The 144,179-nt window shown below is 36.9% G+C and overlaps 1 protein-coding gene across 1 annotated transcript; it reads right to left on the reverse strand.

Moving 5' to 3' along the window:
- Nucleotides 1-17,375: 17,375 nt before the first annotated feature.
- Nucleotides 17,376-71,030, reverse strand: LOC112622603 (translation initiation factor IF-2-like). Its single transcript, XM_025382345.1, is given in 7 exon segments — nt 17,376-17,699; nt 18,441-18,513; nt 19,845-19,910; nt 21,215-21,451; nt 21,453-21,896; nt 22,023-22,230; nt 70,990-71,030. Coding segments are annotated over 5 exon segments (975 nt in total). The 3' UTR covers nt 17,376-17,699; nt 18,441-18,513; nt 19,845-19,865.
- Between the last annotated feature and the right edge of the window lie 73,149 nt (nt 71,031-144,179).

Genomic DNA, 144,179 nt, shown 5'->3' on the forward strand with positions numbered 1-144,179 from the left:
CTGTTGTCTCAGGTGGTAAACTGAATGAAAGTAGTTTTAATTCACTATTAGCATATCACACATATTCAATAACAATTACATGTGTACCAACAACCTAAATAGATTCTATTCTATACAAAAAGAACAGAGAAATTACCTTTCAGTAAATTGCATTTTCATAAATTGAATTTTACCTTTTAAGTAGTCTTAAAATTTTAGAATTTCCAATAACTCATGATGATTTATTTTTTATTACACAGAGATTTTAGGTCAAATTATAAGAAATCAATAAAATCAAACCAGAAACTGAAGTTAAAGTGCAGAGAAGTTAATTATTTCAATGAACATTATTGTTTTTATGAATTAACAGTATGCGGATTTCCTAATTTCTTACTCAGTATCTGACCATCTCAATTTATTTTAAGCCAAACATAGATTCACTGGGGTATAAGAGTAGAATGAGAATTGCAGAAAGACAACTATATACCTGATATGGCCAAGAAAGCCACTGAAAGCACATCAAAAAGAACAAATGTTTGAAAATTAAATTTTCTAGATGGGCATTCCATCGTTTAAAGATTTGTATTCTAAAGATAATTTTAATCTAATATGATTAAAGAGTAATAAATTTGGCAAAATCACTTCTTTGATATGCACTTAGAAAGATCTATTATGCACAAAACATGAACACTCAAAGTTGAATGTTTGGATTTGCAACTTTTACCAATTCTCTGACTCATTTCTGCAGGGTTACACTCAGTGCAAATAAATCTTCATTCAAATAGGCCAACAATGTTTTTATTGCATTAACATCACACATCCTGAAAATAAATATATTTTTACTGACTGTGGGAATTATGACTACAAATGCTACTGTTTTATGGCATTAAGATATTTATTTGTATATTTAACTGCATGCATTTCTTCAGCGTTTACATAACTTTTCCTTCACTGAAAGACTATTGGTATAAGCATTTCATCTTTTCAAATGTTTACTAAAAAATACCAAATTCCAAAATTCAGAAATGGTAGTCCGGCCCTACAAGGAAACACACGAAGAATAACAAGCTGATGATATGTTATCATACTGTAGAACATTTTATATTTTCCAACACACTTGCTAATATGTTATTTCACATCCTGAAATATGTTATCATTTTTGAAATAAGAGCTGTGGAAAGATTCTAATATTACTAAGAGTTGTAAAGGCACTCGATGGAGCTCCTTCATTAATTTCTCTAACCATTCAGGGCACTGAAGTCTGTAGGGACAGTAAGTTCACATTTAGTGTTTGTGCTAAATGAATCCCCAACCTACTTTGTTTTAATTTGCATCAAAAAGCCTCTACCCTGAAAGTACTGCATTATTAAGGTTATATAATAATGAGGTATACAAATTAGGAAAGGCAGATTTAGCATCACTTGCTTGGCAACATTAACTTGCCCATCACATTCATATTGAGATTTTAGAAGTGTACATTAGTGAGACACTTCTCCGTGCATTACAATAGAAGTCTATTAAATAATATTTAATTCATTGACTATTATTTCTAATAATAAACACATTCAGAGGTTACTTTTTTGCGTTTTATTTACTGGCTTTTTGCCATTAGGAGGTGTAAAAATGAGGAGGAAAAATAATAATCATAAAAACCCTCAATCTCAAATGATTTATCAGCTTCGTTCTGTATTTGGCAGTGCACAAAAACAACTACAGCACACACTAGCAAATTTATCTTCCATATCTACAGAATACTTTTTATGATACAGAACCACATGAAGAAAGTCTTTTCTATTATTTTAGTGAGATTGTTAACATAGTACACTTAGCACCACCTTTAAAATTTCAGTAAGGTGCTTCCAAAATTAAGATAAACAATTAACTTTCTGTTACTCTTCTGATACAGAAAAAAAACTAGCAACTTTGAATTAGTGTTATTAAGCTACCAAAAATCGATACCGGTCAGGAAAGATTGTTTTCCCCTTGAATGGTAATATTTAGCTAAAATGTTAGTAAAAGAAAACAGAGCAATTCTGACAGAAATCTGAATAGAAAGGGGTTTCTCAGGTCTAGGTAACTAATTCCCATGCAGGACGGCCTTCAAATGCATTTCCCTTGTCTCCACAGTCCTCCCGTCTGGTTTTAGTTATTTTGTAGTAGAGGAAAGGCTTCATACATGTGTAATATTTATAGACAGCATCATTGTAAAATGGAGTGCAAGTTCAAATCAGAGTTTTAAGGTCAGGAAAAATAAGTATCATTTAAATGAATCACCACTGACACTTTTAGAAGCTCTTAACTTCCTTTAGAAATCTCCCTTTCAAGCATGTGCCAATTTTTATTTTGGCAAATCATGAATAAAAACTAAATGTATAATACTTTTGATGATTACTCAGTGTGGTGCTATTTTTTAAACATTACTAACTTTATAGCAACACTCACATAACAATTAACTAACACATTTTGACAGCGTTTTATTTTCAGTAACTGACCTCCTACAGTCCATTTTAAGAATTTTATGTTTTAGTTTATAGATATTTTATTATGCTGATATGTGAAATTTTAAAAATTATAAGAAAAAAACATGAAAGCAATTAGTAAGGGTTTCTAATTTATGTTAAATATTAGTTTATCTTATCTAAGTGCATGCATGGTAACTTTGTCCACGTAGTGGTAGAAACATAATATTGAAAACTTTAGAAGTTATGTTTTTTTGTAAAATAAAACATTGCATCCAGATCTTATTTCAATTATAAATAACACACTGTAGAAAATTGAAAAGTGGAAAATGTAGAGGGCAGTAAGGTTATTTTATATACATATGTGTGTGTATATATATGTGTGCATGCATACATATATATAGAGAGAGAGCGAGATGGTAGTCTCACTCTGTCGCCCATGCTGGAGTTCAGTGGCACCATCTTGGCTCACTGCAACCTCTGACTCCCAGATTCAAGTGATTCTCAGTCACCCGAGTAGCTGGGATTACAGGTGCGCGCCACCACACCCAGCTAATTTTTGTATTTTTAGTGGAGACAGGGTTTCACCATGTTGTCCAGGTTGGTTTCAAACTCCTGACCTCAAGTGATCCACCCGTCTCAGCCTCCCAAACTGCTGGGATTACAGGCATGAGCCACCATGCCTGGACTATTGACGTTATTTTAAAATAGTATTTCACATTATTACTGTGGAAATGTGGGGCACAAGACATAAGAAATACTAGGTATTAAGTTCAAAACTACCCAGAATGGCTTATGGAGGTTTGTATTTGTTGATTTTAAAATATTTAAAAGTGTTGTAATTTTTACAAATTAAAAAGTTCCCATAACTAATTATTTACATGAACAAAATGACCAGATAAGAGTGAAAAAACGGAAAATTTAGAGGGCAGTAAGGTAAGGAAGAGGATATAAAATAACACAGGAAGAGAACCTAAAGAAAGTGAAGGTCAAAGATTTAGGAAAAGTTTAACTGTTTCTTCAAACCTATAGTCATTTACCTAGGAAATATGGCTGGGTGCCCCCAGAAAAACAGCCGAGTTATTTGCTCTAGGTGTTTCCAGTTTACCCTCAGTTCCAGACCCAGGGCCTGGCAGAGGCCTCCCCAAGCCCCTTGCATTTCAGTGGCAGTTGATGAACCTCTCATGGCCCAGCATGACTAATTGAGTTTTTTCACTTGATAGCTTTATGTATGAGGGAAACTTAAAGACATTTCTAACACATACTTCTCTCCATCCCAGGTATTAGTATAAATGCCTACTATTTTAAATAGTGGTATGATCATACTGTTTTAGTATCACTTCTTTATCATCATCACCAATGGGTACTAAACAGGGAAAAGAAACTCTTTTACATTAATGGAAACACTATACATTTATAAAATACTGTGTTTTAGAGGACAAAAGATATCACCTTCATATTTTTTTAAAGTGTCTAGTTTCTATTTAAGTGTATACTTAATATTTCTATACTTAAGTGTATACTTAATATTAAACAAATCCATCATAAGAAAAATATGTGTTTACAAAAAAGGCAAATTAGAAATTATGTCCATCACAGAAATCTTCCACAGGATTCTGAATCTTAAAATTGTCTTCATATATTTAGGACAGAATTTGACGCATTTATTATTTTTAAGAGATATGAGTTATTGCATAAAACTAAGTTAAAAGTTCAACCAAATGGAAACAGTATCCATAAATTCCTAAAATACTATTCTAACCATCTAAAACAAGAATAGGTTTTTCAAATAACAGAGTTAGTTGAATCAGCATTTGTTTATTTTATAGACACTTTATTAAGCTGAGAGCTGCTACTTTATTACTTAAAGACTAAGCCTATAAGGAAATAAAAGGGGTTTAATCCAAGTAATGTGAAAGTAACTAACCCTTCACCTTACTTTTTTCCCCCAAATAATTTTGGTTTCATTAATGGATTCTTTTTGTGAATGGGTCTAAAAAACACCTATTTTGAAACTGCAGAAAGGGCAGGACAAATCACTTCATAGATTTGCTTGTGAAATATTGCCCTACTATACTTTTAAAAATAATAAAAATACTATAACACATTTCCTTACTTCTCTCACAAATACTTTCTTTTTGACATTGCAAATTCTATGCATACACAGAGCACCTCTTCAATGCCCTGCTGAAGCCCTCTAAAAATGTACAGAGACGGTTTTTAAGTGATTTAATTTATACCATTTTAATTCAAGCTTTGTAAAAATGTATCAAAGAGATAGCAAGGTATTCAGTTTTAGTAAACAAGATAATTGCTCCTAAAGTAGCCCCTTGAAGTCCGAGGCAGTAGGCAGCTGCAAACATCCGACTGAAAGCCCATCTATGGCTTCACAGCTTCCAGTCGAGGATGTTTACAGTCGCTCACTGTCAACAGCCATATACCTTCTTTAGCTTTCTGTTCGGTTAACCTGAAGAAGTAATCCCAGCAAGTGTTTCTAAGATGTGCAGGCAACGATTCTGTAAATTACTGAAGCCTCATTCAAACAGCAATATTCTAGAAAATGTCTCAAATTCAAAACAAACAAGAAGGCTCATGGATGTCTATTACTCATCACCGAGTTTCTAGTTTCTATAAAATTTTGTGATATACTAAGACAACATATGTAAACGGTTTCATTCATTATTGTTAGCCACAAGAAGTAAATAGGCAAGTGGCCAGGTTACTTAACATGACTTCAACATGCATTATGTAATTAAAATCCTTTAAGCAAAAGTGACCAAACACAGAAACTAAATTATCTTAACAGCATAAAGCATACATTTAACATTAAATACTGCAGTTAAGTGAGCTTAGACTACCAGTGAAAATATAAAAGGTCTACTTTAAAAGTTATAAACTCTGACAAAAAAAAGAAAGACTTACGTGCTGCTTTTATGGATCGCTTTTGCTCTAAAGTCTGCTCCCAGAGAGAACTTGTACAGTCAGCTGATTTTTGAAAGAGTAAGCAACAATCAGGAGAAAAACAGAAAAGAATAACGAGGTATAACACAGGCATATATCAGTATGTGGATCAAAGTTTCCCACTGGAAAAACACAGAACCTATCACTCAACAACAGTGACGCACGTTAACTCCAAATTTGAATGTTTTGAATTCCACTCCCATTCTCTTATGAAAATAAATGAGGAAAACTGAAGGTTAAGCTCTATCAGTCACTACTTTCCTAAAGTAATTCAAAACCATTCTGAGTCTAGCGAAAGATTAAGTTGATACAGAAAAGTGGGTGTGCCTTTCCCTGAGATTTGTTTTTAGATGAAGTTACCGTAAGATTCTTAAATTGCATTAAGTCTTACTAGTTTGTGATACCAAACCGGAAACAAAAATAAAATCCACACAAAAAGCATCATGGTTACTGAAACTAACAAATATGAAGAACTCCATAAATTACTTTTTCAAAGCAAAGGGTAACTCTATCCCATTAAGGTTAAAAAAGTTAATCTTTGAGTCAGCAGGTGAAAACAAGCTGAATTATGTTGTGGCCTTTTTCTTTATTAACTAAGGACTTTGAACTATTAAAACTTCCTAGGGAACCCGTTTTCTCAATGGGTCAAGTCACATAGGGGAACAAAGCAAACTTTATCAGTGCTGTGCAATTCTACATTCCAGAAATTCTTAGTACTTGGCATTCATATACCACTGCTGACTAGAGCTTGGGTCAATCCACCAAACTCAGCTATGGCTACCAACCTTGTGAACTTCTCACCAAGATACCCACTTCTTTTAAGTTAGCCACGACTAGACAGGCAGAGTACTCTTTAATTAAAATAGATAAATACCAAGGCTTATACCCTGGGGGGACATTGTATATCAGTGACTTTTTAAAAAAAAAATATTTTTACTACCATAAATTTTTCTCAAAGTGACAGGTCCCCTACTTGCCTTGGAATCTTACTGGTTTTAAGTAACTGTAAATTAACATGTAAAACAGTGACAAGTAAATACTAAGCAAACAGCCTCAAATAACAAATAATTGCTTAAATAATTCTATTGCCACCCTCTCACTTGGAGAATTGCTGATCCAAGTGGGACCAATACTACTCAGTAACCAAAAAAATAAGCATGTAGTTTAAGTAACACTGAGTCTCAGTTAAACTGGCAAAATTATCTGACATCCGATTGGAATAAATCTGCTTTAGCTTTCACATAGATTTCACCTAGCTCATATCTTGCTAAAAGAGGAGCCCACATACATACAGGCAATAAAGTGCTTTTCTATTTATGAACTCTTATAACTAAGATCTTATGGTCTTTACTTCGTTTAGTGAACTTTTGATGTTTATTCATGAAGTTCTGAGCAAAAGACTGTGTTTTCAAAGTTATGTTAAGGAATTCATTGGATCAGCAATTCTCCAAGTGAGAGGGTGGCAACAGAATGACCAGGACAGCTTCTTCTAACCCCGCATACCTGGATTGCCTCTGCCACATCCACATTGCAATTCTTATTCAGTTGATGGGGAGGCTGCTGGGTATGTGAATTTTGCAAAAGCTATCAAACAATTTTGCTACACCTCCAGGGCAGAGAACCATTGATCTAGAAGGACTGAGCTAAATAAGTTTAAGACTAAATAATCTTGCCATGACCTGAGAAATATGACCAGTAAATCCATTTAAAAATTGTGAATTAAAAACAAACATGGCAGAATAAGATCCAACTGTGTTCAATACATCAGACCCTGATTTGTCTTATATAACGCTAGAAATGCTTACAAAAAACAATGTAACTACTTTAAAACCATAAGGATACTCTTTAGCCCTGTTAGACAAGGTCTCTAAAGTCTTCCCACCCTAAATTGCAAATCTGGATGTCTGCACCCTGGACAGGCTTATTATCTTCCTCACATCAGTTTTAAGTGCTTGCAGGATTAATTCTTTCTGGTGGAGAGTTTAGGAGCAGCCTGAGATAAAGTGTAAACATTTTTTTTAGCTACCCTCAACCATTCAACCCGCTTCCACCCTTCTCCTGTCCACATAACCTTCTCATCCTCTATTCTTGGAGTGTTTGTAGTGAAATGAATATGTCCCATCTCAGCACTGGACCCAGTGCCCAGGCTCTACATCCTCCAATCCTCCATCTCTTTGGGGGCTTAGTGTCCAGGGTAGCTGCATTAATAGTTTTGGCATTCATCCTCTGTCATGTTGCTTTGGAAAAACACACTTAAAGACAAGAAATCTAGGTGGTCTTTTATATCTTTTCTAGAAAGCATACATAGAATTGATCTGAAATTGAAGTGACCTAAATGTACAAAATTCTGCCCTTTAAAATTAATCTTTACCTTCTCTGATTCAATCTTTCACACATAATCCAGACTCTTTTAGTCTAATTCAAGGGCTTCTAATTCATTATATTTCCTGCTACCGATGATAATGATGAGCCTTCCCTTGAATTTCTTTGTAATTAATACAAATACAGACCTACTTACTCCTTGCCTCATGAAAGTGGACGAATGCTGTAAGAATTTACTGGGAGTGATTTACCATGGATTGTGCAAATGTGAAAGATTAAATAATTCAAATTCTAGGAAAATAGTATTATCTTGGATAGTATAGAGCTTACAGTTATAAGGAATAAAATCTCTTCTACTCTAGAAATGAATATCGCTTAAATATCATTCTCTGATAAAATGGTAATGAAAAATAAATTGAGAATTCAGCAAAAGTGTACGTACTCAAGTTTAAAGCCTTAATTTTAATACAACCTCAACTAGGTACTTGTTGTATGATAAATAATGCCTATACATGATCTCATTTCATTCTTGCCACAGCAAGATAAGGCATGTATAATCATTACCATCACAGATAAGGACAACAGGCTTGGAGAATTGAAATCACATCCATTACTCACTTTTCTATTTTGATTTTTTTTTATTGTAAGCTTTTCTGAATCATGTGTGGCGTACTGGAAGGTGCGGGTTTCAATAAATATGAAGTAGTCAATCACAGTTCAATGAAAATTGTATTTTCTTTTAAAATTAGGCATAAAAAGTTAACAAATGAAAAAATGTTTGAGAGTAGAAACAAATATCCAGATCCTTTGGTGATAAAGCAGTTCATTCAGTCACTCACTCATTCATCATATATATTCACTTGCCAAACTCTCCTCTAAGGTAATACTGATTTACTATCTATGCTGGGGTTCCCCAGATAGGAGATCTCAAAGCTTGTCAGATAGCTTTCTTAGTTGGGGTCACCCTACTTTCTTCCTCCTGCACTGGAACCCCCATCTGGCTGGAGCCCCTCCTTCCTACTTTGGCTGGCATTCTTGCAAGGGACGGGGATTCCAGAGAGTCAGGGTATCCCAGCCCCCAGGCTAATAAGGGACTTTCCACCCCACTCCCATCCTGCTCCCTCCCTTCCTTCAGGCACTGTCAGCAGTTCCCTGGCACCTCCCTTAGACCACCTGCTGGCTCCTTTCACTCCTCCCCAGGGGCTCCTGCTCCAGGAGACTCCTCTCAGGAAGAGCAACCCTAACCAAGAAATGCCCTTCTATTGAAATAGGTCTTATTTCTAAAGGGACGTTAGGTAGATTTAAGATGAATTTCATTGTAATAACTACATGGCTGAATTCATACTCCAAATAGCTGTTTTATTTTTTAAAAAAGATCAAAGCTGTAAGATTAAATTATCTGCACAATAAAAACTGAACATGATTCAGTGTAAAGAGAAATTATTATAGAGGAACATAATTCTATAATAGAAACTGCATTTTAAAATATACATATTTTATAAATATCACTATTAAACACTCATTTCTAATTTAGGTCAACTGTTCGTAGTTGATATTTCCATCAATATTTTAAGCAACTTAAGTGATTTTGGTGACCTTAAGGAAACACTAGAAAGTAATCTTGCTACTCATTCATTATTTTAAATTTTAAAAAGCATTTCTAAAGCCAAGGTTAGTTTCGAGTCTTTTATTAATCATTTTGTGTAAAACAACAATAATCACCACAAAAAAGCTAGATTTCTGACATACTTAGAAACTAACCCATGCTGAAATTATATAATCATTAGAACAAGTTTACAAAGCTATGCAATGACAAAAAAAATTAGCAGTTATCCCATCGAGTTAAACTCCAAGAAAGAAACTGACATAATCATGTTAAAAATTCATGATTTTTCCCCTCTACTTTTCTGTATTTTACCAATTTTTAATGTGAATACTTCAATACAAATTGTTTTAGAAACAACTGACCCATTTTAGACATAAGAAGTAATATATTTTATATCTCAAGAGTAATGTAGACGGTACCAAGATATTTCTTATTAACAGTTCTCTAGGTAATCTTTGGAAGGAGAGAACACTGCATATACCTCTTCCCTGAAGGCTAGGATTCTGTCTCAATCACTGCTGTACCTACTGCAGCACCCCATAATGTGCCTTTTATACAGTGGATGTTCAGTATATACTGGCTAATTTTAAGATGTTGATAAGAAGATCTTTAAAACACACCTTACTTATAATTATCCAGCATACTTCTTTTGAACAATTTAAAATCTCACAGCTCTTTAAAAACTGCTTTTTTTCCCCTTTAAAAAGTGATGAAATAGAGACAACAGTTAATAATTGGTACAGATTAGAGCCCTAACATGAAGATGTGGTTCCCCCTCCGCCCAATCCTGTGGTCTATGAGAACTGTCCAGAGACCAGCCAACGCTTTTGCCAAGGTGGGAAAACTCGTAGCATTAGACTGTTTTGATAGTGACTGGCACAGACAGGTCTCTTAGGCTCATAGCCTGTTCTCTCCCTGAATGGAAACCGGGATACCGACACCTTACAGACCTCTTTTGAGAAGTGACTAAGGTGCCACAAGAGGTGATAAGAAAGTACCACACACATATTAGTGATTTTTCCTTATTGTGACTCTGATTATGAACATGTTAGGGCAAATTAAATAGAACAGTGTTTACTAATGGATATAAACTACTAAAATGTTATTTGGGCTTTTAAACGAGCTACGTGATCTCATTTGACCCCACTGGACATCTATTTTCTCAACTGTAATAAGAGGGTTAATAGATTCTCTCCATAATCCTTTCAGTTACAAAATTCTATTATTTAAATTCCTTCATTGCTTGAATTTATGAGGTAGAGTGCAAACTGGAGAGAGGGAAGGATGGCAGAATTTTGTTTTTAAGTTAAACATACATGAATCATGAAAACAGACTTCCCTTAACTAGTGTGAGTTTTCCTAATACAAAGAACCACCAATTACCCTGAATTCATTCAACATTACTTCCCACACCCACACATTTTTTAAAATAGCAAGACTACAAAATAGTTTGAGTATATTTACAGACACAGTAGTCAGTAACTGGCTTATGAAGCTTTCTATAGAAGAACTTGTCTTCAATATTGTGTGTTTGGATACAAATTGGGTTTGGCATGGGAACTGGGTTGCAAGCAGCAAAATAAAAGAGATTCATATACCTTTACCCATGGCAAACAGTGACATAGCATACCGAAAACAGGGATATGAAATTCTTTACAGCAGGGTACAGTGGCTCACGCCTATAATCCCAGCACTTTAGGAGGCTGAAGAAAGATTGCTTGAGCCCAGAAGTGAGAACCCATCTTTACAAAAATAAAATAAAAATATTAGCCTGTCACGATGGCACATGCCTGTAGCCCCAGATACTCTGGAGGTTGAGGCGGGAGGATCACTTGAACCTGGAAGGTTGAGGCTGCAATGAGCCCTGTTCATGCCACTGAACTCCAGCTTGAGCGACAGAGATACTCTGGCGCAAAAAAAGAAAAAAACAAAAATCTTAAGAGTCCAAGCTTTAAATCAGGTTATCAGATCTTTATGTCACTGCACAGGAGAATAGGCAGCTGATATGGTTTGGCTATGTCCCTACCCAAATCTCACCTTGACTTGGTGGAGATAATTGAATTACTGGGGTGGTTTCCCCCATACTGCTCTTGTGGTAGTGAGTAAGTCTCATGAGAGCTGGTGGTTTTATAAACAGGAGTTCCTCTGCACAAACTTCTTGCCTGCCACCATGTAAGACATCCCTTGCTTTTTCGCCATTTTTGTGAGGCCTCCCCAGCCATGTGGAATTGTGAGTCAATTAAACCTCTTTTTTTAATAAATTGCCCAGTTGCAGGTATGTCTGTATTAGCAGTATGAGAACAGACTAATATAGCAACTTAACTTGAAACAGCTCTCTGCACCTCGAAATCAAAGACACTTTCAGTAGAGTTTTACTGCAAGTTAACATTTGATTTAAACTGTTGTGGGGCTACCCAAACCTCAGGTGCTCACATAAAGATCTTCTAGATTTTCAACAAAATAACTGCAAACTTCTAAAATAAAAATCAAACAAAGAATAGTTATTAAAAGACTCATGTTATGATTGCATTCTACTGTATTCACCTAATTAATATGTACTCACAGCAGGTTTGTGCTAAATTTGAATCACTAGGGATAACTGATGATGAAAATACAGTGTGACTGGCCCTAATTTTATTCGTAGAGTTAAGCATCAAGAGTGGAGGTTTTTTAAAAAAGCTCAGGTCAACCAAACAGGGCAGCCACAGAAGCAACAGCAATGAGCCATCAACTCCTGTTTTGCTCCTCTTATCTCTAGGGAGGAAAGAGAGTCTGAGAAAGCATGGGATAGCTTCCATTAGCTTCTAGGTCCAGGTTCTCTTTCTGCCTAACTCTAGAAAACCTTGCTGTGGTGGCAATCTAGGATAAACAAATGGGGAGAACAGTGCAAAAAATAAAAATTTCCATGATTATAGGAAAGGATGGACAAGTGGGAGAAACTGATAAATGAAAAAAAATAAGAAAAAAAGCTCCTTTTCCTGCTTTCTATCCCCCAATTTACTGGTGATTCCCAAGCATTGATCAAGAAAAACATCTTTAGTTTACTTTATTTCAGATAAGCATCTAATCAAACCTGCTAAGATCATACTTTTCTATTTGACAAATGAACAACTGTTTTAAAATAAATTTCTTCAAATCTAGATTTTTACCATTAAGATTAGCTCAATATTTTTGTTTTGTTTTGTTTGAGACGGAATCTCACTCTGGACCAGTGTGGAGTGCAGCGGCGCGATCTCGGCTCACTGCAACCTCTGCCTCCCAGGTTCAAGCAATTCTCGTGCCTCAGCCTCCCGAGTAGCGGGACTACAGCCGCGCCACCACACCTAGCTATTTAAACTTAGTGTTTTTCATAAAAACCAATGAATAATCTACCTTTTCTATATAGAAAAGTCATTATAGATGATTTGAGAAGCACCCAAAAAATCCTAAATTCCCGAAAGAATTCTTACTCTGACATTAATTTTACATTCTATGGAACAAAAAATGCCACACTTCCATTTTACCTAAATTATCTGTTAAGAAAAGAGAACTTATATACAAAAGTACTTTATATTAACTTAAAAAATGTAATTGATGAAACCAACTACCCTAATTTAGAGTCTCTGAAACATTAATTTTTAAAAATCACCACATCAGTTAGGATTCTAAGGTACGCAAGTCTTAGTTTTATTCTTATTTTTTTCTTTCTTTCTAATGCTAGTCATAAAATTGCCTCTGGTATTTTCTAAATGTGCTCAGAAGTCCTAGGGCTCTGGTAGTTTTTTAACTAATAAAATAAACATAGCAATAGAGTACCTGCAGTTCTGCTAACAATATTGTTTATATTACAAGTCCAATCCACAAAGGCTACAGAGAAAAATATCCAGTATAAACAAACATTACTTAGATACCAGTGGCATCTTAAAGCAGCACACCCAAGTCTCAAAATGCAAAAGGGAGAAATTTTCCACTCCCACGATGCCAGGCACAACTCCCTGGTAAAGCACTTGTCAGGTAAAAGACAGTGACATTGCCTCTGTTACTGTGAAGTTGGAGAGGAGGTGTGGGTGTGAAGTACATCAGTAATTCTCTCTTCATTTTTTCACCCTCTTTTTTTCCCCTCAATATATCTCTTCTTTTCCACAACGTCTCTCCTTTCTCCATATTTCCTGCTTTTAGTTGCTCTCCCATCTTCTTCCATCCCCAATTCCAACAAAAAAGACAGCTTTGTCGTTTAATTCTGTTAACATCAATCTCTAAATTTTATACAACACATATTCATAAACACTACTGGATCATATTTTCAAAAGAATATACAAAGGGCAAAGAGGGGGATGAAATGGGCTGGGGTTAAAGCTAAGAAAAAAATTACCCACTGGTATTTGCAATGCCTAACCTTCTAGCTGAGAGAGAAGTTAAACCCTCCAAAAAAGCAGGAGTCAGCCAAGAAATGCTAGGAGGAGGTAAGACATAGGTTCATGTAGCCCTATGAGAATCACATGAGCCAGTACAGCCACCTCACCAGGCTGGAACAGTCAGCTGAAACCTGAGGAGTGCCTCCTCTTTCTAAGTTTGCCCTTTACTTCTAGAGCCCAAAGGCTTAAAATTGAGGAAGGAGGACGTGTTGCTCTTTAAGACTGATCCCAGTTGAGTCCCTGATCCTTTCCAAGTAGACGCATCTTCCCAAACTCTTGCACATACTTCTGTTGCTTCTTAGCACTACTAAGTTTTCCACTCTGCTTACACTTATCATGCTCCCCTTACTTAAGGCCTTACCATTAAATAAAACTTTGTATCTTAGTTTTCTCAATTGTAAAATGAAGATAATTACAATTACAGAGTTAAGAGGATTAAATATTCCAGTATTTATAAAGTGTTTGGGACATGAAAGTATTTGTTTAAATAAAATAAAAATAAAGGAAACCATCTCTGAATGCACATACCCAAATTCAAACGACAATAAGTTTTTTACAATGGTAAAACAGACTTCAAACAGAAAAGAACACTGAGCGTATTGAAGTTGTCACTGTATCATCAATCCTATAGAGTTACTAAGGACTGAGAAAGATTTCCTAAGAAACCAGGCTTTATCTTAAACTTCCATATTTAGTCAATTTTGGTCCTGAAACACTAATTATTAAGGAAGAAACACATCTATTTATTTTCTGAAACCACATTTTATAAAGTGGAAATATGAGTCTACCCTCAGCATGGAACATCCTGTATCTGACTATTCAGCATTGCACGTCATTTGCATTCTTTAGGTATTATTTAGATAATATTATTCAAGACATTTCACTGTATATTCTAAAAAAAGAGTTTCAAGTGAAATGTTTAAGAGGAACAAACTTACTTTCATTTTGAGTCAGGGCTACAATAAAATGAAAAGGACAGCTATGACGAAAACAGAAAAAAAAAGGGGGGGACAATATTGAAAAAGAGATAAGAAAATGTCAGCTTCATGACAATGGGGCTATCTACTATGTTTATAATGTGTAAATAAGTAAATGATATAATGACATCAAAACTTACTATAAACAGAGATCAGAGTGATCTTGAATATGGGCCTACCTATCTGCGAAGTATAAAATTACCTCATGAAAGTAAAAACTCTGCTTTAAACTTTTATTTTCCTATTTTAAAATTGCTTTTAAGGTAAAAATATTCTAAAAACATGTCTGGAGTCTCAAGATAAATTACCAGATATTAACAATTATGTGTGTGTGTGTGTTTTTTTTCTATTAGAATTTAGCAACAAGTTTATTTTTTCCTGGTCATTGAAATATAAATTGAAAAAATTTTAAATTGAAATACCAACTTACAAACCTGTAAGACAGCTAACCATATTAAAAATTACTTCTGAAAGACTGATTTCACGAATTTAAGAGCTAGAAAAATTTATACATGTAAACATCTGTTCTCTAAGTTATAGTAATATAATGTTAAGATTTTTAAAATATATGAGATTTTAAAAAATACTGTGTTTACAACAAAATTCTACTCACAGCAATTCAAGGAATATAATTAGAGGTTTTATGAAAATAGATAAATCCTTATTTAATAGAAAGTATTAGCACTGATATTTTTAATCTACACAAATGGAATTTAAAATTTCCAAAAGTTTCTGCTAAAGATATCCAGTTTTGAAGTGTTAAGCTTGTCTAAATTTCAGCATTGTAACTTGAGTTCTAACTTCTGCAGGAAGAAAAGTGCACTTCATTTAAGCAAGAAATTTCCATTACTTCTAGATTAAGAAGCCACACCTCATACAACTACTGACAGGAAAACATTTTAATTCAAACCTCTACCACTACCCAGCCTGAAGCAAAGTTAAAAAAAAAAAAAAAAAAGAAAGACACGAAAATACAAGCACAACTCACATTTTCAAAGAAAGGAAACTCTTGCTAAATAAGTAGCAATTATGCTGAAGAATTTATATGCTAAAGCACGAATGAATATAAAAACACCAGAGCAGTCAACCATAGCTTTAGCACTTTGAGTATGATTAACAGAATGAACTTTCAAAGGTCAATTAAATGTCAACACACTTTAAAGAGATATTCTTAAGTCTGGTCAATGTATAACAGCACCTCTTAATTCAGGGGTATCCTTCTTAGTTTAAGCATAACGTGCATGGGATAAGTGTACATATATATGCAGAATTACAACATGTCTTCAACCAGATTACTACAGAAAACTCATATATCACTTATCCTAGAGTTTTGACTCTGTTAGTATTTTCTAAGTTATGAAATGATTAAAAGAAAACATAAATATATTACTATATAGTACCATCCAATGAAGATGAAATGCTCAGGACTAAGGTTTATCAAGAAGTTGATGCTATTTATTCAACAATATGAAATCATTCCCAAGGATAATGCTATATTGTCCACAATACATATTATCCAGATACCTAAGTCACCCCCCATTAACCTTCCCTGAATTCTTGTGGTTAAAGAGTTTGGAAAAAAGGAATATGGTATTTAAAAACTGCCAAGTTTAGCATCAGAAATTTCTGGGATAGTACAGAACAAGTCCTGAAGGCACTGAGTGCCCATTACTGACCATTTCCATCCAAAAACTCAGTAAGATCTTCAATCCCATCCCACGTGAACTAGGTCAAGTTGTCCAAGAACCTCAGAATGAGCATAGACCACCAAGATTATCTGACCCAATCCTCTTCACTTAACAGATCAGCAAATAAAGATCCAGAGAGGTAAAGTAACCTGGTTTGGCTTACACGGCTCCTTAGCAGATGTCTTAAAACTCAGTCCAGTGCTTTCTTCTCTTCATAAAGTCCATCATATACTTTTTTTTTTTTCCCATTAGGACTTTAAGACCAGGACATAATTGCCCAAATAACTGTGGCTACCGTCAGAATTCAGAGAAAGCTGGGATTTTAAAGAAGCTAATGATCTGGGAAGGCTCCAAGGAGAAGCTGGAAATTGAAGAATGAGTAGAATCTGGGTGGTCTGAGAGGAGGTATCACTAATGAGGGAAGCAATATGGCTCATGCACACGTGTTGAGCCTGCCACGTTCCTGAACTACAGAGACAATGTTTAGAGGAAAATGGGGTTTTAAGACCACCTTATAAGCCAGGCATAAAAGGTTCAATTTGATGAGGGAACAAACAGAAAGTTATTAGGGGACTTTAATTTTAGAAACCTGATGTGATGAACGCAGAGACTAGTCTAGCAAAAGGTGTGCAAGAATGGAAGTGGGAAGAGAGAAAGACTTGAGGTGCTTCACAGGGGTCTGTTTAATACTATTAATACCTTATTGGGCTTTTGTGAGGAACAAGTGAGCTGATAGAAGAGAAAGTATTTGACAAGAACAAATGCCCTAGAAAGCAAAATTATATTAAAAGTCTGGGGGTAGGGGCCTCTCTGACCATATCTCCATGTTTTGGTGACACACACTTCTCTATAAAAGCAAATTTGGAGATGAACTGTGGATCTTTTCCTATAAGATCATAGAAATCTCTTCCCTTCAATATTTCCAAAAGCTAGATCCCAAGGGGGAGAGACAGCTGCCATCCGTAAGCCCCTGCAAGGCTACAGATCAGTAAGGCTAAAATCCAAAACTAGGATTCTGTCTTTGAGGCAGACCACATAATCAGTGTTTCTGAAAGTGAGTCAAGAAAGTATATAATTAAGGGCTAAATAAGGTAGTACAAGTAAGGAAAAGAGTAGAAGAGACAGTACCTGAGCCAAGGAGGTACATGATGAAAGTTATTAGCTGGCACTGCAACATTGCAGTCCACATCCTTCTCCCATCCCTTTTCCCTCTGTTCAACAACTACTACTTCCATTTTGTCCAGAGGTACTTATCTCCTCCTGCGTTGCGTTGTCTTCCTCTTTTTTTCCTTCTTCTACAGCAACTCTCCAGGCTTAAAAAGGAAATTTGAAAAAGTTATTACAATAAATTAAAAGCTACATATATTAAATATATACTGTGTGATTTATTAGCTGATGTTTTAATTTATAGTCTTACATAATTTACAGAACGACTCCTATGAGACATTTTTCAAGTAAGGAAACTGAAACTTAGAGAGTCAAGGATGTAGGTTGAAGCCACCCAAGCAGTAAATGGCAAAACTAGGATTGCAATCAGGACTGGCTGACTCCTCAACCTATGCTTTGAACCTCTCTTCTAAACAATCACTGCCTCCCTTTTTTTAACTGATAAGCTTGAAAATTCTCATTTATGTGTTGGGCATTTATAGATAGAGCCACTATATGAGTTTGTAGATTAAAGTTTTGACAACCAAGAACAGAGGTGCCTGGGCTTAGCCACACTTGCTTGCCAAATTATCTGCTTTAGGACTAAAATTTTTGAAATGTGTGGCTTGAAGGATGTTGAAGGGACAGCCCTCCATTCAGCATTCTTGTCTGTTCTCTCTCAGGTCATCTGTCCCTTAGGGTCTATTCCCAATCATTTGCTTGAAACCATATCCCCCTAGTTGAAGAGAAGGCTGGGACTGCCACTCCTACAAATCACCAACAGGTTAGGGAGGATGGTAGGAGTATCCCACTAGTAGGAGGGGTCTGTGAACTGTGGTCTCTTGAGCCCTGTGTCCCCAAAGCAGCCTTAACTCTGCTTGTAAGTGGTACATTCTATGTTGATTTACCTGCAGAGGTGGTTTCATGAGAGGTTCCCTGGTCACAGGGCCCAACTAAGAGATGATGCCAACATGTCTCGTGCTGTAGGGGAAATGATCAGAGCAGGGAGCATCTGGGGAGCTTTTTAATGTTCCTAGAAGAAAGCAACAAGAGCATTACAACTGTGGCAAGAAAACTCTTAACACTAATTCTTAAAATTTAGTCTAATTAACTCTCACTTTTGAAGGAGCTCATTAACCCATTTATGCCAGAGGCTGCAAATTTTTTTGTGAAAAATCAGACCTTGGCAATGACCTTGAGCAGTAGGATAGAAATAACTCCCACAAGCTTAGCATTCCAATAATGGAACGCTAGGCATAAATGGGTTTTATGAAAAGAAATTCTAGGTTCTGTTTACAGACATTCTGATTATGTAAATGTGGGATGTGCCGAGGAGTGTGAAGTTTTGTAAGGACTACGGGTGATTCTGACACAGGTGATCTGAGGACTACACTATGAGATACACTGCTGTGATCTCTTATAAGATAGCCAAGCCAGCAAATCTGCACAGAGGAGAACCCATATTCTACAATATGGGTTGTTCAAATATCAGTGCTAAGTTCTAGGTTGAGTAGTTACTTTGAAATAAGGCCACTAGGCTTTCCAGAAGTTGCCAGGTTTACAAATGTTGAAGTGTGGCGGAGGAGGGGGCGGGAGGCGGCTGTGTTAGTATTTTCATGTCACCAAATAACCAAATAGACCCTCGGAGGAATAACGGCATCTCTCACTGCAGTCTACGTTCCACATCAGACCTCTTCTACACAAAGTGATGGTCTAGAGTGAAGACCTTCTAGGCAAGATGCTACTTCCAGTGCTTAATTTACATTTGGTGAAACACTGATGATAATTTTCCTCACTGTGGATTTAGTTGATTCCAAAAGGTATACTGTCCTTCATGTAACTAAATTGGTTTATTTCAAGCTATTTTAAAAATGAATTTAAAAACATCAGACAGCATTCAAGTGAGATATTATGGTTACGATTAGGCCATTTAATTAGACATCCAATCACAATGCAAACAGCCACTGATTATTTAAGAAATACACCTTTACAAAGGTTCGTGTTCTTCAAACAAAACTAGGCCATAAAATGTATTACATTAAATCAATACTGCTGTCTTTCTCCTAGAAACCCTATCACTTGTCTTTGTCTTTTTTCAAATGCGTATACCTGTTTTAAAGTACAAACGCTTAGGCTAGATACTGGAACTAAGCTCTGTTTTGCTGCCAGTTCTTTCTTTGACACCTTCTTTCTCTCCACTAAAGCACAATCATCATTCTCTTTAAGGATGGACAAGATGGACTTTTAATTATTCTTATCTGAGTGTTTTATTCAGCCAAGTATTTGTTGAGTATCTGTATTTATGCACTTACTTTTGTAAAGAACTCTTATTGCTATAAGCTCCATGAAGAGAAAATGCCCAGTGAAGTACGTGACATCTGGAATTCACTCTCATGAAATGGTGAGAAAACTGAAAGACTTTGTCAGTTACAGAACAAAATAATTTCTCCTGTATACACTACTGACAAAGTACACATGCAATATTTAAGATAATTTTCGTCATGAAAAATGTCTGATTTTACTGTTTAGAGAGAAACTGTAGGTTATTATGATAACCAAAAGTTCACACACCATTGTCTTGCAATACAACTTGTGACAGTATTTCGACACCATTGCCAGACTAAACCTTTAACATTAATTATTTATCAAAATTATACATGCCACTAACACATCTCAACAAAGAAGATTATGTAAGTGAGCTGCCTTGGCGTCAGTAATACTGAACACAGTAGCTATTTTCAATCCTTCATTAAAATTAGATCAAGATGTACTTGTATTATGTGTTGCTGTTCCTGTAAGGAAGACTTACATTAGTTTAAGATTTACTTTGGGTATAAATGACATTTTTTCTTTTTTGACATTTTTCTTCTTTGTCCCCTCCTCCACTGCCTGCCCCCCCCAAAAAAAAGTTTTCAGTAGAATACAGAAAACAAAAACACAAACACCTGCCCTGTTCACTCTCTCTTATGTATAATAAATGCTTTGTTCTCCCCTCAACTGGATCCGGCAGGGATCGCCAGGGGCACCTGCCACTTCACCCTCAGGCTTGGCTCTCTGTCCTCACCCTGGCCCCTAGAATTCCAAATGGTGCAACAAAATACGACAATCCTAAAGTTCGTAAAATAAGCAATGGGTAATTTATTTTTCAGTGAAGGAAAGCCTTTAAATATTAGTGTTTTAAAAACATCAGACTTAAAAGTTACTTCTGACTAGGCTGAAAGGTGAATCCAGGCGCATATAAACATATCCTGGCCTACCGCTTCATAACTCGCGCACCGTGTTGAGGCCCCAGGAAAATCTCAAAACGGAGATGTAGTCTAAAAACTGGACGACACCACAGACCACGTTGCTGTAGCCCCACATATTACCCACGAGAAAATCTAAGCGGTTAAGTCACTTGTCCAAGGTCAAGCTGGGCCAGTCGCAGGCAGAGCTAGTCCGCGACCTTCTAACCCTTCCTTCTCCCACCCAGCCGCGCACAGGCCCTTGGTCGCGCCGGCCCCCGAAGGGTTCCCACGGATACGGTTCCCAAGTCAGTGGCATGTCAGTGCCCTTCAAGCTACCGCACTTTTATTTGTTCTCCCCGCCAGCTCCAGAAAGTATTAAAGACTCTCTCCGCGCCTGCTTCCCAAGCCCAGGTGCCCTAAACCACTTGAGCCCACCGCGCCCAAAGCCGACTCACCCGCAGCCCCAGGTGCGGGAGCCCTCGGACCGACTCCGGCCCTCCCCGCAGTCCTCGCCGGCCGCGCTGCGGCCCCGGCTGACGACGAGTGGAGAAAGTCACCCTCGGTGACCGCGGACGCGTGGGGCGGGCCGCGTCGCGCCGCCCCGCGGAGGCGCCGCAAACTTTTCCCGGCTTGCAAGTTGCCGGGCTACGCGGCCGCGGACAGACTTCCTTCGCCGGCTGCCGGAACGAGGGGGGCGCCCCTATCCCGGGAGGGGGCTGGGCGAGCAGGGTGACGGTCAAGTTGGGGTCTGGGGAGCGCAGGCGCCCCGCACTCTGGGGCCCGGCCGCATTGTCTGCGCGGCCTCGGACCAAGCCCGGGCGGCGGTGGCACCGGCGGGCGCGAGGAGGAGTTGCCGTCCCGAATTTGCCGCGCCCTTTCGCCGCCGCCGCCCACCGCGTTCTTTGTGTGTCTCTCGCCGCCCTCCGGCCGCTTCGCCGCTCGCCTGACAGCTGATGGGCTCACCGCGCCGGGTCCCGCGTCCTCTCGGCCGCAGCCGGCGGAGCCCGGCCCGGCCGGAGGAGGAGGGGAAAAGAGCGTTGACAGATGGTGTCTCGCAGCGGCCACCGCCAGGGGTAAAGCCTGGACTGCCTCGGCAAGAAGCGGCCGGTCGGTAACCGGCCCCAGCCTCGTATTCGCCTCAAAGACCCCAATTGCCTAGGAGACCTTCCCTCCACAGCCGCCCGCGCAGCTCCGCTCTCGCGCCCCGCGCCGGGCTCCGCGGACTAGCGCGCCCGGTCAAGAATCCTGGGGAATCCGCTCCGCCCCCTGGCTCCAGCGTCCTCCAATGATGTCGGCGTACACAGGGCTGTTCCATCCAATCAGGTGTCGGAAAGCCCAGACAGTCCGCGGGAGTGTAGCCAATAGAAGGCGACTCCGGCAACACACCCGCCCTGATCCACTAGGACAAACCGCTCCGAGCTCGCTGGTGGGACCGATCCTGGCGCCCAGATCAAGCCAAGTCCGGCCAAAGCTGTGTCGCAAAGTGAGAATCTGAAGACAGGTCCGGTACTTAAATGGCTATGATTCTAAAAAGTTGAAGATGGGAACGGTGGACGCACAAAATCTTTACCCTCGGCTTAAAACGCCTTTTCTGGCGAAAGTTTGTATATGAAAGAAAGCTGAACACTTTGTAGCACTGTTTAAGTGAAGGCCTTTCCTTTTAGAACACTGCTTTACAATGCCTAATCAGCCGGGCTCAGGTTGGTGCATTGAGTCCCGAGCGTTTGTGTTCCTAATAAGTTTGCCAGAATGTCGGATATCTGAAACAGGTTAGTTTCTATCCTGCCCCAAAACACAGACTGTCACTGGCACTACCATGTTGTGGTTTTTTTTGTTTTTGTTTTTTCCTTGAATGAAAATATAAGAGTTCTGTATGTAAATCATCTTTATTGTGAACTTTATTTCTATAATAAAGTCACACAAGCTATCTTCAGCGGAGGTTGGATGAAATACCGGAAAAGAACAATGTAGAGACAGATGACAGATATGTGGGATATCTCTATCCATCTGCCACCCATGTATCAATCAAGAAAGGACTTGAGTAAAGCACTGGCTATAAACGACTGTACCTTTTGATCACAGGACCTTACAAATAATAGACACACTAGTTGTTTGTTTATTTGATTTGAATAGGATGACTCATTTGTTATTGTTCATAGGAAGTTTATAAACTTCATTGAGTTGTTTACTGAAAGTGCATTACACCATGACGAAAACAGTATTTGGCAACACGTATTTGCGTATTTCAAAATAAAATTACACTTATTTGTATTTCAAATAGTTATGTCAGTTTATTTCTTCGGGTAATAAACTGTGCATTTAAAAAATTTTGTACACATGTGGCATGCTCCTTCTTTATAAATTATTTTGATGACAAAATACATTTTTTAAAGGATGTTCTGGACAATGAATGGAAAGAAGAGATCTGAAACAAGAAAAATATGGCTATATTACCTCCTTGCTTTCGTGATTGAAACTCACCACACCTTACCACATTAAATTCGGGGGATAACATGACCCCTGAAATGAAGTTTTATCAACAGGTCCAGGTTCTGGATTGACCTTGAGCCAATCTCTTAATGACTAACTCTGTTATAAGAGAACAATATGCCTGGCTCTACCTGCCTCCTTGGGGTGCTGTGAGATCCAACCAAGATAGTGTTTGTCAAGCACTTTGCTTTTTGTAAAATACTGTGCCAAGTGCAGAACTGTCTTAAATGTGTTATTATTCTCTGTTTATTATCAGAACATTAATATTTCCTCGACTGCACATTTTTTCAATCTGAAATATATTTTTGAGCCCATCAGTTTTCTTTCAAAACAGATTTGAATGAAACTCCTGCCTGCTCATTCTAGATCAAAGCAGTACTTTCAGGGTTTCTTTCTTTCTCTTTTTTAATGGAGAGGATGTTAGAAGAGAATACTGAGGAAAGAATTCTGGATGGAAAAGGTTCGAGAAATTTTATTCACTCTTAGTGTATTCCTCTCAGTATATTCCTCAAAAACAAGATGGATCATAATGTCCAATTTAATACTCTGTTCATAATGTTTAAAAACTTAAGCAAGTTTCAATGTATACGCCTAAAATAAGTTAACATATCCTATGTCTGCTAATACAGTCTTAGATGGAAGTTGTAAATGGCTGGGTCAAAGTTGTACCCATAAATCAAGTACTGAATTTAAAATTTTGGAGGCATTTATTAAAGATTCACTTATCACTTTTGTACTTAATTGTCAAAGAGGAAAATAAATGTGTATTTTTAGATTTTGTGTGTCATAATATAATTTGTTTACTTTTTCCCAAAATATGCAGTCTAGTACAGAAGTTTAATTATTACTCCAACAAATGTACACGTGGTAACACTAGAATGTAAAATTTGCTGAATTTAGTTGAACCAGCAGTTGTTAATTTTCAGTTAATTAACTGTACATATTTCATTTTCTGAGTGAAAATTGTGGAAGAATTTATCAATATGAATTCAATATGCATGATTTATTAAGTATATTTAAGTCAAAACCAGTGAGTGGTGATTTCCTGATAATCAACAAGTCCACACCCATTTATTACATAGAAATGAATATTTCAGTGATTGTCTGGGTAATATTTGTGATTTCACTGTGGTGATGTTTCATTCACGAAGTGATATTTTCAATTTTTCATCAGCGATTTTCTCATCAGTTGTCCAAAATGGAACACAAGAGCGGAAGCTATTTTAGAGAGCTATCAGTTTTAGCACATTTGAAAATGTTTATTAGAGAAACTGACTTTGGGGTTAGCTTTAGCATTTATAAAGATTGTTTTTAAAAAATACATAGACATTTGTAAAGATAATTTTTAGAAAATACATAGACATCTTTTATAAGTTGCCTCACATGATCTGTGGTAATATGACTAATCACAATATTATTTTCTCTGTATCTTTGCATTTAATTTGCTATCATCTTAAGATTGCTTCATCAGTGAATATAACAAATAACTGGATTTATATCTTCTCGATTTTGATAGTTGAAATGCTTCTGAATTTCTTGTCTTGGACAAATCAGAGTTCCACATGACTTCTCAACAAATAACCGAGTCTAATTCATTAATCTGAAAATGATTTTATTAGGAATAATGAAATAATATCTATAGAGAGAGAATAGAAAAATGATTAGCTCTATTTTTCTTCCTATTTCTTACATGGATGAGAGAAAAATGCCTTTGTGAATCACATCAGATCCCTTTAATGCTCCTTTTACAAAACTTGTATTTTGTTGATTTCTTGAACTCAACCACGTAGTTTCCTTATTGTGTGATGTATCTACGGCAGGAAACTTTTATGTGCATATGGAGTAACAGAGAGAAAATTTCAGAAAACGTTGGTGAGGAGCACACTAGACTCCCTTCTTCATTTTGTCTTGGGTCACAGTCCCTCAGGAAAATTTCTTTCAGAGTTAAGTGTTAGGAAAAATTTTATTTTTTCCGAAATGAGATCTTTGCAGCTTCTCCTTCTTATTTCGACTACTAGGAAGCTTGGAACTAAATTTACAGCTTAATTTAGCAAGGTATGGCCTGCTTCGCTGTAATTTTTTTTTCGTTTTATAAATTTTAAATTTTTGTAAGTACATAGTAAGTGTATGTATTTGTGAGGTACATGAGATATTTTGATGCAGGCATATATGTATAATAATCACATCAGAGTAAATGGAGTATCCATCACCTCAAGCATCTATCCTTCCTTTTGTGTTACAATCCAACTATACTCTTTAAGTTCTTTTAAAATGTACAATAAATTTTTGTTAACTGTAGTCACCCTATTGTGCTATCAAATACTAGATCCACTCTAATTTTTTAATAAACACAACGTTTACCTTGCCATGGTTTATTACTCTTCATCTATACCTTATTAGCTTATATATTTGTACGTATGCATTTTATTTAAGCTCTGTAAAACACTTTCTGAAATGAGATGAAATATATATGAATAACGTATTCTGAGCCTCACATAAACTCTTGAGTATGAAGAGTTAAACATAACCAGAACGTGTGGTGAGAACAATATGAAGGATATTGCTGATATTTCCTTCACAGAGAAATAGGATTCTAATTCACCAGGTATAATCTCTCTAAACCTTTTCCAGAGAGGCAAGAAGAAAAATAGATGTACTTGACTGGGAAATTTTATTACATTTATTTATTTTTTTCTTTTTCTTTTTCTTTTTCTTTTTTTTTTTTTTGAGACAGGATCTTGTTGTGTTGCCCAGGCTAGAGAGCAGTGGCATGATCATAGCTCACTGCAACCTCACACTCCTGGGCTCAAGCGATTCTCCTGCCTCAACCTCCCTAGTAGCTGGGACTACAGATGCACTCCACCATGTCCTGCTAATTTTAATTTAATTTGTAGAGATGGGAGCCTTGCTATGTTGTCCAGGCTGGTCTCGAACTTCTGGCCTCAAATAATCCTCCCGCCTTGGTCTCCCAACGTGCTGGGACTACAGGTGTGGGCCACCGTACTTGGCCCAACATTTACTTTTCAAAGTTAAGGTTATTTTTAAAAAGTCATCTCCTGAGTGACATATTGTCTTAGCACTGTTGCAGAACTTCATCTTATCCAACATTTTTTTGTTTCATAAGATACATTTGAATTAACTAGAAGTTGTAGGTTAAAAATATCCCTTTAAAATAGAATGGTTTACACAAAGTAGATGGTAACATCCCTCTTCCAAGCCAGAAGGTCAGCATGTAGGAGATCCTCAGTGGAGTTAGGAGGGTTTCAGTCATAAGGGATAGAAAACTCAACTTGACTTAAATATAAAAGCAAATGTATATTAGTGCATATAATTAAAACTATATCACCTTGATCAAGTAAAAGTAAAGGTACAGCTAGCTGACAAAGGTGGGAGAGGAAAGAAGGGGGCCAAAGAAGAAAGCTGGGTAGGGGCATCATGCCACATAGAGGGGTGCCGAAAAACTGTATTGGACAAAACGTAGTTTTATCCAACTTTATTAGATAACATTTATTGGACAAAAAACAGAAATTTAAGTAGCTACTTCTACATTACAACCAACAAAACTGAAAATGATAATATAAGTATCAAGATTGCAGAGGTGTTGAAAGAAGGACTAATGTAAGACCTCATTTTACATAGGTCATTTTATATAGCTGAGGGTCAGGTAGATAAATGAATAATAAATAACAAATATAGAAATATACTAGTTATTTCATTATTTAAAGTTCATGTTTTGTTCAAGCAAATAGTTTACGGTTTAGTTTTCTACAGGCAGACACTAAAAGCAGAAATGGTTAAAAGGATTTTCCTTTGGAGGAGAGATTGTTGTAATTACATGTGAGGAGGGTTGTGGTCTTATTTGATTTTTTTTAACCAACTGTGAAGATGGTTTTGGTGAAAATTGTCAATATTACAGAAAAATGTCTTAGCAGGAATGTATTTAAAAATAAATGTAGGGTATCCATATATAGGGAAACCACAGTTGTATTTAGTGTAGAATAAAATGGAATTTAGGACTCAAGTAAGAATGTATATGATGGTTTTCAAAAAGCAAATACAATGGATATATAGTGAAATTATTTTATGCTCTTCACAAGCAATTCATAATACAGTAGATTATCTTATTTTTGTGCTCGAGAACAACTGTGCCGCCGCTGGATCCCAGAGATTATAGGGCAGATTGGGTATGGGAGAGTGCTTGTTAAATGCCTGTTTGTTTTTTGATGAAGTGATTGTATCATTTGAAACTGTTTGACTCAGCACACAGGAAAACTCAATAGAAAATGTGTGCAATTGTGAGCTTCATCGTTTGAGAAATGAATGAAAATTATGGAGAAGATTCCATGAAAAGTTACAAAAGTAATTAGAAATCTGGAACACAGCCGATTTGGAAGAATGAACATTTTTGAGCTTTTGGGGCTCCAGATTTTCAGATATAATTCATTGTTAATTTTCTGTGCAAGTGAAAGAGAATAGTGAGTCCACTGTGAAATGCTCCACGGGGGTCTATTAGAATGTTTCATCTTGGATAAGAGGGAAATCAACCCACGGGACTGGCATACTATATTGTGAGAATTCATAGGCAAGGAAAAATATCATTACCAGAAGCCGTGGAGGAAGAAAAGGTGTGTGGGTGTCAGGGTGGGTGTGAAGGGGTGTGTGTGTGTGTGTGTGTGTGTGTAAGAGACCAGGCTGAATAAATGTTTCAATCACTGACAGTTGATAATAAACAAAATGAATCTAAAAGGCAAGTCTAGAATAATTAAAGAAGCATGATAGAACTGAAAATCTACTGTCAGAATGTAATGCTTAATCCTAATTTGGAGATGATATTGTGGAAACTACCTGAACTCAAACCAAAGCATCCTCATGTAGATGGCGTCTTTCCAAGGTTGTCTGAAAATAAATACAGCAATAATAAACATTTATTTTTCATTCATGTTTTTTCACTTAGAAAGCACCTTCACATATGTAACATCACTAGATCCTCATAACTTTTCCTCAAGATGATGAGGAGGCATCTCAGTATAGTATTTCAGTTCAAAGATATATTTGAATTCTGCTCCCTCAGTGGGACTCAACCAAGCCATTAATTCCCCTGGGCCTTTAAATAAGGATGATAACAATTATAGGTGTTGACTCTATCTCTCGTTGCATGTTCTGAGATGGAAGCAACTAATTTGTGTGAACACGCTTTGCAGACCCTTATGTGGGTCACCAATGTTCTTATTAGCATGGGTTCTATTCCCATTTTATAGATAATGAAAAGGAGATGCAGAGATCAAGAGATAATTAACCCAGTTAGATATGGTGAGTCCATGGCCCCAGATCCCCAGGTCTAATTACTCCCAATGCTCATTCCACTACTTTGATCCAAACTGTAAAGTGTGATCAGTAAATACAAAATTAGAATTGTCTGGTGGTTTCTTCAATTTCTTTTTTGGATGAAGAGTTAGACTAGTTGATTACCAGGGTCATTTCAGCTGTAAGTCCTACAATAGTCAAGAATTTGCTTTTCCAACATGCTGTGGGGTCTCTATTTCCCTCCAGGGGATGAAGATAACCAAACGATACAGTTAAAGAGTGCTGTTTAGAAAACAGAGAGAAATTTTCCTGGCTCCTGAGAGAAGAGATGAGGTAGAGAACCAAGAAGATGATGTGAGGCTGGGAACTATAAAGAATGAAATAATTCATAAAGATTCCCTGAATGTGAGGATAGAAGAGACATAGAGGATTTCCAAGGCACAAGTGCAAATTTTCAATAAAATCTTCTAAACACATAAATGGTCTTGTCTGTGGTTTTTGTAGTGGGCAGGTATGGGTGGTTATTTGTCTGTTTGGTTTTGTTTCAATGGAATCAAGTAGAGTAAATGAAAATAAAAGGTGAATATGAAAATGTAAGCCCCTCCCTTACTTCCCCTGGAAAAAAGAAAAAAAAAAAAAAAACTCCTTCTCAGAAAAATTATCAGGTCTTTGGATCTGTATCTAGACGACATATAGCACAGAATAAAAACAAAGAGCAAAAAACTTAATTATCTATTTAAGCCTGTGAGAGAAACAGAAAGACAAATTTCAATATGTTGAGATTGCTGCTGAAAAGTAGAACGACGTATAAAGAAGCCAACATCATGTACTTACTGCTGTAAAAGCTAGTTGTTCAATAAAGTTAAGTATATCTATCATTGCAAATTTTGCCCTTAATATATCATCCAACAAACATTATGTTTGATTTATGTAGGGCAGTGTAATAAATTGTGATCTGTTAAGGATATATCCTATATATTTATATAAGTAGAATAAAATCTTGAAAGATCAAGACCTAAGTATTAACCTACGCACTTTTCTGTATTTTTTAAGTGTTTCCAATAAATTTGTTATAATTAAAATCCTTTTAAAAGCCCTTTAAAAGGTATATAATTAATAAACCCTCACTCCTCCATTGCTACCTTAGTTATTATATAGTATATAAATAAAAAAAGAAGTGAATGGCTTGTATTAATTATATTATTTATTTTATATTGAAAATCTCTCTAGTTGTACTTTTGAATGAAAAGTTTGAATATTCACTGTGACAAAATAATTCATTTTCATGACCAAGTGGAAACAAGGAATTAATGTAAAGAGACAAAATGAAATTTTAGTGTAACACCTCTAACATCTAAATTATAGGTTTTTGGTCAACTGTTTATTTTTCTTTGAAGGATATATAAAATCCTAGTTATTAGCTCATTCTAGGCAAAATATTGAAGGACTAGTAAATAATATAAAAACAAGTAGTCCCAAATTTTGAAAGACAGGAATTTTCACTTTCCTTTTTTTTCTTTTTGTTTTTCTTTTCTTTCTTTTTTTTTTTTTTTTTGAGATGGAGGCTTGCTCAGCCTCCCAGGCTGGAGTGCGATGGCGTGATCTTGGCTCACTGCAACCACCATCTCCTGGGTTCAAGCGATTCTCCCATCTCAGCCTCTCGAGTAGCTGGGATTACAGGCACCTGCCATCATGCCCAGGTAATTTTTGTATTTTTCGTAGAGATGGGGTTTCACCATCTTGGCCAGGCTGGTCTTGAACTGCTGACCTCAGGTGATCCACCCACCTCGGCCTCCCAAAGTGCTGAGATTACAGGCATGAGCCACTGCATCCGGCCGAATTTTCACTTTTGAGGACTTTAGAGTAAGTAAAGAGGATAAATGATATACATATGGCACTTGTTGAGTGGTGTAATTTAGAACAAAGTTCTCAACCAGGAAGATTTTGCCCCCAGGGAACATTCGGTAATGTCTGGAGGACATTTATGGTTGTGACCTTCCCCTGAGGGAAAGAGGGTGCTACTGGCATCTGGTGGGTAGAGGCCAGAGATGCTACTGTACATCCTACAATGCGCAGGACAGACCTCCAATGCAAAGAATTATCCACTCTAAAATATCAATAGGACACAGGTGGAGAAACCTTGCTTTAGGTGCTTATTTTTTTATGGAGAAATGACTTAGTACCAGCAACTTCAAAACTTAAAAAAAAAAAAAAAAGAAAGAAAAAGAAAAGAACCCTTATTTATATGCTTTCTTTTAAGCAATGGAAAATGGAAATTTTATTTCCCTCTCCTCAAAGTAGAACTATTTTGAGTATATGCTTTGTAAATAAGATAATATTTAAAAATTAAAAGTGGTTCACAGTGTTTGAGAAAACAAAATTGGAACAGTGAGACTTGGAAAATAGATGTGCTTCTTCAAGTTAGCTAAGACTGGCTTTTTTTAAGAAAAAAATCCTCGAAAGAATATTTTAGCTAGTTATTTGAAACTGTTGGGAATGTGAATCCAATGATCTGTCAGGAACATATATTAATAGTGACTGCTATTCTCCCAAGAAATAAATGAAAACACAAAATGCACTTATTACAATGTTTTATGTGCCCTTCAGAATCTTGAGTTATTAGAAAGGCAGTTCTGGAAAATAATGCAAATACACAGGGCAATGTCCTTCTCCTCACCATCCCAGTGTAAAACTTGTGGTCTCTTAGGAAGATCCTGGGGTAGGAAAACAACAGAAAGGTGGGCAGCGATTTGTACTGTGTTAACCACATAACCCTGAAGCATTTTTTCAGGGCATTTTAGAATAGCTTGATGTTGGTTAGTGCATGAACTTCAATGAAGGTCATTGCGTCTTTTTTTTTTCTTCCCTAGGAAAGGCATTAACATGATTGCTTGTAAATAAGAATGAAGACTATTAACTAATGTACACCCATTTGTCTCATATTACTCCTTTATTACTCTTTCCCTTAAAAAACAGAGTAAGTTTTCATGAAGGATGAAAAGGCATTACATGACTGTTTCGTTTTAGTTTCTAATTAAACGTGCTTAAAGAGCCACAGAATTGTCTTTGGCAGGTTAGATGAAGACATGCTGGGGACCAAGTTATTTTTTGCTGTCAGAGGCTTTCTTTGCAGTATATGGTAGAGTTGATTCTATGAGGTTAATCAGAAAGGCATAAATCTCCTTCTGTAAATACTTATATGTTTTAGTTGGTACAGGGATCAGGAGGGAAAGAGGATTACAGGTTACTTTGTAAATGTTCTATACTTCTTTATATTTGCATAGTTATTTTGTTAATAATCTCCTTCTAGTCATAAAAGTGATATCTGTTCACTACTTAAAATTTGGAAAATTCAGGAAAATATTTTTTAAAATCTGCAGACACCACCACTCACAACACAGGTCAACTTCCTTCTAATCCTTCCATAAAACAGGGCTCACTACATGCTTGATTCTACCTTCTGGCTCTACCATATTCTGATCATTTACACATTCCATCAAACTTCTTCCAAATCAAGGTTGTTTTTTGTTTGTTTGTTTGTTTGTTTGTTTTTTGAGACGGAGTCTTGCTCTGTCACCCAGGCTGGGCTGCAGTGATGTGATCTCAGCTCACTGCAACCTGCACCTTCCAGGTTCAAGCGATTCTCCTGCCTCAGCCTCAGCCTCCTGAGTAGCTGAGATTACAGGTGCCCACCACCACGCTCGGATTTTTTTTTTTTTTTTTTTTAAATAATGGCTGCAGTATGTGTTTTAAATGGCTGCACCAAACTCAGTTCGGTAAGTTTTTTTCTCTCCTCTATAACACCTAGAGACATATAATGTTCACAAGTCAATGAGTTCTGATGCACACATTGATAATAAAGGCTATGGTTTATGCAAATTTTCCTCCTTGTGGATTTGCCATTGCTCTGTCCCTTTCCTTCATAAGCTCAAAATGCATTATAATATGATGCATTTAAGAGTAACATTACAGAGATAACCTTGACTCTATCCTAATTTATTAAATAATGTTCAAAGTTTGGTACCTTTACTCTCAGTAGTAACAAATTTCTTGTGACACACCTCACAATTGACTTTGGTATTATGTGACATCTCAGATGACTAACACTAAATTCAACTAAATGCAGTTGTCATGCAGCAATAAATGTCCCTGCCGCCAAATATTCTCTAATTATTTCTTTCTGTTAATTGTCTAAAAGTGGAGCTACTGTATTGAAGGACATTAATTCTTGATATAGATTGCTAAACTTGCTTTCTAGAAAAGTTGTTCTGATTTCTAATCTCACATTCAGCAATACTGGGTGTTGGAATTAAGTTTCGCTAATTTGCTAAGTAAAAAACACAGTCTTTAAAACAAGAGAGTTTGAAATTGAGTAATTTAATCTTCCTCCTCATGTTTAGTTTTCTTTTCTTCCTTACCTTTCCCTCTTTCCTCCCTTCCTGTGTTTCTCCCTCCTTCTCTCCCTCCATCCCTCCCTTCCTCTCTTTTTCCTTCTATGAAATATCTATTCATATTCTTTGCTAACCTTTCTATTTAGGTTTTAAGATTTACATGAGCTCTTTATATATTAGCTATATTAAACTTTTTGTCATAAATCTGTGTCAATTATTTTCCTCAGTGGTGTGCTTTTAAAACAATATTTATTTTTTCCTCGCGATAGAAATTTTATTTCAGTTTTCCATACTCTGTCTTGTTGTAGGGAAAATTCAAGTTATATTTTCCATAGTAAAATGAATACTATTTCAGGGGACATTTATTTTAACGCCTTTATAATTAGAAAGCACTTTCCCATCCTGAGACCTGATAAATATCCACATTTTTTTCCAGGAGTGTGTGTGTGTGTGTGTGTGTGTGCTTTCAGGGTTTGTGTGTGTGTGTGTGCTTGCTTCATACATGGTCTTACTCTGCAGCCCAGGCTGGAATGCAGTGGCATGATCATGGCTCACTGCAGCCTTGATCCTCCCACCTCAGCCTCTGGAGTAGCTAGGGCTACAGGCACATGCCACCAAACCTGGCTAATGTTTTGTATTTTTTGTAGAGACAGGTTCTCACTATGTAACCCAGGATGGTCTGGAACTCGGGCTCAAGCCATCCTCCCACCTTGGCCTCTCAACATGCTGGGATTATAGACGTGAGACACCGCACCTATCCTCAGTTTTTAACATTAAAGCATTTCATCATTCTACAGTTTGTTTTGCTTTTATAGCGTAAAGGGAGGAATTATTTATTTCAATTTGTTAAATAATTATCTCACACAATCAATGATTGTCTTTTATGGCTTTACTCATTTGTGATACCAACTTTCTCATGTAGAACCTTTTTATTGTCATTCTTTTTTTAAAAATTAGGAAAAAGTTTTAAAAAACTTTTTTTAGTGACTTGTTCTCACTCTGTCACCCAAGCTGAAGTGCAACAGCGCAATCACAGTTCACTGCAGGCTCCACCTCCCCAGGCTCAAGGGATCCTCCTGTGTCAGCCCTCTGAGTAGCTGGGACTATGGGCGTGTGCCACCCTGCCTGCATTGTTTTGTTTTTTAATCTACTAGAATTGGCTTGTGGTCTATCCATTCTCTACCATTGTTGTATCTATTTTCACAACCCATTGGGACAAACTTCCCCTATTTAGCTTTCAGTCTTTTTTTTTTTCTCTCTCTCTCTCATTTATTCCTCCGATAAACTTTAGAATTGCTTTGAAAATATACTCTCTATCACAGCCACACTCTAAGAATTTATATTGGGATTTTCATGGATTACATTAAACTTATTTTCTTCCCATTCAGCCACAGATATGTTCTTTTTGTGAAAGTCTTTTTATTCCTTTTACAAGCTCTTACCGTTTTCATTGTATTGGTCCTATACAATTCCTTCAAAGATTATTCTTGTAATTGTGTATCATGATATTGTGCTTATTGTTGTGAGTGGAATATCTTCATCATATTTTGATCGGCTATTATTATTAGCAATAGGATTGATTTTTGTATTTTTTTCCACCTTGCATCACTCAACTGAACTATGCTATTAAGTTCAAAAATTTTTTCAATGATTTCCTCATATCTATTTCCCTAGGTTTTGTTTTTGTTTTTGTTTTAACTAGAAAATTATTTACTATACAATTACCATGTTTGAGGGATACTCAGTATAGCTATAGACCCTGTCCAGCAGGGAGATTTGACTGAGAAAATCCTATTCCATTCTACTAAGAATTGTCCATAGATGTTATTTATTTATTTATTTTTTTTTTGAGACGGAGTCTGGCTCTGTCGCCCAGGCTGAGTGCGGTGGCGTGATCTCGGCTCACTGCAAGCTCCGCCTCCCGGGTTCCCGCCATTCTCCTGCCTCAGCCTCCCGAGTAGCTGGGACTACAGGCGCCGCCACCACACCCGGCTAGTTTTTGTATTTTTAGTAGAGACGGGGTTTCACCGTATTAGCCAGGATGGTCTCGATCTCCTGACCTCGTGATCCGCCCACCTCGGCCTCCCAAAGTGCTGGGATTACAGGGGTGAGCCACCGCGCCCGGCCCATAGATGTTATTATGAAGGGAAAAGGTTTATACTTAGGCCTATTGCCTCAATAAGTATACTGGACCACACATGTATTTCCGTTTTTTGTTTGTTTTGGCTACCACTTCTAGAATGATGCAAATGACGGTGGTAATAGTAGATATTCTTGACTTGTTTATAATGCTTTTAGAGTAGTATTGTTAAACCATACGACGTTAGCTGTATGTTAATGATAAATAAATATTCTTTATAATGTACATGAAATATCATTTTATTCTGAGCTTATTCAGCAAGTTTTAAAATCCAAGAGAGTTTATTAAATTTTATCAAATTATTTTGCAGATCAATTGAGATGTTTATGTATTTACTTTGCGACGTATTGGTGCGATATATTCATTGGGTTTATATGCATGAATTCTTTAGAGCAATCCTTAAATATTTAGGCTAAATTATTATTTTAATATACCTGAGATAAATATGTAAATCTTTTATTCATACTTTTACATCTGTACTAATTATTTTTAGGTTTTACTGTGAGGGTGATCCTAGCTTTGTGAAGTGAGTTGGAATGTTTCCTATTGTTTTTCTATGTACAAGAAGAGTATACCTCGTAGTGATGGATTTGTTTCTTGAAAACTGAAAAGCACTTATTGATTTTTAAAAAAACTCTGCTCTGCAGCTGTCTTGAATTTAGTTATCGAAAACTTTTTCAGTTTCAGTTCTGCAGCATATAGTTGTCTATTTAGGTTTGGTAGACAACTTTCTACTCCATTATATTTGAATCTTTATTACTAAGATTTTCAAATTTGTTAAACTGATGAATTTGTACTAATACTTTTAAAATAACATTTAAAAATAATCTTTAAATCGGTTATTAAATCCTTTTAAGACTGTAAGTCCTTTTTATTTCTAATTTTGTTTGTTTACTTTTTTCTCTTGATTAAATTTACTAGGACTTTTGTATTGCAGTTTGTCCTTGTCCTTTTGTTGTTGCTGTTGTTTTTGGGACAAGACTCACTCTGTCGCCCAGGCTAGAGCGCTAATATTTTGTATTTTTAGTAGAGACAAGGTTTCACTATGTTGGTCTCAAACTCCCGGCCTCAAGTGATCTGCCCACCTCAGCCTCCCAAAGTGTCAGGATTACAGTGTGAACCACAGCACCTGGCCTGTTCTTGTTCTTTAGGAATTTAGTACTGTAGTTTATTCGTCAACTTTACTATTTTTCTATTTTTCTCATGCATTGATTTATATATTTATTTTTAATATTTTCTTCCTCTCATTTAGATTCTTTCATTGTTCTGTCTTAACTTCTTGAATTGCAGTTAAATTGATTTTTTTTTTTTTTAATTCTCTTTTAGTTAGAACAAAAACCATTTTAGGCCACAAACAGTATTTTCCTTTGAACACATTCCATAAAGTTTGATAAATAATGGTCCTATTTTCATTACTGTAAAACAAGTTTGTAATTCACCTTGGATTTTTCTCTCCCATATAGCTATATAGGAAGGCATTTGGTAACTTCCAACGTGTTGGGATTTTTGATTGTTTAAACTTTAAAAAATATATAGTTTGATTGCATTATGGTCAGAGAATGCAGCTCCCTATAATTTCTGATTTGGAAACTTTTGAACATTTTCTTTGTGGCAGTATTTGTTAAATTTTTATAAAAATTTATTATATTCATGTTGAAAATAAGATATATGTATTTTTTAGTTCTTAGAATAGACATCAGTATATCTGTAAATTCATCTTTACAAACTGTACATTTTAACCAAATATCTGTTTATCCAGAGCTAAGAGAGATGTGTCAAAGTCACCCATAAGAAGTTACTTTCCTTTCACATTTCTAACATTTTTAACATTCTTGATTTATGTATGTTGATATTATGCTAATCAGCTTATAAAGTTGAATAACTATTATATTTTCCATGTGAAGTATATTTGTATTAATATGTAATGACCCTCTTGGTTACCATTAATAGCTTTTTGCCTTTGTGTCTTTTCTGAAATTAGTATTTCCTATTTTCTTTTGTGAATGTATGATGTATATTTGCCCATTCTTTTATTTTTAACTTTTGCATATCATTTTTGTCTTAGAATGGCTTTTTAACTATCATGTAGTTCAATGTTTTTAAATTGGATTCGAAGTATTTTTAATTATTCACAATTATTTTTATAACTAATATATTTACTCATATTTCTTTTCTCTGAGCTTGTGATTTTTCTCATGTTTTCTTAGTTATATTGCATATGGCTTATAAGCTTTTGTACTTTCTAGTATTTTAGAATATAATCATTGGGTTTTTAGTTGTATTAAAGATTACCTTTGGGTTTTTCAAAATTGTGCTTTAATTTTTATTTTCTAATGATTGGGACTATAAAAGAAAAGAGATTTTGTCTCTTTTCAGACAAAATGAGGAAGTTAGCTGTTTCCTTCTCTGCTTTGTCTTTCCTCACTTCTCTGTTTCTCTTAATCTATAATTTTAGACCCAGATAATTGCCATTGAATTAATTTTTACTTTCTATGTTTCGCTTCTGTTTCATAACCATATTAGCAATAGTTATTGAGATTTACCTTTCTGTTTACTGATTTTGATGACTTCCTCTGCTTGAAGTCTTCATTAGGATTCATCGCTTGGTTCACAGAAGTACAACTTTAACATTGTCAAAACCATACTTGGCTAATTTGTTTTCCAAGCTCTTGCAAACCCAGGAATATAATTTCTCTTTCCTTCATACCTGAGGGTCAAATTCTCTGGGAACACAATTCTTCGAACTTTTACCCTCACAATGTTTTCCCTAAGACATGTTGCTGTGTTGTTTTCTATAATTTTGTTTGTGGAGAATAAAGTCTTATAAATAGCATGTGTTTCACTTTTATCAGAAATTATTATTGTTTTCTTTTCTGGATGCCTAAAAAATGTTTTTTAAATAATTAACTTCAAGAGAAGAAGGAGGATCATGACAGATGGGAGGCAGGACTAGATTGCAGCTCCCACTCGGCCAGAGAGAGCAGCATGTGGAGTCTCTCATCGTGAACTCTTGTTCCAGAACGACTGTAGGAATAAATCAGGAGAACTGAAGAGGACCCACAGACCCTCAGAAGGAAGTAGATTACTCCTGAACCCAGGAGACACCCCAAATACTGTGCGGGTGTCCATGGCTGAGAGACTCACAAAAGGTTCACATCACAGGACTCCGTGCAGGCAACCCCCAGTACCAGCCCAGAGCCAGGTAAACTTGCTGGGTGGCTACATTCAGAAGAGAGATAATAATCACTACAGCTTATCTCTCAGGAAGCCACATCCATAGGAAAAGGGGGAGAGTACTAGATCAAGGGAACACCCTGTGGGACAAAAAAATCTGAGTAACAGCCTTGAGCCCTAGACCTTCCCTCTGACAGAGGCTACCCAAATGAGAAGGCACCAGAAACCAACTCTGGTAGTATAACAAAACAAGTAATCCCTGATTTACCTGTAAAAGAATTCGGGAAGTCAGTTATTAAGCTAATCAAGGAGACACCAGAGAACGGTGAAGCCCAATTTAAGGAAAGTTTAAAAATGATACAGGAAATGAGGAGAGACATTTTCAATGAGATAGGTAGCATAAATAAAAAACAATCAAAACTTTGGGAAACAATGGATGCACTTAGAGAAATGTAAAATGCTCTGGAAAGTCTCTGCAGTAGAATCAAACAAGCAGAAGAAAGAACTTCAGAGCTCGAAGACAAGGTTTTCAAAATAACCCGATCCAACAAAGACAAACAAAAAAGAATAACAAAATATGAACAAAGCCTCCAAGAAGTCTGGGATTATGTTAAATGACCAAAGCCAAGAATAATCAGCATTCCTGAGGAAGAAGAGAATTTAAAAGTTTGGAAAACATTTTTGGGGGAATAATTGAGGAAAACTTCCCTGGCCTTGCTAGAGACCTAGACATCCAAATACAAGAAGCTCAAACAACACCTGGGAAATTCATCTCGAAAAGATCATCACCTAGGCATGTTGTCATCAGGTTATCTAAAGTTAAGGTGAAGGAAATAATCTTAAGAGCTGTGAGGCAAAAGCACCAAGTAACCTATAAAGGAAAGTCTATCAGATTAACTGCAGATTTCTCAGCAGAAACCTTACAAGCTAGAAGGGATTGGGACCCTATATTTAGCCTCCTTAAACAAAACAATTATTAGCCAAGAATTTCGTATCCAGTGAAACTAAGCTTCATAAATGAAGGAAAGATACAGTCTTTTTCAGACAAATAAATGCTGAGAGAATTCGCCACTACCAAGCCAGGACTATAAGAACTGCTAAAAGTAGTTCTAAATCTTGAAACAAATCCCAGAAACACATCAAAACAGAACCTCTTTAAAGCTTAACTCTCACAGAACCTATGAAAAAAATACAATTAAAAATAAAAACAAAAAACCAAGGTATACAGGCAACAAATAGCACAATGACTGGAATGGTACCTGACATCTCAATACTAAAATTGAATGTAAATGGCCAAAAGGCTCCACTTAAAAAATAGGGAATTGCACAATGGATAATAATTCACCAACCATCTCTCTGCTGTCTTCAAGAAATGCACCTAACACATAAGGACTCATATAAACTTAAGGTAAAGGGGTGGAAAAAGACATTCCATGCAAATGGACACAAAAACGAATAGGAGTAGCTATTCTTATATCAGATGAAACAAACTTTAAAGCAACAGCAGTTAAAAAGGCGAAGAAGGACATTATATAATGATAAAGGGCCTTGTCCAACAGGAAAATATCACAATCCTAAATATATTTGCACCTAATACTGGAGCTCCCAAACTTATAAAACAATTACTAATAGACCTAAGAAATGAGATAAACAGCAACACAATACTGGGGGACTTCAATACTTCACTAACAGCATTAGACAGGTCACCAAGACAGAAAATCAACAAAGAAATAATGGATTTATATTATGCCCTGGAACAAATGGACTTAGCGGATATTTACAGAACATTCTATCCGACAACCATGGAATATACATTCTATTCATCAGCACATGGAACTTTCTCCAATATAGATCATATTATAGGCCACAAATAAGCCTCAAAAATTGTAAGAAAGTTGAAATTATATCAAGTACTTTCTCAGACCACAGTGGAATAAAACTGGAAATCAACTCAAAAGAAACCTTCAAAACTATGCAAATACATGGAAATTAAATAACCTGCTTCTGAATGATCATTGGATCAACAATGAAATCAAGTTGAAAATTAAAAAATTCTTCAAACTGAATGACAATAGTGACACAACCTATCCAACCCTCTGGGATACAGCAAAGATGGTGCTAAGTGGAAAGTTCATAGCCCTAAATGCCTACATAGAAAAATCTGAAGGAGCACAAACAGACAATCTAAGGTCACACCTCAAGGAACTAGAGAAACAAGAACAAACCAAACCCAAATCCAGCAGAAGAAAGGAAATAACCAAGATCAGAGCAGAACTAAATGAAATTGAAATGAAAAAATATACATAAAAGTTAAGTGAAATAAAAAGCTGATTCTTTGAAAAGATAAATAAAATTGATAGACCGTTAGCAAGTTTAACCAAGAAAAGAAGACAGAAAATCCAAATAAGCTCAATTAGAAACAAAACAGGAGACACTGCAACCGACACTGCAGAAATACAAAAGATTGTTCAAGGTTACTATAAACAGCTTTATGTGCCTAAACTAGAAAACTAAGAGGGGATAGATAAATTCCTGGAATGATATAACCCTCTTAGCTTAAATCAGGAAGAATTAGATATCCTGAACAGACCAATAACAAACACTGAGTTTGAAATGGTAATAAAAAAATTACCCATAAAAAAAAGTCAGGACCAGACAGATTCACAGAAGAATTCTACCAGACATTCAAAGAAGAATTGGTACCAATCCTATTGACACTATTCCACAAGATAGAGAAAGAGGGAATCCTCCCTAATTCAATCCACAAAGCCAGTATCACCCTACCGCAAAAACCAGGAAAGGACATAACCACAAAGGAAAACTACGACCAATATCCGTGATGAACCTAGGTGCAAAAATCCTTAACAAAATACTAGCTAACTGAATCCAACAACATATCAAAAAGATAATCCACCATGATCAAGTGGGTTTCACACCAGGGATGCAGGGATGGTTTAATATACACAAGTCAATAAATGTGATAAACCACATAAACAGAATTAAAAACAAAAATCATATGATCATCTCAATAGACTCATAAAAAACATTTGACAAATTCAGCATCCCTTTATGATTAAAACTCTCAGCTAAATCAGCATACAAGGGACATACCTCAATGTAATAAAAGCCATCTATGACAAAACCAGAGCCAACATTACACTGAATGGGGAAAAGTTGAAAGCATTCCCTCTGAGAACTGAAATGAGAGGAGGATGCCCACCCTCATCAATTCTCTTCAACATAGTACTGGAAGTTCTAGCCAAAGCAATTAGACAAGAGAAAGAAATAAAGGGCATCCAAATTGGTAAAGAGGAAGTCAGACTGTCACTGTTTGCTGATGATATGATTGTTTACCTTGAAAAGACTAAAGACTCCTTCAGAAAGCTCCTAGAAATGATAAAAGAATTCAGCAAAGTTTCCAGATACAAAAATAATGTACACAAATGAATAGCTCTCCTATACATCAACAGTGACCAAATGGAGAATCAAATCGAGAACTCAACCCCTTTTACAATAGCTGCAAAAAAATATATAATACTTCGGACTATACCTAACCAAGGAGGTGAAAGGCCTCTACAAGGCAAACTACAAAACACTTCTGAAAGAAATCATAAATGACACAAACAAATGGAAATGCGTCCCATGCTCATGGATGGATAGAACCAATATTGTGAAAATGACCATACTGCTGTGTCCGGAGTTGATTCCTTCCAGTGGGTTCATGGTCTCACTGACTTCAAGAATGAAGCTGTGGACCTTTGTGGTGAGTGTTACAGCTCTTAAAGGTGGCATAGACCCAAAGAGTGAGCAGCAGCAAGATTTATTGTAGAGAGCGAAAGAACAAAGCTTCCACAGTGTGGAAGGGGACCCCAGCGGGTTGCTGCTGCTGGCTGGGGTGGCCAGCTTTTACTCCCTTATTTGTCCCTACCCTTGTCCTGCTGATTGGTCCATTTTACAGAGTGTTGATTCGTCCATTTTACAAACCTCCAGCTAACTACAGAGCACTGACTAGTGCATTTTACAAACCTCTAACTAGCTACAGAGTGCTTATTGGTGCATTTTACAATCCTAGCTATAGAGTGCTGATTGGTGCATCTTACAATCCTCTAGTAAGACAGAAAAGTTCTCCAAGTCCCCACTCAACCCAGGAAGTCCAGCTGGCTTCACCTCTAACTGCCAAAAGCAATCTACACATTTCATGGAATTCCCATCAAAATATCACCATCATTCTTCATGGAACTAGAAAAAACAATTTAAAAATTCATATGGAATCAAAAAAGAGCCCGCATAGCCAAAGAAAGACTAAGCAAAAAGAACAAATCTGGAGGCATCACATTACCTGATTTCAAACTACACTATAAGGCCATAGTCACCAAAACAGCATGGTACTGGTATAAAAATAGGCACATAGACCAATGGAACAGAATAGAGAATCCAGAAATAAACTCAAATACTTACAGTTAGCTGATCTTTGACAAAGCAAACAAAAGCATAAAGTGGGGAAAGGACACCTTTTCAACAACTGGTGCTGGGGTAATTGGTAAGCCACATGTAGGAGAATGAAACTGGATCTTCATCTCTCACCTTATATAAAAATCAATTAAAATGGTTTAAGGACTTAAATCTAGGACCTGAAACTCTAAAATTTCTAGAAGATGACCTCGGAAAAGCCCTTCTAGACATTGGCTTAGGCAAGGATTTCATGACCAACAATCCAAAAGCAAATGCAACAAAAACAAAGATAAATAGCTGGGACTGAATTAAACAAAAGAGCATTTGCACAGCAAAAGGAACCATCAGCAGAGTGAACAAACAACTCACAGAGTGGGAGAAAATCTTCACAATCTATACTTCTGATAAAGGACTGATATCCAGAATCTACAACAAACTCAAACAAATCACCAAGTAAAAAGCAATGTCATCAAAAAGTGGGCTAAGGACATGAATAGACAATTCTCAAAAGAAGATATTCAAATGGCCAACAAACATATGAAAAAATGCTCAACATCATTAATGATCAGGGAAATGCAAATCAAAACCACAATGCAATAGCACCTTACTCCTGCAAGAATGGCCATAATCAAAAAATCAAAAAATAATAGATGTTGGAGTGGATGTGGTGAACAGGGAGCACTTATACACTGCTGATGGGAATGTAAACTAGTACAACCACCATGTAAAACAGTGAGGAAATTCCTTAAAGAACTAAAAGTAGAAGTACTCCATTTAATCCAGCAATCCCATTACTGTGTATCTACCCAGAAGAAAATAAGTCATTATGCAAAGAAGATACTTGCACATTCATGTTTATAGTAGCACAATTCACAATTGCAAAACTACGGAACCAATCTAAATGCCCACCAATCCATGAGTGAATAAACTGTGAGATATAGATATATATATGATGGAATACTAACTCATCCACAAAAAGGAATGAATTAATGGCATTCACAGCAACCTGATTGAGATTGGAGATATAAATATATAAATATATATATATATATTTTAGACGGAGTCTCACTCTGTCACCCAGGCTGGAGTGAAGTGGTGCAATCTCGGCTCACCGCAACCTCCACCTCCCTGGTTCAAGCAATTCTCCTGCCTCAGCCTCCTAAGTACCTGGGATTACAGCATATGCTACCGTGCCCCCCTAATTTTTTTTGTATTTTTAGCAGAGATGGGGTTTCACCATGTTGGCTAGACTGGTCTCGAACTCCTGACCTCAGGCAATCCACTCGCCTCAGCCTCCCAAAGTGCTGGGATTATAGGTGTGCGCCACCGTGCCCGGCCTGGAGAGTGTTATTCTAAGTGAAGTAACTCAGGAATGGAAAACCAAACATCATATGTTCTCACTCATAAGTGGGAGCTAAGCTATAAGGATGCAAAGGTATAAGAATGACACAGTGGAATTTGGGGACTCAGGGGGAAAGGGTGGGAAGGGAGTGAGGGATAAAAGACTACACATTGGGTAGACTGTATACTGCTAGGGTGATGGGCACACCAAAATTTCATAAGTCACCACTCAAAAACTTACTCATGTAATGAAACACCACCTATTCCCCCAATAACCTATGGAAATAAAAAGTTTTTTAAAATTAACTTCATTTTTTAACAGAACATAACTCAATGTATTTGTATTTTCTTTCTTTCCCATTGATTTCTGCCCTTAATATAATGAACACTTTTTTGTCTTACTTCTCAAGTCCTTTAATGGGATTATTTATGTACAGTTTCTTTTTCCATCTGGGACATTTTTCATGATCACATCTATTCAAATTGCTTGTTCAAATTCAAATTTCTTTTTCTTGAGATTATCTGTAACTCTTAGGTTGAGTTTTGGTTCTTCATCTGCCGGGACTACCATCTTCTTTCTGAGGATTTCCATCTTTTTCATTTTACTCTGCTTTCTGGGGAAACTACTCAGGCATGTCCTTAAAATTCCTGATTTGATTTTCCACAGTGCAAATTCTGGGACACATTGCTTTTGTTATGAATTTAATTCACCTACTGAATATTTTAACTTTTCAAAAATATGCTCATTTATCTACTACTTTATTGATGAACACTGGGGTCGTTATGAGACTTTTTGCTATTACAAATTGCTATACTGTAAACACACATGTATAACTCCTGATGCACTTAAACAAGAGTATCTCTAGGGGTTCTTGTCTGAGTGGAATTTCTGAGTTTTACAAGTACATTTTTAATGTACTCGTATGTCTTTTTTTAAATCACTCACGTCTCTTTTACACTTTCATTTCTTTTATTCTCTTCACAAATTTCTCCCCTATTTCATAGAGAAAATACTTTCTTGCATGCTATAAAAGGTGAGGAACATCATCTAAAGTAGTTAATACAACTTTAACAGGTGTGTTTTTAATATAAGAGTTGAGAATTGTGTTCCTTTTCCCTTTTCTTTCAGGTGTACCATTTTCAGTTCCTTGTGGGTTTTGATTCTTCTGTTTCTATTCACATTTATATAACCATATTTTTAATGCAAAGGTTGTATGTCAGTACATCTCAGCACCACGATTTTTCCACTGGGAGTACTGATAGGCTAATATGCCAGCTCTTAGCCCAGTTAATACCGTATGTTCTAGTTGACAATTCTACTGCTTATGATGAAGTTTTCTTCCTAATCCTCAAATCCTGACATTCTGTCCAGCTGGAAAGCTGTAGTACATGAAAAACTAAAACGCCCAGCGTTTTCTTCTTTCTGCCCAATTGTTTGATATTCCTAGAGGTTTCTCTCAAACCCTGGCACAGGTTTGGCTGACAGTCTTAGTTTCCTTTCATTGTGTTTTCATCGGTTTTCTTTAACTTTAAACAAATTTAGGTGAGAAGTTGGGAAAAGCTTCAAAGGCACTGCTATTTGGGTTTTTCTTTAAAACCAGACACTTCATGTATCTCAAAAGGATCCTTTCAAGCCAGAGAGATTTGCTTGTTGCCCTGATATGGTGAATTCTGGAGGGCACTTTGGAATCTTGTATCCGTATTACTCAATTATACAATCAATGATGAAAATGAATAATTCAAAGATTTGATCATCACTCACATACTAGTGTGTTTTTTGTTTTGTTTTGTTTTTTTCCAGCTTGGTGCTTCCTGCTGACCTACTTCCTTATAAAATAACACTACAATCATCTGGTCATGCAGATCTTATTGAAACTAACAAAGAGTGCCATCTGTCGTTGTGTATGATATGTTCTTCAGTATCAATCTTAGATTGCTTTGTGGTACTCAAAGCATTTCACAGTTTTATTTTAGTCTTTTTTAATATCTTAGGGTCACTGTAAAGAAAACTTAAACCATTTCGATCTTAAAGATGATCAATATGAGACAAAAAGCAAGGGCATTGTGTTATAATCAAACAGAAAGCCGTTCCAAAAATCAACCCTGTAATCCAACTCATATGATTTCTAGGCTGATGCTTTTCCCCCTTTCTTAGCATCTGAGCACCATTCCCTTTTATCACCAGTATTTACAACCATTTGTGAAGTGCATCTCTGACCAGTGCAGCTCCCTCTGAGATGTCTGCTCTCTCTGCAAAGCTTACCTTTGCAAGTATTCCTTGAGGAATAGTCAGGGGAAAGAGTTACATGTTCAGCCAAGGGTGACACTCTCATATTTATTGTTTTAAGAATAATCAATATTCTTGGTTATGTGTTTATTTGAAAAGTGAGCAGGTATTTTAATGATCTTTTAGATATCTTTTTTATGATTAGAGAAGTATTACTTGTTTTATGCAGAGTAGGCTAGCTTGTCCAGAAAAATAGAAAGAGAGCTTAATGGAAACCTGTCGTCTTCTAGAAAAAATATGCAAAAATATTTGACTTTCTATTACATTTCTAAAAGTTTTAGTTTTTTTTCTTTTTTTCTTTTTTTTTTTTTTTTTTTAGTAATTTATACTTGGGAGAAATACATGTATCTTTAGTAGTTTGTGGCACATAGATAGTTAGACTTTATTCAAAAGAGTATCTATTCCTTCCTATTGAGAAATAGAGATCTAGACAAATATGGGGATAACTTTAGCCAACTTATCCTTGTTAGATGAATCAGTTCTCAGTTCATATGAGATAAATTAGCAGACACTTTCTCAAAAGAATGAATACAATAATACTAAGAGAAACAACAAACAACTCACTTTTTTTTTTTTTTTTTTGAGACGGAGTCTTTCTCTGTTGCCCAGGCTGGAGTGCAGTAGCGTGATCTGGGCTGACTGCAACCTCCGCCTCCTGGGTTCGTGCAATTCTCCTGCCTCAGCCTCCTGAGTAGCTGGGATTACAGGCGTGCGCCACCACACCCAGCTAATTTTTGTATTTTTAGTAAAGACGGGGTTTCACCATGTTGGCCAGGATGGTCTCGATCTCTTTACCTCATGATCCGCCTGCCTTAGCCTCTTAAAGTGCTGGGATTACAGGCATGAGTCACCACGCCTGGCCACAATTCACATTTTTTGTGCGCTTACTACATGTCAAGTTCTTTTCTACATAAACTGTAACTTATTTAATCCTCAGTACCCTAAATGAGGTAGTGAACATTATCTTCATTTTACAGATGAGAAAACTGATGCTAAGAAACCTTCCCAAGATCTCATAGCAAGTGTCTTGTGAAGCCAGAAATCACACACAGGCAGTCTAACATCAGGGCCAAAACAATACCCATCATGGCATCCTCCCTGCATACAGTGAGCCAAGAGATTTTTCAATCCTGTTTTGTAAGCAAGTTGTTAACTTTAGCCAACTTATCCTGGGTAGATGAAACAGTGCTCAGTTCGTATGAGAGAAATTAACAGACACTTTCTCAAAAGAAAAAAATACATTAAAAAGGAATAGTGCTAAAGAGGACATGCTTATGAAGATTAACCCCAAAAATGTGTCTCTTTGACACATCTTTCCACATTCTTCCATTTGTTTGACTCCACTGGGATTTGCCCAGTCCCCAGTGTAACTTTTGCTTCTCTGGCTTACTCAGCAGCCTTCAAAGTGGGAAACATGAAAAGAAGCACAAGTGTCAGAGCAGCCAGCTGGCAGAGGGAAATTCCAGTCATATCGTGCGTCCCCTTGTGAGCTTTTTATTTCAGTTGTTCTTTGGAACACACAAGTCAAAATCTGAGCTGGCTATCTGCTTCTTGGGGGATGACAACTACACAATATTTGAAATGTCTAAACACAGCTAACCAGATCTGGTCTTTATCTGATCAAGCTCTAGTGAATGAAAAAATTATATGCCAATGTGTGGGTCATAGGTTGTTGAGAAATAGTTACAAGAGAATAGGAAAGAACAATCTCCTTATTCTGTGGTGTTGGGTTGCCAGTAGGTTAAAGGCTGAGAAACAAGCCCTAAACATAGCTCTATTGTATCATAACCATACTCAGAACTGCTCTGTGGCTCTGCAGGGCCTAGAGCATAAAACCAAGGCATGTCACTTGGCATTTGAGTGTTCCGTGGTCTGCTGATAGGCTCTATCTAGTATCATCTCTTGCACATGCGGGACTGGTATTCAGAGGCTACTCTCTGTTACAGCTCTGCTGTTGGCTGCATACACATGCAGTCTTAGTGCTTATGCTTTGATAGATGTTAAAACTTTTTAATCTCACTCCTTCTTCACATACGCTTCATATATCATACTTTTTAAGTGAAATCTTACTCATTTCTTCACTTAGACATTATGCTTTTTAAGATCATTTGTTCTTGTTCATTCCATTTTACATCTATCACAATGTTTAGTGCTTTCTGGGCCACAGTAAGTACTAAACAAATTTGTGATATGAATAAAAGCATCATAGATTCTTCTTCTTCTTCTTCTTCTCCTTCTTCTTCTTCTTCTTCTTCTTCTTCTTCTTCTTCTTCTTCTTCTTCTTCTTCTTCCTCTTCTTCCTCCTCCTCTTCTTCTTCTTCTTCTTTCTTCTTCTTCTTCCTTCTCCTCCTCCTCCTCCTCCTCCTCCTTCTTCTTCTTCTCCTCCTTCTCCTTCTCCTCCTCCTCCTCCTTCTTCTTCTTCTTCTTCTTCTTCTTCTTCTTCTTCTTCTTCTTCTTCTTCTTCTTCTTCTTCTTCTTCTTCTTCTTCCTCTTCCTCTTCCTCTTCCTCTTCCTCTTCTTTTTGTTGAGATGGAATCTTGCTATGTTGTCCAGGCTAGTCGACTCCTAGGCTCAAGCTTTCCCCTCAGCTTCCCGTGTAGCTGAGACTACAGGTGCACACCACCACACTGGATCTGCTTCTTATCTTTCCCTAAGAAGGGAAAACAACTGTGGGTATCTGTTGTGGGAGAAGGGGCAGAGGAGGGCAAGGAGGGGAATGTTAGCTTGAGAAGGAAGCATGTGTATGTCCCCCATCCTACTGGCACAGAAATTTTCCAAAGCTGTGGAAGTGCAAGGGAAACCATGAAATGGTTCTGTTTCTTAGCAGGTAGGGAGAAGAGAGATCCTCCTTCGAACCTCAGATAGCTTTTGTGGAAGGGGAAAAATTAGGCCAGTATACAGGATCCAAGGAAAGAAAAATATGGGGATCTCACCATTGAGAAACATGCAGGAGTTTCACAGTCCAGGAGGATAACGTTGGCACTAGAGCTCTAACCCCCATGACAAGCAAACACCTTGTCTGCCCAAGGGTCATGAAATGAAGATAACTGGTGTTTATTAAATATTTACTAGTACCATCTGAAAATAATTTTAAAAGTCAGTCTCAGACTATAATGCCAGGCTGCTTGGATTCAAATTCTGGTTTTGCTACTCACTGGCTGTGCTATCAATTTCATGAGATAGTCAAGAGAATTATAAAATAAATACAAATTTATAGAATGCTGAGAATACAGGCTAGTATGTAGCAAATAACATATAGGCATGTATTAAATTGAAAATGTGAAGACATTATTTCCCAAGAAACCCTGTTTTATGTAGTAGTTTTGTGTAGTTTATCATAATTTTATAGCAGCTTCAAAACTGATGGTAATAAAAGCTGACCATCTGTATACCGCATGACTCAGCAACTCCTCTTTTAGGTATACACCCAACAGAAATGTGTATGCACAAACACCAAATGCAGGTACTGGAATATTCATAGCAGTACTCATATAATAGCCCCAAACTGGAAACTACTCAAATGCCCCTAACAATAAAATGAGAGAACAAATTGTTATATATTCATACCACAGCATACCTTACAGCAATGAAAACAAAAGATCTACCTCTACTTGTGACAATAGGGATGAATCTCACAAATATGTGGAGTGTAAAATAAAAAGCTAGACACACAAGATAATATATACTGTATGATTCCATTTATATAAAGTACAAAAATAGGCTAACCTAATCTCTGCTGTTAGGAACCAGGATAATTATCCTTGTGTACAGGGAGGCTATTGGGGTGCTGGTAACCTTTTGCTTTTTGATCTCAGTGTTGGTTACACAGGAGCACTCATTTTGTGAAAATTCATTGAGCTATGATATGCTTATGTGTACTTTGGGTAGGAATGTTACACTTCAATTAAAAGTTTTACAAAGTGATGTGGCAGTGAAAGCAAAATAGAACCTATTATAATCAAGAATTAGTAAATAATCATAGATTAATATATCAATGAGGAAGGTGATCAGAAAGATAATCAATAAATCTTTGGGGTGTGAAGATGGAGATCTGTTAGAGCTGAGAACCAACCAAAGAAGGATTTGCACTGAATAGCTTAGCAATGAACATTCTTCCAGAGAGGCTATTTGAGAGGTGCTCCCACATTGAGCTGCCTCACAAGAGCAAGACATCAACTGAGAAGACATCTCCAGGGACCATAAAGTTCTCCCTGATCAACAGAGAAGACATTCCCTTGAGACCTGGTAGATGTGGCAGAACATCAGTTTGAATAGATCATCAAAACTGTCCAACAGGCTGGGCACAGTGGCTCACGCCTGTAATCCCAGCACTTTGGGAGGCCAAGGCGGGTGGATCACCTGAGTTCAGGAGTTTGAGACCAGCCTGGCCAACATGATGAAACCCCGTCTCTATTAAAAATACAAAAATCAACCAGGCATGGTGGCGGGTGCCTGTAGTCCCGGCTACTCAGGAGGCTGAGGCAGGAGAATTGCTTGAACCCAGGAAGCGGAGGTTGCAGTGAGCTGAGATCACACCACTGCACTCCAGCCTGGGCCACAAGAGCAAAACTTGGTCTCAAAAAAATAAAAACAATAAAAAATAAATAAAACTGTCCAACAAAAAAAGTATATTAGGCCGTTCTTACATTGATATAAAGAAATACCTGAGACTGGGTAATTTATAAGAAAAGAGGTTTAATTGTCTCACAGCTTTGCTGGCTGTACAGGAAGCACGACACAGGCATCTGTTTTTGGGGAGGCCTCAGGAAACTTACAATTATAGTGGAAGACAAAGCAGGAGCTTACACAACAAGTGGTGAAAGCAGGAGGTTGAGTGGGGAGGTGCCACACACTTTTAAATGACCAGATCACATGTGAACTCAGAGTGAGAGCTCAGTTATCACCAAGGGGATGGCCTGAGCATTCATGATGGGTCAGCCCCCAAGATCCAAACATCTCCCACAGGGTTCACTTCCAACATTGGGGATTACATTTCAACATGAGATTTGGGTGGGGACAAATATCCAAACTATATCAGAAAGCATCAAAGCAATACAGACAATCTACTCACAAGGGAAATTGTGTTGTACCACTGGGTTCTGTATCAGAAAACAAAAATGGGAACTCCCTAGAAGTACTTTATGGAATTATGACCAAAAATGCTCCTGCTCCATAAAAGATGGTGAACGTGATCCTATTCACCAACTTAGACTGTGAACTGTATGTGCATATATATGTGTGTTGTGTGCATAGCATATGAATGAACATACATAAATAGATACAGCATTGCCCTGAAACATCTTCCTAAGAGATGTCGTTACAAAAGACAGTATTTGAGGTAGGCTTTATGTAGCATCAGTATAGGTCTATTCTATAGTCAGGGACATGATAGGTAAACAAACTTGAGTAAGTTGGTCTGGGACCTTAAAGCACCTCCGTATCTTTCCGTCATTCCAACATATACGCATTTATCAAACTGAAATATGAACATATTATTCTCCACCATGGTATCACCAAAACTAAGGAACTATAAATTCTAAGTTAGAAATGATGAAATACCCACAAGTATTTTGGAACTGCTTTTACTACCAATAAAGACATTGGCAAGATGCTAGTTTAGCCACTTGGAGAGAGTTGGTGTCATGTTATTACTATTTTAATATTCCAAATATTCATCAGAATATTTTAGCCCCATTGTTTTAATCTTTATAACTTTAAAGAATAAAAGGAATTTATGTCATGAGAAAGCCTACCAGGTAAGACTTCAATACTTCAATCCTGTCTGTATAGTGGCAACCACTGGTTAATAGGGAATTGATAGAAGCAAGGCTTTTGGCTGCTAAATTATATTAAAACTTATAGGTGAGTTTTCTTTCATTCTTTTGTGGCCACCTAAAATGTATATCACTTTTAGTACTTTCAAATATTTTAATTTTATTTAAGTTCAGAGGGTTCGATGGTGGCATTGGAGAAGGTATACTAATACAACTTTCTTCCTCTTAATTCCATTATCCCTATTTAACCTCTTCACACCCATCTCCCAGTGCCCATAGTTAAATCTCTTCTTTCTGCAACTGCCTTCTCTGACTGTTCTTGCTGCCTTAGGGCCTTTTAGCATAACAATCCCTATGTCCCGTCAATAACCTTTCTATCTTCTCACACTTACTAATACACCTAAGGAGTTATTATTTATTGTCACAAAAGCAACTAAAGTTTCATGTGAAAGCATTATTTGTCTACAATAAGTAAGTTAATATAGTTTCTTTCTTTTCTAAAAATACCATTGCTATTAATACAAATAACACAGATGCTCAGAAAATATTGAGTAGGTTGTGAGTTATGTCTGTAATTGTACAGCTTTACTAATATGTCAAGAAAGTTTTGTCCCCGTGAAGAGTGCCTTTAAGAATTCCATAGTGTTATGTGATTAGATAAAGGGGTGAAAAGGACAGTTTGCTGGTTTTGTATAGAAGAAGCATACCATTCCTCATGGAGGAATTTGTAATTCAGAGGAGAATTCAATGGAGGAAGGCAGGTGGTTGATGTAAGCCTATGGAGATGGAAAAGCCCTGGCTTTTAAGCTAGTTGTCCAGTGATCAAATATAGTTAGTAATTTAAAATCTGATTGGCTCTTTTTTTTTTTTTGAAACAGGGTCTTGCTCTGTCACCCAGGCTGGAGTGCAGTGGTGTGATCTCCACTCACTGCAACTTCTGCCTCCTTGGTTCAAGTCATTCTCATGCCTCAGATACATGAGTAGCTAGGACTGCAGGCATCTGCCACCACATCCAGCTATTTTTTTTTTTTTTTTGTAGAGACAGGGTTTTACTATGTTGCCCAGGCTGGTCTTGAACTCCAGAGCTCAGGTGATCTGTCCTTGGCCTCCCCTAAATGCTGGGATTATAGGCAGGAGCCACTGTGCCAGGCCAAAATCTGGTTGGCTCTCGATAATTATTTCTTGATTGAATGGATGGAAAAATAATTGAATATATAAAAGAAGTGGGTTTATCTTAAACAAAGGCTTTGATCCGTTGATGAAGACCTTATTTTCTAATCTATTATATGTGGATCTTAGATTAAATCTTCAGAAAGTTAAGCTCAGAACCTATTATTTGCTATATTCTAGATTTCCTTGTTTGTTTTGTTTTGTTTTTGTTTGAGACAGAGTTTCACTCTTGTCACCCAGGCTGAAGTGCAATGGCACGATCTTGGCTCACTGCAACCTCCACCTCCCAGGTTCAAGTGATTCTCCTACCTCAGCATCCCTAGTAACTGGGATTACAGGAGCCTACCACCACACCCAGATAATTTTTGTATTTTTAGTAGAGACAGGGTTTCACCATGTTGGCCAGGCTGGTCTTGAACTCCTGACCTCAGTTGATCCACCCACCTCTGCCTCCCAAAGTTCTGGGATTACAGGCGTGAACCACTGCGCCCAGCCTATATTTTCAATCAAGAATATGCTAAATATTTCAAGAGACTCAGAAGATCTTTGTGAAGTGCATATGTATTTTGTTGATATATACAAATACGTCCAAGTAAAAATTCGTATGAACAACATCTAAACCGATTTTATTGCTTCAATAAAGTATAATTACAATGAGCATAAACTTTAAGTATAATATGAACAAAATAGTTAATCATTTTTTAAGGAATTTTGTTAAAAGAGGTTAGATATCCAATTGTAGACACATTTCAGTTCTTTCAGATACTAGCATTTCCAAAAAGACTTAAATTACCTGTAAGAATATTGAAAAATTGACAGCTTATTATTAGCTTACCCTACCCAGTAGAGAAGATGATTATTTATCATGTACCACATACTTGACACATTTAAGCAATCCTTATGTCTTATAATTACTCTCTGATAAGTATTATAATTTCTATTTTACAGATAAGAAATCAAATTCAGGAAGTAACTTGTCAAGGATACAATATCTAAGTGGAAGAAACAGGATTCGACCTAGGTCCACCTGCTTCCCAAACCTATTTAATTTCTATTGCACAATGCTGTCTCTACAGTCAGATGAATGTCAGAAGAGTGAAGACACACACATATGCACATACGCACACACACTAATAGCAAATTTCCTTACTTCTATCCTAATCCAAAACTTGTATTGGCAGCAAAAGCATACAGGTGCTATAATTATGTAGGCAAGAAAATAAAACCTAAACAAAGCATATTCTGAAGAGGAGAGAACATGGTTTATTCTTGTAATCACTTAACTGAATGCAGTCATTCCACTATGACTCAGATTCTAATTGAAGCCCAGTAGAAGTTTAGAAACTGTGTTGATGGGTTTTTTTTTTCACTTACCTTTTCCTTTGTCAATGTGATAGGGTGCTAGGAATCATTCCACTCTGAAGGATTCCCTTGTCTTCATGACCCAGTTTCTCTGACACCGTGTTTATTCTTATGATGACTGTGGTGGTAGGGGGGACTTGACAAGATCCTTTTTGCACTTTTATTGTCAATGGAATTTAATAGAACAACTTCTTTCAGGCTCTTCAAACATGAACTCTCCATTTCAAACTGCTTCCAAGTATGCCACTACTAAATAGAAATTTCTAGGGAAAGAAATAAACCATATGTTGCTTTTCCCTTCAGCTTATTTTAACCATATGGTACTAAAAATGGGAATGTAACAGTGCTATTAATTTAAACTCCCCGTGTTTCCAGCACTACTGTTCCCCAGTTAAAGAAATCTTTACTATTGGCCTGGAAAAACTGTCTTTGCCAAATAATTAAGAAGCAATGTGAGGAAAGAACATGTAACTGACAAGTGCACTCAAGCAGGCCTGAGTCTAAGAACACCACTCCAAAACCAGAGTTCACAGAACACGTACTGAACTGTTGCAAGAGTTCTGTGTTTGCACTTAATTCTGGCTTGGAACCGAACTCGCAGGTTGTCACTGATATCCTACTCACTGTTTTTAACAAAAGGGCTGAGTCTGGAGCATTATCCTTCATTTGAATTACACATACTGAATACTTCAGAAGCTACAGAAGTTATTTGAGGTAACTATAAAAATGAATTTATTTATAGTTTTATAAAAAACCATAAACATGTTTTCAACACTGGAAGAATGACAACATATCTTCAACATAAATTCAGTAGGATACTAAGTTTTTTAAAAAAACTTATAAAATAAAAGTGTTCAGCTTAGAAATTAGAAAAAACTTAGGAAACTAGTCACACTGAGATGCAATGTCTACTCTTCAAATACAACTGTTGATTTAAATTTTAAAAATATAAAAAATAATATAATTTCATGTAAACTAAAATGTATAACTCAGAGCCTTTGCAAATTTCATATTCGTGTCTGCTCTCTGCTTTTCATTTTGTTCAGGGCGTATTGGGACACGGAGATGCTTTGGCTCTATGTCCCCATCCAAATCTCATGTGGAATTGTAATTCCCATGTGTTGAATGTGGAGCCTGGTGGGAAGTGATTGGATCATGGGGGTGGTTTCTAATGGTTTAGCACCAAGCCCCTAGTGCTGTCAAATCATAGAGTTCTCATGAAAGATCTGGTTATTTAAACGTGTGTAGCACTTCCCCCTTCTCTCTTTCTCTCTCTCCTGCCAACTTGTGAGACAGTGCTTGCTTCCCCTTTGCTTTCTGCCATGATTACAAATTTCCTAAGGTCTCCAGTCATACTTCCTGTTAAACCTGAGGAACTGTGAGTCAATTAAACTTCTTTTCTTCATGGATGACCTAGTCTCAGGTGGTTCTTTATAGCAGTCTGAGAACGGACTAATACAGACACAAACAAGGTTTTCACTTTTAATTTTAATGACATGTTTGTCAATCTTTTTCTTTAAGAGTTTTGGCTTATTCAGCCCCATTTAAGAAATTCTCCCCTACTTTAAACTCATAAACACGTTAAAAAATTTTTTTTCTTCTAAAAGTTTTAGTTTTCACTTGTAGGTATTTAATAAGCCAGAAATTTATTTTCCTGTATAGTAGGGATTTATACCTGATTCCCCCTCACTGCCACGAGAAAAAACAATTGTTGCTGCATCATTTATTGGACAATTTATAATTCCCAACTAATTTGTAATGACAATTCTGTTACACATTATTTGAGATATATCTGAGTCTATTTCTGATCTCTGTATTCTGTACTCTTTGTCAATTTGTCTGTCCTTGGCTTAATACATTACTTTTTAAATCATTATAAATATAGAAATTGCTATCTTATAGGACAAATCCCCATTTAATGTTCATCTTCAGAGTTGTCTTGGCTATTCCTAGTCCTTTAGTTTTCCAAATGAATTTTATGATAACAATGTCAAATTTCTGAAAAATGTGTGAGAGTTTTACTATAGTCATATTGCATTTGTAGATAAATTTTGGGGAAATTCTTTTTTTACTTCATATTATTGAGTCTCTCCATCCATATTTTGTTAGAACCCTAGCATCTATAGCATCTGTCTTAGTGGTTATTGCTAGTGTATTGAGTTGCTATTTATTTTGTATGCTGATTACATAGCAGAAAACTTCCCTGATTTCTCAATATTTAAAATGTTTCTTATATTTCTATGACTTTTCCATGCAATCATATCATCTGCAAATAAAGATAGTCATATCTTTCATTCTAATACTTGCATCTTTTATTTCTTTTGCTTATCTTATTGCAATGGATAGGACTTTCAATAAAATGTTGAATAAAATGGTGATAGTTGTCTCTTTTATCTTGTTTCTGATTTAAAATGATGTCCCTAAGTTTTACAATTAAGGACAATGTTTGTTTTAGGTTTTTAATATATTTTTTAAGTTAGAATAAGGAAATAGCCTTCTCTTTTGAGTTTATTAAATGTTTTTATTATAAATGTAATTTTAAAAAATTTGTATATGTTTCCAGCATCAACCTAGTTGCTTCTATAGTTTCTCTCCTTTACTTGTTACTCTTGGAACCTAGGGGTGCCAAGATGGTTCAGCGTCATAAAATCTCATGATATATTCATGATATATTTATTTTCAATAGATAGCCAGTTACATTTGCTTTCATTTTATTTAGTATTTTGGAATCTATATGTATAAGTGAAACACTTATGTACAATTTATAAGTGAAATCCTTTCTTGAATATTTCTTGCCAGGTATTGATTATTGTTTTGTTGCTATTGTTCTTGTGGTTTTCTACAACAGTTTATATAAAACAATAATAATTTTTTCCTTGAAGTCAAGATTAATACTAATGCAATTTGGGCCTCAGCCCTTTTGTGGGAATGTAATAATAATCTATTAACAATATAATTCCATTAAGGTTTGTTGCTTTATTGTGGTTCTCCTTTTCTTCGTGGGTTTTCCTTAGTGTTTTATATTTTCCTAAATAGTATTCATTCCATCAAAGTTGCACAACTTATTTGCCCAAAATTTTTCCTAGCATATCATATGACTGTTTAAAATCTTTCTAATATCTGCAATTAGTACTCTTTTAATTTCTAAGATAGTTTATCATATCACCTCTCTCTTTGTTTCTTAAATAGTATTCCCGAGGTTCTAGCTAGTTTTCCTGATTCATTCTATTGTTTCTTAGCTTTTGTATTAGTCCGTTTTCACACTGCTATAAAGATACTACCTGCTATAAAGACTAGGTAATTTATAAACAAAAGAGGTTTAATTGACTCACAGTTCTGCATGGCTTGGAAGCCCTCAGAAAACTTACAGTCAAGGTGGAAGACAAGGCCTCTTCTTCACACAACAGCAGGAGAGAAAGTGAGCCAGGGGAAACTGCAACTTTTAAACCATCAGACCTCACGAGAACTCACTTACTATTATAAGCCCAGTGGGGGAAACCACTCCCGTAATCCAATCATCTCCCACCAGATCCCTCCCTCAATTACAATTCTAGATGAAATTTAAGTGGGAACACAGAGCAAAACCATATCAGTTATATATATATGTACATATATGTATATATATAAAAATGCATTATATATAATATATACATATATAACTGATATGGTTTTGCTCTGTGTATACATGTATATATGTATATGTATACATATATAGTATGTATATATTACATATATTATGTATTTTATATATACACACACACACATATATATATTTAAATTTTTATTTATTTATTTATTTTTTCTGAGATGGAGTCTCACTGTGTCACCCAGGCTGGAGTGCAGTGATATGATCTTGGCTCACTGCAACCTCTGCCTCCCAGTTTCAAGCAATTCTCCTGCCTCAGCCTCCTGAGTAGCTAGGATTACAGGCATGTGCCACCACGCCCAGCTAATTTTTGTATTTTTAGTAGAGACAAGGTTTACCATGTTGGCCAGGCAGGTCTTGAATTCCTGACCTCGTGATCCAACTGCCTCAGCCTCCGAAAGTGCTGGGATTACAGGCATGAGCCACCACGCCCAGCCAAGTTTGATATATACATTTTTTGTTTTCATTTTTATTATTGTTTTTTTACTTTCTTTATGTTTACTTTGCTGTTCCTTTTTAGTTTTTTGAATTGAATACACTGGATATTTTGAAATTCTTTTTCATATTGTTTTGTTTTAATGCATGCACTTGAGTCTATGAATGTATATTGGCTTTATTACACTCTTTTTTTAATAGTACATAAAAATTTCATTCTAAAAATTTTGTAATTTCCATTGCTATTTCCTCTTTGATTCAAGGATTATTTAGGAGTTTTAGTTTCTAGTATATATTTTACTATATTTTTATTCATAATTTATAATTGTTATCAAAGAACATGTTGTGTATAATATAATTTCTTTACAGTTTATTGAAACCTACTTTGTGAACAATATTGCTCCTGTGTACTGAAATTTTCTTTTTCTATTTTCTGGGTTATATATATATATAACATACTTATATCACCAATGTTGTTTATATTGTATATTTTACATATTTGCTGTTTTTATTTTTTAGATATTTACTAATTTGTTATCTACTTAATCCCTCAGTTTCTAGTAAAGGTATGTTAAACTCCTATACCATGATTGTGATTTGCAGAATTTCTCCTTGTTATTTTTCATGGTCTAATTGTCTTTGATAATTCTTTCTATCAGTTAGGGCGTGATCAGAAAATCAGGAAGACTTTGAGTAATGTTGAAGAAGGGATTTATTATAGGGATTGGACCAAAAGCAACTGTGGACTCTGGCTAAACGGTCTGTGCTGCTTCTTGTCTGGAGCTGCACCTGAAGGCAGCAGGGCCAACAGGAAGGAAAGTAGACATGAAATGGGAGAGCAAGAATAAACCAGAAGCTGTGAGAAGACAATGAAAACTCAGAGGACACACTGGAAACTGTCTCACTGCCTTCAGGCCTCGCATTTGATGATATTAATCACCTGTAGGGGAAGCTGAAGCCCTTTGCCACAGAGCTGCACATGTTGGTGCAGAAGTCACAGAAGCTGTGGGAAGAGATCCAGCAAGAGTCAGAAGAGCTCTGGGACCAGCTGCTGCCCCAGGTGCTGCAACAGCTGAGCTGCAGAGCACAAATATGGTTATTACTTAACTCCTGCCTTCCAAATTTCATGCAAATTTCTATTGAGGCCAGCCCTAATCTGGAAGCATACAGAGACGGGAATTCTGGAAAGTCTAGTTTCAGACTAGAATGACAGTCCAGTCTAGTTTCAGACTAGAATGACAGTCCAGTCTAGTTTCAGACTAGAATGACAGTCCAAAGCCAACACAGGTTCCCTCACTATTTAGTTTCTTTCTTTATTTTTTTAAATGCTTTTAGCCTTTAACTATTTTGTTTGATATTAATATTCTTACACTACTTTCTTTTGTTTAGGTTTTGCTTCACAGAAGTTTCTCATCCCTTTATTTAACTTTGTATTTGTAGTAGACATGAAAATCCATGCCTCCTATCTCCTGCTTAGGGAGCATAATCAATCAGGTGTCTCAGCTGTTGTTCTTCTGGGTCTGCCACTGTGTTCATGTTAAGGCCACATTTCCCACAGGCTACTCAAGCAGCAACTGAGCATGACGGGAGAACTAATGCAAGTCCATTTCTGGAACACATGGGACTCCACAACCAGGTGACTTTGTCCTAAGGGCTCCCAATTAGAGTGTCAAAAATGCCTTGGAAATGCATCATGGTTTAAGACTCTTCCTATTCAATCCCACCTTTTCTCTCCCTTTCACAGGGGTCAGACCTGCATGACAGGCTGAAAGGTTCCTTCCCCTCTTCCCCCTTTTACTTTATAAACATTTCTCCAATAAATTTCTTACACATCTAATTTTGTCTAGGTGTCTGCTTCTTGGAGAACCTGAACTAATGTACTGTGTATGTGTCACTTGTGAAGCATGTTTTAAGAGGTCTATATTTAATTTTATTTTAATCTGACAAATTTTTCTTTTAATGGATGAATTTAATCTACTTATCTACTTGGGTTTATGATATGTTTAGTTTTACTACTATATTGTTTCCTCTTTGCCAGCCTACTTCTTTACCTTTAGTTTTCCCCTTTAATGTTTTCAATTTGACTGCTTAAATCCTAACAGGAAAAGCATAGGATACTAAAATAACAAAGCTTAAACTATCAGTAGCTTCAATTCAAAGTTATTTCTCACCCATTTTGCATGATCATTGTACACTGGCTTATTTAGTCTCTCAGAAACCCAAACTGATGAAGGCTCCATCTCAACACACACTTCCCTAAGAAAGGCAAATAAAAGAGAATATGCCAAACACCCACTGGCTCTTCAAGCTTCTGTCTAGAAGTGACACAGGGCACTTCCACCTCCATTGACTACAAGTAGTTACTTGGCCACTAAATTCAAGTATTATAGTTACCTGAATACCTAAATTCAAATGGGCAAGGAAATGCAATGCTATATGTGCCCCGGTAGAAAAGGATGTTTGTGTATAGTGCTATTGACTACCTTTACTCCCCTCTGTTGGGTTGAAAACAGTACAATATATTCTTATGCTTTTAATGGTTGTTCTTTAATATACGTTAAACCTATCTATTTAACTACACAGTTGGCCTCCATATCTGTGAGTTCTGCATCTGTGGATTCAACCTAGCATGAATTGAAAATATTTGGAAAAAAAAATACATCTGTACTGAACATGTGCAGAGGTTTTCTTGTCGTTATTCTCCAAAACAATAGAGTACAACAAGTATTTACATAGCACTTATATTGTATGAAATGTTACAAATTATTTAGAGACGATTTAAAGTATACAGAAGGATGTTCATAGGTTATACGTAAATACTACACTGTTTAACGTCAGAGACTTGAACATCAATGGGTTTTGGTATCCACAGGAAATCCTGGCACTAATCCCTCACAAATACTGCAGGATTATTGTATTTCACTTTTTTAAACAAAGTCTAAACGTATGTAATATTTTAATCTTGTACCCAAATTCAAGAAAACATTAATGGGTTTTAACTATCTCTCTCTCTTTTTTTTCTTTGCTTAAAATAAATAATTTATCAGTTTTCTTCTTGATTGTGTTTTTATATTCATGGGCACATTTTAAATTTGAAGATTATAATCTTTTTTCATATCTCCAGTTCCTATGACATTTCTGCCTAATTTTGTTTCATAATTTAATGACTCTTTACATTAGGGGTCTGCAAACTGTGGCCCATGGTCTATATCTGGGTCACTGCTACTTTCTATAAGTAAAGGTTTATTGAAACACACACATGGCTTATTCATTTATGTACAGAGTGTCCCCAACTTACTATGGTTCAATTTACAGTTTTTTGACTTTCCAATAGTGCTTCCAGCTATGTATATATTAATGGTTAAGTACCCATATAACTCTTCTGTTTTTATCTTTCAGTACAGTATTCAATAAACCACATGAGATATTTAACACTTTATTATAAAATAGGCTTTGTGTTAGATAATTTCCAACTGTAGGCTAATGTTTAAATTTTCTGAGTATGTTTATGATAGAGTAAGCTAAGTTATCATGTTTGGTGGGCTAGGTATATTAAATCCATTTTGACTTAAGCTATTTTCAGTCTATGATGGATTTATCAAGACATAACCACATCATAGATTGAGGAGCACCTTTATGTCTATGGCTGCTTTCTTGCTGTAATAGCACAGCTGAGTAGTAAAAAAAAGACTGACTGGCCAGCAAAGACAAAAAGTACCACCTAGCACTTTACAAAAAACTTTGCACACCCCTGCTTTAAATGAGTTATGGATTTTCATTTTAAAGTTCTGAACACTTTAAACATACTTTAAAACAACTCTTTTTCAGACTGTTGTACAACATTAATTTCATCTGGAGAGCCATCTTCCCTAGAATTGAATTTCCTTGTGGGTTTTAGAACTTTGAAATATGGGCTCATTTTGAGAAGTGTTTTGTTTGTTAAGTATTATTCTTCCCTTTTTCTCTCTTCCAGTGTCTTTCCTCTCTCCTGTCTAGCTGTTTCATAGTTATCACCACTAGGTCTCAGCACTGCAGTATAGAAACTAGTCTTACAATGGCAGTTTTGTCTGATGAGGCTTTCCTTCTTGATGACTATAGGATTCTTGCTAATCCAATCATCAAACCAGGAGAGTTGTTTGTGTAGTCAGGAGATTCTTTCCTCCTTCAGCATCCCTACATTCACAGCTTGCTGTAACGCTTAGCCACTGTTAATTATCAGTAGTATGTTCTGAGTCACTTTTGATCAGAGAAGAGGGCAGACTCACCATAGCCACTAACTTCAATTGATACCTGGTTCAAATCTCTGCTTTGAACCAGAACAGCAAGCGCCTGCTCAGTGTTGCCTGCTTCTAAACTAGGACTCTACCAGATCTGTAACTTATTCCGGTTATTTTTATTTCTGCTGTTTCTGAGTCACAGAATTGTTTATCATATTTTTAAATCTTGGACTTAGTGTTTGGTTTTCTTTAAAAAAAATTTCAACATGTTATTGGCACACATTTGGAGCAGAGGGATGCATCAAAGCATGAACTGATGGCACTACCTTGACTGAAAATCTCCATTACATAGTTTATGTGATGATATAATGGTATCTGTTTATGGTATCTATTTACTGGGTAATTAAAATCATAAGCATTAAGTTTAAATGAAGTTACTTGAGTGACTGATGACAAAGTAAATTCAGAGTTACTTTTCACAGGGGATACACCATGTTTTGAAAACTGCAGGATTTAAGTAGAAGTATTAAATCAAATCTTTAATTCAGCAGAATAGAACTATCTTTATAGAAAGTAATAAAATTTATTTCAAAAGAAAATCATAGTTCTGCATCTGAGAAGACAAAAGAGAAACAAAATCAGTTAGCAGAGTTGTAAGTTTTGTCAAGGCAAAGAGGCAAAAACAATTACATGGACAGAGAGGTATGATCTAAGCTACCAGCAATATTCTTGAATTGTTTTACATTTCATTCAAAGTCTTTCATTTTAGAACTCTAGTGGTTAATGTTCAGCTGTTAGTTTATTATTAATGGTTTAAAAGGGCAAAAGGAGTAACAACTCATTTTTTTAAGACTGAATTTTATTTCCTTATACAATCTTCTTTGTTTCTGTTTTTGATTTCTGGATTAACCTAGAAAGTCATAGTTGAATCACTGGTAGAAGGCGGCTGAGTCCCTCCCTCAATGCCTCACTAGAAACATCCATATTAGACTGTTGGATAAGTGAGAAATAAACTGATGTTTTGCCATTAAGATCTGGTGGTTTATTATTACTGTAACTAGTGTTGCCTTAATTAATGCAATGCTAGATGATCCATTTCTGTCCGGACCTGTTCTCCTAGCAGATTTTTAAAAAATGTTTTCAGCTTAAAAACATGGTTTTCTATAGCTCTAATTTTTGTATGTCAGAGGAAATCAGAAAAAAAATCTATTTATAAAAGTTATTTCCACATAATCAACCAATAAGTTTTTTAAACTGAAAATAAGCTTTATTTTGGTCATGAAAGGTTAATCTTAATTTGTTTTCCACTAAAGCAAAATAAAGATGCATTTTTAGATGGCTCATTGGTCATCTGTTTCTATTCAGTGGTTGCTTATTACTTAATCTTAGTTTCAAAACTGAAGTGGTATTTGAATAAACTCTATCCAAATTTGAAAGTTGTCATTGGGATGAATATGCTGTGTAGTCAACCAAGAACAGGCTTTGCCTAGTGAAGCTTGAGAAAGATTATTTTAGAACTAATAAAACAAAGGAGTTTTGACAAATCTGAACAATGTGTACCACACTCTCTTGAAACTGCTTATCTGTTTCTTCAAACAGATATTCATTGAGCAATTTCCATGTATAACCTACCATGCTGAGCCCTGTAGGCAAAGAAAAGGAAATATGATTCACTGTCTCACAGCCTCTGCTCACAGCCTCCAGGATCTTAAATTGTGGAGACAAGAGATATTCAAATATGTTACATGAGATAGTGTATGATAAATGTCAAGAGTGTTAGCGTAATAAGTAATGCAGAAAAATAATCCAGAGAAGGGATACAGAAACTCCAGCTGAGGTAATTAGAGGTTTAGCTTGAAAAAGGGAATGATATGGTATATTTGTGACAGGTTGAACAACATACCCAAACTCTATGAAACTGGGTGAGATGGTTTGTGGCAAGGGTGTCTTTAGATGCCTTGATTCCAATCATGAGATTGAGGCATTCTTATCAAATTTTGCAGAGACATGATTCTGTCATTGGATGACAAATCTATTATCCATAAAAAGTAGATGTGTAGGTTTCCTACTACATACTGAGGCTGAAATACAATTAACTTACACATCATAATGAAGATAATAATAAATCTAGATTTAGAATCAGAAAACTTACGGTCGGGTCTTTACTTCATAGGATAAGCTGAGACAGTCACTTAATGTCTGTGAACCTCAGTTTTTTTATGTATACTGGGGATATATATTTCTACCCTTTTTATGTGAATAGTAGTTATGAAGAGCAAACGAGAAATGTGTAGGAAAGTGTTTTTTAGACTGTCAAAGGCTATGAAAATGTAAAGGGGGTAAAGGATGTGTGGTGGATTAAAGAGAAACACAAATTTCTGTGACACTTGTCTCATTAAAAGGTAGAGTCTTTACCTTGTCCCTTGACTTGAGAAAGAGGGGCTGGTGACTGTTTGGAGTGATGGAACACAGTGGAAGTGATGCTGTGGCAGCTTCTTGGGTCATGCTGTAAGAGATTAGCAGGTTCTATGTACTGTATTATAGGAAATTTTGCTCTTAAAACTGAGCAACCATGCTTTCTGGAAGCCCAAGAAGCCCTCGTGAGAAAAACTGAAGAGTCCCAAACCAACCATCTCAGCTAAGTCCCAGCCAACAGCTATCACCAACTTGCCACTTATGTGACTGAACAGTGAATTATTTAGCACTACTCAAGCTACTTCAGCTGACATTCTGTGGAAAACAAATGCACTTCCCCTGTCATGCCCTGTGTAAATTGCAGATTTGTCAGTAAAACAAATGACTGTTGCTGTTTTAAACCATTAAGCTTTGGGGTAGTTTGACAGTCAGGAATGAATTACTAGAACATGATGTTTAGTAAATGAATTACTATATAATTTCAGAGTGTACTGTAACTCATCATACACATTTTATTTACTTCGACTATAATTTTTATGATATAGTTTGAGGTGTCTTCACAAGTAATATGCTTCAGAGGGAGGAAAAGAGGCTTCAGCTAGTTCAGGCTTCCTATGAGCACCTCCCTCATTTAACTCTTACAATGGATCCAATAATTCTTAAATTTTTTTATGGAGGAGCAGGATGAGACATGAAGCTTGTGGTAAGGTCTAATAGAAAATAAAATCACAACAGAGAGGCTGGAGAAAAGTCATGACTGCTTCATCAGTATACTATTCTTCTTTTGAAAATAGCTCATGGTTTGCTAGAGACACTTTGTAGAAATTGAACATCTCAATATGGAGCACCAGACAACCATATGGCCTGAGATGTGTAATGTATTTTTTTTACTAGATATTGTCGGATATACCCAAAAAACTTCTTTCAACATTTCCTTAAGTGAATGTCTTCTAAAGTCAAATTCTCTCAAGATGTATCTGTCTTAAAATATCTCTATTTCACCTTAATTTTGGAAGAATGTTGTTATGGGGTACAGAATTCGAAATTGATAGTGTAATTCTTTCTTTCAGCATTTTAAAGATGTCATGCCATTGTCGGTTAACTTCCATTGTTTCTGTTGAGAAGTCTGCCATATTCTTGTTTTTCTTTTTCTTCTAAATGTAGTGCGTATGTGTGTGTGTTGTGTTATGTGCATATGCATGTGTGTGATGGCTGCTTTCGAGAGTTTCTTTTTATCTTAGGTTTCTTGAAGCTTGACTTTGTAATTATACGATTTGAGGTTCACTACATATTTGGTTTTGGATCTGTGGGTTGATAACTTCCATCAGTTTTGGATGTTTCTTGGCCAATGTCTCTTCAAATTATTTCTTTGGCTCCATTTTATTTCTGTTCTACTTTTAGTAATACAACACACATACTTTGACCATTTGATACAGTGCCACAGATGGGGGGTTGGTTGCTTTTCTCAGTTCCTAATTTTTTTTTCTTTTTTCATTTTAGTTTAGGTAATTCCAATTCACTTAATCCTTTCTTTTGCGTTTCCTAGGCTGCTGTAAAACAAATCAAACAAATTCTTCATTTATGCTACTGGGTTTCCAAATCCTAGAATTTTTCTTTGTTTTTATGTTTCCAGTACTCTACTAAAATGAAATCTGGCATCTGTTCCCACATGTGAACCATGTTTTCCATTAGTTTTTCCTAAAAAAAATTTAACATTTTATATCAGATGTTTTATTTACTAATTCTAATATTGTGGTCACATTGGGGTCTACTTCTATTAATTATTTATTGAATTGATTATGGGTCATATCACTCTGCTTTATACCACACAATTTTTTATGCCAGAAATTGTGTGTAAAAGTACCATATACATATTTATTCAAGAAAAAGAAATGTCTGTTCTTGTGACTGGCTGCAAGTGATGAAGCTAAAGCAATCTGATATATAATTGAGCTGGGTCTGAGGTTTGTTGTAGCTTTTGTTAGATCTGTTAACTCACCATATGTTTCAAATGTTTTACAGGCAGCATTGGAACTAGTTTATCTAGGCACTGTACAATTATGGAAATGTCTTTATGTTTTACATCCCTGTGACTATATTACCCAGATTTGGGGGTTCCTGTGGTGGTTTTTTGTCTCTTTACCTCTGCTTCTGACTTCCTAAAACTCACAAAATCTATTCATACTTTGCTGCTTTGCCCTTAGGTTTTGGCATGCTACTATCTTGCACTCAAGTAAGGCTCTGAATGACTTGTGGCTGATATTTCTCAGTTCAACTATTGTGCCTCCAGCTTTTGGTTTCTGCGTAATTGATCCACTTTAGAGGAAATATCTTTCAGCCTTCTTTTCCTGTTCCCAGGCATTAGAGAAGCACTGTTGTGCAGTCATTAAGGGCCTGAGGTGCAGTAAGCTCTCTCTGCCCTCCTGCTGTACTCCTATTCTTCTGCAAGCTACCGCATGTGTTCAGTGAAGGCATTGTGAAATTAAGATTGGCAACTGGGTGTGGAAGTGCACTCTCACAGACCTCCTTGGAATCTCATACATCAGGCTAGCCACACATAGTTATTAAACTTTTATTAAAATTTTGGCTAGTTTCTCCTTACCTCTGTCTATAGCAGGTTTGCTCTTTCTCCTTACATGCCCACAGATTTTGGGTTTTTCTCTCATAGAAAGGGCTTTTCTCTTTCTGGAATTTAATTTATTTGGATTGTGTTTTTGTCTTTAGCAATCTAATGCAAAAAAACAAAAAGAAAATCATAACTTTATAACTTCTCTGGCTTGTTTCCTTTGTTAGGGTGAGAGCAGTGGTCTCTCGACTTTATACATCCTAACCAGAAGCTCTCATATCTTTATAATACATTTCTTTTTTCCTTTAATTTTTCAGGGTTATTTTTGATGTTTGTAAACTATGCCGAGTATTGATATTATTCATCATATATGAATAAACAAAGATGTGGAACTTAATCACAATCACATAAATTGAATTACAAAAATGTTTAATTTCAGGAAACATTCAAATAGTTATTTTAGACAATTACCATAACTAAACAATATGAGTATGACTGATGCCTCTTCCAGATCTTAAATCTTTTGATTTAAGTAAAATCCATTACTTTTGATTTGTTCTGAAGCAATTTTTTTTTTTTTGAGATGGAGTCTTGCTCTGTTGCCCAGGCTGGAGTGCAGTGGCATGATCTCGGCTCACTGCAAGCTCTGCCTTCTGGGTTCACACCATGCTCCTGCCTCAGCCTTCCGAGTAGCTGGGACTACAGGTGCCCGCCACCACGCTTGGCTAATTTTTTGTATTTTTAATAGAAACAGGGTTTCTCCACATTAGCCAGGATGGTCTCGATCCCCTGACCTCGTGATCCACCCGCCTTGGCCTCCCAAAGTGTTGGATTACAGGTGTGAGCCACCACGCCCAGCCCTGAAGCAAATTTTTAAAAAATTACAACTGAAACACCCTTCTTCATAAATACATGCAAATAATCTTTTTATGTAGCTTCATACTTAGTAACCTTTAATTTATTATATATTAGTATGTATTATATATAATATTTTACTTGCACCCAAATATTTATGCGTTCAGTCTTTTTTCTGTCTCTCTTCTAGAACTTCTACCATTTCCTAAAACACTATGACTATAGCAAGACCAAAATAAGGCATTATATTTAAGATAGAGAGTGCATGCAAGAGAGAGCAGGCACAATAGATTTAGTAATTTTATTTTCTTTTGTAAAATTGCTACTATTTCTTCCAAAGATCAATGAATATTCCACAGAAGAGGTGCCATTACTTTAAGTTATCATGTATTGCTCTTTATAGATACTTAATCAGCTATTGTGTCGATGGTTCTTGTTTATAAGGTTTGTCGTTCTCACATTAAAGGAAAACATGTAAATGTTATCAAAATATTTTTAATCTATAGAGTAATTTCACTGATTGAAAGTGGTAAGTTGTGGCTGTAACAGAAAGATCAACTATGAACAAATAATATTTGTTCTGGTGCCTTTCTTTATGCAAGAAATACCAATTATTCTGGATTAAGAGTTAGTCATCAAATAGTATTACACAGTGGGTAGAAGAGTCACATACATATACACACATGTTCATGAACAAGAAACATATGTTCTGTCGGATAGTACAAGTAAGGCTGGGCATCTTAGTTGTAATAATGTGATTCCAAATTTTTCTAATGCAAAAGCGGAAAGGATTGGTTAGTGCTGGTCATGCTGAGATCAATAGATCTATCTTATTTTTTCATATATAAAATCTTATTCAATCATAGGTAAAATGGCAATACAAAATAACACAAGAGCTCTAATAAAGTCTATGTCATTCATTGCTTTTTGATATGAACTGCTTTATATTCTGATTATGTTGCTGCTATAAAATGAACAAAGAGTAACATGGAATTTGATAAAGACAAGAAAACTTTTATTAAACTTTTACAACAGTGAGATAAATTATTCATGCAATTGCATGAATAATGGTATCCATGCTGATTAAATCAGCTAAGAGGAAGCAAAGTATTCACGTGCATGGCATGAGTTCCATTTTCAAACAGTTCTGAAATGAAAATGCAATATAAAACAACACAGTAGTTGGTCCCCCAAAAATGGAAAGAAAAAAATGTGGAGTACAGTATTAATTCAAAAGGGGAGGGAAAAGTTTAAAGCACTTGCACTTCTGAAATCCACTAGCCAGAAGGAATGTTCAAAGACAGAAAAAATAATCCACAACTTCAAAGGAATTTAATGAAAGAGAAATAGCAAAGATGACGAGGGTGCAAGAGGGACAGACCTAGGGCTTAGAGGAGGGAGAGAATGAGTATTTATCCGATGAACCATTCATAGCTTATTCTATCTGAGGCTTGAATAAAATAGGATTCTCTCCAAATTAAGCTGTTGGGCACATGCCAGCATTTTGGGATGATCTGAGAAAGGAGTTGCTGCTGGTAACAAATGAGGTGTCTTCTACATCTCCCCTGCCACATGTTTTGAAATTTGTGACTATCACTTGTCCTTTCATCAAAATGTTCGCAAAAGGAAAGTGTCAGAGTTCATACTTCTCTTTCCACATCACTGAGCACATGAAATGGAGGAGAAAACCCTTGCCACCCACAGAATTCCAAAGAGCTGAGTGCATGCTGCAGAACACACTGGAAAAGTAGGAAGAGAGAAAAAATAGCTCATAAATGAGCCCAGTAGAGAAGGGGGGAGGAAAAAGAGGCACTGGGGGAAAGATACTGACCAAAATGGTAAAATTCCTTACCAACGATGATGCACAAATCCACCCTCAAAAGGCAGGGTGCTTTTCACTAGTGAGTGGTCCATCTGATTTGAGTGATTGACATATACATGTAGGGAGGACTGGAGACCCTTCGTGTCTGTGGGACTCTCTGTGAACCTTCAGCCTTACTGGCTGCTGGTGGCCCTGTCCATTCTGAATGGTTGGCTCGGCTGTCCTGATTGGTCAGTGCCTCGCCCTGTCCATTCCGATTGGCTGGTTCAGCTGTCCTGATTGGTCAGTGCCTGTGCCCGTGCTACCTGTTCCTTAGAATAACTATCACCTCTGTTCTTAGTCCAAGCCGCTGAGAGAGCCCTGAAGCATTCTCTCACCATTGAGCATACCTCTCCAGTTCCTCCCTGTGTTCCTCCTTCTGTGCTGCCATGTCGTGCTCCCTCCTCATTTGCCTTCTCCTCGGACTAGATGTTCATCTTTCTGGAGGGATCTGCCAGTCTCTGGAGTCTCTTAGTCCTCAGGAGTAAAGACAGAAAGGTAACCCAAGAACATGCCCTTGAACTTTGTTGCTCCTTAGGAGAGACATAGTGTAATGTATACTTATTTTAGTCTTACCTTAACTTTCTTTTGAATAAAGCCATCTGTTGTCACCCAAGTGCTTCTCGTTTCTCTGGTTTCCAAGGCTCCCCTTTCTTTTGATAGTAACAGCCAGCTGAGTTCCCAACCTGCCTGACTGTAGGAATTCTAGGGCTGTTCCCCAACATTTCTGGGCATCCCTAGTGAGTGTCTAAATGCTGCATAAAGCTTCTCTGGCTTCCACTTGTCACTTGCTACCAGGGACCACCACTCTAAGGCCACACCCACCAATTACTATTTTCTATCTCATTACTCTTTTCTAAGCTGCAGCCACTATCCCTTTATTTCCCAAACATAAAGATATCATGTTTGACAAAGTAAATGAAGACTTGCAAGATATGATAGGAGATTTATAATACAGAAGGGAACACCACTTTTAAAAGTTTGTACAAATTTAAGGGGTGCAAGTGCTATTTTGTTATCTTAATATATTGTGTAGTGGTGAACTCGGGACTTTTAGCGTATCCACCACCAGAATAGTGTACATTGTATCCATTAAGTAATTTCTCATCGCCCACCCCCCTTTCACCCTCCCCACCCTTCCTAGTCTCCCATGCCTATCATTCCACACTCTATGTCCATGTGTACCCAGTATTTAGCGCCAACTTAGAAGTTAGAACATGCAGTATTTGGCTTTCTGTTTCTGAGTTGGGAAAAACAGTTTAACATATCACTGTCAGAGTCTATATTATTTTTCAAAGGACTCCTTTGGTCTCTCCTTCTTGTCACTGACAGCTGCCGGAGTGTGGTGCCCAACCATGGTCCATAGTTTCTTTCTTAGGTCCTCTCCTCCTAGAACATAGAGCCCCAAACCCCTATATCCTGGCCTATAAGAGGAAACATTATTGGATATTATAATTGTCCTAGAAGTGTTGTTCTATCCTCCAAGAAGGCAACCATTGCTTGAAAAACAAAACAAAACCAGAACACAGAATGTATAAATTCCATTCAAAAGTATGGCATTTGAATGTTTCACCAGTCAGAACTTTCTTAAGGACTAAGTAAATTCATTACGTGTGCATGACTTTAAAAGGCGCTACAGAATGGTTTCTCTCACACAAAGCAAGACTCCGTAGTAAAGACAAATTTTAGCTCAACCTTTAGAGCCTCAGAGAGTTGGGAAATCTTTAGATTCTGTTTCAAGGACACCACCTCTTATATGTAATGGGTTTATAAGTGATGCTACTGCTGAAGAGAAGATGAAAATACCTTAATTAAATTAAAAAACTTGTAACATAATGCTGAAACAGAATTATTTAGAGGCTAGTGATCCCATTTCTTTTTTTTTTTTTTTTTTGAGACGGAGTCTCACCCTGTCTCCCAGGCTGGAGTGCAGTGGCGTGATCTCAGTTCACTGCAACCTCTGCCTCCAAGGTCCAAGTGATTATCCTTCCCCAGCCTCCTGAATAGCTGCGATTATAGGAGCGTACCACCACACCTGGCTAAATTTTGTATTTTTAGTAGTGATGGGGTTTTGCCATGTATGTCAGGCTGGTCTTGAACTCCTGACCTCAAGCGATCTGCCCGACTCAGCCTCCCAAAGTGCTGGGATTACAGGCAAGAACCACCGTGCCCAGCCCATTTCTTCTTATACACCAAACTCTACTGCCACTAGTGGTGACTCTGTAATGCAATGGTGCTGCCTCTAAGAAAAAAGAATGACCTTTCTCAAATTATGGAGCTGAGCTAGACTTTCTTTCTCTCATGTTATCATGCTGGATCTAGTGAGTGTGATAAAATTAAATAATTAACAATATTTCTTCAATCCTACATGTGCCAGGCATTGTGCTGGGAGTTCAGGATAAAAAGATAATAAAAGTGTGGTCACTATCTTTAAATTGCTTCCAGTCCAATAGGAGAAACAGACTTATAGGTACATAATATCAGTAGGGAAATTATATATAGGGTACAATGAATGCATTGTCAGTTCTGGGAGGGAGGAAGAGAGGAACAGAGGAAGAAAGATCTTTATCGAATAGTTCATGTTTGAGTCCTGTTAATAAGTGGTGCTTTCCAGGTAGACAATGTTAGGGGTGTTGGGGGTGCATTTTCAGATGTGTCTGCAGTGAAGTGGGTGACAAAGCATGCATGTGAACCCTTGCCTAATTTTATCGGACAACCTTCAACTTTTTCCTCTTACTGGGACTCTCCCATTGTAACTTAATGCTTCTAACATAATATAACATGATAGGATTTGGAGATGATACCTTGTTAAAACCAAATAGAATCAGCTTTAGGGTTCAGAATGACACATTCCTGCGGCAGGTGAAGGAATTCCTCCAATTTTTCCATCCTATATCCAAGTCTTTATTGTATTATACATGCTACTCTCTCTAAATGCTAATGATAAAAAATCAAATCTATGACCAAGGTGGGAGAAAATGAAGATTGGCTAATTATGTCAGTGATAGATCTATATTTACTCAAGAAAGCCATGACTGTACTAAATTATGAGTCCTGTCTGTCAAACAGCACAATATAGAGTCAAGTTGCTGATTTCAGAATTTATAACAGGTACTGTTTTTCCATGTGAACTTATTCATAGAAGGGAAACATTTTAAGATGCTATCCCAGCATAAATTTATAAATGCGCCACAGCTTGAAACGTATTTCCACTATGTAAATAAAATTTATGAAGGATGTGATAATTATTATGCATTGCATGTCTGTATCAGAACATGTCATGTACCCCATAAATGTATACACCTACTATGTACTTACACAAATTAAAATTAAAAATTAAAAAAATTATGAAGAATAAAAGCTAGGTGAAATGTGTCTAATATATTAAATTTCAAATGTCCCTTGTCCTATGGTAGAGGTCTGTAGAAAATTCTAGAATTTGTATGGGCTATCTCCTTCACTGTATGTCAGTGTGCTAGTTTCTATTATACCTGTGATATTTTAATGAGAGACCCATGTCTCATCATTAAAGAAATGGGTTTTGTCTCACACCTCGACTGTATAAACTAAATTTTCTTAGTGTCCATATCTCTGTAGTAAGTATAGTTTTAGGTAGAAATAAACCTGCATCTAATTGTGATTAAGGCAAAAAGTTGTGGAAAGCAGTGAAGAAAGGGGTTGCTGCCTTTACAATTAGCCAGTCACAATATATTGAGCAGCCTTTATATGCTCAGTACTTTGCTAGGCTCTTTGAGAGTTGAAAGAGAAAAGTTGGTCAAATAACAGGCCATTATTTTATCCACATCCCTTTTCTGGGTTCCCATATCTTTCAGTAAAAATCAAATCTAGGGGGCCCTGGACAATTTTCGCTCTAACCCCTGTATCTCAATGTGACCCCATTTCTTTCTGCTTTTCCCCTAGTTTAGGGCATTTTGGTCATACTGAATCCCTTGCTTTCATTGAACATGAGAACATTCTTCTGCTGTGGAATGCTACGATGCTAGTCTCTCCATCTCCAAGCTGTTTCCCCTGATATCTTCATGGCTTACCTCTTTGGGTCCTACCTCAAATGTCATCTTAGTAAAGGCTCCCCTGCACGGTATTTAAAATTTCAACATAGCACCCCACTCCCATTATTCTGCACTTCTTTCTTCATCCCCTGCTTCAAATTTCTTCATTGCACTTGTCACTATCTATCATACTAAGTATTTTTTTCTCTTTCATTTATTGACTCTCCCTAGAATGTAGGACAAAGATCTTTTAACATTTGTTCCCACTGCTGCATGCCCAGAGCCTATAACAGTACATGGCACATTGTAGGAGCTCAACAAATCATCAATTCAATGAATAAGTTTAGTTGCTGCTCTCAGGAAGTGTGGTGCAAGGCCTAAAACTGAGTCTCAATATTATGTGCTGCCTTGACCTCTGGTAAAATTGGTGGGATCTCAAATGGTCTAAGCGGTTTTCCTCCCCACTCTTGTTCCTGTAGATATTGTCCCCCTAGTCAAACAACCCTCCTTATCAAATAGTCTAGATGCATTTCCTGCTTATTTCTGACTAGTGGGTTCCAGTTGTGGAATTGTTCAAACAAATCACACATATACTCTCATGGGAGCTGGGGGGCACCTCATCATCTTGATACTACAAAGCCTGCCTCCCACAGTCCTTGTCATTCACTTTGCTCTTGAGAGCAGGCTCCATGTGACCCTGTGTGGCATGGTGTCCCTCTCCTGTGGCCGGTGAGTATATGTGATTAACACACTGCTTTTGATCTCACTTGTCCAGTGTGAAGTATTACATGTTTGGCCATTCCCATAACACTGTAGAGAAATCCTTTCCTCACCAATGGAGTGAATAGGAGGCAATTTTAAAATGAGAAATTGCAACATAGTGTGTGAGGCAAGATATGTGCAGGAATCAAGAATAGAATTAGGAGTGTCCAAGCAAGTGGTAAATTATGTGATGCTAACTGAAAGTACCATGGAAATACAAAAACGTTTGTATACATAAATAATTTTAGTTTAGTAAACAAAATATTTAATGAAAAAACCTTGAAGACTTTGAAATAGGAATAAAAAAGATTTAGCAAGTGTTCTATTTAGTGAATTCTTCTGGGTTATCTCTACCTTCCACTGTCTTTGGACTACTTTACAACTCAGAAAGTTGTAGAAAACTGGCAAAAATGCATATGACTCTTGTCCATAGAAATAAAAATTAATTATATCTGCTAAAATGCAATCGTCTATTGCACTATGAACAGACCTCCTTTGCATCTGTTTGTTATTTCACTTCAAAGTTCCTTACTGCATATATATTTGTATGAATATGTATATATATGTGTGTATATATATATACACACACACACATATATATATATATACACACACACACATATATATATATATATATATACACACATATATATATATATATATCCTTGGGCTTCTTCTTTGAACCAGTTGTAACATTTTCCTTATTGATGAGTGAAATAAAGTTCGTGACACATGTTCATTTTATATTTTTATAAAAGTAATTATTGTATCCTTTAAACAATCATCCTTTAACAATGCCATTTCTACTAAAACATGAAAAATAGTGTTTTTTATCCTTATTCTTGTCATTAGCCAGAAAACATTTAACATATTGAACAATATGGTAAATTATAATGAAATTAAACATGGGACATTATGATTGTGTCTACCTGAAAGCAAACATCTGGATGAAACATGAAAATTTCAGGCAGCCAAAATTCAGATGGCTGGATCTCAGTAGATGAAACATCTGGATTTTGTGAATTGATTAATTTCCATCTGGCTTTTCTATTTTGGTTTCATTTAGACATAGCTTTTGTCCTGACCCCAAACTTTTTCCTGGCACTATGCAAATAGCATTCTCTGTTGTGTAGAAAGAATTTATATTTATTTTGTTTTCTACCTTTCTTCATGCCTCCACATGGCATACAAGATAATAGCCTCTATTTTTACTTAATTATTACTTAAAACTATTGTTTGAAGCCATCAATAAGGACAAAGGAAAATAAAGACTAGTTTGTATTCAGTGTACCTTAGAAGTAATTTTATTCTGGTCTTTGGCCATGCAATTATAGGGAGACCATTTCATTTATTTTTATATAATTGTGTGGGTTCCCCTTACAGGAGAACTATTTCTGCTACATATTCCTCTATACATATACAAACAAAACATGTATTTTGTATTTAGTGTTACATTCCTGCAAAGAGAAAAATAAGGAAAAAGCCTGCAAAACGTTGAGGACTCATGACACACTTTAAAAAAATAGCTGGATATATCACATGAACTCAAGACCATGACTATGGAGGAAGGTGATGACCCAAAAGTATACCTGGACCTGAAAGTACAATGGAGCATTCCTTTTAGTTCCTTGAATATTGATTCTACGTAGTCAAAGCAAAACTGCAAAATCGATGACTTTCATTTTTATTTTCTATTACAGATTTAGCACTTGGCAACTCTTACAACAACAACAACAACAACAACAACAACAAGGAAAAACAACAACAAGAACCAAAGAGTGCAAAAAGAACTAATGTAGTGAGTTGTCCCAGTTTATATTCAGTTCCAGTTTATATTCAGTTTTGTCAGTTTGACCTTCACAGGTCTGTAATTACGGTAATCACAGAGTACTGAACGTGCTAACAATCAAAGCATCCCAATTTGAACAGTTCAACAATAGCCTTTTTAATAAGGGTAAAACCGTGCCAGAAAAACTGCAAGGCTGCTTCAGCCTTTTCTGAAGATGCTGGATAATGGGGAACAGGTATCAAACAACTCACCTCTTAAAAATATGCTGCACAGAGAGATTGGCTCCAGCTGTTACTGATAGAACCTCTACACGGCTACAAAGAGGATTGCCTTCATCCCTTTGTGGCTCTGATTCTTCCTAATGTTGCCCAATGATGTGGACAAAGTATTATTTCCTTTTAAGACCTTCACTTTGAACACCCAACAGTGCCTATGACATTTTTAAAGGTCAAAAAAAAAAAAATTAGCAAAATAGGTAAAAATGAGTTCGGCCAACATGCATTGCTGGTATTAGGAACTTTTTCTCCCTGAGCTAGAGGGAGAACCTCCTGATTTACGAGCTTCTTAACCTCATGCTTGCTCTCTCTCTCTTTTTAAACATTTCTTCTCCTAGTTGCCACAGATTTACTCTGAATTATCTATGATACCTTTCTCAATACTCTCTGGACAAAGATAGACATTTAGAAGACTCTGGCTAAGATTAGGAGAATAATCTTTGGTTATGAAACAGTGCTTGTGGTTCATGTTATTGTTGTTTTATATTTGTTAACTGGTTCTTATATGAGTTATAATGTATATACCTGTACTTGTAACAATTTTAGAATGTCCGGGTTCAAAAGAAATTAGAAACCATCTAGCCTATACCTTTAATTATTTTTTCCTTTTTGCTCATGGATATTTTTAAACAAATTAAATCAGTGTATAAAAACAGGTAAAATCAAAGCTTCTCTGAGCCCAAATGTCCAGATTCTCATCTGCTAAGAGTCTCTTTTATCAATGGTCCCTATCCCGTGACAGGCATAACAGAACTCCAAAGCTCCATGGAACCTAGCTCTAAAGCCTATGATTTAACCCAAGCTTTCAATGGCTGGAGAGACAAAGTGACTTAGTCAAGTTCACTCCTAACTTCTGGATTCACATTTCTCTGACCTGCTAAGTCAACCTGAAATGAGCACCAAAAATGTTTTAGCAAGCACTTACTTGTCACTCTGTAACATTTTTCCACTGGCTTACCCTAGCTGTTCTTCTCCTAAAGACAATCAAGTACTTTCTTAGTGACTTTGGCTACAGTGGCAGCAGAACTAGTCAAATCAACACTGTGGGGTAGTGTCTGCTTTCCAGAACCAGCTTTGGTTAGAAAAGGGAGGGGATGATCATAGGATTTATGGCACTAAAAATGAGAAGCACTTTTCACTGAGGGTAAGCAATGCACACACACTGTGGGATGCATGTCTAGGTTCAGAAATAACCTCCTGAAAGCCTGACCTCTCTCACTGCCAGAGTGTAGTGTGTGGGGGCCAAATGAGAACATTGCAAACTTTGTATCTCCACTGTCTTTGTCTGAAGGTGTGGGAAATTACCCTGCTTTCCTGGGCCACTCAGACTGTCTTTGTTAAACAATCTCACAAGCCCTATAGAAAGTGTTTAGATAGTGAATTCACTGGAGATCCTTACACTTTTATTAAGACTCACCTCTTATTTACTATCAAGGAAGATAATGATTGAGGCCACTTGAATATGAAGGCTCTATGTTGGACTACTTCTGAGTCCAGAAGAGCCATTAAACTAGGAGCAGGTTAGGGTAAACTGACTGTCACAACAAAGTCAATGTCACAACAAAGAGACAGATACGGGAAAGGAGAACTAATGTTTATCGAGCAGCTACTATGCAATATTCACTCTTCCAATATATTTCCCCTACTAGTTCTGCAATTCCCCAGTACTCGCGGCCCTGAGTTAAGGCATTAAAAATCACAATTAAATGCAAATATTATCAAAGCACCTTCTTGCGTCCAGCCCAGCTTAGTTAAATGGCACCAATCTCCATCCAGTTGCTGAAGCCAAAATCTTAGAGTTATCCTTGATTCCCTCCATCCATTCATGTAATTTATAATTAAGATGCATCAAATCCACCTTTAAACATCCCAGATCTGCCTTCTTGTCTCCATCATCATGACCTCTCACCTGGGTTGCTATGGTGCCTTTCTACTTAGTCCATTTGCTTTACACACTTTATGAATGCTTATAATAACCCAGTATGACAGCCACAATTACAGCCCTGTGAAACACAAATATCAGGGGCACAGTGGATCAGGATCACAGACCTACAGCTACCTGGGTGCTAGGTCTGTCTGGCAATACTCACTGCAGAATCACTTAACAGATTTTTGAAAGAAGTTAAGTAATGTTAGTCATTTTGAAATTCACAATTCACAGACTATAAAGAGAAATAGAGTTCGTAAGACTGTCTTGTCTGTGTTCCTCAAAACGCTACAATTTAATCAAAGGCAAAAAAAGATACCACTTGAAGGTCCCAGCTTGCTAATATATTGTTAAATAAATTACCACCTTTGAGGACTAAGCCAAATGTGCAATTTGTAAGCCAAATGTAGCACTTTGTTTTTTTTTCCAGGATGAGTGGATCAAAATACATCCGTAATCAGAACGAAAGAAAACTTCAGTGTTTCTAAAATACAACTGAATGAATTCCCCGAAATTAGGCTATATTATTTATTTTGAGGAAATAACAAACTTTAGCTATAGAACAAACTTTTTCTATATGCATCTAGTAGCTAATGTTTCCAAAGGAAGGAAATAGTTATGAATATTGTAGGAAATGTTTTACTCTGACACTCTGGTATTCTGAAATCCTTATACTAATCACTACTTGGTACTGCTCCATTTATGTCTGTTGTCTTAAAGTGGTTGAAAAGTGGCCTGTAAGAATGAGGAAAACTGATGTACAAAGTGAGGAAGGAAATTTTAAATACAAAGCAATTTCACTAATAAAATGCTCAAGCAGTCTAGAGTAATTTGGGTACTTGGTGAATCATTGCTTAGCAATTCATGAACACTGTGGGTGCTTGGAATTCAATTCCATTGTCCTCTATCTGAATTGCTTTGAAAAAGGTCACATGAGAAGGAAAGGAAGTTTTGACTTTCACATGCCTGTTATTGCTAAGGAAACCACTTCCTCAGTATTCACATATTCAGCATGTCTCTAGTTTTGGCTTCCATACAAATTACATCTTGGTATCGCATTAAGAAACAAACAAGGGTGGAGAGTATTTTAAAAACTCAACTCAACTATGTTATGTTCACAGAACAAAAAGAGGAGCCCTTTTCAGACGCCCTTTCTTTTCTGAAGTTCTCTAGGTATGCCTGGATGGAGCCTCTAAGACCTAACAGGATGTCTGAGATTCCAGGGAAGTGGCCTGTGATCTGTCAGTAAACAAATAAGAAGCTAATACAGCTTTGTTGTGTTTTCTGATTGGCATGGCTCTGAACTATCTCCTACTTGTAGTCACAGACAAAGAAACAGGAGATGAATTACCATGTTCTAGGACTTTGTGTTCCTTTCCAATTCAAACTGCAATAAGAAATAAAAATGGTTAGGCTTCCAGTGTGTAGATTATATAACGTGTCTCGTCTCTTTTGTGGTTTTGTCTTGTTTTGTTTTTTGTCCTTTAAAGAGAAAAATGAATAAAATGAAGGGATATTTTAGAATGACTGGGTCCATCAATGGGCCTTATTGCAAGTACAGCTGAGCTCTGAAGTGGCTCTTTTGGTTCAAGAATATCTTTACTATTTGACGGTTTCATTGCTTTTATTTATATTTCTATTTTTGACCCAAACAGAAAAATCTTGTATAAGCTACCTCTTTATCCATTGTAGAAATGCAACTATTTTCAATTCTTCCTGCTGCTGAGAATAATAATGAGGACCCAGAAGATCACAATTCTGAGATATCTGAGATCTATCTGCCTGAATAGCCTGTTTCTCTCTCCCAGCATTAGGATTTATAGTTCATCTTCTGCCTTTTTGTTTTCAAACTTGTTCATGAATCATAGGTTCAGAACAAAACTGCACTGTTATTAAGAGCAATCTGCAAACAACTACTCTATAGTGAACTTATAACAGAAGAGTGCTCATTTGATATTACAAAGTGGCAACTATGAAAGAGGCAACTCTTAGTTATAATAAAGCTGGAAGGCATAGGATTAGCTGAGTATTTGGGAAATTTTATATTAACAGAGTTAATATCAAGTGGACATCTAAAACATTTAAAATGCATTGCCTTAGAAGCCATGAATTTAATTTTTATTTTTAGTATACAAGAAAGGAATATATTTATAGATTCATAGAGGAAATACAGAAAGAAAGTTATTATTTATGATCCTCTATGCACACACCCCAGAAATTGCACCAAAGCACTCTATTTCTGGGTTAAGTCTGTGAAAAATTTGTAACCATGATTGTACATCTTAATTTCAATAAGAACGGGATGATGATAATCATGATGACGATAATGATGATGATATTTCTGTAATAATAATAATAGCTAATGTATATTGAGAATTTACTAACAACTAGACATTGGGTAAGCATTTTACATATATCATCTCATTTAATCCTCACAACAACCTTGTGAGATTAGTACTATTATCCCAGATCTTCATATGAAGAACTGAGGCTCAGAGAGGTTAAATAAATGCTTAAGTTCACTCATCTAGTAAGCAACAGGGCTAAGATTTGAAAACTGGTCGTCTCCCCCCCGAGTCTGACTTCTTAATCATTAGGTGTCTGTGAAGAGAAGGCCTTTCCCATAGACTAATTTGAGATGCCAAAAGGCTAAAGGAAGGAAAGGATCCCACCCCTTCCTGCCCCAGCACATGCATGTGTATTGCTTGTATGTGATTCTTTTGAACTTAAAGAGGCAGATACCACAGTCCTTTGAATAGGGAAGGGGTTATCCCCAGCATCATTCATCCAAGAAAGGGGAGGCCTTGTGTAAGAGAAAGAGGGAGAATCTGAACACCAGGCTAGATGAAAGGAGAGGTCTTGGACTGAGTGTTTGGATAGTGGATGTGCTAAGATAACAGTGACTCCCAACACCCCACTATCTCCACTTCCTGAAGAAGGATAAGGAATTTAAAAGAGATCTGTAGTGGACAGAAAGTTGAGGGAAAGCTATGTCTTGGTAAACTAAAAAGTTGAGTTTCATGGTATGTCTTACATCTGTTTCATATTTAAATGTTTATGCTGTGCCAAAGACATGCTCAAAGATACCAAAGGAAGAGTCATATTTGGATCAAGTATTAAAGGAAAATCAGGATTTCCCCTTCCTTCTTGCTCTTTGGGTCAAAGAGAAGATTTTGCCAAGTGGAGGGGTGAATCTAGCAGGAAAAGGTCGTATCACTCATGCCATTGAGGAGGTCCAGCTTTCATTGCCAAATTCAGAAAATCCGTTTTTCTTTCTTTTTTTTTTCTTTAAAGGAAGGAAGCATTCTCCCCCCAGCATTTCAAAAGTATTTCCCCTACTATTTCTGCAATCTCCTAAATATTCATGTTCCTGCTAAAGACATTAAAGGCCACAATTAAATGCAAATGCTATCAAAACACCTTAGTTGACATTTAGCCCAGCTTAGTTAAATGGCACCAATCTCCACCCAGTAGCTGAAGCCAAAATCTTAAGAGTTATTCCTGATTCCCTCATCTTTTCATGCAATGTATCATTAAGATGTGTCAAACCCACCCTAAAACATCCCAAACCTGTCCTCTTCTCTCCATCATCCCGACCTCTTACCTGGGCTGCGACAGTGCTTTCTCCTGGGTCCATTTCCTCCCATACTTGCCCCCTCTTAATTCATTCTCCACACTTCAGTTAGGGTGAGTTTTTTACAACTTAATGAAATCACATCCCTCTGGTGCTCAAAATCCTCTAGTGTTTTCCCATTTAGAATAAATCCCAAATTCCTTACCCTAACTTATAAAGCCTTCTATGATCTGGACCTGCCTATTCTTCAAAAGGCTTCTATTACTTGCCCACCATACTCTATTGTGGACTATGGACTGTTCTTCAAATGTGCCAAGCTCATTCCTGTGGTAGGGCACTCTGCACGAGTTGTTTTCCCTCCCTAGATTTTCTTTCTCCCTGTCTTCACATGGCTGATCCTTTGTTGTTCAGATTTTACTTTTACTGTTAGCTCTTCAGAGGAGACTCCTTCAGCCTCCGACTAATGTGGCTGAGTCACTCACATCATTGTCTGTTCCTCCTGCTAGAAGGGGCTTTATGAGAGTGGGGGCTACATCTGTCTTGTTCACTATAGTATACTTGATGCTGAGAAATGTGCTGCCACGTTGGAAGATTTCTCTGAGTACCGGTGAAAAGAGAAACACACACTTATTATTAGCCATTATGATTCAGATCAATTCACATTATACCCAAGGAGGAATAGAACAGGGAAGATTTTTATTGAGCATGAGGAGGATGGAGATGGTAATCAAATTGCACTTGTTTCACAATTAACATAGCTAGCCCTAAAGAATGACAATAAAGATATTGATATTCAGGATTCTAAAGTGATTGTTTCCACCCCAGCAGTGACTACTACATAGCCTAAACTACAGGTGCTAATTAATTCACTGTCTACTTGTACCACTCAGGATTGGCTGGGATAGCATGGTGGCAACATGTAACCCCCAAACCTCTCAGTGATGTAAACAGTTGAAGTTTGTTTCTTGCTAATATGTATATTCGTTACCTCCACATATTGTGGGCCCTCAGTGACCCAATCAGATGGAGGAGCTACCATCCTGAACTTGTGTGTGGCTGTGCCAAAAGGAAAGAGAAAGAGAGTGTGCAGTGAATTACACCCATCTCACCTCTGCTTACATTTTATTTGCCAGATCAAGTCATGTTACCAGGAAAATTTGGCTGGGTGGGGAAATGCAGAACAGCACTAATGACTACCACCGGACATCTGTCTGGCTAACAAACATGAAGTTTTCTTTTCTTCCTTCATGATATGTACATTTACTGCCTCCCAGAGGCAGAACACGCTAAAGTGCCATTCAGTCACAGCACCAGGCAGGTCCAGTGTGGTTCCTTATGACCCAGAGATCTATGAACTATAAGACAATTACCTGTCCCCTATACATCTGATATGCAATGGCAAAAGCAAGAGCACGATAACTTCATAAATACTCCCATTCAGAAAGGGAAGGAAAGGGAGATACACAGGCATCACTGATCCATAGAAACCAAAAGAACATGCCAGGCAGAAGGGATGCTCCCCAGGTGATGGGAAATATTGCTTGATTAGGCTCCAAATCTTCAACTCAAGAGAGATGAGCAGCTTTCCTACATTTGACCTACAGAAGACTGGGCACCCCAGGACCATTTTAAGTCTCATACAGTCACTTTGTCAGTCCAGGCTTGCTTCTCTTTTGCCAGTATGTCTTTTAAAAATATTGAATAAGTTTCTGTGTTGGTTATTCTCTGTTGCCCCATTAACTATCTTCCCTTCTCTGCCTTATTCTGTGTCCCAGGAGCTGACCTCTATGGACTGCATTATCCAGAATTCCTTATACTCTGGCTTTGTGTTGGTTGGGCAAGTGGGAGACAGAGGTAGGAAACTGGAGGGCAAGATTTGAGATGGAGAGAGATTGCAGTATTTATCCCTATTTTGACACTCCCTTCCTCAACCTTGTCACAGTCCTGGCAGTGGCTGCCTTACTCAGCTGGTCTTAGCTCCTGTCTAAAGGTTTTTCTTCCCCGGCTCCAGACCTCACCAGGATCCTTTCGCACAGTGCTGTCCCTTTGTCCTTGAGGCCTAGGGGTGGCAAAGTTTTCCTGTGTTTTCTAATTCCTGAGTACCTCATCATTCCTAATTGGTACCTTACCTCTGATATGCTTCTGTAGACTGCCTCTTTATTACATTTCCTTCAGTTACGTAATTTGTGTATGCCATCTACTTCCTGCCAAACTGACAAATGCAGCTTCATGTCTATTTGATTCAAACAACTAGATGTATCAATGGCCACCCAAAGGTCTTTTCTTGACATATTTCTTAGATGTACCATATTTGTATTCCTTGCTCCTAAGCCTCTCTCTTCCTCTTGACTTAATTTTGAAATCTTTGATGTCTGTGAAACCTGGTCCAGCTGAAAGAATTTACTGGTTTTTGTGGAAACATCTTATTTCATTCAGTAATGTGACAGCCATTTCTTTTTTTATTTTCACTTTTTGAGACAGGGTCTTGCTCTGTCACCCAGGGTGGAATGCAGTAGCGGTGTCTCCACTCATGCAAACTCTGCCTGCAGGGTTCAAGAGATTCTCCTGCTTCAGCCTCCTGAGTAGCTGGGATTACAGGTGTGTGCCACCATGCCTGGCTAATTTTTGTGTTTTTAGTAGAGATGGAGTTTCACCATGTTGGCCAGGCTGGTTTCGAACTTCTAGCCTCAAGTGAGCCACCCGCCTCGGTCTCCCAAAATGCTGGGATTACAGGTATGAGTCACTGCACCCGGCAGCCATTTCCTTTTATTAGTTGGTTAGGGCTACTATCACAACATTTTAGCCTGAGTGGTGTAAACCACAGAAATTTATATTCTTATAGTTCTGGAAGCTGAAAGTCTAAGGTCAAGGTGTTGGAAGATTTGCTTTCTCCCGTGGCCTCTCTCCTGGGCTTCCAGATGCTTGCCTTCTTGCTGTATCCTTACATGGTCTTTTCTCTGTGTATGTATTTCTAATGTATCACGGTTCTCCAGAGAAATGGAACCCATAGGAAATCTATCTATCTGTCTGTCTATCTATCTATCTATCTATCTATCTATCTATCTATCTATCTATCTATCATACAGAACTGGCTCACATGGTTACATGATTATGGAGACTGAGAAGTCCACAATCTGCCATCTACAAGCTGAAGACCGAGGAAAGTGGGTGATACAATTCAATCTGAGTCCAAAGGCCTGCGAATCTGTGGAGCCCATGATGCAAATCCCAGTCCTGGGGCAGAAGATAGATGAGATGTCTCAGCTCAAGCAGAGAGTCAGGAAAAATGGGGTGAATTCCTCCTTCCTCTGCCTTTTGTTCTATTCAGGCCCACAACACATAGAATGATATCCAGCCACAATGGAGGGCAATCAACTTTGCTGAGTTCACTGATTCCAGTGCTAATCTCACTGAGAAACACTCTCCCAGACACACTCAGAAACAAAGTTTAATATGGTCACCCAGTGGGCCACTCAATACATACAACAACTCTTGCACCCAGTATTTCTCTCTCCTTGTAATAGCTAGATTGGATTAGGGCCCCACCCAAACAGCTTCTTTTAACTTAATCACCCTTTTAAAGGCCATATTTCCAAATAGGGTTACATTCTGAGATGCTAAAGGTTGGAACTTCAACATGTGAATCTTGAAGGGTATACAATTCATCCCATAACATCCTTGATATGATCCTTGTCTCAAGGCAGAATTCCAGGTGACCTTTGTCTCAAAGGCTTTAGTTCTATCTTTTTAACTGTTGATGAGATAAAATTGCCTTCTCCAAACCTGCAGGTTCCCAAATTCCTGGACACTTCCTTTTTTTTTTTTTTTTTTGAGGCTGAGTCTCGCACTGTCGCCCAGGTTGTAGCACAGTGACACGACCTTGGCTCACTCCAACCTCTACCTCCTGGGTTCAAGTAATTCTAGTGCCTCAGCCTCCCGAGTAGCTGGGACTACAGGTGCCCAGTTAATATTTGTATTTTAGTAGAGATGGGCGGGAGGGATTTCAAACTCACTCAAGTGGTCTGCCGGCCTCAGCCTCCCAAAGTGCTAGGATTACAGGCATGAGCCACTGTGCCCAGCCCCTGTTTTTTTTTACTGATGTTTGCAACCTCCCTGATTATTTCTGAAGTCATCTCTTTTTGTGGTGCCCTGTCAAATACAGTCATGCATCATTTAATGACAGGGATATGTTCTGAGAAATGCTTTGTTTGATGATTTTGTTGTTGTGTGAACATTACAGGATGTACTTACACAAACCTAGATGGTAGAGCCTACTCCACACCTAGGCTATGTGGTATAGGCTATGGCTCCTAGGCTGCAAACCTGGACAGCATGTTACTGTACTGAATGCTGTAAGCAATTATAATGCAGTGATAGGTGTTTATATATTTAAACATATCTAAATATAGAAAAGGCACAGTAAAAATACATTATAATTGTATAGGACCACTGTTATATATGTGGTCTATTGTTGACTGAAACATCATTATGCAGAGCATGACTGTACAGCCAATTATAATCAATACATATCGCTAGCACTGTTTTCCTACCTTATTCTCTAGAGCGACATTTTCTATCTTCCATGTTATCACAGGCAACAGTTTTACCAACTGTTTTGCTACGGCATTACAACGATCACTATCATTCTCGTCTCCAGTGGCAGTTTGCTTGCTATCTACTGCATGGCTGTTAGCCTCTACCATATATTTTAGGCTTATTTGCTATGGTAGCACTCATGTCTAGGTGCTTATTTCTGTATCATTCAAGATAGATGTTTTGCTGCCATAAAAATACACATTCCTTTCTTGCTTTGTTGCTTGTCTGTCAGGTCTAAAATGGGTCTCTGGTAGTCACTCAGGGACCCAGACTGATGGAGAACCACATTCCTGAACATGCCCCTGGGCCATGCCAGAGGGATAAGAGAGCCACTGCATCTTAAAACCTCTCTTCAGATATGGGACATGTCATTTTTTAAAAATAGTTCTTTGACCAAAGTGAGTCACTTGGGTGCTTTTCTTTTAAAAGGAGCAGGAAACTACAGGCTTATTATATGCTTGAGAAGAAAACCCCAAATTTTTGGTGAACAGCACTAATGATTACTGCACGGTATCAATGCTCATTACTTGGTATTTAGTTCTGGAAATTTAGAAAAAGTAAACATTTAAGATTATCTGCGGCATAAATCATAGGTCCATGACAGTATTTTTGTTTTATAGACTCTGGGCCACTATTTCTCCCCTCAAACACACAAAAACAACATCCAGTTGCCTAAGACCACAGAATTAAATGTTCAGCTCTATGGGTGTCAGCTGCCTATTGTGTGTCATTTAGTAATTTCCATACCTTTTAACTTTTATGACTAAAGAAGTCCAAAAAGAGGTGTAAAAAGAGTTAAGTGAAACTCTTATGCTTTATTGTTCTTGTGATACGTATGATAAGTGTCTTATTCCTTTCCAAATGCATTTTAAAGTGAAGTCATATTTCAATTTGTCATTTCCATAAAGCAAGAAAGATAGCATTTATTGTCATGCACAGCCAAGCAGACTGGCAGATGCCACTAACAAAAGGTAAAAAATTCTTCTATGGCTCATTATTTCTATAAAGACTCTATTTTTTGGTTATTATTTCTGAAAAAGAACATAAACCCAACTATACATGACAAAAATATACAGTGGCCATCAAACCCAATTACAGTGTATCTTTAGGGAGCTAGTGAATAAGTGAAGTTAATCACAATACCTCATATTCTGAAAAGGCCTCATCACCCAGGGTACCAATTAAAGTAGTTTCCAGTCTAAAATAGATGTGTCTGTAACAGGAATCACTAACAATGGGTTAAAAATAGAACCAGGTACAAAACCTACAGTGCAAGAGTATGCATAAAATTAGATTGTTTTGATTAGGTACATCCTTTTCTCAGAACCTTCTCTAGGAATAAATTACTTTGCTAAAAGTCTTTCCCCTATTATTCCATCCCTGTCTCTGACTCCAAGTGATTTTTCTAAAATACAAATCTGACCTTGTCATTTCTCTACTTAAAATTAGTCTGTACAGAACTAAGTTGCCATCAGGAAAGAGTCCTGACTCCTTAACTCCTCAAGGCTTAACACCTTAACCTCTGTAGACCAACCTATTAATGTCTGCTCTGGACTGAATGTTTATATCCCCCAACACATTTATATCTTAACTCCCAAGATGATGCTAGTAGGAGGTTAGGCTTTTGGGAGGTGATAAGGTCATGAGGGCAGGGCCTCATCAATGGGATTAGTGCCCTTATAAAAGAGGCCCCAGAGAGCTTGTTTGCTCCTCTACCATTTGAGGACACAGTGAGAAGGTGCCATCTATGAAAGTAGGTGCAGAAAGTGGGCCTTCACCAGACACCAACTCTGTCAGCTTCTTGGTCTTTAGACACCAACTCTGTCAGCGTCTTGGTCTTAGGCTTCCCAGCTTCCAGAACTGTGAGAAATATATTTCTGTTCCTTTGTTTTGGTACTTTGTAACACAGCAGTCTCAACAGACTAACACAATGTTCCTCTTCATACACTGGTGTCCCAGCCATTGAGCTAATTGCTATGTAGCCTTAAGCTGCCTCCTTACACATTAAGTTAGGTCTAAAGCTTTCTCTGAAGATCATGAACTATAACCTAAAAGGAGTTGTATACAGACTGTCGTCTATGCCTGTGCCAATCACCATTTCCTCAAAGGTGGCCAACTGTTCAAATTGTGTTCAGATAAGACAAACGTCAAGCTGTAACCAATCCAGCTGTCTCTGTATCTTACTTTCCCTTTCTGTATGTCAGTTTTCTTTTTCTGTCCATAACTCTTCTACCATGTGGCTATGCTGGAGTCTCTGAGCCTACTCTGGCTTGACAGGCTGCCTGACTTGTGAATAGTTCTTTGCTCAATTAAACTCTTTTAAATTTAATTTGGCTACAGTTTTTCTTTTAACAGCTGCATCTTAACATTTGCTATTCTCTCGAAGCTCTGCTTATGTGTTCCCTCTGCTCAAAAGTCCCCTTTGTTTTTAATTCCTCTCGGCCCTATCATCACCTCTAAGCCTTTATTATTCATTATTGAGGTGGGTAATTTACATATTTCTTCAGTTTTCTAGGTTTGGGGCAACTTGGGTACAGCAATTTTGTCTTATAAAATAAATGCATGTGTGTTTATAGCCCATCCCATTTTTACAAAGGCTTTAAGGAGAACAGTCTTACTTATGTCTCTTGTTTTTTCATATCCTAAGAGAAATACTCTTTTTTTTTTCTCATGTAACTTAGGCTATGGTGTTAAATCAGATTACAATAAAACAAATTTCTCACAGGGAGAATTTGGTTATTTTATTTTTTATAGTTTATAAAGGTTTGCAAAGGTATTCTACTAAGGTGGCATGTTGTTGAAGTCAAGTTGCTGGAGAAAGAAATGTTTGTATCTCAGCATGTGGGTTGGCAGTATCTTATTTTCCAAATGAATATTGGTATTAACCATCCCATGAAAATACTCTTTCTAAAAACACAACTTGTAGAGTTACATTATTTTCTGTCAAAATGTGTCTTAAGTATTATATGGAATGCCCATGAGGCCCCTTGGTTGGGGCCATTGTATGATTCTGTCTCATATGCACAACGTGGGGAGATGAAGTTGGGGAGGTGTAACATGAAACTGTACGTATTTTAAGTTGGGCCTAAAGGTTTATCTGTACATCATGAACTATAACCTAAATGAAGTTGTATGCAGATTGTAGTCGACAATATCCCCATGTTCTCTGTATATCTAGATATCTGTATATCTGGATATTGTCAGTGTATTTACTTTAAGTTAGTTCGCAGTTCTTAGTGGGGCATGAATTTGATTGTCAGTGCCATTCCAAATCCCTTTCCTGATTCCCTCCCCCTGCTGCCTACATCCTCCCCTGATTTACAGGTTCCTGACTGCTTTTCTGATGTCTTTTTATAGTTTTCAATCAATTTAATGAAATAAATTTATCTGACAAAAATTTTGAAAATCAGCCTTGCCTGACCTTCCCTTGCCTTGTTCTTCTGCTTTGGCAACATGGTCATTCTCTGAGTGCTTTTTTTTCTTTCACATATTTGCCCTGAGCTCTGGCTTTTTTTTTCTTTCACATATTTGCCCTGAGCTCTGATCAGGGCAAGCTCTGACTGCCCTCGCCTTCCTGACTGCTGACTCACAGGTTTACTCCATCCGTGGAGCGTAGACCTCTCTGGATTTAAGTGGCCCCCTGCCTTACTGGTACTTCTGGTTTCAGTATGATTTTGGTCCTCCCACCACCAGACACTCCTAATCCCTTCCACATTTTTTTTTTTCAGAGATCCTTGTCCTGATACACTGATTTATTGTGCAGTCCTGGGTAATTTATTTAACCTTTCTGTTTCTTAGTTTTCCTGGTTTACAAAGATGAGCCTTGATAAGGCCCAAACTGCCTTCACACGCCTTGTGAGGATCAAGTAAGATAAAGTTTGTGAAAACACTTTGTTGAGTGCAAAATGCTAAACTAATGTAAGATATTATTTTTATTGCAACACTGTTTTCATTGAAACATCATTCCTAGATACCATTGTCTTTATACAGAACTATATGGTTTTACAAATATTGATTTCTAGTTGGATTGACAGGATATATGTAAGAAGGAAAATAATGGTAGCTATTGTTATTGATCATATACCATTTGCTAGGTACCGTGCTGAGTGTTTTTGGTCTTATCTATTTTAATCTTTACGTCTATTCTGCAAGGTAGGTTTTACAGAGACTCAGAGACATAAAGTATCTTATCCAAGAATACATAGTTTGTAAGTCACAGAACAAAGGAGTATGTTCACTTCTGTTTTACTGCAGAGCTGTGATGTTCAACACATGCCTTCCTTGAGATGCTGATATATTTCAAATAGTTTTTGCATTTTTTTCTGGTAATATCCTGAATATGTTTCCACCCTATGTACTCCACGCTCGTGAAAATCATGGTGTATTGGGCAGCCTTCTAGGATGGTAACCAACAATCCCCACCTCCTGGTAATAAGATTCTGTAGTCTCCTCCCCTTGAGTGTGGGCTAGACTTAGTAACTTGCTTTTAATGAATAGAATACAACAAAGGTGATGGGATATCCCTTCTGAAATTAGTTTACAAGAGACTGTGACTTCTGTCTTGATGGCATTCTCTTGCTCTCTCTTGCTTCCTCAGTTTAAGGAAACTAACTGCAGTATTCTGAATTACCCTATGGAAAAGCTCATATGGCAGAGAACTGGTGGCAGCCTCTGACAACAGCTGCCAAGGATCTGAATCCTGCCAGCAACTGGTGAATGATCTTGGAATCAGATCTTATCCCAGCTGAATCTTGAGATGACTGTAGATACAGCTGACACCTCGATTTTATCCTGTAAGAGACCATGAGCTAGATAGAGGACCCAGCTAAGCCATGCCTGGATTCCTGAACCACAAAACTGTGAGATAGTAAATGTCGTTTTATTCAGCTACTACATTTCAGGGTCATTTAATACACAGCAATAGATATCCAACACACATTGGTATGTACAAGAAGCATTATTTATGAGACTCTGCTGTGCAAATTGCTGATGAATGAAGAAATTATCTCTGACATGTCCAATTTTCTCACCTAATAAGCAATATCTAATAAAAGGTGAAATTGGTACTCATGTCACTCTGAGTCTGTGACATTACTTACTATGCCATGCTGCTGTGCAAGGGCCTTCAGTGGAGGATGAGGGTGGCAGGGTTGCTGTTTTTATGCTCAATGTACAAGTGAAAACAAGTATGAATGTTATATCTGAAGACAGACTGGTAGCAAACACTTTATAGGCTGTGTGTCTTAGGGGGCTTCTCAAATAATAACAGTTAAGTTAGCTGTTGCTCTGCTTGGATATATAGGTACTATGACCAAAAACAGAGGTTATTATTATTTTTTTTTTTCTGAAGAGAGTCAGATAGTACATCTTTTAGCCATTGTAAGCTACATATGACTTGTGTTGCTTACTCTTCTTTCTATTTTTTAAAATAAGCCTTTAAAAATTTTGGAAGATTTCTTAGCTCAGAGGTCTTATAAAAACAGTCTATAGGTCATATTTGGCACAGGCTGTAATTTGCCACCCCTGACTAAAGTTAAGGTAACCCTCAAAGACCATGGATTAATTTAAACAGTTCTTTATAGGATTCCAAGAGGGAATTAAGCCCCATTGTCTTAAGGCATCTATTGCATGTAATAAATTAACTTATCTCCTGTGGATCTTGAATGGTATTCACTATATAAATACTTGAAAGGATTGAGTAAATAATCACTCAGAACATTTTTGTGCTTTGTTCAGATGACAAGCTCCGGTTAGGAAAAGCTAGTGGCACACATACTCATACGATTATTTATTCAACAATCATTAAATAAGCAGTAACTATATGCTAAGTGTTACATTATATACTGTGAAATTATCTCAAAAACATCACCATCACAGAGAGTGAGCTGCAAGAAATTATGAAAATAACTTAATTTCTGAAGTCATGCTCTAGCAGAAACAATGCGATGATCCTAATAACTATTTCTCTTTCACTTACGTAATATCCTTGCTACAGGACAAGAGCATTTTTTTTTTCTCCACGAGGCTGTGATCTGTGCAGACCAGTTGATAGTTGTCTGAGAATAATAAGACCCCCTAGCAATATATGTCTTTAGTAGACCCAGATTAGACCTAATCTTTACCCTGTCATGAACTATGTGACTTCCAGCAATTACTTAACCTCTCCAAGATACTATCTCACCATCAAATGGAGAAAGTAATACTACTTATTTCAGTGGATTGTTGTATGAATTTAAATGAGACAAAACATGTAAAGCACTTTGGCGTAATGCTTCACAAGTAGAAAAAGCTCTGCAGAAGTACAGGCATACCTTGTTTTCTTGTGCTTTCCTTTCTTGGGCTTCACAGATACTGTGTTTTTTACAAATTGAAGATTTGTGGTAACTTTCCATTGTTCAAGCCTGTTGGTGCTATTTTTCCAACAGCATGTACTCACTGCATGTCTCTCTGTCACATATTGGTAACTAGTGAAATATTTTAATAATATTGAAAATTTTGAAATTACTTATATGAAATAATTTTGAATAAATTAACAATAATCTTCAAATAATAATTTTGATTAAATTATTATTTGAATAAAAATTATTTTATAATATTATGGTGATCTGTGATCAGTGATCTTTGATATTACTATTGTAATAGTTCTGGGGCATCACAAACTGCCATAATTGATTAACATAATTGATCAATGTTGTGTGTGTTCTCACTGCTCCACTAACTGGCCATTTCTCCATCTCTCTCCCTCTCCTCAGGCCTCCCTGAGACACAACAATACTGATATTGGCCTATTAATAACCGTACAATGGCTTCTAAGTGTTTAAGGGAAAGGAAGAGTTGAACTTCTCTTATTTAAATAAAAGCTAGAAATGATTAAGCTCAGCGAGGAAGGCATGTTGAAAGCTAAGACAGGTCAGAAGCTAGGTCCCTTGCACCAGCTAGTCAGGTTGTGAACATAAAGAAAAAGTTTTTGAAGGAAATTAAACATGTTACTCTAGTGAACACATGAATGCCAAGAAAGAAAAACAGTCTTAATGCTGGTATGGAGAAAGTTTGAGTGGTCTGGATAGAAGATTGAAACAGCCCCAGCATTCTGTTAAACAAAAGCTTAATCCAGATCAAGGCCCCAACTCTTCAGTTCTGTGAAGGCTGAGAGAGATAAGAAAGCTGCAGAAGAAAAGTTTGAAGCTAACAGAGGTTGGCTCATGAGGTCTAAGAAAAGAAACCATCTTTATAACATAGAAGGGTAGTGTGAAGCAAAAAGTGCTGACATAGAAACTATAGCAAGTTATTCAGAAGATCTAGCTAAGATAATTTATGAACGTGGCTACACTAAACAACAGATTTTCAAAGAAGATAAAACAGCCCTCTATTGGAAGATGCCATCTAGGACTCCTATAGGTAGAGAAAATAAGTCAATGCCTGGTTTCAAATCTCCACAGAATAGGCTGACTCTCTTGTTAGGGGCTAATGCAACTTGGTGACTTTAAGTTGATGCCAATGCTCATTTGCCATTCCAAACAACTGAGGGCCCTTAATAATTATGCTAAATCTATTCTGCCTGTGGTTTATAAGTGGAACAACAAAGCCTAGATGAAGGAAGTCTGTTTACAGCATAGTTTACTGAATATCTTCATCTCACTGTTGAGACACATTGCTCAGAAAAAAAGATTCCTTTCAAAACATTACTGCTCATTGACCATGCACCTGGTCACCTAAGACCTCTGATGGAGATGTATAAGGAGATGAATGTTATTTTCATGCCTGCTAACACAGCATCCTTTCTGCAGCCCATGGGTCAAGTAGTAATTTTGACTTTCAAGTCTTATTGTTTAAGAAAGGCATTTCATAAGACTATAGCTGCCATAGATAGTGATTTTGCAATGGATCTGGGCAAATTGAAAACCTTTTGAAAAGGATTTTCCATTCTAGATGTCATTAAGACCATTCGTAATATATGGGAGGAGGTTAAAATATCAACATTAACAGGAGTTTGGAAGAAGTTGATTTCAACCTCCATGGATGCTTTTGAGGGTTCAAGACTTCAGTGTGGGAAGGAACTGTAGACGTGATGGAAATAGCAAGAGAACTGATATTATAAGTGCAGCTTGAAGATTGGACTGAATTCCTTCAATCTCATGTTAAAACTTGAATGGATAAGAAGTTGCTTCTTATGGCTGAGCAAAGAAAGTGGTTTCTTGAGATAGAATCTACTCTTGGTGAAGATGCTGTGAACACTGTCAAAATAACAACAAGGAATTTAGAATATTACATAAACTTAGTTGATAAAGCAGTGGCAGGGTTTAAGAGGATTGACTCCAATTTTGAAAGAAGTTCTCCTGTGGGTAAAATGTTATCAAACAGCATCAAACACTACAGAGAAATCTTTTGTGAAAGGGAAATTCAATGTGACAAACTTCATTGTTGTCTTATTTTTAAAAAGTGCTGTAGCCACCCCAACTTTTAGCAACCACCACCCTGATCAGCAGTGGTCGTCGAGGCATGACCCTCCACCAGCAAAAGATTAGGACTCATTCAAAGCTCAGATGATCATTAGAATTTTTTAGCAATAAAGTATTCTAAAATTAACATATGTACGTTTTTTAGACATAATGCTATTGCATACTTAATAGATTGCAGTATAGTATAAACATGACTTTTAAATGCATTGGGAAACCAAAAAAAAATAGTATGGCTCCTTTTATTGTGATGTCTACTGTATTGCAGTGGGCTAGAACTGAACCCACAATAACTTCAAGTTATGCCTTGTAACTATTATTATTTTCAGGCTCACTTCCATGATGTCAGGGGCATCAGATACATGCTCTTATTTTTTCTAAAGTCAGATCCAATACTATAGCCAATAATTCTGTATGAGATGTATTAATAGAAAGGAAAAATCTATAGTTTTCTCCAATTGCATTGGTCTTCTCAGAGAACTGGGCACAGCTGTAGGGGGTAAAAAATACCTAACGGACAATCTCATATCTTGAAAATATTTTGTTTTAGAAGGATAGTTTGATTTTTTTCCTCAATATAATAAACTGGCTGCAAAGAATGGGGAAGGAAGGTGGGGGAGGCATCAAATTTCTGATTTTAATTTTTTTTGTTTATTTTTAGAGCTTCTCTCTTCCAGAAAAAAGTGTTTGCTTTTTTGGATTCTGAAGTAAGAATAACAGAACCAAGCCTTAGTGAATTCTTACACTGTGCCAGGCTCTGAACGCTTCATGCTCAAACAGCCCTCTGAAATAGGAAAGCTTTTATCCTTCACAGTTTTATAAATATGAAACTTGATGCACAGATTGCCTATGTAACTTACCCAAGGTCACCCGGCCTGTGTTATCAGTAACCCAACTATGAATCCAAGTAGGTTTACTTCAGAGCCCGGCTCTTAATTTCAGTACTCTAGCACTGTTATATAATAGAAAGATTTTCTGAGTTACAGATGCAATTTTAAATGTTCTTGTAAGGCCGGGCGCGGTGGCTCAAGCCTGTAATCCCAGCACTTTGGGAGGCCGAGACGGGCGGATCACGAGGTCAGGAGATCGAGACCATCCTGGCTAACACGGTGAAACCCCGTCTCTATTAAGAAATACAAAAAAAAACTAGCCGGGCGAGGTGGCGGGCGCCTGTAGTCCCAGCTACTCGGGAGGCTGAGGCCGGAGAATGGCGTGAACCCGGGAGGCGGAGCTTGCAGTGAGCTGAGATCCGGCCACTGCACTCCAGCCTGGGCGACAGAGCGAGACTCCGTCTCAAAAAAAAAAAAAAAAAAAAAAAAAAAAAAAAAAAAAAAAAAAAAAAATGTTCTTGTAGTCACACTTCAAAAAGGAAAAAAGAAACAGGTGTAATTAATTTTAATAATATATTTTATAGAACAAACTATGTCTAAAATACGACCATTTCAACATGTAATCAATATAAACATTTCAAAGAGATATTTTGTATTTTTTCATACTTCATTTTTAAATCCAATGTGTACTAAATGTTTCTGCAGATCTCAATTTGACTTGCCACATTTAAATGCTTCATAGCCACACAGGGACTGGTGGCTGCCCCACAGAAAGGACAGCTTCACCACCTGTGCAGCTAGTCACTTGACATTCTATTTATATCTTCTATGTTTACATAATCTTTATTCTTTTTGTTTTGGTATCTTCAAGAATGTGGAGACCAGATCACTAAAACTGAAAGTAACTTTGGGGGCTGAGGGGAAGGAAGAAAACTCGTAGCAATATTGTTATTGTCTAGGGGTTTCTAATAATGCCTGCGGAAACTGATGTTCTTAAGTGCCTTTTCTCAGAGTTCTGAAATCTTTTGAGTTCCACTGCATGCCCATTTAAGAACATGAGGCTCATTTACCATATTTCCCCCTTGGCCAAGCAGAAATCTAAAAATAAACTCTTAGTTCTTAGGTTTGACCTAACTCTTTATATAAATATCCGTTTGCAGTTGTTATTTTAGAAAAAAAAAAAAAAATTCAATCCCTTAAGTCTTTTGGTTGTAAAAACTTTAGGAAACTGATTTCTCTCCTGAACACTTCCTTCCTCTAAACCACATAGAGTTTGGGATGTGGGGGAAGGAAGCAACAGTCACATTTTATTTTGTTTTTTGTTTTTCCCACAAGAGAACAAAAGAGACAACCCTGACTCCACAAAATTTTTCTGCCATTTCCCTCTTCACCACCAAATTTTACATGACGATTAGTGTGTGAAAAATTGGTCCCTTGATATAAAGCTGAACTGTAAACTTCGTAGAGCTTTGGTCTAAAGAAGAACATCTTATTATCAAGTTTGGAAGTGCCCTGTGGAAAATGGCCATGTCACATTTTCCCCTATCCGTATCTCCGCCAGAGTTTCCCCGACACTGGCTGCACAGCAGACAGCAATAGAGAGTGCTTGTTGAAGTACATTTATTTTAATTAATTGAGGAAAATTCAAAACAAATTTTGGATTCACTATTTTAAAAGAAAAGTGGTTTGTTATTTCCAAGTATATTGATGGAAACAGGAGAAGTATTTGGATGAGAAAGGGGTGATTTGTGAGGAAGAAATGACCTAAAGATGCGTTGGAAATTAGTGGAACTTACAAGGTTCTAGGGGGTTCCTCCTTGAACATATCTTTAAATGAAATTTTAATATAAACAAAATGTAAAAATTAAAAATAAAACAAAATATTTAAAAATACTTGTACAATTTTGATCAAGAGAGATGTTAAGGTAGCTGGGAAATTTAGCAAGAAAACATGGTTATATTTAACTGGATTAGAATGTAGGAATATATATATGTGTACATATATACATATATAGTCATGCATTGCTTAACAATGGGGATAAATTTTGAGAAATACATCATCAAGTGATTCCACCACTGTGCGAACATCATAGAGTACTTACACAAACTTAGATGGTCTAGCCTACTACATGCCTATATGCATAGCCTATTGCTCCTAGGGTATAAATCTTTACAGCTTGTGTCTTTACTGAATACTGTATGCACTTGTAACACAGTGGTAAGTTTTTTATATATAAACATATCTGAATATAGAAAAGGTAGTGCAAAAATACAGTATTATAATCTTATAGGACCAAGAATCTTATGGGACCACCATCGTATAAGAGGCCCATCATGAACTGAAATGTCATTATGCAGTGCATGACTGTGTGTGTGTGTGTATTTGTGTGTATTTAAAGACATATCTTATACAAAACAATGGATTGGGAAAAATATATGCAATCAGAATGCCTTCGGAAGACATATAAGTGATATCCCTAATATGCAAATGACTACTAAAAGAAGTTGTAAATAAAGAAAAGAAAATGGGCCACAAACATTTTATTTTTCACTAGTGAGTCAAGGAAATGCAAAATATAAAAAAATTAGACGGACTATTTCACACATCAGATAAGCAAAAATTTAAAGAAGAAAAGGTAACACTGTCCAACATTAGTGAAGTAGGCCCTCTACCTAGCTTCTAGGAGGGTGAATTGCTCAACATTTTACGAAATTAAACTGGCAATGGCTATTACAATTTAAAACATCATACACTTTTACTTAGCAATCCCAATTTAGGAATTACCAGCACAAAAACACACGTCTATTAAAGGGCTTACTACTTGTAAAGTAAAAGCTCTGTAATAAACAGGTGATTTTTCAGGTCGCAAAAACCTGAAAACAAGTTGAATGTTCATTACAAGTTGAATAAATTATGGTATGGTCACAATATGGGACATTATGGATCTATTAAAAATATTGATGGCCGGGCACGGTGGCTCATGCCTGTAATCCCAGCACTTTGGGAAACCAAGGCAGGTGGAGCACAAGGTCAGGAGTTCGAGATCAGCCTGGCCAACATGGTGAAATCCCGTCTCTACTAAAAATACAAAAATTAGCTGTGAGTGGTGGCGCCTGCCTGTAATCCCAGCTATTCAGGAGGCTGAGGCAGGAGAATTGCTTGAACCCGGGAGTGGCCAAGATCGCACCACTGCACTCCAGCCTGGGCAACAGAGCAAGACTCTGTCTCAAAAAAAATAAGTAAATAAATAAAAAATAAAGAAATAAAAATAAAAATAATGAGATTTTTATGCATTATACAGGATGGTTAGTTTTGAGTGGCTGGACTCTGAGATTCTCCTGGCTTTCCCCAAATCTTTTTCTTCTTTCTGGGAAAGAAAAGAGTGGGGCTTCCTCTTCCTGTCTCAAAAGCTATGCCTACCAAGCCTCACCCTTCCCATCCATACACAGAAATTTTTCTGTCAGTATCCAGTGGCCATGATTGGAACATTAAGTCTCTGTTTCAGGCCCAGTGTGGCAACTCACACTTGTAATCCCAGCAGGTGGAATGTGGAAAGCTGAAGCAGGAGGATCACTTGAGCCCAAGAGTTGGAGGCTGCAGTCAGCTATGATCATACCACTGTACTCCAGCCTGGGCAACAGAGCCAGACCCTGTCTCTAAAACCAAACAACCAACAAGCCTGAGCTTCAGCAGCATTAGTGGTGGGAAATCAGGTCTTCCTATGGCACCTTCCCAGTGGGAGGTAACTTTTGCTGTGTGGTTTGAGGGAGAAATCAACAGGGCACCCAGGAAGCTCTGTCCCATCCTGGTTTGAAAGGGCCCACTGTGCCCTCATCTAAAAGGAAGATCTAAGTACACACTTGGCTTGGGTTCTCCCCACTCCAATTATCTTCTGGGTTCAGTTAGGCTGAGTGCCTGGCATTGATTAGGTACCCCAAATCTATTGCTTTTTCCTTTCAACTCATGCTTTTTAAAACTATTACAAAACTATCTTTTAAAAAAATAACTGTTAATGTTAATTGAATATAAAATCCTAATGAGTTTAATTTGGTTATATAGTTATTTTAAGGTAGTGGAAATACAAAATGACACCATAATTTCAAAAACTGATGGGAGAGTCAATAAGTCATCTGGCCTTATTTGGTTAGAATGTTCAAACAGAGAATTTGTACCTGAAAACATAAAGTATAATTTTAAAAAAGGCAAAAAAGGATTTTAAGTAAATATAGGTGACTTTGTAGAGAGTTCCATGGAATGATAGCTACCAACAACATTAACATTAGTTATTTTTGCTCAAAACATTTTATCAAAGTATCTTTCATAACGGTGTGTAGGTTGCATAAAATCATAACTACTATTAAGGTCATATCTTCTTACATATATATCTTAGAATTTAAAGTGATATTAATAAGCTGGATAATTTCCTTTAGGTAATAAACTTAACTTCAAAGAACATTTGGTGGCTTCAAATAAGAGTCTGCCTTTTAGGACATTGATTTGTCACTGTTCCAAAGTATGTGATGTTGACTTTGAAGGCAATTCCAAAAGAGGAGTTTCCAAAAATATTTGGACAATGATAACATCAATCAAATTAACCCACAGTCTCTCAAGAGGACTACTCAAACTGAAACAACATTCATTTAAATGCAAAACTCTGGAATGTTTGTTAAAAATTAGTAGCAATATATAATCAGACTCGAGAGAGAGCAATAGAAAATAATTGAAAGTGGCTGGGTATTGTGGCTCACACCTGTAATCCCAGCATTTTGGGAGGCTGAGGTGGGAGGACCACTCGAGTCTAGGAGTTCAAGGCTGCGGGGAGCTATGATGGCACCCTGCACTCCTGCCAGGGTGAGAGAATGACACCCTGTCTCTAAAACAAACAAACAACAAACGAAAGAAAGAAAGAAGGCAGATGAAACCATTCAAGAGTGGGGAAGCTTCCACTTTCTTGTGGTGCAGTATCAAAAATTTTAATGGTTTCTGCTGTTAAAATCTCCATTTTCCTGGCCTTGTACTAAAATACTAGGGACTACGTTCCTGTTTTCACTTATTTCTTGCTTACATTTTCAGGCCAGCATCTAAATTCCTTTATTCATTCATTTTTACGTCATTTCAAATACAGTGTTTTAGGCAAAAATCCTCTCTAATTTTATTCCATAAGTTGCTCTTTCCTTGAGAGTCCATAATTATAGTTTCAAGGCAGATAATGTTTTTCAATAAAGATTAAAATGAGTATTTTTTTTCAGGTTTCCACGCTGGGCTGCTGTGTCCTACAACTTCAAGGGTAGGCTTGCCTTGCTCTTTTCGGATGACCCTTCACACACCACTCACTCCCAGAACACACAAATGGTACTCCCCGGGCCTGGGGATGCAGTGGCTTTGTCATGCCTAATGTTATTTGTTGTGCTGTATGTTTAAATCTTTAAAGTCTGAGATCCAAAGGGAGCTTACATAGCCATAGTTATAGTTTTTATATGGTTCTAAACATTTTGTCTACGATACTTCAAAAGTGATGTTTATGCCTAATGAGATTATTTTAAATAAATTACATTTTATTTTTACAAAAGAGTATGTTATTTATAAACTGTTAAGCTAGAAGAAGATGCCACTTATTTTCAGAAAGATATATCGAGGAGGGCAAACTTGGAGCACAGATGTCAATCATGGAGTCAGGCAACTTCCTCGTTGATTGCTTCATGAAAACACATGGTGTTTAGAGGATGTCTGTCCAAGTAAAGCCATTTGATTAACTACTCCTATCCCAGAAACAGTGTTCAGAAATCTCTATATTGATTTTCAATAGTCCCCAGCTTCTCTTGCAGTTCAATTGGCCTAGATGAACGCTCCACCAATGACCACGAGCAGAGGAACAAAGTGAGCTTCAGGCCAAGGCTGCTAACGGTCTCAGTGGGTTCCCTCCATGTCTCTTCCGTGCTGTAGCAGCCCAGGAGACTCTATGTTCCAGACTGTGTCACTCCAAAGGCTTCCTGAGAGCATCAGACTGTGATGTGAGCTGATCTAGAATAAAACCTTTGTTGGGTTACTCTACTGAGATTTGAGGGTCAATTTGAGACCATTAAGGCCCAGCCCACCCTAAGATAACAAAACATATGGTATTTGTAGATAGGGTATTTGATCAAATTATTACAAAACAATTTGATCCGGGAAAACATGATCCATGTCACCCTTTAATTCTCTGCCTTTAGAGATTGTTGCCTTTAGAGATAGTGTATTTCACTTCAGGGATTTATTGAATAATCTGTGGAACGAGTACATAACTACAAAATATACTATACATTCTGCTGCTTTCAAAGAATCATGGTAGAATAAAATATCCGGCATTTTAAATTATATGGAAGATAATTCACTTTACCAGATTATCTAAGATAATCTAAGATAATCTTAGATTCTAAGTCACAGCTGATTCCATATCTTAACCATCTAACATTCAGATACATCTTACACACAATAGCATCTTAGATTTGATGAAATATTATGTTTTTTAGCACTTAGACGCATATTTAGATCCTCTATAATCTTCAGTTTATTATTATGTAACTAGATTATCATTAACTTGTAATAATACTTGTTAATAGAGTGTCAGGCCATGGTTTATTTAAGTTGCTACAGCCACCATAAAGCTGTTTCTTATACCTGTTCTGAATGCTCCATCTTGACTAACTCTCCATTTTTTGCAGTTCCGATCCTATCACGTGTTTCTTCCATTTTTACCCTTGCTTTTCACATGAGACTTTACCCTCTGCATTGCTTTTCCAGCTACAACTTTTGTATCTTAACCACATTCTTCTTAAAATGTGGTCCCATAGAAGATTCAGTTTCCTCTTCTTCTTGCTCACCTTGGGCCTTGGACCCAGGGGCCATGCTCCTTTGGCTCGGTGAGGCCTCTTATTGCTGAGTCTTCTGCTGAGTTTATTCAAGCTTCATGGTTCTTCAACATAAAAATCTCAGTGCAGTTGGGGAGAAGGTAGTAACAGCAAAAGATTGCAAAAAACATCATTGCCTTCTTTGCCAAAGTTAGGTTTAATAATCAAACTTCATAACACGCTGGAAATCCAGGAATACTTGAATTATCAAGCAATTCTCACAATTATTGACCTCTTCAGAAGACCCAGAATCCCCAGGTAAATATAGTCTGAAAAATCTTGTTCATAAGTTTATAATTTAACAAATAGGTACCTTTAAACTTACCACACATAGTTTTGCTTGTTTGTTTGTTTGTTTTGAGATGGAGTCTGGCTCTGTCACCCAGACTGGAGTGCAGTGGCACAATCTCGGCTCACTGCAAGCTCTGCCTCCCAGGTTCATGCCATTCTCCTGCCTCAGCCTCCCGAGCAGTTGGGACTACAGGCTCCTGCCACCACGCCCAGCTAATTGTTTGTATTTTTAGTAGAGATGGGGTTTCACCGTGTTAGCCAGGATGTCTCGATCTCCTGACCTCGTGATCCACCCGTCTCGGCCTCCCAAAGTGCTGGGATTACAGGCGTGAGCCACCGCGCCCAGTCCACCACACATAGTTTTATAGACTCAGCCTTGAAGCCACTAGCTGATACTCTGAGATCCTGTAGGAAATTATTACTTCATAAAGGTACTTTTCCCCTAGAGAACCAGGATTAATATTCCAATAATTTTTTTGAAAATACCGTAGTGATAATTTTTTTTCTTAGCGAAAATAAACTGAAATGGGACCCCAAAAATCCTAAATGTTTATTAACAAAAGAATAATTACATATGTTATTTTCAAACTTTGTGATGGAATGAAACTATTAAAATAAAAACTAGAAAGCCAATGCTGATACATGAAAGGTTACCATGAAATAATGTAAAAGAAAGCAGAGTAGAGAGTTTTCTCTACTTTAAGGTTAAAATCACAGCCATAGTTCCAGAGTAAGGACTTTAGCTGTGGGGGCTGCTTTGAATTCAGCTTAATCAAAATATTCTCTATTTTTTTAGATGGACTAACCGGGGAATGAGTGCTGTTGGGGATTCTATTTCCATGACAACTTAAATAGCTCTTCCAGAGAGGCAATAGTTGAATATATTGGAGTTTGTGGCTGGTCCCGTGACTGAGACTCAAAAGAAATACGGGCTAGAGAGGATGGAGAGGGCACAAAGGCTGCACATGTTGCTATTGGGGAGTTCACCAAATAAGCCAGAGAGAGCACCATGATTCATAAGCTTGGTGCAGAGACACTGATAGAGATTTGGGTGAGGGGTGAAGACAGGAGGCAAGGGTAGAAGCCATTTTGATTGCAATATTTAGCCAATACCACTTGGATTTTCTTCAAACTCAACCTCTTTCCATAGCTTTTTTCCCCATTCCCAAGCACTTGTGCCAAGTTTAAAGTGAAGCTGAAAATGGAAAAGAAGTCACATAAATGAACGGAACAGTGTGTGTGTGTGTGTGTGTGTGTGTGTGTGTGTGAGTGACAGAGAGAGATACAAAGAAGGGAAGAACTTTCTTGAATTCTAAAAAGAAGTTTTGATAATGTTAAGAGCAGAACCATTTTTCTATTCAGAGCGGTAAAGGCTGGCATAGAAGTGAGACCAGACTCATTTCTATTACAGAGACTCAAGCTGTGGTCAGAACAGATGCAACTGGACAGAAGAGAGGAATGGCATGGCCACTTGGAAACATATGGTTACTGAATTAAATGGGAGAATACCTATTTGGCCACTTCATTTTTAATATGTATATTTACTACATGTGGTGTAGGGAAACCACGAGTTATATAACTACCATAAAACTATGTAAAGATACACATAGCAGAAGATGCCGACTAGGACTGTTTTCAAAGTCCTGGATCCTGTGAGAGTACTTTGAAGTTGTAGACTGTTTACATTAGTTGTTAAAAACTTGGGCTTTAGAACAAGACTACCTGGGTTTGAGTCCTGGTTGCACCACTTCCTGATGTAACCTTCAGCAGATTCCACAAACTTCTTTGTGCTTCAGTTTCTTCATCTTCAAAATGTGGTTGTGTGAGAATTAAATAAGCAAATACATATAACATGATAAGAATGGTTTCTGGCATGCAAAGTTTAGCTGTGAGGTGGTAACAATGATTGTGATGATGACAATGAGTAGGGCTCAAAGCTGATGAAAAAAAGGCCAATTCATGACCTGTATTTCAAAGAAAATATCTAACAATTGGCTCTAGGCATCTCTATAACTCATTTAGAAGTCTGGCCTTGTAAGCTCCAGTGACTACCTCAAAACTCTTTATCTTCTCTCACACACGTATCACACACACACACACACACACACATATATATTTCTTTTTTCTTTTTTTGGGACCGAGTCTTGCTCTGTTGCCCAGGCTGAAATGCAGTGGCAGGATCTTGGCTCACTGCAACCTCTGCCTCACAGATTCAAGCGATTCTTCTGCCTCAGCCTCCCAAATAGTTATGATTATTACAGGTGCCCGCCACCATGCCTGGCTAATTTTTGTATTTTTAGTAGAGACAGGGTTTCATCATGTTGGCCAGGCTGGTCTCAAACTCCTGACCTCATGATCTGCCGGCCTTAGCCTCCCAAAATGCTGGGATTACAGACGAGAGCCACCGTGCCTGGCCTACGTATATTATTTGGGGTACTTCTGGGTACTGTTAACAGAATGTAGAATAGGCTTAACACAACAGTGGTTTATTGTTTGCTCACATAAAATCCACGTGTGTGTTATTGGTCAGCAATGACTTTTCTCTATGGACTCAATTAGGAATCAAAGCTTCTTGCATTCTGTATCTTGACCATCCCCCAGGGCATTAAAGTCCTCTTCATCCAACTGCGGAAGAGACCAGAGAGAAGTTACTAGCTTCTTAAAGGTTTGGGCCTGGGGCAGATACATCACCTTCATTTGTGTTTTGTTGGTAAGACCAAGTTGCATGGTCCTACCTACATGCCAGTGGGGCTGGGAAACACAGTCTCTGAATGGATCATGGTCTCTTAGAGACATATGTACATCACGAATGGGGAGCATGCATTTTCATAGGCAGCTGACTCTCCCTTCAACAAAAGCAAAGAGGGAGAGAGATTTGAAGAGAAATTGTGAATTGCGAGAAGGGGACAACAGGCATCTCATTCTTGACTGAGTGTTTATTGAGCTGCAGAACTGGAAGAGCCACCCAACACATCCCCCGAGACAGAAGGTGAGGGAGATCTCAGGAGATCTTGGTGTTTGTTCCCTGGAGTTAGGGGTCCAAATGTGAATGTGAAGACTGGTGCTTATTTCTCACCTGGTTATTTCATAGGACAGAAGCCTCACTGGAGTAGCTGAATCAGCGGAGTAACCAGGGTTGTAGGATACATGGGAGGAACATGAAAGGAACATGGTCACCTGATGGACTAAACTCCTGGTCCATCACTGGTCCCACACAAGGACCTCAGGAGCTGCCATGGCTCAAGATCCTGTCTCAAAGAAACAACAACAACAAAAGAAGGTGCATAACACTTAGAGAGAGAGGCAGCAGAAGATATGGATGATATGGAGCTGTTCAGATGATGCCCCCTCTTATGGAGGGGTTTGGAGGCATAGGTCCCTGTTGTAGCCAAAAGGAAATGTGGTCGATCCTCTCTGAGGGGTTATTAAGTAAAGGAGAGACCACAGCAAAGCTGAAGAGTGCCCCTAAAAAATTATGCATAGCAACAGTTATGCAGAGAATCTCACATTGGTGGAGACTTCGAGGAATAGATTCTAGGGTCACCTTCCCCCAGCATTGGGCAGCCAGCTTTGTATGACCCCTGCCATTTCTTCTATTTCTTCTTCCCAAGTGACAACTCACTGGAAGAGGGATGGGATGAGTAAAAGAGCAGACCATGCCTCTTAAGAACTGCAGACCCTCCGCCCCCACACCCTCTGGTTGAGGATTAAGCCTTAGCTATGGGGAAGAAGAAATACAACAGTAGAATTTGAAATGTGAAGAGTTGAATGAGGCTGTTCTAATATCTAAAAGGGACCAGAAAGTTACATCTTCCAGAGATACCATTAGGGGATTACACAAATCTTCAGATTATAGTTAAGTACAGTGATGGGAACAAAACAAAAATCAGACCCCCTAACAACATATCAAGTATGTGCTTATTAAGACAAAACTGCTGGGTAAACAGGTCGCCTAAACGCATAGGTATAAAAGCCGGCATGCAGACTAGAAGACACCATTTTCTCTCTGCTGTCTGAACTGATCGACTCATATGGAGTCCGTTGACTCTTATCTGCCAGCATGGGTTTACCATTGAGAGGAAGGGACTGTGTGCCCGTTAAGCTTTGTAACATATCAGAGACCAAGTGGGATTATTGTGGGGCATTTGTAACTGAGGACATCAAAGTGCAGACGGAGGGAGGAAGAAACTGTTTTTCTTTTTCCATATGGCATTGAGATCCTTGGTGCTGGTAGGATTGACAGAGACTTGTTCTTTGGAGCAGCAGAGACCAGGGAAAGAATCTTGGGAATTTAAATATTTAAGAGGGATATTTTAGGAACCAGGAACTCCTTCATGAGCAAGTGAGGCCTTAAAGCTAATGAAATTCAGTTTAATGATTTAAATGTTTTCATTTATATCTATAAACTGGTGAGGCATTAGGACATATGGAGTTCAAGGATGAATAATTAAGAGGAATATTTATTCATCATTCATTTTTATCAAAATATTGAATACCTACTGTGTGTCACACACAATGTTAGATGCTGGGCATACAATCAAGGGTAAAAATTTCATGTTCAACTGGACTAAATTTGTGAAAACAAATATAGAGAGCTTTAAAAGGGTACCTGATCTGGTCTGAGGGTGGAAGAGGATGGCTCAAGGAAGTGACACAAATGTTCAGTGTGTTAGGGTAATGGGAAACAGTGTTTTTATGTTTAGAAATTCCTTTAATGTTTTAATGCTCTTTCATAATAAATAATAATCATATAATAAAAGAAACAAAAATCTTGGCATAGTGAATGAAATGAAAACTGCTTTAAAAGAACCTCACATTTCTCCTTATAGTCTAAGTAGATTAAAAATTATTAACTCTCTGATGAAAGGTCTTTGTCACCTAATTTCTACTTTTACTTCTTAATCCAAAGCATCTTCCATTTGTTCATTTCCCCTTTCTTTTATCCATTTCATGTTGGGTCCTGCTGTATCCTGTCCATTTCCCCCTTGAAACAAATCACCTTAAATATTACTTCTTGGCCTATTCTGTAATTTCAAAATCCTAAGTAGTTTCAGAGGAAGAATATTAAACAAAGTTGTGGATCCATCACCTTTCCTTGTTATATACTGAAAATTAAGAAAAAGATGGCTGCTGTGGCTTTTAAGGAATAAATCAAGTTAGCTGAGGAACTCAATAGGCAAGAGTGCTTTGAAAGCAAATGATGAGTCTCTCATGATTCTCAAGTAAAGCCTGAGAAAGTAGATTTAAATGCCCAGGTGTACCATAGAAGAAGCTGAAAAAACACTGATACAGGCATTCAAATTGAATTAGAGCATCCTCAATTCACACCTATTTTTTAAACACATGTGCACACACACACAAACACGTTACACGGAACATTTCCTACTAGCCTGTAGACTGAATATAGGCTAAAAAGGTAGAACTATGAATAAATTTAGACCTTAATATTAACTGAAACATTAGGTGGTGAATGATATAAAATTTTCCTCCTGAAAACTAGAGTTTTCTGTTCATTTCAATATAATAGTAATGAGCAGTCCACCTCAATGCTATATATATGATTCTCGTAGCTTCATTATATAGATATCAATCTGATTGCAGGAATATTAAAAATATTAAAGACAAATAATAATATTCTCGTGGACTCACTTAGGTGTTTGAATTGAGGCAGCCCTCAAAATTTTTCATAATCCCATCTAAATTCTGTCTGACTCAGGTCAGAGTTCCTGACAGTAGCTGTCATGGTGGCTCACACCTGTAATCCCAGCACTTTGGGAGGCCTCAAGATCACTTGAGGCCTAGAGTTTGAGACCAGCCTGGGCAGCATGGATAAACTCTGTCTCTACTAAAAATACAAAAATTAGACAAGTGTGGTTGTGGATGACTGTAATCCCAGCTACTCGGGAGACTGAGGCGTGAGAATTGCTTGAACCCGGGACGTGAAGGTTGCAGTGATCTGATATCATGCCACTGCACTCCAGTCTAGGTGACAGAATGAGACTGTCTCAAAAATAACAATAAAAATAAAGAAATGGGACTTTTGAATACAATTTCAAAGCATAGCAAAAAGTATGGAGTAAAGGAGAAAAAAACACAGATAAGGAAGAAACACTAGGAAGCTCATCTCCTCCATATTGACTGGATAAAATAAATAACAATAATTGTAGATACTGCATTTGCTGATTATAAAACAACTATTTTGCTTTCTACCCAAAATAGCTTTTTCTTCTGAGTCGTATATTAAGCATGAGGTCTCTGCTTAGGAAACCTATTTGAAAATATGATAAGATGTATTTAAGTAGGGAGAGAACCAACCAAAACATGAAAACTCTTTTATAAAAGTCAATAAAATACTTGTGAATTTGCAAAAAAATGGACTTTCATGAGTGCTTAATGCAGTGTTCAAAATATAGCAAAAAAAAATTTACCTCTCTTTTCACTTAATATGGTATAAAGAGCATTTTCTTAAGTCTCAACCTTAACTATATACCTTCTTAACACGTGTATTTCTTCAAACCCAGTATATAGCTGCAAGTGTGGGCTAGGTTTGGGGGATATAAAAATGTGGAGAAACGTTTCTCTTAATTGGTTTGTTGGACACTGTTGGATACTGTAAGATACTGTTACACAGTGTAAGATAAATGTTGACAGATGGAAACCCAAAATATTGGGAAAGTTGAAGTTTGTTCTTTGTGAGACAGAAGTATTCTGCTAACTGACCCTCAGAGACTTATCCACTCTATTTATAATGTTGGAGCCTAGTGAGCCTCCCCAGCTTGTGGGGTGGGGGGCGTTGGCTTGCCAGATAGGATTTAAGAATGAAGGAGCAGAGGGTCTCTTTCTTCCAAAAATGATGGCGGGTGAAACTGAGCTCAGCATGCCAAATTTGCCCTTAAATTCCCAGTACGATAGATTATTCTGCTCCCCAGGAGAAAGGGAGTAAAGGAACAGAAAAAGGGCAGAAGTGTTTAGGGAAAATCCCTCCTCATAGAAACCAGAACAGCTGAGAAAACGTGTTTCTCTCTAGCGGAAATGACTCCTTAATCCCTTTGGATTTTTTCATTCAACACTCTTGGTGGCTTCAGTACATGGTTCAAGGTAGCTTTGAGGGATTAACCATCAAAAATTTAAGAAGTGTAATGCAGTGTAATTGGTAGCACTGTTTTGTATTGCTTTGAATCCTAATGTTTTCTTTTGGGTCCTATGCCCAGAGCTGTGTTAATATGCTTGAATGTTTTAAGCTTATTATAACTAGCCACCACTGGTAAGAATGCTGACAAATAAGCCACTAAGATCCACATACTTGACTTCAAATGGTCTAGTTCCACAAACAAATCAATGACACTTTGTCTCGCTTTACAGATGTTTGTTCAAATGTATCAGTTACATCATTGTTCAGAATTTTACACCCCAGAGTTTATTCTAAACACAGATGAAAGATACGTTTCTGAGTTCTTAGAAGTATGGGAAATGTGTTATTCATATAGGATACAAACAATAACATTTCTGTAGACATTTCATTTTCTGGTACTATATATAATGTATACCATATATATATAAAATACAAGCTGCTAAGTGTATTGTCCACTATGAGGACCAAGTGGGTTCTGATTGCCAAAGTTGAAGCTGTTTCGGTAAGAAAAACAATTAGTGAGAGATCTCAAAGTTAAACTGTCTCTATGCCAAATAAAAATTGCTTTTTGCAAAACCTACAAATCTTAGTTTTCAAATGATATTGAAAAAACAAACATGCCTGAAGTGCAAATGTGATAGGTGTTAATGCCTCAATTCTTACTGACTTCTGATAAACAAGTTTTAAAACAAAAGCAGAGAGAATTTTAAATGACATCTTATGATGAAGGAGTCTTACCAAGAGTCTTTTGCATTTAGTGATTTGGTGGCCTTTGAAGATTTCTTACAATTTAGGGAGGGGAATTGTTCTTGGCTGAGGTCCATGAGTACATGCGAGGACTGAGAGAGGCTGACCAGAATTCTAAAATAAGTCTGTGTTTATAGTACTCACAAATCACAGCTGACTTGTGGTTGGAGCTGTTACCCTTCATTTCTAGAAAGGTGCAAGGGTGCCCTCTGGGGCCCTGGTGAAAAAGTTTTTCCTCACACTTTCTTGAATTCTCTGGGCCATTAAATCAGAAACCTCAGAGGCCATTGGCAAGGTTTTAACCAGCTGAAGTGGAACCTGTGAAGTGATAGCAACAGCATGATCAACTGAAGTCAGGATTGCCAGTAATTGCCAATTCCACCTCCAATTTTCCACTAGGCCCTTCTAACAATGTGTGGCATTGCCATGCTGCCCTGCCCATCCCTCAATCAGAATACCAAACAGCTGCTTTAATGACAGGTTGACTTGTGTTGTGACTCTTTTGGCAATAATAATAATGTTCTTTGCAAAACCACGCAATATTGTTTCCTAAAGTGCCCTCAACTTACATCATTTGTTGCATTAGCCATAGAGACTATAGAATCTGAATAACATTACAGATGATCTAATTTAACCTATTTGTTCTGTTAAAAAGCAAATGGAGGGTGAGGACTAACGTGACACAACTTTATTACCTTGAGATTTGAATCCAGAATTTGTTACTCTGAATCCAAATTGAATGAAGTTTCCATTAGACAATGTTTATAACAAATGTGGGAATGAGACAGGATAGATATTATTCCCATTTTATAGATGAAGCTACTGAAGATCATGAAGGTTAAGTGACTTATACATGGGCACATGACCAAATCAGGACAAAGCTAAGAAGGAACTCAGTTCCTTTGACTCTCAGTTAGTATTTTTTACAAACACACATATGCATGAACACAAACTCAGAAACTGAGACACAAATCTTCCATTAACCAGCTAGTCAACTATTCATCATTTACTGAGCATCAGATACTTTCCTGGTCAGTAGGGATATTTTTAAACAGGACAGAGTCATGATTTCCAGGGTGTGTAAGCCAGCATCCAAAGTGCCCCCCAAATGATGTTTGCCTCTCTCTCTCTTTCTCTCTCTCTGTCTCTCTCTCTCTCTATATATATACATACACAGTATATATATATACACACACACACACACACACACTATATATATATATATATATTCATGCCCTAGTCTAGTCCTTTCTCACACTGAATAGGGATGACCTGTATAAACTATAGGACAGTGCTGGAACAATCATGTGTTACGTCCAAGTCTAGGCAATAAAGCACCTTGTGGTTTCTGCCTTGCTTTCTCTGGGATCACTTGCTCTTGGGAAATCCAACTGCCATATAATGAGGACACTCCAGCAGCCCTATGGAGAAATCCATGTGGCAAGGAATTGAGACCTCTGTCTGGTCAGCAGCATAAACCTGCCTACCATACACATGGTGGCTGACACACTCAGCCATCTTAAGATCAGATTTTTTTAGCCCCAGTCAAGTCTTCAGATGACTGCAGCCCTGGCTGACATCTAACTGCAACTTTATATGAAACTCTGAGGTAGAACAACCCAACTAAGCCACTCCCAAATTCTTAACTCACAAAAAAGTATGTGAGATAATAAATGATTGTTGTTGTTTCAAGCTGTGAAGTTTTACATAATCATGCAGTGATTGATAACTAATATTGAGGAGGTGATAAACATGATAAATAAAACAATTTCAGATATCAATAAGTGTTATGAAGAAGATAAAGGAGAACAATATGATAGAGGAATGCGGGAAGAGCTGCTTTGCTAAGGGTGAGAACCTCTTTGAGGAAGTAACACTTGAGTTGAGACAAGACTGAGCATAAAGAAGCAATCATGGCTGGGTGCGGTATCTGATGCCTGTAATCCTAGCACTTTGGGAGACTGAGGCGGGAGAATTGCTTGAGGTCAGGAGTTCAAGAACTCAGGAACAACTTGGCCAACATACCGAGATACTGTTTCCTAAAAAAAAAAAAAAAAAAAATCAATCATGAAAAGAGCTGAAGGAAAAGAATCCCAGAAAGAAGCAGGAGTAGGGGACAAAGACCCTGAGTCAGGAAGATTGGCATGTTTGAAGCACAGAATGCCACCCAATTTGGCTGGCGGATGGTGAATTGGGGAGAAAGTTGAGCAAGGCAAAATCAGAGATATAGGCAGGGGCTAATCACAAAAAGCCCTGAAGGTAATGGGAAGCCATTGGAGGATTTGTGGCTAGAGGAGGCACATGATCTGATTTCAACTTTGGAAAGATCTTTCTGGCTGTGTGTAGGCACTGGATAGTCGGAGGGTGGGAACGCATACAGAAAGAGAAATTAGAGGCTGTTGCAGCTGTTCTGAAGAGTGATAGTTGCCAACTGAACTAGGGTGGCCGCAGTGAAGTGGTAAGAACTGGTTGGACTTGGGATATATTTTGAAGACAGGGCTGACAGGACTTGCTAATGGAATGGGTGTGGGGTATGTGGGAAAGGGAAATTAAGGACAACTCAGCTGTGAGCCATGTGGTTGAAACCACTGTTAACTTCAGGTCTTTCATGTGAAAAAAAAAAGGTAATAACTGGACCTATCTTTGTGATATGACATACTTTATGGGACATTTCTTTAAAAAGCATTCAGCATTCAGTAGCTTCAAGAGATTCTTACTGCTCATGACCTCACTCAAGTTTATTGGAGTTGTTTTGCTTGGGAAAGGCAGCAAATACTGGCAGATACCTGGCTGTGTGAAATGAACTCTTCTCTCTTAAGTTTTTGTGTCTTATGGAGACTTTTATTTAAGATTTTCTGAGCCCCAGTTATAGTTACTTCTTCATGAAGATAACACTAAAAAGCAGCTTATTTCTCAATTGCTACATTCCTTCTGCATAGAAAATATGGTCCTGATAAATACAAAAATCAAAAGGCAGTTTTCACTGTAATACAATCAAGCCTTGTGAAGAACCTTAGGTATTCAGTACCTATTTTTAACGCCAGCATGTATTGTTAACAATAACACCTCATGATTTGAAAATGATAAGGCACACAACTATGGGTACTATTTATGTTTGGAAAACTAATAGCAAGTTCTCTTATACTTTGTCCTACAAGGGAAAGACCAGCATGAGTCACTGTGGCCATATTATGTTACAGCCCCCTAAATCAGCTGTTCTCTCACTCATTCACACACACAGATCCTAGCTACTTAATATACAGTTAAGTACATTCTCTAAAACAAAATTAAAATTCATTCAAATGCTGAACAGATGTGAATAAAAAGAAGAGGGTAGTTTAGAAATATTTCTGTTGCTATCAGCAATTATTTTGTCCATGAATGACATTGGCTATTGGTGTGGAATGTGAATAAAGCTGGTTTGGTTACTGTGGGAGTTGGAACAATAGCAAGTTTCCCATTTTCAGTCCATGAGATTGTTTATTGAAAGTTCCTTATGCTTTTCAAGCTATATTTTAAATAAAGCATCAAATTAACATAACAAATATTTCATATAGATAAGAAAATGATTCTGTTCTACACATTCACATAGATATGGTCATATACAAAATGCTACAAAAGCTGATTTTTAGAATATATTTTTTGAAATATTCTTAAACCTAAAAATAACTATAGCAATAAAAATTATTGCTATCTTTATTAATACAAAAGTATCCCCTTGAACCACATTCAAACAAATTAAATATTTAGAAATTGGTTTGTACTTGTAAGGTACTATTTTATTTAAGTACTACCATTAGTTTACTGGAAGATTAGATAACATAAATGTACTCTAGCAAATCAATTATATACACCAGTGATTTTTGAAATTCAGGGTAATATGAAGAAATCTGATGGGTGGAAATGAACTTTCTAAGTACAAAATTTTTATTAATAGGGGCATCATTTTATAAGGAGTCCATCCAAATGAAATGTCAACCAACTCATGGTAAAGACCAACATTATGATCAAAGGAGACAAAGGAAGCGAATACTACGCTTGAACTTAAAACATGATTCTAGGCCGGGCGCAGTGGCTCACACCTGTAATCCCAGCACTTTGGGAGGCTGAGGTTTGGCGTATCACGAAGTCAGGAGATCGAGACCATCCTGGCTAACACGGTGAAACCCAGTCTCTCTACTAAAAAATACAAAAAATTAGGTGAGCGTGGTGGTGGGCGCCTGTAGTCCCAGCTACTCGGGAGGCTGAAGCAGGAGAATTGGCGTGAACCCGGGAGGCAGAGCTTACAGTGAGCCGAGATAGCACCACTGCACTCCAGCCTGGGCGACAAAGCGAGACTCCATCTCAAGAAAGAAAGGAAAAAAAAAAAAAAGGATTCTAATAGAAAAACTGGAATCAGAAAAGCTGACATCTCATATTAACCATGAATGACACTGGGCTATGTATATATCTAACTTACATGGAAATAAAACATTGTGTAATATAACTATATTAGTTAGGGCTCCCCAGGGAAACAGAACCAATAGGATGTGTGTGTGTGTGTGTGTGTATATATATATATATATATATATATATATATATATATAAAGAGTGATTTATTTTAAGGAATTGGCTCAATATGATTGTGTAGGCTGACGAATCCAAAATCTACAGGATAGGCCAGCAGTCTAGACACTCAGGAAAAAATTGATATTGCAGTTTGAGGCTGAAGGCAGCCTTTTTGTAGAATTTTCTCTTCCTTAGGAGAGGTCAGTTTTTTTTTTTTTTCTTAAGACTTTTAATGATTCAATGAGACTCACTCACAATATGGAGGGTAATCTGCTTTACTCAAAGCTTACTGATTTAAATGTTTATCTCATGTAGAAAATGCCTTCACAGCAAAATCCAGATGTGTTTGACCAGACATCTGGGAACTGTGGCCTAGCCAAGCTAACACATCAGATTAACCATTACAAGAATATGGTAAATCAGTTCTCTCACACATTGATGGTGAATGTACTAACTCTTCAATAATTCAAACAATTTTAATGTTTTATCAAGTTTCAAGATATTTACAGTTTTTTTTAAACCAAGTAGTTACGTTTCTATTCTGTGGAAGTAAACCTAAGTGCATACACAAAGAGCATGAATCATAAAGGAAAAGATTAATAGGTGCAATATATTAAAATTAAAAATTTGTGTGACATTAGACATCATACACAGGTTGAAAGTAAGTAATCAGGCCAGGCACGGTGGCTCACGCCTATAATCCTAGCACTTTGGGAGGCCGAGGCGGGCGGATTACCTCAGTTCAAGAGTTCGAGACCAGCCTGACCAATATGGTGAAACTCTGTCTCTACTAAAAATACAAAAATTAGCCAGGCATAGTGGCGTGTGCCTGTAGTCCCAGTTGCTCAGGAGGCTGAGACAGAAGAATTGCTTGAACCCAGGAGGCAGAGGTTCCAGTGAACCAAGATTGTGCCACTGCACTCCAGCCTGGGCAACAGACAGAGACGCCGTCTTAAAAAAAAAAAAAAAAGAAGTCAAACAAGAAAGGTACGTGGGACACATACAGCAGACAAAAGATTAGTAACCAAAGTACACAGAGAGCTCTTACACTTCTACAATCAACAAGAAAAGGATGTAAAATCCAATGGAAAACGAGCAAAGGTTAAAGGGCAATTCTTGAAAGAGAACACCTGAATGACTAGCAATCATTCGAAAGAATATTCAGACTAAATTGTAATTAGAGAAATGCAAATTAAGACAACAGTCACTTTTCAAACTATCAGAAAGACCAAAATTAAAAGTTTAACAATTTCAGCTGTTGGTAAGAATATAAATTGGGATAATCACATTGGAGAATAGTTTACCAATACCTAGGACAACTGAAGACGTGTATACCTTAAAACCTTAAAATTCTCCTCCTAGGTCTATGTAATGTAGGGAAATTTTGGCACATGAACATAGATGTGCAGAAAGAATATGCATTATTTGTATTATTATTTATAAATGCAGAAAAGAGCAAATAATTTATGTATCCAGCAGCAGAAAAATACATATAGCTTGATATAGTTAGCAAATAAAATATTATATGGCAATTTGAATAAACTAGATTTACATATATCAGCATGGGTTTATCATGAAAACATGTCAAGTGAAAAAAGCAAGTTACAAAATTATATATATCATATGCTTTCTCTTATCACAACTTTAAACACATTTAGTTGAGAAAGTCGAGTAAAAGGTTAAGAAATTATGCTACTGTATTATAGCATACTGTGCTATACTATACTATACATGCATATGTAGTAAGATTATTTTTTAAAAGAGAGCAAAATATCCACCAACATTAAAATATTGTTTATCTTTACAAAAATGGTGAGGGCAATGGGTGGCTGTATGTGCATGTGGGCACTCATGCTGTGTAAAAAGAAGGGAGTGAGGAGGTACAAAAAGGCTTTAACTGAATATGTAATGTTTTAGTATTTTAAACAAAAACAAGTTAAGCAAATATGGCAAAGTAATATGTTAAGAATGTACAACACCAAGAGTGAACACTAAGGTAAGTTTGGGATCTAGGTGATAATGATGCATCGTTCTAAGTTCATGTATGTTTAAATATGTACCACTTTGGTGCTGAATGTTGATAGTAAGGGAGGCACATGCAGGGGCAGAAGGCATATGTGAACTCTCCGCACTTTCTGTTCAATTTTGCTGTGAACCTAAAACTGCTCTAAAAGTAGTTTACTAATTGAAAATAATGTAGGTGATGTTTACACTTTAAAAATTATTATTAGGACATAAAAAATTTGAAAAATTTAATAATAATATTATTGGTTTTAGGTCACTTCAAAATTTTATTTCAGGTGCATGGATTACTGCTATGTTAAATATAAATATAAGTAAACTTGAAAATTTACTTCTCAAAAAACTAAGATTGATATTTCTTGAGGGGAGATCATTTTAGATGATATACATATATTTATCATATATATGTAAATATATATGTGTATATGTATGTGTATGTATATACAGTCATATGTCACTTAATGACAGGGGCAGTTCTGAGAAATGCATCATTGGAAGATTTTGTCTTTGTGCGAACATCACAGAATGGTACTTACACAAACTTAGATGGTATAGCCTACTATACACCTAGGCTCTATAGAATAGCCTACGCTCCTAAACTCCAAGCCTGGATAACATGTTACTGTACTGAATATTGTAGGCAATTGTAACACAATGGTAAGTATTCACGCATCTAAACATATTTAAAAATAGAAAAGATACAGTAAAACTACAAAGTAAAGATAAATAATGGTACATCTATTTAGGGCACTTAATAGGAATGAAGCTCTCAGGACTGGAAATTGCTCTGGGTGAGTTGGTGAGTGAGTGGAGAGTGAATGTGAAGGCCTAGGATGTTACTGCAGATGATATAAACACTGTACACTTGGACTACACTACATTTATAAAAACATTTTCCTTCTTCAATAAGGAATGAACTTTAGCTTACTGTAACATTTTTACTTTATCAACTTAAATTTTTTTAACTATTAAACTATATTGAAAATATTTAGCTTAAAACACAAACACATTGTACTTCTATACAAAAATGTTTCTTTGTATCCATTTTCTACAAGTTTTTGGTTTTCAAATTTTATTATTACTTTTTAAAAACTACGTAAACTTTTTTGTTAAAAACTAAGGCACAAACACACATCAGTGTAATCCTACACAGAGTCAGGATAATGAATATTACTCCCTTTCACCTCCACATCTTGTCCTACTGGAAGGTGTTCAGGGATAATAGCACACATGGAGCTGTCATCTTCTATGATAACAATGTCTTCTTCTGGGATCCTCCCTGAAGGACCTGCCTGAGGTTGCTTTACAGAGTTAACCTTTTTTAAAAAATACATAGAAGGAGTATTCTCTAAAATAATGATTAAAAGCATAACATAGTAAATACATAAACTATTCACATAATCTTTATTATCAAGTATTATGTACTGCACATAATTGTATGTGCTATAATTTTATATAACTGGTGGTGCAGTAGGTTTGTTTACTCCTTTATCACCAAAGAGATATGGGTAATGGGTTATGCTATGATGTTATGACACACCTAGGTAGGAATTTTTCAGCTTCATTAGAATCTCATGGGACTGCTGTTGTAGATGTGGCCCCTTGATGACCAAACATTGTCATAAGGTACGTGACTATACATACAAACACACACACACATAAATACATATCCATACAAACATATTTTGCATTTTAGGAACATACTTTTCATTTCTGCAACTTAAAATATTAATGTTTCAGCTTTTTAGGTCAAATATGAGTGATGTATATATCAAGTATTTGCTTTATCATCTTTGTAAGGAAAAACACGTGATTTCCACAACGCTTTTAGTTGACTTTCTCACTGTACAGCTTTCATAGGATTCTACAGTTTATTTCCAAACTTCAGTCACTGTTTCTTGTTGCCAGCTAAATAGGAACCTCAAGATAATGACAAAATTACATATAATTGCTAGAAACAAATAAGTATCTTTATTATTCATAACAGAAAAGTTACTTAGCTCTTGAACAGAAAGGTTTCAGGATATTCCAGCTCAATTGTTCTATAGCTGCAGTTTTTAAAAATTCTGGCCGGGTGCAATGGCTCATGCCTGTAATCACGGCGCTTTGGGAGGCCAAGGCACGTGGATCACGAGGTCAGGTGTTCGAGACCAGCCTGGCCAACATGGTGAAAACCCATCTCTACTAAAAATACAAAAATTAGCTGGGCATAGTGGCGGGTGCCTGTAATCCCAGCTACTTGGGAGGCTGAGCCAGGAGAATCCTTTGAACTCGAGAGGTGGAGGTTGCAGTGAGCCGAAATTGTGCCATTGCACTCCAGCCTAGGCAACAGAGTGAGACTCCATCCCCCTTCCCCCCCCAAAAAATCCTAGTGCCTAGGGACATCTCATAGCCATTACATCAATCTCAGAGTAGGATCTGGCATCAGTATGCCACCAAAAATCCTTTGATAATATGTAATTCAGAACCGTAACTTTTCTTCTTCTCTTGAAGAAAGATATGTCATATGAGATTTTACAATTAGATTCCTATAGCAGCCATGATAATGCCTAAAATTGGTATGGTCTTCACAGCTTTGAACCTTAAAAACTCTATAAATCTTTGAATTCATAATGAGTCAGGAGCATGACCCATTATCTTGTTAGATTCATCTTATGAATACTGCTTTACTTATGTATGCTTTCTGTTGCTAATGGCAACAGCATCTAGTATTTCAAGTTTTGGCCAAAAATAATATCACAAAAATAGGTTATTTTGAAAAAGTTACAAATACTTACCTAGAGGGGCTTTTAAGAATGATTAGTTCTTTGGTAAAACTGAAAATCTGCAGTTAAGAAACCTCATTTATTTAAATATCTGGATGATATTTATAACATTTTTTATAAACACAGTGATTAAAATTTTCATTGAATTTTTCATCATTTCCTGGAAGTTGGGTTTATGTTTACCATTGATTTATGTTTTTGTTTCATGTATAAAACAATAAAACCAGAAATGAGTGATGATTAAGATACTCCAAAAGGCAAACTATCCCTAGTGCATAATGTATTTCATAGAAGCTTAGTTACTACTGTTGAACATTGTAATTCAGTTTCAAGAACTGCTGAGAGACAGAATCTTATTCTGGATTTCTGACATTTGGTTATAAAGTTGTATGTCCCTCAATATGTATACAGGTGTCATGATATGCACTGAAGTATCAAATCTCATTTATGATATAATGATGTACTTTATATACGCCTCTCTTATCATTCGAGAAACTGATCTTGTAACTAAATCACCACCAACTTAAAGGTCTTGAAAGGTGAGTCAGACATATGCTGTGGTGGAATATGCAATTACTGATGGAGCATAATTTCAGTGATAATAGAAAACTATTGTTTCTTCATTCATGTATTCATTTGTTTACTAAACTTAAATTGATTGAGTACCTATTTCATACACTATTTTGTATTGCAAATTATTTATTTTGCAACATTATTGCCCCTTAGGAAAAAGAGATTGAATCTCTTTCATTTCAACGAAATGGAAATTTGACATTGACTAGCAGAAAATCTTTGTAATACTTATTTGCCTGTTGGCATAAATTTGCTTCACAGATTAACTAGCTACTACAGAAGAAAACAAAGTTCAAGGATCTGTGAGGGGAAATTGAAGGGTTCCTCTACAACTCTATTTCACATATTTAAAGATTTTTCTCTTTTGTGAAAACCCTTCTCCTCTTTTAATATATCCCATAGTCATGTTATAATTTTTTTGCTTCTATTTGCTGTCAGCCTTGTAAAAGAAGTGTTCTACTATGCTGTTTTAATATCCTCATTAACAATTCACTTTCAAAAATTAATTATTGATTTTGTAAAGATGACAAATGGCTATTATAGAAGGAAATATAAACAATATTGAAAACTTAGAAAAATAATCTTAGCCCTAATTTTCCACCTCCTGAAAATCACAATCATAAACATTTAAGGAATGATACTTAGGAAATCTCTCTATGCATAAATCAATAGGGAGATAAATTTTAAAATATTAGAAAAATAGGATTATATTATTTATGCTATTTTCAAATTCAAGATATTCAATATTTATTTTTCTTAACTCAATAAGTGAAACATTTCATATACAATAAATTCCATTCATGTAGTTGCACAGCTCAATGAGTTTTGACGGTTATATACACTCATGAAACTATCATCACAATAAAGATACAGCAAACTTGCATCAATCCCAAAAGATTCCTCACTCCCCATTCCATGTCTTTCTGCTCCCTGTCCTAGGCAACAACTGATGTGACTTTTTGTCACTATAGGTTCATTTACATTTTTAAAAACTGGAATTATAGAGACTGTACTGTTCTTTGTCTTTCATGGAGAAGTTTTCTGAATATAATGTTGCATAAATGTCATTTAGATCCATGTGGTAATATTTTCTAGTTCTCCTATGTTTCCAGTGAATTTTTAGTCTCAATTTTCTATCATTTGTTTAGACAAGCACGTAACATTCTCCTCTTAAAATTGTGGAAATATTTGTTCCACTAATTCTATTAAATTTTGCTTTATGTGTTTTGAGGCTCTGTCATTTGGCACATACCCATGTATTATTTTTATGTCCTACTGATGAACTGGATCTTTTTTATTACAAAATGTTTCTCTTTATATTTAGTAGTACTCTTTGTCACGAAGTCTATTTTTGAATTTTTTTCTGGTCTCATTTCTCTTTAGCCTGACGAATTCCCTTCAATACAGATCTGGAGGCAATAAGTTCCATTAGAGTGTTTATTTGTTTTACTATCTGAAAATATCTTTATTTCACCTTCATTCTTGCTGGATTTAGAATTTTGGATCAACAGTTTATTTTCTTTCAGTACATTAAGAACATTGTTTTATTGGTTTCTGGTCTTTATGGTTTTTGCTGAGAGGCAAGTGACCATTTGAATCATTATTTTCCCATATGTGAAGTAACATTTTTCTGTAGCCATTTTTAAGATATATTTGTTATCTTTGGTTTCCAAAAGTTGGACCATCATGTTCTTAGCCATGGTTTTCTTCTAACTGATCCTGTTTGGAGTTTACTGAGCTTCTTGAATATGTAAATTTATGTTTTTTGCCATTTTTTAATGCTTTCAGGCATTATATCTATAAATATTTTGTGTTTTGCATTTGAGAACATCCATCCTCATTCTCTATCTCCTTTTTGGGACTCCAGCTACCCATATAAAGACCTTCAGAAATTGTGCTGCAGATTCTTGAAGCTCTGTTCTTGCTTAGTATAATTTCTCTCTCTTCTTCCTCTTCTTCCTCCTTTTCCTCCTCTTGCTTCCTGTTTTCCTCATTGAATAATTTTTATTGATTCATCTTTAAGTTCACTTACTCTTTCTTCTGTAATTTCCATCCTGCTATTAAGATTTCCAAGTAAATTCTTCTCACTTATGAACATATTTTTCTTTACTTCACTGAACAGAATTACAATACCTGTTGTGTAGTCCTTACCTGATAATTCCAACATCTGGGTCATCTCAAAGTTGGCATTTGTTGATTGTCTTTTTTCTTAGCAATGGGTCATATTTTCTGTACTTTTTGTTGAATAATTTTGGATTGTACCCTGGACGTTATAAATATTATGTTATATAGACTCTAGAATCCATCATATATTGCTTTAAAGAGTGTTGAAGTTTTTGTTTTAATCGATAGTTGACTAGGTTGGACTCAAATTGTATACTTTCATGACTGCAGTTGTTGACAGCTCAAATATAAGTTAATTCTTAGGTGCAAGTTACTTTCAGCTTGTTCCATAAATGTTTAGTTCAGAGATTATCCAGAGACTTGAGCTAAATTTAAGCGTAGAAGTTCGGTTTTTGCTTCTCTGGCTCTCCCCTTTCTCAGGTTTCCTTTTCACTCTGCATCAGGCTTGGTTGTCTTGGGGCCTTTTCTCTGGGCATAAGAAAGATGAGGGATGTTTCTACAAGAGTTTTAGCCATTTTTTCTAATCATTCAAGTTTGATTGTCTAGTCATTGTTGACGCTGTCTCTTTTAAAATCTATTATCACTTGTTTCACAAGTACAAATTGTTTGTTTTCTCTGTCAGCTGACTCCCAATGATAGTGATCCATTTTACTCTGTGAATTGTAATTTCTGTCATAGATTGTATGAGAAACCTGAGAGAGTAATTAGTGTTTGCTTCTGCAGGGGACTAATGGATTTTCACTGGTTCCAGATCATTTTTAAGTTAATTTCTCAGAAAGGGGTTTCTGTACCACGTGGGTTGCTTTAATACTAACTACACATATGTGTGGCACAGGCCTGATTTTCTTATTTCTCACAGTTAAATATGTTTTTACCCATGGACCTGGTATTTTGACAAACTTTCCAATTGCTTTCCAGAGTCTGGTAGGTGCTGGTTTTCTCATATCTGTTTTGCCTATAGGGTGACCCTTCTTGATTCTAGGATTTCAGCTCCAGCTCTCAGTGAGCTTCCTAGGGCAAGTGTTACTGTCCATCCTAATTCTTGTGTCAAGCCTTCAGATTTAACTCCCTATTACCACTCTGACTTTTAGTTCAGCTCAGCTATGGATTTACTTTTGTGGTTGTAGTATATTTCTCAGTGGTAAAAATGGAAGAGGAGTATTTCACTTGGCATCTTACTCTACTATATTGACTAGAAGCCACTTTTCTATTCTTCTCTCACTTGTAGTCAATTAATGAAGCCTGACTTTTATTCCTCTGATAACCTTTCCTATATTTTATGTTTCCTTTTATTTTCACTCTGGTTCTCTAGCCCCAGTCCAGGCTCTTGTCATATCACACTCGATTAGTGCATTCATTTTCTAATTCCTTTTCCTACTGCCATGGTATCTCTACTGAAATTTATTTCAGATACTGCTATCATAACACTTGTCATAAAAATTCACTGATCATGTCACTTCTCTCTACACAAGTCTTTAATGGCCCTTCAGTGCCAAGTCCAAACTCTGTTTCCAGCATAACATGACTGAAACCTCTCTTTCTAACCATATCTTTCATTACTCTCAGCACAAACTCTGGGTTTCAGGTGAAATTTCTCTGTTCATTTAGTCCCTTTAGTCTGTTTGGTCATGCAACTTCCCCACTACTACTTTACTTCTGTTCTTATTATATCCCAAATGTGGAAAAATGTAAAGTTCCTTCCCCCAATTAGCATACTTTTCCAAATAATATTGACAAAGTTGAAGTCTCTCTCCTTCTAAGGGTTCTTTTCTGAGAGTCTCCCATGGGTCCATGTATATTTTACTAGTTGCTTCACAAGTCTTTTTCAATGTTTTTCTCTCTCTCTCTCTCTGGAAGCTCCTTGATAGCTGGAAGGGAGGTAAGAAACTTTACCTTCTGAGGAAAATTTGACTTGTAACATTTATTTTTCATAGTTACAAAATGTCTTGCATGTAAGTATTTTTTGATCTAGAAAGTGAGAAGGTAAACTTTGATATGAGAAAAAAGGGTATAAAAAGGAACAAGAAGTACAGTAATAATTGTCACTGAAATCTGGAAGAAACTTGAGACAATGTCTTAAGAATACAAGGGGCTGAAAAATCCCAGGCACTTGATTTTCACCTACTTGATTAGCCATTGTGCTTGGGGCAAGCCTCTGACGCTGCATGAAGGCATAGTCACTTCAAAAACAAACAAAAAAAAAAAAAAAAAAAGAAAAAAAAAAACCCACAACGACACAAGCACCAAACATGCAGCTCAATTCTAATGGAACTTATTTTTTAGGAAAAGCATAAAATTGTAAGTTGTTTTAAATAGTCATTGCTTTTGCTATTCTCATTTTTAACTTTTTTTTTTAAACAAAAGAGAAGCAAACAAACAAGATAACCTACTAGAAAGTGCATCATACAGATAAATTTCATCCATCCATATCTAATCCTTGATAAAAACAATGACCTTTTTGCTTTGTGGCAGAATGTGTAAAAAATAGCTCAGGTTTTGGCTGACCACAGCTCAGTATCAGCACATAAAATAGTGTGGCAAAAGAAAAAATAATGAGACAGCATTGAACAATTCATACTTAGATCTGGGGACATGATCTTACTAAACACTTTACTCCATGTAGAAATTTCTAGAAGCATAATAACTTTTACATAGAAACGTAGAAACATAAGCACACAGTTGAATTTGTTTCTTGAAATACAACATCCAGGTAGGTGGGGATACCTGCCCCGGGGCAGTGATTTGATAAATGTGTTGGTAATTTTCTCATGTTAGAGATGGCAAAAGGTATTTAAAGAGAATTAATTTTCTCTTTTGCAGAAAAGGGAGTAAGGTGGCAATGTGTTGCTCTAAGGTGCAACAAAAGGACCACTGTGAGTTGTTCTAAAGAGGCAGCTTTCAGCTAGCTATGACAAGACCATAGACATCATGATGCTCACTAAATAGTTGCTTCCATATATTTCCGAATCCTCCTGAATTTACACAGTGTGTGTGTGTCTTGTTCTGGATAATGAAATGTGAGCAGAAGAGATGAGTGTGACCTCTAGCTTAAACAGTAAATGCCATAAATGATTTTCCAGTCACTCTCTCCATCAAGAAAGTGTTGCATAATGACACCAGCCGCAAAATCCTGTAGTTTTGTCAGCTGGAATGTAAGAGTAGCTGTTTGAGCAGACTCCGCCCAAACTGCTACCATCACATCCCTTACACCTCACGAAACACTAATAGCAACACAGGTGAGGTTCTTTTAAGCCACTGGAATTTACTACCTGCAGATTAATAGAAGACAGTGAATCTCAACTATCTTTTATTAAGAAGATTTTAAAGACTTTTTTCCCTAATTGCTGCTCACCCTTACTTCTCAATGAAGTTTTTATAATAATAATAATTAATAATAATAATAATAATCAGCTTGTTACCCAGGCTGGAGTGCAGTGGCATGATCATAGCTCACTGTAACCTCAAACTCCTGGGCTCAAGCAATCTTCCTGCCTCAGCCGCTGGAGTAGCTAGAACTACAGGCATGCACCACCATCCCTGGCTAATTTTTGTTTTTCTTTTTTTTTTAGAGACGGAGTTTTGATTTGTTGTCCAGGCTCGTCTTGAACTCCTGGCTTGAATAGATCCTCCCATTTATGGCCTTCTAAAGTGTTGGGATTACAGATGTGAACCAGTGTTCCTGGCTTGCAGTTGTTTTAATAGCACAGATATACTGCATATGTATATGTTTATGCATATATATTTACACAAAAAGTAAAATTATTTTGGATTAACCCTAAGAACCAATTCTCCCCCTGTTGAGGGCAATATCGTCCCAAGAATGCAAGATAACCTATAACAACTACACTGGTTCAGTAGTGGAGTGCACTGTCCTTGAGAAGAGCTTCCCATAACAGGGATTGTTCATCCAGAAGGACATCTGCCAAAGATACTAAGTGCGTGCTTCCCATTGCAGCTTCTTGAATTCTTTAAAATTCTTATAGTATTTGACTTCTTCCTCGTTCCTGGCATATTGTCCTCTGGATTCTGCCATGATAAACCACATAGCTTTTGATGTTTCTATCTTTTATGTTTTCTCTTTCTTTCTGTGCATCTCAATTGTGAGTCTTTTATGAGGCTCAGTCCTTCACAGCTGTTTTTCTCTCTGTATTTGCATAACTAATTCAGTCTCAAGGTTCACATTCAGCTCTATGTATATAAATTCCCTGACCTCTCATTTGAACTTCAAGTTCGTATCTCCAATTATTTAAGATGTCTCTACTTAGGTGTCCCGTTATCATTGCACAAGTCCCCCTGTTTCCAGAAACCTAGCTCTTTCTTCCTACTTATTGCAATTCGCTGAAGCCACAATCCATGTGGACTGGCCTGAGCTTGGGGTCACAGCACTGGAACACACTCCAGCAGCAAAAGTATTTTCAAAGTGGTTAAAATTATCTTTTATGGTTGTTAAACATCATGACATAATATGTGTCCACAAAAATGCTTCTTAAAATCCTATTTTCCTTTCCTATCTACTTTGCCTGCATACCATGCAGTTATTCCCAAGTATTTCTTTTCCATAAAATTTCTTCAGCAGTTCTAGGTCATTTCTCTTTCTCTCTTCTCTTAACTCTGCATCATGAAAGTCTAAATTGCTGTTTGGCACAAAGTGGGGGCACATGTGTATGCCAAGTTTGCCATTAACATTACCTATTTTTATCACCAATTGTTGATAGACACCAGCCATCAAAAAGTCTTTTAAAGCTATACTTGATCAAACCCCTAATCAACACCTGTTGGAGTGTCGGCCCAGTATGCAAGCACTCCCTTATCTGCCTCCCTCCATCATAGTGAGGGGCTCTTCATGGTCATTTTCTACAACATCATCATATGGGCCTGGTTACAGATAATTAGACCCAGACTCAAAGTGGACCAATCAGAATTGGTCAATCAAAATTCTAGGGAATTTTCAAAATAGGACTGAGGGATAATTTATCTTGCAAGCTGGATATGCAACTTGTAAGCTCAAGAACTGGCAGAAGTCAAGAGGAAGCACTCATGATTTTCAGAGTGAGGCTACCCCTCTTCTGGCCTCCATACGTCTATTAGAAAGGGTGAAATGACAGCCCTCCCACATGAGGGGCGAGTCTGCCCCTTGAAGGCTTTGTGCCCCATTTGCAGAACTTAGCGGTAAACCCAGATACTCAGTGCAAACCGATCCCTGTATAGAGTCCATTATTCCATCAGCAAGGGTCCAGGGGAAGACCTAATTATCTGGGCTCTCCTTCAAAATCCTTCTCTTTCTCTCCTAATACTCGTAGCTTCAATGAGACCAACAGGAAAACTCTTACCATTCCTGTTTATATCAACTACCACTGGAAGCTTCCATGGTGCTATACTTTCCTTTTCTAACTCCACCTTCAACCTCCCCTCAATACCTAAAATCCTTTCACTGTGCCCTCTGGAACTTTTGCTTAGTTATCAGCATAAATCTTTGTCTCCAAGTTCTTTGCTGATAACGTTCCCTTGATGTTGTTCTAGTTGATATCTGGTTCTGCCCTGAGGTCATATTTTCTTTTAAACCTTGGTCTTGGGAGGGGGAACAGATATCTTTCTTGCTCCTCATTGCTGCTTCTAGACCCTTGACTCTTTCTCTGTCCTAAAAATCTCTGGGACTGAATTTCCTATCAGATTCTAGTATCTATTCTTTGCAGCAGTCATTGACCAGCCTCTGCGTCACTCTCCTTCTTTCTTTTTTTTTTTTTTTTTCAAAGTTCAGGTTTTATTTATTTATTTATTTTTTAAAATTTATTTATTATTATTATACTTTAAGTTGTAGGGTACATGTGCATAACGTGCAGGTTTGTTACATATGAGATCACTTGGACTCTCCTTCTTTCTTAAAGACTCCCAGATTACTGCTGGTCTCCAGAACACATTCCTGTCACATTCCTCAATGATTTCAAAACCCTAACTTTCTGGCCTTTCAGGAAACTGACCTCTTCTCCACTCATAAACTTTCTTTGAAATTCTCAGTTTCCTCTTTTCAGTAAAATAGATATAATAATGACTTCTTCTTAGAATTATAAGAAGTATTAAGAGATGCTGAAAAAACTAGCTACATAAAGGCTACCTGAAGTTGAATCTGAATGACTTACCATTTTTAGCTTGGAAACTGTGCCTTAGATAAAATTTCATGCAGAGGGCTAAAGTATATAAAAGTGGAGCTGCTTTTGTTGAAATGAAGGAGGATGATGAGAATGGAGAGTTCTGTGGAGCATGGCCAGCTACGTATGGAGGCCCTAGAACAGAATTTCTAGAGCTTGGCCCAGAACAGCTTGAAAATCACTGAACTACAAGCTGTTTAATTCTTGATCTTTTCTGTGTATGACCTATATATCAATTAGAGTCATTTACCTAAAAATATACTTTATTGCTTCACAAACACTTTTTCACAAGAGAAAGATTAAGGATTGAACTACTAATCTTGGCTATTATGGGTAGTTAATAAATGAAAGCTGGTCTTATAAACTTTTTGGTATTTTTGAAAATCTTTTATATATGGAAAATAATATAATTAAATTTTTCTTCTTTAAACTTTGAAACAATCAAATTTTGGGGATTGAAGCTTGAAAACGTTTATCCCTCTTGTTAAATTACTATACTTCCTTATGTTGGCTGATCATTATATAGTGTATTATAGTTTATTTTTTGTCTTGCCTGGAAAAATTTATATAAGCTGTCTTTAACTTATCTTTTTTTTTTCAGGTGCAATTATCTTAACATCTTTTTAACTGGCTAATGTTGCTTTCTCCTGAGGATTTTGGTGACGTATATTTATTACGAAAACTTCAAATGTTTTAGCAATAGAAAATATGTAGATTAAAATTAACATGATCTAAATAATAATGTGTAACTAACTGTAGAACAACCATACCTCAATTTTGTTAGTAATTCGTATTTTTAGCTATTTACAATACATTTAAACTTTCAGCAGTTGAAAATACTGCAAACATTTTCCTTCTACAACTTTTTTTGGGAGAAAACACTCATTTACTCAATAGTATGTCCTTAGGAATTCCAGAAATATTAATGTCCTTAGTGAAAGTGGCTATACCTAGTCAGTCATTAAAGCCATCTTTTGATCACAGAAAAAAAAGGAAACATTCTATTCTGTTCAGCTCTGAGTGATAAGAAGCTACTTTATTTTAGAATACTTGTAAAACAGGTTTTAGTTTTGTAATGTTTAATGTCCATGTCAAGAAAAAGAGTGTCAGTTTTTTGGACAAAGTGCCAATAAACAACACGAAAAATATGTTATTTCATTATTGCATCATTAAAAAACTGTAGTTCTTATAACTGACAACTCACTGTGAACATATTGAACATTGTAGCACAGATTAGTAGTATCCTACAATAGTTTTATAAGAATCTATCTTTTGATAGATTTATTTAAAATCATACACTTAAAAGTTGACATTATGTAACAAATAACATTAATCCAAGATTGCCATGTAAACAGTACTGTAGGCACATTTTCCTTTTGAAAAGCACTCATAGAGATAAAAGAATTACAGAGTTTTAAAAAAGACTGGCATTGAACTTTGAATTTTAAGAACAAAAGAACAAATAAAAGTTATGATAAATAGAAATAGGCATAAAGAAGATAATTTCAACACCTAAAAGCAGATTAGATCATAAAAACTAACATTAGTTAATGGATTATAACTAAGCAATATTTTGGGAATAAGGGAAAGCAGGGGAGAAAAGTTGACCTTTTGTGTTTGTTTGAGTAAATGTATATTTGGCATATTTCCAAAAAGATTTTGGATGGAAGAGAATAGCTACAAAGAAGCCTATGTTTAAATATCACAGTTGTGACATAAACTGACAAACACCAGGCCCTTCAGCCTGTCACTCTCCTTGCTGAAGAAAACAAAGCAGGGACCTGAGTGAAGAGTGGCATGTCCGTCGGAACGCACAATTTTCTGGCTTTTGTCATTATGTCACACATTGTATTTCTTTTAAAATATGCTTTTTTATTTTACACAAACCTTTCATAGATCTGGGGCATGTGACAAGCAGCCTAGAAAATAAAAAAATAAAAACAAAGGCAGTGGTGAAATTTAAAAATATATCCCTTAATCAATCATGTTAGGTGACACAAGACATGTCAGTGTGGGCAGCATGCTAAATGCTGTTGTTAGGGAGACAAGGAGAGGAGCAGAAAACTTTAATGACTACATTTTTACATTTTTGAGCTGTCTGAAATCAACGCTGTATTTTTGTAGTTTATTTCTATCTCAATATGTCTACCAACATCAGTTGGTGAAAGTAATGAGAAACAATAGGTCACAGATTGAAAAAAAAAAATGCAGCATAAAACACTATGTTTGGCCATTTCGCCCAGTGTTTATTCCTAATATTTTAGGAATGATTGCCTGACCCAGAGTAGTGTAGCTTTGTTACTGAACACCAAAGGGTGGATGCATCCATCCGCTGTGGTAATGACATCGATCATCCCTGAAACACCTCTTAGATTTGGCAAGTGGAATGCCCATTCTCTAGCGTGGAGTACTGTATACAAAATAAGCACACGACACATACCTGACCAAAACTGACTCCTGGACTTTCACCTAGGAAACAATGAATTACTTAATTCTATGATCTAATGGCCTCAGTTATTCAAATCACCGTAATTGCAGCTGTCAGGACTCTATTCACAACTGACAGAATAAAACTCAAACTGACTTTGGGCATTTATTGTCTTATGTCTCTGAAAACTTTAGATATCTGCAGCCAGAGGCCAGATTCAAGTCACCAAATGATGTCATCTAGAATCCCTTTTTAAATCTTTTGGTTCTGTTTTCCTGTGTTTCCCTCTTTATCACACTGGTTCCTCCCATGCACTGGCAAAAATAGTGACTAGCAGATCCAGGCTCACTTCCTAGCAACTCGGCAACCCCAGCCAAAAGAGACCTTCTCTTTCCAAAAATTCCAACAAAATATACCAGATCACATTCATTAAACAGATTTGTTTTATTTGTCCATCTTGAACTAATTATCATGGTCAGAGGATGAAAGAGCTGATTAGCTGGGCCTGTGTCACATTCCCACCATCTCAATATCTTGGAGGGGCTGGAGGGCCTGGGGAGGGATGAATGTTTGGACTAGGTCAAACCCACACAAACAACAGGTTTAGAGTAGGAGAGCCTGGTTTGCCAATGGAAAATGACTACCATAATAATCTAACCTTATTATCCCTAGTGTGACTCATCCTTTTTATTTTCAAGATGTCTTTGGACATCTTTCCTTAACAGAACCATATTTGATTAGTTAAATAAGAACTCTCAAAATGTTCCAGAGCTTCATTGTACAAATAACTGTTTTACAAATTTCTATATTTCACACATGCACAAATCAGTACTGTTTGCATGAATCCCATCAATTAAGGATTAGTTTCTACTCTTCATATATTTTACATCCTTGTGAAGAAAACTTAGCAAGCCACACAGCTGTGTGTAACCAGACCAAGTGTTCTATTGAATGAATGCAATCTAGTTATTGTTCCTTTCACATACGTAATAGATTCCTTTACTCATCTTGGCTGAATGAAAAAAGAGGCTGTGTTAGTCTGGATCCAATGAGGAGAGAGCAACCATGCAGTAAGTTGCACAGGGAAAGTTTCATATAAAGAATTATTAACTAGAACGGGGATTAGAATACAAGGGGTTGGGCAATAAGAGCTGGAAAGAATTGGAAAGAATATATGCATAACAGTGTGAAGAGAGACTGCTCTCGGGCTGAGAGAGCTCAAGTTGGAGCGCGCCCTCAGGCTGAGAAAGCTCAGGTTGGAGCACGGGCTAGATGCAGACTTGGTTGGGAAGGATCACTTCCCGGGCTCACTGGCTCACAGCGGAGTTGCTGTGGTGCCCTGTGGGCAGAACTTGTTGGCAATCCACCCTCGAGAGAGCCGGGAAAGCTGTTCATGGGGAGCTAGTTCACAGGAGGAGCTCCATAACAAACCATGTTAAGGGACAGTGGGCGAGGAAGCTGAGTGTGCTGACTACCATGCCCTGCAGGAACTGCACCCAGGAGACGCCGCACATGTCACAGGAGTTGGAAGCGCTCTGCTACAAATTCACGGCGTGGGAGGGGAGGGTTGCTGGAAAGAGCTACCGGCTGCTGAGTGCTGCTGACTACTGCAGACTGCAGAAACTGGACACTAGTGATGCTGTGAGTACCACAGGTACCCAGTGCTGGAACCTGCCGAGTGAGTACCCTGGAACCAGGAAGCAAAATTCTTTTTCTGGTGCAAAGTCTCTGTAGCACCTTCTACTCACAAAGCTTCAGGGCCAGCTGATATATATGTATTTAAAGGGCCGAGATCCATTTTTTATATAGCCGGAAAACCAGGTGAATTTGGACCTGAGAGGCAATAAATAAATAACCAACACAGAGGTATTGAAAAGCCATATTTTGACATTGGTGCTGTAAACTGTGCATATCCTTTATTTTCCTGATTTTCTTAAGTTTCTCTTCTAATGAAGATAGTGCGAATAAACATGTAATTCCATTCCTCAAGCAGTGAGTGCATCGATGATTCTAAACATCACTTGGCCAGCTGTGGAGGACGAATTAGTGAGAAGCCGTCTGAGTAGATTTCAGAAGCAGGCATCAAGTTCCAGACAATTTTAATTTTATATAGTAGTTTTCTTAACAACCCATGGGAAGTTATTTATTCTTTAAATTTAGAGAAACTGATTCTCAGAAGGTTTTAATAACCTTTACCATATATTCAACTCAGCTTATGGTAGGGTTAATTGTTAGTATATATTAAATTTGGGGACATTAAAAACAATGGTTCTTAAACTTCCAAAAATGCTATTTTCATTTTCAAGTATAATATACAAGCGTATTTTAAGTGCACAACTTGATGAATTTTCAAAAACTGAACTCACTTGTGTGACTAGTACACAGTTTCATAAAAGATTAAGGTGCTAGAAGCTCTTTTGAGAATCCAAAGAAAGTTGAAGCCTCTTGTTCTAGAATAGGCACTAACACAAAAAGATTAGCTTGAAATTTCAAAGTTTTCACAGAACCCCAGGAAAGAATGCCTGCATTTATTTAATAATAAAAACAAAGTAGATTTTCCCTACGAGAATACAACAGCCTAATTCATTTGGTTTTAGTTTCTTAGCTCAAAGAACAGGAGCAAATGATAATACAGAACTAACCCCATTGACTCTTGAAATCACTAAATAATTCATGTTGAGTTTTACATTTTAATTGGTAATACATATTAAATAATAAATTGGTACTAATTATATTGCCTTGATTAAAAATTAATGGATTTTGTTGCCGTTTTTCATAAAAAATATATTAATATATTTTTAGATGAATACAAATTTTTCTCAGAAGATAGTTGAGAAATTATCTTCATTTTTCTAAACTGGATTTTTGGCTCTTTTTCAATTTCAACTTACAATTTCTTAATCATACACACTTTGGAAGAAATTAATCACAGGTAGAAACTGTAACAGTTTATAGATTAAATATATAAGAATTTTGGATTATATTCTAAATTCTTCAATATTTGGACTCAATCGGACATTTTCAATTCAAGAAAGCATAGTGTATTCATCATAAACACATTATTGACTGGGAATTATCACTTTGGCCACCAGATGGAGCCAGTATTGTTTCAGAAATGCAATGAATCCTGTTATTTTTCACATTTTCACACTCTAACTCAACCTAAAAGTTTTAAATTTGCTTCTAAATTTGGTCAGGAATTCCAGAACTACTGCTATTAATGAAATATATTATCATTATTAAAAGCTATATTCATTATTTTCTATAGACAAACACCTACATTTCCTATGTGTAAAATGAAGGAACTGTTTTCGGTACCTATTAGGTCTCTTCCTAATTTAGAATTCTCTAATACATGCTGAGAATATTTTCATAGTACCATTTAAACTCCATTATGCTACCTTGATGGCATTCTTTGATATTTTATTATTCACAATCATAGAAGTCATTACCGATATTATAAATGAGAACTTAAAATATACATTAGGTAATAAGATGGGGAGAAACAGAGGTGGAATAGAAAAGATTCTTAATGGTATTTATTATGAAAGTCCACTGAATGTCTAAACAAAGTTCAAAATGTAGAGCCACCTGGTCCAAGAGAATGTAAATTTGTATGTCTATGGCCCCAGTCTGAGGCCTCTGCAAGTTCTGAATAACCCAACGTCAATTCTCATCAGAAAGATCTAGGGAGGTAACACTGAAATGTTAGTTATTTGCAAAGGTTGGAATGTTTAAACATTATCCTATGTTCAAATTGGATTTTTAAAAATTTGATACTTATGAGAACTTATGATATATTGAAGAAAACCCATGTTCATATATGCATAAATGCATGTATGTATCTCTCCCTCTCTAATGTTGGTTTCTCCTGTTCCTTTGTTTTCTTTTCCCATGTTTGGTGCATAATAAATACCTGTCTTCCAAGAAGTTGATTCATGTATGTATATTCTTAATGTTTCAACCTCACTGTTTTTGTCACATACTCTAATGAAATCATTGCTCATGTTCAAGTTTGAACATGAAGTTGCTGGTGAAAGGGAAAATTTGAGCTAAGAGAAGAAACATCCTCACAGTAACAGAAAAGAGCTAATACAAAATGAGGCCATGGCAGCATTTTAGGAAGATTGTGTACACGTTGGTGGCCAGGTGGTGACAGAGCTCAGTAACCTTTCAAAGCCAGTAACTCAGGGGAGTGGAATTCACACAATTAGTCTAAGCATGTAGTGTGAGAAAGGATTTGACAATATGTGAAAGGCAAGAACAGGATGCTGTAATTGATTTCACCGGTAAGAGGCCAGAAAGGAAGTTGTAGGTGAACAATAGGAGAAGTTGAGCTTTTGATGTTATATAAACTTAATGGGCATAGTTCAGAAATGGCATGTGGTCTCTAGGTTACTGTCAATTACAATATAAAAAAAGGAATGGTTGGTCTTGCTAGGACGGTACCTAAAGAGAATTGTGCTATGATTAGGTTAATGAAATATAAAAATCTGTTTTGGAGACTCATTCTGTAAATGTGAAATTAGGGGGTGTGAGAAAGGATGAAAAGGAACAAGGAAGTAGAGCTAATGGCTAAGAATATAGACTCAGAGGTGATATTGCGAGTTCTAATTCCTGTACTGCCACTTTTAAGCTGGGTGAATTCAGCTTTCTACATCTATGTTTTCTTATCTGGAAAAATAGAATAAAAGTGATATTATTACAAGCAGTTGTTAAGATTAATTGAGATTATATGTAACAATAGTCCTAAATTTGTGATATATTCTTGATAATGTAATGATAATGGTAGTGAATAGTATTAATATCTCCAGACTATTTCTTTTCCAGGAGATGGTTGGATGGCACTGAGCAGCAAAGAACACCTCAGAGCAGGCAGTTTATCCTACTTACTTACTGGAGGAAATAGCAAATGGCTAAGATTTGCCAAAGGACTAAGTGCCTCTTATTATGGCAGGAAAAAGTATTTCATTCAGGTAATGAAGTCCCCTGGGGAAATACTATGAGGAGAAGAGCTGCTACCATCCAGGATATACATTTTCTAAGTGGCTTGCCTGTGGGTCTACTTTCCTGTTTAGTAGCGGGGATCCTTCAGAAATGTTGCTCAAGGACTGGGAAGATTGGACAAGTGTCCCACCTACTGCATCTCTTTATAGCTTGGGAAAGTGTCTAATTCTTAACAGAGCATTTCACTGATAAGGAAATTTTACTTACATAGGACAAAGAAAGATGCAAATATAATTATCTACCAGAAATATAGTTCTGCTAATAGTAGAATTCCTGAAAATTCTTTATTTGTCATGAGGACCTTTGATTGCTCAGAAAGTAGAAGGAGCAACGAAAAGGTTAGAAACTTCAGAGTAATGTGCTATGAATAGCAAACAAGAAGATGGCAGAGAATGGGTCAGGAAGGAGTTCTGGCACTTGTGGGACCCCAGTTATTCCAGTCATGAAGGAGAAAATGTGAGCCTGATTCATATAGAAGCCCCATAACTACAGTGGGATACAAGCTAATGGAAAATGACTTATCAGGGGTTTATAAATATGGGGTATGTCCATTGGTTTGGAGTCTTAGTCTTTAAAAAACCTAAGAAGCAACAATTTATCATGTCATATTGGAAAAACCAAAGTAAATTTATGAACTTTAAAAGGAATATCCTCTCCAGGTCTATATGAAAAGTGACCAAGAGGAGCAGTGGTGTATTTGCCCACCACTGACATGGGAATCCACATAGCTCTGTGCACAGATTTGGTCTCTTACATTGTCTTCACAGAGAAATGCCAGCGTTCCTAGGGAAGTAGCAGATTCCGTATCTTAGGCAATGGAAGATTCAAAATAAGCAAAGAGCATCTTACTATTGCTGGAAAGCAAGAAATCTTTTCAAGGATGTTGGAGGTAGTGCTAAAAAAGCAAAAGGGCAGCTTAATGAAGCTCCTTTTGACCAAGTTGCGGCAATCCGATTTGAATTAATGGAAATAAGTATTTTTTAATTCTTGAAAATTTAAGAAATGTCAATATAAGGGGCACAATAACTCGAAGAGAAAATTTGTTTTAATGTTTATTTTTATTTTAAGTTCTAGGGTACATGTGCAGGATGTGCAGGCTTGTTACATAGGTAAATATGTGCCATGGTGGTTTGCTGCACCTATGAACCCATCACCTAGGTACTAAGCCCAGCATGGATTAGCTGTTTTTCCTAATGCTCTTCTACCCCCCATGCCACCCACTAACAGGTCCCAGTGTGTGTTGCTCCCCTCCCTGTGTCCATGTTATCTCATTGTTCAGCTCCCACTTATAAGTGAGAAGAAAGAAAATGTAACGGTATTTGTTGTAGTGTCTTTAATAAGTAGAGAATATTTATATATGAATATCTTGATTTATTATTAAATTATATTTATAAACTATAGATATGCTTTTATTTTATTCTATGTAATTAGGAATTGAGTGAATCAAATAGATGTGGGAAATGTAGTACCTGGACCAAGAACTTTGGTACTAGTGAGTACATTGAACAACCAGATACAACGGGGTCCCACATTCAGAAGGGTTGGTTCACGTATAACCAAGTAGAAAGAAATCAGCACTAGGGTACTAAGATTGCGAATTAACTAACAAGAGATATAGGAATAAACAACTGAGCAAGGCCTAGGACTTATTTTCTATGAGATGAAACCTCAATGGTGCCTCTAATAATATGCTATAACAAAACATATGTGAGTTTCTGATAATGTTAGCAGTTCAGGTCCATACAAAATGATGAGACGAGTTATGAAACACCAGCCATACAAGATTGAAAAGGAAATACAGAAAAGAATGTGAGATGCTAGGCTGCAAAAAACCTAGGTGAAAAAAATGAAGTTAAAAAGCCTTAGTGAGCTAAAATATAAGATTTAACTATAAAAAGCATAACAAACAATTCAGAGAGATGACTAGTAGCTCACATGTGACTCATTTTGGCAGAAGTAGGCAGATTCTTTGCCCAGCCAAAAAACAACTGATTGGTTACCCAAATCCTAGAACCTCAACAAATCTGAGATGTTAATTGGAGAAGGAGGAAGCAGGTTCAGTTTCAAAAACATGCTATAATACAAGATGGTATAAAAACAAAAATGAGAAAAATATAAAATAATGAAGAAATACCCAGAAAAAATAAACTCAGAGTCTAACTTCTTACAAAATAGGTGTAAGTGTAGCAATACATTTTATACTCATTGGATTTGTACACATTTTGTCTCTTGTTTTTAGAGTTTAAAAATATTCAAAAGAATTATTATAATAGAATTATTATTTAAATCATGGAAGAGATTTTAATTAAGTAAAGCTTTAATCAATGTTTAACTGCTTAAGGAAATTTAATTTTCATAGTTTTGGAAATGAAGTATATATTTAATAAATTGGACATTAAATAAAATAAAAGTGATGGTAAGTGTTCCTTTCAAATAACAAAAAGCCCTTCCAGATATTAACTAACCTAGTCATTAAGTTAAATTAATAAAATCTTTAATTTAAACCAATAATTCAATTCCAACACTGCAGAAATAGGCCTACCAGAAACCACGTAGTGGGCACTGTCATTAGTAACTGGGCTGGTGTTCACAGTGGGGTGGGAGAGTGGATCAGATTGGGGGTGGAACAAGGAGTGAGACCACAGGTAAAGAAGCTTCATCCAGTGGTATACTTTCTGCTATTATTGGTAGGAATTGGTGAGAAGTGGTTTGGGAGGGTGGCTTCCTTTTCATTAAAAAATTATTTCAAGAATGATTTAGGGAGGATTTCTTCTTTCTCTATCTTTTGGAATAGTTTCAGTGGGATTTCTAAAAATAAAGATATACAAACAACCAACAAACATGAAAAAAATGCCCAAAGTCACTAATCATCAGGGAAATTCAAATTAAAACCACAATGAGATATTAGGTTGTTGCAAAAGTAATTGTGGTTTTTGCCATTACTTTTAACGCAAAACTGCAATTACTTTTGCACCAATCTAATACCACCTTACTTCTGCAAGAATGGCCACAATTAAAAAGTCAAAAAGCAATAGATGTTGGCATGGATGTGGTGAAAAGTGAACACTTTTACACTGCTAATGGGAATGTAAATTAGTACAACCACTATGAAAAACAGTATGGAGATTCCTTAAAGAACTAAAAGTAGACCAGCCTGACCAACATGGAGAAATCCTGTTTCGACTAAAAATACCAAATTAGCCAGGTGTAGTGGCACATGCCTGTAATCCCAGCTATTCAGAAGGCTGAGGCAGGAGAATTGCTTGAACCTGGGAGGCGGAGGTTGCAGTGAGCTGAGATGGCGCCATTGCACGCCAGCCTGGGCAACAAGAGTGAAACTCCATTTAAAAAAAAAAAAAAAAAGAAAAGAAAAGCAATAACTAAAAGTAGAGCTACCATTTGATCCAGCTATCCCATTATCCCATACTGGGTATCTATCAAAAAGAAAGGGAGTCATTATATTAATACAAAAAGATACATGCACACACATGTTTATAACAGTACAATTCACAGTTGCAAAGATATGGAAGCAACTTAAGTGCCAATCGACCAATGAATGGATAAAGAAAATATGGTATATATACACCATGAAATGCCACTCAGCCATAAAAAGGAAGAAAATAATGTTTTTTTGCAGCAACTTGGATGCAGTCGGAGGCCATTATTCTAACTGAAGTAACTCAGGAATGGAAAATCAAATATCATATGTTCTCATTTAAAAGTGGGAGCTAAGCTTGAGGACGCCAAAGTATAAGAATGATATGATGGACTTTGGGGACTCACTGGGGAAGGTTGAAAGGGGGTGGGGGATAAAATACTACATATCGGATACAATGTACGCTGCTTGAGTGACAAGAGTGCACTAAAATCTCAGAAATCACTAAAAGACCCATCTATGTAACCAAAACATATCTGTTCCCCAAAAACTATTGAAATAAAAAAGTCATTTCAAGCTCTTCCTGAAGATGGGTAATAATAAGGTGGGGCTTGTTCCCTCTTCATGTGTTGGTTCTCATTTGTCTGAATGTGAAATATGGTTCTTATGGGGCTAGAATATGTGTAGGTCGGACAGGAGTGAGAGGGGAAGAGGCAAATGCCAGGTCCAGTCACTCCCAGATATGATACAAGGACAGATCTGAGTGACAGGATTTTAAGGCATATTTTTGAAGTTGCCCTGTATTCTGCATGAGCAGCTTTTCTATTCAGATTCCACATTTAATGCTTGATCTGTCATCCCGACAAACAGCATCATTACTCACTTTTCCGCCTTGGATTGCAAAGATTTTCAGCAGTTTGAATTGAGTAACAAGAAGATTCTTACCATTTGCTGCTCAAAACTAGTCTCAGGAATGTCAATAGTTATTTTTCAATATAAGAGGGTTGTGTGGTCAAAAAATTTTGGAAACTACTAGATGAAACATGATTAAAACTATTTGCTTTATTGTAAGACTTTCTTTGGACAAGGACTCATTTTTAAGGTAGCCACTTGTAAGCCCAGGGTTCTTTAGAACATATTGTGGAAATTGCAGCTACTTCCAGTTTCCTTCCCATTCCCAGTGCTCTGAAGTCTGGTTAGGGCAAAAGAGTGGATCAGTAAAAATCAGTAACAAACAAGCAAAAAAGAGCTAAAGGTAAATATGATCTATTATTTGCATGATAGTGAATAACAGAGAAAACAAAACAAAACACAACAACGTCCTCTCCTCTCCACTAGACAAGCAAACAAATGGAAACAACAAAAACATGGCCTAAGGTAGTAGAGACACCTGGCTTCACAGGGTCTTCGTTGCTTATGAAACATATGCAGGCACTGGGGTCTAGACCCTGCCTGCCCAGCTAAACTAATAGTGCCTTGAAGGATTGTGTGGAGGACTAAATGAGGTTATACAATGTAAAATGTCAACTATAGTGCCTGTTACATGGTAGATGTTCAAGAGATGATAGCTGCTCTTGTAATTTTAATATAATCACATTACATTAAAATGTTCTTTTTTGATATAATAAATGCCTTTAAAAAAATAAAATTTCTTCAAACTTTTATGCTATGAGTACAACCAGTGTCTCTAAATCTAGTTGACTGAAATTAAAGTAATACTGTTGATAAATTTCCCAAAATGTCTAGGTAAGTCTCAGTTTTCGATGTGTACTGTAATTTGATTACAGAAAAACTCCTAGGAGAGCCAGGATACGTTTAAGAGAGACTGTCCACTAAAAGGGTTCACATTTCCGAGAAAACTCTGCAGCACAGGCATAGGCTCCACCGGCTCAGACTCTTCCAACTGCTAGGGATGGATTGATCTCTCAGGGTTGTACTGAGAGTATGGGAGCTCCGAAATACTCAAGTACAAACTTGACTAACGAGGCATTTACAATAAAAACAATAACTGCTGAGTGGACTAGGTTCCCAGATTCTTGTGTTTTCTCGCTGGCACAGCCTTTCTCTGAAGTGAGCATGAGAGAAGGCTAAATCATATTCTGAAGTTGGCTTGATGAGTGAGTCACAGAAGGGAAGTGGCTTATAATGACAGCTTGTTTGGTGTCTACCATGTGCCAGAAGCTCTGCAAACAGTATCTCATTTAATAGCTTCACAAACATTCTGTGTGTTTGGTACCATTTGAGCCCCATTTTACCATGGAGAAAACTGAGAGATAAACTACCAATGAAGACATGGCTAGTGCCTTGGCGTTGTTCTCGACAGCTGTCTCTCTTACCCTCCACATCCAATCTTTCAAGAAATCATATTTTTCTCTCCTTTCGAAATATTTCCAGAGAGGCCGGGCGTGGTGGCTCAAGCCTGTAATCCCAGCACTTTGGGAGGCCGAGACGGGTGGATCACGAGGTCAGGAGATCGAGACCATCCTGGCTAACACGGTGAAACCCCGTCTCTACTAAGAAATACAAAAAACTAGCCGGGCGAGGTGGCGGGCGCCTGTAGTCCCAGCTACTCGGGAGGCTGAGGCCGGAGAATGGCGTGAACCCGGGAGGCGGAGCTTGCAGTGAGCTGAGATCCGGCCACTGCACTCCAGCCTGGGCTACAGAGCAAGACTCCATCTCAAAAAAAAAAAAAAAAAAAAAAAAAGAAATATTTCCAGAGAGACTTCCTACCATTTTCATGACTACCACCCCAGACCCTACCACTGTCATCTCACACTTGAATTACTGCAGGCATCCTTACAATGGCCTACAGTAACCTCTTCTTTTGATTGTATCTCTTACTACTTTTCCATGTCTTCACTCAACTCCTGTCGTCCTGGCCTTCTTGAAATTCCTCAAAAGTGCCAGCAATGTTCCCATCTTTGAGGCAGTTGCTGTAGCCATTCCCCCCTGCATGGCATGTTATCCTTCAGCCACTTGCAGACGCCCTTGCCACCTTCAGATCATTTCTCAAATACCACTTTTCAACAAAAACTCCTTGATCATTCAAATTAATTATATCTTGTTTTCATTTTTGTAGTACTTATTTGGTTTCTAAAATACTATATGATTTACCTGTCATGCTTAATGCTTATTGTCATCTGTTCCATAGAGTAGAGGGCTCTCTGTTTTGCTCACTGACACATCGTAAGTGTCTAGAAAAGATATTTGGCACATTGTAGGTGCTAAGGAAATATTTGTATGGTGGATGAAAGACTTACCTGATTGCGAAGCC

This window comes from Theropithecus gelada, chromosome 4 (assembly GCF_003255815.1).
Source record: "Theropithecus gelada isolate Dixy chromosome 4, Tgel_1.0, whole genome shotgun sequence".
In the NCBI taxonomy this organism is placed as follows: domain Eukaryota; kingdom Metazoa; phylum Chordata; class Mammalia; order Primates; family Cercopithecidae; genus Theropithecus; species Theropithecus gelada.